The sequence below is a fragment of the Zootermopsis nevadensis genome, unplaced genomic scaffold, assembly GCF_977971745.1.
Source record: "Zootermopsis nevadensis isolate Lab colony 2312 unplaced genomic scaffold, Znev_1.0 Znev_ptg000037l, whole genome shotgun sequence".
NCBI classification, from domain to species: Eukaryota; Metazoa; Arthropoda; class Insecta; order Blattodea; family Termopsidae; genus Zootermopsis; species Zootermopsis nevadensis.
Window position 1 is genome coordinate 1,191,511 of NW_028259169.1, and position 144,179 is coordinate 1,335,689.

Sequence of the window (144,179 nt, forward strand, 5' to 3'; positions counted from 1 at the left end):
ATCTGTAGGAATCTGAGAGACAAACCTTTTGTCACTTTGAGGGAACGCATATGTCAACGTCATGTCAGATTCACGTCAATGTATGTCCAAGGGTTTGGAGGATAGAGACATTTAAATTTTTATAGATTATTCGAAAGTCAATTTTTAAAATTTAAATATCTCCCGATCTGTAGGAATCTGAGAGACAAAACTTATGTCACTTTGAGGGAACGTATATGTAAACTTCCTGTCAGAGGTTCGTAAATGTATGTCCTTGGGTTTGGAGGATAGAGACATTTCAATTTTTCGAGATTATTCGAAAGTCAATTTTTAAAAGGCAAATATCTCCCGATCTGTAGGAATCTCAGAGACAAAACTTATGTCACTTTGAGGGAACGTATATGTCAACTTGCTGTCAGAGTCACTTCAATGTATGTCCAAGGGTTTGGACGATAGAGACATTTTAATTTTTCGAGATTATTCGAAAGTCAATTATTAAAAGGCAAATATCTCCCGATCTGTAGGCATCTGACAGACAACCCTTATGTCACTTTGAGGGAACGCATATGTCAACTTCATGTCAGAGTCTCGTCAATGTATGTCCAAGGGTTTGAAGGATAGAGACATTTGAATTTTTCGTGATTATTCGAAAGTCAATTTTTAAAAGGCAAATATCTCCCGATCTGTAGGAATCTGAGACAAAACTTATTTCACTTTGAGGGAACATATATGTCAACTTCCTGTCAGAGTCACGTCAATGTACGTCCAAGGGTTTGGAGGATAGAGACATTTAAATTTGTAAAGATTATTCGAAAATCAGTTTTTCAAAAGGCAAATATCTCCCGATCTGTAGGAATCTGAGCGACAAAACTTATGTCACCTTGAGGGAACGTATATGTCATTGTCATGTCAGAGTCACGTCGATGTATGCCCAAGGGTTAGGAGGATAGAGACATTATAATTTTTCGAGATTATTCGAAAATCAATTTTTAAAAGGCAAATATCTCCCTATCTGTAGGAATCTGAAAGACAAAACTTATGTCACTTTGAGGGAACGTATATGTAAACTTCCTGTCAGAGTCACGTCAATGTATGTCCAAGGGTTTGGAGGATAGAGACATTTTAATTTGTCGAGATTATTCGAAAGTCAATTTTTAAAAGACAAATATCTCCCGATCTGTAGGAATCTCAGAGACAAAACTTATGTCACTTTGAGGGAACGTATATGTCAACTTCTTGTCAGAGTGACTTCAATGTATGTCCATGCGTTTGGAGGTTAGAGACATTTAAATTTTTAGAGATTATTCGAAAGTCAATTTTTAAAAGACAAATATCTCCCGATCTGTAGGCATCTGAGAGACAAAACTTATGTCACTTTGAGGGAACGTATATGTCAACTTCATGTCAGAATCTCATCAATGTATGTCCAAGGGTTTGGAGGATAGAGACATTTTAATTTTTCGAGATTATTCGAAAGTCAATTTATGAAAAGGCAAATATCTCCCGATCTGTAGGAATCTGAGAGACAAAACTTATGTCACTTTGAGGTAACGCATATGTCAACTTCATGTCAGAGTGTCGTCAATGTATGTCCAAGGGTTTGGACGATAGAGACATTTTAATTTTTCGAGAATATTCAAAAGTCAATTTTTAAAAGGCAAATATCTCCCGATCTGTAGGAATCTGAGAGACAAATCTTATGTCACTTTGAGGGAACGCATATGTCAACTTCTTGTCAGAGTCTCGTCAATGTATGTCCAAGGGTTTTGAGGATAGGGAAATTTTAATTTTTCGAGATTATTCGAAAATCAATTTTTAAAAGGCAAATATCTCCCGATCTGTAGGAATCTGAGAGACAAAACTTATGTCACTTTGAGGGAACGTATATGTAAACTTCCTATCAGAGTCACGTCAATGTATGTAAAAGGGTTTGGAGGATAGAGACATTTTAATTTTTCGAGATTACTCGAAAGTCACTTTTTAAAAGGCAAATATCTGCCGATCTGTAGGAATCTGAGAGACAAAACTTATGTCACTTTGAGGGAACTTATATATCAACTTCCTGTCAGAGTAACCTCAATGTATGTCCAAGGGTTTGCAGGATAGAGACATTTTAATTCTTCGAGATTATTCGAAAGTCAATTTTTAAAATTCAAATATCTCCCGATCAGTAGGAATCTGAGAGACAAAACTTATGTCACTTTGAGGGAACGTATATGTCAACTTCATGTCAGAATCTCGTCAATGTATGTCCAAGGGTTTCGACGATAGAGACATTTTAATTTTTCGAGATTATTCGAAAGTCAATTTTTAAAGGCAAATATCTCCCGATCTGTAGGCATCTGAGAGACAAAACTTATGTCACTTTGAAGGAACGTATATGTCAACTTCATGTCAGAATCTCGTCAATGTATGTCCAAGGGTTTGGAGGATAGAGTCATTTTAATTTTTCGAGATTATTCGAAAGTCAATTTTTAAAAGGCAAATATCTCCCGATCAGTAAGAATCTCAGAGACAAAACTTATGTCACTTTGAGGGAACTTATATGTGAACTTGCAGTCAGAGTCACTTCAATGTATGTCCAAGGGTTTGGACGATAGAGACATTTTAATTTTTCGAGATTATTCGAAAGTCAATTTTTAAAAGGCAAATATCTCCCGATCTGTAGGAATCTGAGAGACAAAGCTTATGTCACCTTGAGGGAACGTATATGTCATCGTCATGTCAGAGTCACGTCGATGTATGCCCAAGGGTTTGGAGGATAGGGACATTATAATTTCTCGAGATTATTCGAAAGTCAATTTTTAAAAGGCAAATATCTCCCGATCTGTAGGAATCTGAGAGACAAAACTTATGTCACTTTGAGGGAACGTATATGTAAACTTCCTGTCAGAGGTTCGTAAATGTATGTCCAAGGGTTTGGAGGATAGAGACATTTTAATTTTTCGAGATTATTCGAAAGTCAATTTTTAAAAGGCAAATATCTCCCGATCAGTAAGAATCTCAGAGACAAAACTTATGTCACTTTGAGGGAACGTATATGTGAACTTGCTGTCAGAGTCACTTCAATGTATGTCCAAGGGTTTGGACGATAGAGACATTTTAATTTTTCGAGATTATTCGAAAGTCAATTTTTAAAAGGCAAATATCTCCCGATCTGTAGGAATCTGAGAGACAAAACTTATGTCACTTTGAGGGAACGTATATGTCAACTTCATGTCACAGTCACGTAAATGTATGTCCAAGGGTTTGGAGCATAGAGACATTTAAATTTTTCGAGATTATTCGAAAGTCAATTTTTTAAAAAGGCAAATATCTCCCGATCTGTAGAATCTGAGAGACAACCCTTATGTCACTTTGAGGGAACGCATATGTCAACTTCATGTCAGAGTCTCGTCAATGTATGTACAAGGGTTTGGAGGATAGAGACATTTTAATTTTTCGAGATTATTCGAAAGTCAATTTTTAAAAGGCAAATATCTCTCGATCTGTAGGAATCTGAGAGACAAAACTTATTTCACTTTGAGGGAACATATATGTCAACTTCCTTTCAGAGTCACGTCAATGTATGTCCAAGGGTTTGGAGGATAGAGACATTTAAATTTGTAGAGATTATTCGAAAGTCAATTTTTGAAAAGGCAAATATCTCCCGATCTGTAGGAATCTGAGCGACAAAACTTATGTCACCTTGAGGGAACGTGTATGTCATCGTCATGTCAGGGTCACGTCGATGTATGCCCAAGGGTTTGGAGGATAGTGACATTATAATTTCTCGAGATTATTCGAAAGTCAATTTTTAAAAGGCAAATATCTCCCGATCTGTAGCAATCTGAGAGGCAAAACTTATGTCACTTTGAGGGAACGTATATGTAAACTTCCTGTCAGAGTCACGTCAATGTATGTCCAAGGGTTTGGAGGATAGAGACATTTTAATTTGTCGAGATTATTCGAAAGCCATTTTTTAAAAGGCAAATATCTGCTGATCTGTAGGAATCTCAGAGACAAAACTTATGTCACTTTGAGGGAACGTATATGTCAACTTCTTGTCAGAGTCACTTCAATGTATGTCCATGGGTTTGGAGGATAGAGACATTTAAATTTTTAGAGATTATTCGAATGTCAATTTTTAAAAGACAATTATCTCCCGATCTGTAGGCATCTGAGAGACAAAACTTATGTCGCTCTGAGGGAACGTATATGTCAACTTCTTGTCAGAGTCACTTCAATGTATGTCCATGGGTTTGGAGGATAGAGACATTTAAATTTTTAGAGATTATTCGAAAGTCAATTTTTAAAAGACAAATATCTCCCGATCTGTAGGCATCTGAGAGACAAACCTTATGTCACTTTGAGGGAACGTATATGTAAACTTCCTGTCAGAGTCACGTCAATGTATGTCCAAGGGTTTGGAGGATAGAGACATTTTAATTTTTCGAGATTATTCGAAAGTCAATTTTTAAAAGGCAAATATCTCCCGATCTGTAGGAATCTGAGAGACAAAACTTATTTCACTTTGAGGGAACATATATGTCAACTTCCTGACAGAGTCACGTAAATGTATGTCCAAGGGTTTGGAGCATAGAGACATTTAAATTTTTCGAGATTATTCGAAAGTCAATTTTTTAAAAAGGCAAATATCTCCCGATCTGTAGAATCTGAGAGACAAAACTTATGTCACTTTGAGGGAACGTATATGTAAACTTCCTGTCAGAGACACGTCGATGTATGTCCAAGGGTTTGGAGGATAGAGACATTTTAATTTTTCGAGATTATTCGAAAGTGAATTTTTAAAAGGCAAATATCTCCCGATCTGTAGGCATCTGAGAGACAAAACTTGTGTCACTTTGAAGAAACGTATATGTCAACTTCATGTCAGAATCTCGTCAATGTATGTCCAAGGGTTTGGAGGATAGAGACATTTAATTTTTCGAGATTATTCGAAAGTCAATTTTTGAAAAGGCAAATATCTCCCGATCTGTATTAATCTGAGAGACAAAACTTATGTCACTTTGAGGGAACGTATATGTCAACTTCATGTCACAGTCATGTCAATGTATGTCCAAGGGTTTGGAGGATAGAGACATTTTAATTTTTCGAGATTACTCGAAAGTCACTTTTTAAAAGGCAAATATCTGCCGATCTGTAGAAATCTGAGAGACAAAAATTATGTCACGTTGAGGGAACGTATATGTCAACTTCATGTCAGAATCTCGTCAATGTATGTCCAAGGGTTTGGATGATAGAGACATTTGAATTTTTCGAGATTATTCGAAAGTCAATTTTTAAAAGGCATATATCTCCCGATCTGTAGGCATCTGAGAGACAAACCTTATGTCACTTTGAGGGAACGCATATATCAACTTCATGCCAGAGTCTCGTCAATGTATGTCCAAGGTTTTGGAGGATAAAGGCATTTTAATTTTTCGAGATTATTCGAAAGTCAATTTTTGAAAAGGCAAATATCTCCCGATCTGTAGGCATCTGAGAGACAAACCTTATGTCACTTTGAGGGATTGTATATGTCAACTTCCTGTCAGAGTCACGTCAATGTATGTCCAAGGGTTTGGAGGATAGAGACATTTTAATTTTTCGATATTATTCGAAAGTCAATTTTTAAAAGGCAAATATCTCCCGATCTGTAGGAATCTGAGAGACAAAACTTATGCCACTTTGAGGGAACGTCAATGTCAACTTCATGTCAGATTCACGTCAATGTATGTCCAAGGGTTTGGAGGATAGAGACATTTGAATTTTTCGAGATTATTCGAAAGTCAATTTTTAAAAGGCAAATATCTCCCGATCTGTAGGAATCTGAGAGACAACACTTATGTCACTTTGAGGGAAGGTATATGTCATAGACATGTCAGATTGGCGACAATGTAAGTCCAAGGGTTTGGAGGATAGAGACATTTTAATTTTTCGAGGTTATTCGAAAGTCACTTTTTCAAAGGCATATATCTCGCGATGTGTAGGAATCTGAGAGACAAACCTCATATCAGTGTGAGGACACTTGTATGCCAACTTCATGTCAGAGTCACGTCAATGTATGTCCAAGGGTTTGCAGGATAGAGGCATTTTAATTTTTCACGGTTATTCGAAAGTCAATTTTTCAAAGGCATTTATCTCGCGATGTGTACGAATCTGAGAGAAAGAACTCATGTCACTATGGGGTCACGTACATGTCAACTTCATGTCAGAGTCACGACAATGTACGTCCAAGGGTTTGCAGGATAGAGAACTTTTACTTTTTCGCGGGTATTCGAAAGTCAATTTTTCAAAGGCATATATCTTCCAATCTGTAGGAAACTGAGACACAAAACTTCTGCCGTGTCTTCAAACTGTTGGTAACGTATCTGAAACACGCATGTCATTGCTAAATGTACCTCTGACTTTTCTTCACGGTGGTACTGTCTTGTCTCAATCTCGTACGTCTTAGGTAAATGTACTCTTGTCGTGTCTTATGGAATTCATCGGAATAAAGTAAAAATATCACAAAACAACGCACTTGCATACAGCACACCAGCTCAAGGAACACAATACATCATCATACAGTAGCGTATGACACAATAAATTGCCATTTGAAATATTATAAATTCTGTGTGATGTGTGACTAATTTTTGTCTTAACAAACAAAATACGAGCTACAAAACATGCATGATGTGGGTGGGTGCGTGTTTGGGTTAATCTTCGTATGTATACATAGATTGGTAAATACATGAACGGATGGATAGATATGTAGATGGGTAAATAGATAAATAGGCAGACACATAGACAGGAGACAGAGAAACAGATACACAGAGAGAGAGAGATAGAGATATTCAGATAGATAGAATAGATAGGTTATATAGGTAGAGAAACCGAGATATCTAAAGCCGGCCTGATAATCTTTTATACTCGTACTATTCTGTGGCCTGAGTGAACAACCGTCTGTCATCAAATGTTATATGAGTAAGGATCGCTTTTCACTACATCCTCGATGTTAATTCTGAAAATACCTAAACCCCATCTCTAATGAGTATTTGTATTCATAACATATTAATAATATAATTGGCTTCTTTCTCTAACTAACGAAAGTAAAATATTTAATCCAAGAATGTATTCCACACATACTCAAGTGTAACCACTCATGTAGCCAAAAATCTATTATGTCATATGAAAAAAGTAACGCAGTCCTAATACACGCCATGTGGGACGCTTGGCTGGAGAGGCAGTTATTAAGTACAAATTTATTTCTGCAGTAATTTTTAACTAAATTATGATATCAATCTTATACCGCATTGAATCAAAGAAGCTACTCAGGCACCTAGTCTACAAATTATGTCTACCGATGTTCATTCCCATGTTCACAGCAGCTGTTACTAGACACTATATTATCTTCACATCAAATTTTATGTCTTCCCTTCGGGGTTTTTTTCATACCCAAAATCCGTATTCACTTGTAATTTCTAAGTCATCCCCGATTTTTACCACGATTAATACTTTATTTCTGGATCCTCTGCAAATCCGCGGTTCAACTACCGACAGCGACACAATCAAGTTCGGTCCAATTCAATAATATACACAGAAGATACCGTGAATTTTTCCTTCGGGTAAAACCGGCTGGAACGTGATGCTGTCCACGTATCTCCATCTAGCTAGCTGTTAAAGATACACGTACCTAAACCTTCAATAACCCATACGCCTTCATGCCGTAGTGCGTAATTAAACACGGGCGCAACTTATCTTTAAAAAGAAATTAGTCTAACACGTGTAAGTAATAAGATGAGAAAGAACGAGAAGATGAAGATTTGCAATTAGTTTTCCTTCAAGGATGGAAATAAGGACTTCATTAGATAAAACCTCTCAACTACGGGATACTGGCAAAAACTAAGCTACAAACTACTACGACTACTGCAACATTGAAGAGATAAATTTCACCCACCAGCGATGAACTGGAGGTTTCTCAGATGACGTCGTCGCTGGACATGGCAATCGTCCGTTGTTTTTCGTGTCGTCTGCTACAAGTTCACTCACGTTTCAGAGCTACGCGCTGCCTCCATTCACAAAGCAATGAGCAATTTTAGTTGACTTCTTTTTTTGGGGGGGGGGGGGAGGCTCTCTATGATTTCTGTATTATTTGATTTATATATAATATGAGCGACGTTCTTTGCAAATGACTTGACAATGCGAGCTTTCATAACTCTGAAAGAACAAGGGAATTAATAGAAAGTGTCGGATGCAAAGTTGTATTTTTGCCGTCATACTCGCTAGATTTAAATCCAATTGAGAACTTTTGGTTTGCCATCAATGCACACTTTAATTTGCTAGTACGCTACTATATAATTAATAATTATAATGTAACAAGTCATGGAAATTTTAGCTGCTGTTAAAATCTGATCTCATTGAAAGTCAACTCATATGCGAAAATTTAAAGACGAAATAGTGACATAAGTCGTTCTTCTACCTGTTATAAAGGGATATGGAAACAGAGGTATACAAGCAAGTGTTACAGTTTTCGATGTTTCTACAATCGGAAAAAATAAAAGTACAAGTTATTTATTTATTTATTTATTAATTAATATCTTGAACATAAAACAATCTGAAAACTTCATTTAAAATCTCAGTGGCGGGCGTTTCACTTATTTCGGCTTCAAAAAGCCTGTATTATTTTATTCACACTTTATTTGCATGTGATTTCGTTGTCCACTACGTCTCGTCTCTAATTTCAGTGTGAATCTCCCATCAATCCACACTTTAATGTCCTAGTACCGATGCCTACGATATTATAAAATTTCAATCATTTCTCAATTACTTTCACTGAATGAACTTTGTCTACGTCAGAGGTGGTCAAATTTGGACTGTACGTCTGTCCTGCAATATGATTGTAATCCAAGGGCAAAGCTATGTAAATAAACAACGATAATGTAGTTTTCAGCCCCATGAAATTTTCCAAATTTAAAATCTTCCCCGCTTTATAGTTTGTGTTAGCAGACGCTTAAGTCACCTCAAAATTACTTAACTTGAAAAGCTAGCCGTTACTCAGATCATCAAAACAGAAAATCCCCACTTTTTAAAATCCTCAATATCTTCTATATATGCTTTAGCAAAGCCCACCACTGCAACTTAACGCATGGTCTGTGACCTCACACCCTCAACATTTCTAATATTGTGGGCAAACTAACTGCGTCTTTGCTGGATTCCGCTGATATTCCGTTGCAGCGCAGCGGCTGGACTGCAGGGTCGATGATGTTGTTAGTGGTTAAGAATGCATGCAGCTACAACTCGACACTAGCCCGTCTATCCTCTGAGGGTAGGAAGAAGGCGAAAAAGAAGAAAAGAAAGAAGAAGAAGAGTAAATAGAAAGAATCTGAATTCATTTTGCTCAAGAGATGGAAACAGCAAAACATTAATTGGAGACTCAAAATTAAGGAACATTGGAAGGAGTTTAACCCCTGCACCCCAGGCGTTAGTCGTGTGTTAATTTAAAATTAAAGTAATTCGTTTCACTCGCCAGCAAAGATGGTAGAAACGAAATATGCCGGAGAGATGACCGCCGACACTGGAAACACGACAAGAGTGCAGCGTCCGGGTTCCCCGGAGCGTGTAGACGCAACCGCACGGGTGAAAATGCCATGAAGATCCTCCTCTGAGTTTCGGAACCACGAAGATTCACTTGCCTTTCCCCTGAAACGAGACAGAATGTCCCATATAATGACAAGAATTTATATGTAGGGTCTGAAGCTCCATATTATTTAACAGTTTATTAACATTAATTACGATGATAGCAAACCAAATTTAAACATAACAGTGTGTTGTTCATTAATATTTACAACTTTTATTTATCAGACTAGAAGACAAAAGATTCTAAATTCATGGTCAACGTTATTTTGATTAGAACATACAAACAGCTTGGTTGAAAGTTATCTCCTAAACACAACACACTCTTTTCTGAAATGCTAGACTAATTATAGAAAAAGCACTCATTAAAAGCAGCTTGGGGGGGGCGGGGGGATGCGGGTATTATCTGTCCCGACACTACGCCTCGGCCTCGCAAGATAGAAATCTGTGCCTTACATCTTCAATCTGCGCGTAAATTGTTATCTCCTGTTCTCACTGTGGTGATTGTGATGATTAAGTTTGCCGACGTTTAGGAAGTGATATTGCTACCTCCATCATAACAGCGATGATGGTGGGCCCTTGTGATGACGCAATATCACAAAAGACATTCATAAAACATTCTTCGGTTATGATTATTTGCTCCCAAGTGATTTTGGACCTTACGGGATAAAATTTATAAATAACCGTTGCCATGGTAACGCTGCTAAGAGATGTTGGGTCTAATCGGATAATTATTATGATTATTATTGTTTACTACTTTACATTTTTGCCGTCATTCTTAGCGGGCAATTTATTAGTCTTAAAAGTTTGTCCGTTACACCCCATAAAATGGCAGGATTCTTCTAAGAGATGAACTTGAAATTACATTGAATAAAGCAATAGCTGTCTACATTTAATGTGTCTTAAAATATGCTTCAGAATACTAAAAATCACGAGAAAGATCTCTAACGATTGTCTGTCGACGGGGAGAGATTCGAACCCGAAACCTATCGAGTAGGACAACTCAATATTTTTCTTGTATGTTTACTTAGCCAACTCTCCTGATCTGTGGAACTAACCCTGACCGATCATTAAACTGACTACGTGCGCGATGAGGGACCATACATCAAAGGAAGACAGTGATTTCTATCTACACCAAGACATTCCAACAGCACCAGGTTCTAGCCAGTGTGCTCAACGGTTAAACGGGTACGGGGTTACTGCGACCTGCTGTAAACATCTGACCAGTAGCGAAGTATTACGGAACAGAGAATGACGTTCACACGTTCATAATCCCATGCTCTGGCAAAACAGATATGGGTGTAATTTTTCAATATTCGATTTAAAAGAAATTGGATAATAATCATTTTATGCGGAAAAGTTTACAAAGATATGAGAGACTTAAACAAGGAACAGAAATGTGATTAGTCCGTGAAACATTAAACAAGAATAATCTCTTTTAAAATTGACATATTGCAGAGGATATAGAGTCTGGATGTAATGACTCATACGACCCGGATTTAAAGAAGTCAGATATTATTCCTTCAAGTATCATGTGGAGTAACAAATATTTCCGAGGAATATATTTCTTCCATCCTCAGGGCTAAAGATTGGTGAGCATTAATGTTACATTCTACAACATTAGGTGTAACTGGGAGGATAATATTAAAATTGTTCTTACGGAAGTACTTTTCAAGGTTGCGAAATGGATTAATATAGCTCAGGAAAGACACCAGTGACGGGATTTTGTGAACACTACGCTGAACTTTCCATTCAAGGCGGATAATTTGACTGGCTGAGCCTATTGTTAGCTTCTAACTCCCACCTCAGAAATTCGCAAGACTACCTTTGATGGTCATATCGATGGCAAAGCATGTAAAATTTAAAAAAGAAAGTAGTATGGCATCTGGTGTCAGTTCAATAAAATAAATTCTTTCTAAAATAATTAATAATGCCATACACGCATACGATAAAAATAGAAATTAAAGTCTCACTGATTATTACAGAAATTTGGACATATAATAATAATAATATTTGCTTTAAAGGGTTATTTTGATCTGGGACCATGCACAGCTACTGTATAACTCACAGTCGAACGCACGTATATGTACGATGGTGTCCGACGCTACCAGAAGCTTGCTGGAATATCGGCTGGATACCGGCCTTGCGATACGACCTTAAGGTCAAAACGTGCCCCCCATTTCCAAACAACCATTCGCAGTCAATACTCTTCGTTTCTAACACCTACTACTAACATTACACAGGCCGATTTTCGTCAAATTCCATATTAACTGTATGTCACTATCTGTTACCTTCCATTGGTACTATCAGTCATGACCCTCGTTATTAATTTATGTATTAAAAGTACAAATCCACGATTAAGAATATCCATAAATTTAAATTTGCATGCATCTAGGACAAAAAATTTCTGAATGGATTAGGCATTGGACAAGGCAGGTAGCTCCAAAATTGACTATCGATATTACGCCCGTGCGCACAGACATGTTTAATTTGTTACCATGCACTTGGGCAAACATTACACGGATCCCTAGGGTCAAATCAACAGGTCACACCGCCATTGTGCCAATTCTTTCAAGTACTGCATAATTTTTTGAAAGCGTCTCCACGAACAGCGGAGAATTTTATGGAAGTGCATTAAGACGCACTCTTTCAACCATGGTCAACAGTTCATGACACGAAATAACAGAAAAAGATAATTATTTGTCTGAATTCGATTCCACAAGGAATTTAATCCATGGTTACACGTGATATGAGCAATGCGACAAAGTTGGAGAATGTGTAATATTCCTAAGAATTCCATTCACGCAGTGCATTTATTGAGACTATCTGCTGGTTTCTTCCAGCTTAAAACATGTTTTCAAACACGGCAGCAATTTCTTTCTCGTACTGAACACGTACACGTGTTCAACCTATCAAATGGGACACGAAGTGCTTGAAACAGCGACTTCTTCAAGTTTTGCTATTATTCTCGAGACAATGTTCAATGGCGCAACAAATATTCGAGCTGAGGAACGGCTGGATTTTAGAGCAACCCACACCTGAACGCGGTCCTAAATTCGTCAGAATCTGTCGAGAATCGATGAACCAAATTACTGTAACCTGAGTGTCAACCCATCCTAATCTTCGGAACTTATTAAAAACACAGACAGAGAGAGAGAGAGATGCTTCAACTAAGTTAACAGTCCTATAATATTTCTTGATGATTTAGACAGGCGTAATACTTCGTTTCTCACTCTGTAAGACAATCCGAACTTGAAAACACTTAGGGAAAGAGATTCAAGAAGATTATTTACAAGCGAGTGGGGCGAAGTAATACTGATAAAGAAAAAGGCATGTAAACGGTACATTAAGCCTTCAACAGAGAATACTAAATACCAATTAGTTCAATTCTGAAAGTTTACTTCAACGTATGTACCAAGTGTTTTAATTATGATGCCTTTTATATTTATGGATTTTCTATGATTCTCACTATAAACAGCGATCATTTCCTTAAACAGCGTTAACCAGTTGATCTTCGTAATGGTGAAGAGTTGTGTTTTCTTCGCGGTACGGACTGGATTCTTAAATATTATTCAGACGAACTATGATGTCCACTGTTCCCAAGGCGGGACTAAAATTGATAAGGTCAGTGCGCAGAAAGCAACAGACTCTGCTACAGCGTCCTCTGAACGGTTGAATCCGGAGGAAATTGTGGAGGGAGATGACTTCACTGTCATTACCTCCAAAAAGAAATTAAAAAGAGCACCTCCAAAGCCCGCAATAACTGACGAAGCAATTAACGCTGAGTTACCTTCCTCTCCCACCCCTGAGACCCGTGATTCTGGGAAGACAGGACCCGCCAATAACCACTATTTAAACGCCCCGCGGGCAAAAATCCCACCGGTAATCATTCACCACCACTATGAAGGTGACATGACCCGACTCAACAAGGACTTCCATACAAAATTCCAGCCGCTGGGCTTCACTTCTCACAGAATAAAGTCCGGAATCGCTTGTCAAACTTCCACATACAAGGACTATCTGAACCTTCAAACCTTCTTGAAAGACAACAAGGTGCCGTTCAATTTACTCAGATCGAACGACTCCAAGCCCTTCAAAGTGGTCATAAAAGGCATTCCGCCAACCACCCCCCCAAAAACCATCCAAAACGAACTGATCGCACTGGGACTGGCAGTTCAAACCGTTATCCCAATGACCGCTTGGAGAGATAAAACCCCTCTGCCAATGCATATAGTCGAACTGGACAACGTTCCCCAGAGTCAAAAGATCTCTCAGCTGTCCCATCTCTGTTTTATAAAAATTTCTGTCGAACCTTATAAGGGGCGAACCGTGCCGCCTCAGTGCGCACGGTGCCAACAGTTTTACCACGTGGCGGCAAACTGTCAGGCCCCTCCGGCCTGTGCCCACTGCGCGGAGGAACATTGCTCGTGGCAATGTGAAAATAGATTCCTCCCAAACTTCGTGCCGACCTGCGCCCTGTGCAAGATCGGGGAGCACGGCTCCAAGTACAGAGGGTGTCCCTTCTTCCGTGACCTCATGGAGAGGGAGACGAAGAGCAGACCTCCGCAGGAAAATTCAAAAAGAATTGCTGGAGCGCGGGTCTCAGCTCAACCCCAGCGACCGCCCCCCAAAACGTTCCGTGACTTCCCCCCTATGGGTGCTGCAAATGCCTGGAGCAGGCCACTGAACTTCGTCAGCTCGCAACTAACACAGCCTCCACCACATCCCTACAGCTTCCATCAACCACGGGACCTTTATTCTCCCTATCATTTTCCACAGCCGCACATCATACAACAACACGCCCGGCTTGCCCACAGTGCTAACTGTCCCTGCTGCGTCCGGTCCAACACATCAACACAGGCTGCAGCGAGCAAGCCTCCGAATTCTGTAACAGGCAGATCTTCGCCGGTTCCGGACAGACCAGTCTCTCCCGCTCTCTCTGTAGTAGCGCAGGACGTCACACCTGCCGAATCATCTCTCGGCCCAAAATCTAGGCCCTCAGGCCCCAAGACCAAAGCAACTAAGGGGAACAACACAGAACCACTCAGGCAGGGAAAAGAAGAACACACGAGCCAGAGAGAGACACACACATCTCATGAACGCACCCAACAATACCCACACCCTCCCGCGGGTCTGAGACTCGGAAATCCTCACACCCAGCAGCAGACAAGAGAATTTGTCGAAATTGTTCGGACTTTCAATCCGAACTTCTCTTTCCATTACCTTCTATCTTCCATCTCAGGAATGCTTTTACAATTCATGCAGCACCCTTATGAGAGCGCCCTCCCAATAATCTTTAATAACTTCCTAGCCACCCTCCTCGGTCTTCCTAATCATGGGTAGGTCCCTCAGCCACACTGACATCCTGTTCTGGAACGCCAGAGGCGTCAAGACTAACAAATCAGAACTATTAGATTATTTGGAAACCAATAACATCCCCATAGCTCTAATTAATGAAACTCATTTACAATCTGCAACAAAATTTAAGTGCCCAAACTACACGACATTCCGGTCTGACAGGCTAAATCAGAGGGGTGGCGGAACGGCCATTCTAATTCGCCAGGGCTTCAAGCATTCGGAGATTCCCCTTCCCCCCCTCCAACACATGGAAGCGACAGCTATCCAAGTTAACATCAATAGGGAAACAATAGTACTAATCTCTATTTACAACCCCCCGGGCAAAATTATAGAGAGTGACCTGGACCATCTTTTGGAAACCGGAAACAAAGTAATTCTAGCAGGCGATTTCAACGCCAAGCATTTAACCTGGAACGCTCGGCAGAACAATGTAGCGGGGCAGACACTTCTCAAACATTACTATAAAAGTAATTACGTAATCTCGGCTCCATCCCACCCCACACACTTTCCAGATTGTAATCCTGGTGAAGCCGATATACTTGATTTTGCCATAATCAGTAACGTGCTTTCCAGCCACTCAATACGCACACAAGGCAGTCTTTCGACATCCGACCACAACCCAGTTCTTCTTAGAATACGTGGTCCACTAGAACCAGACGAATTAACACATACATTCGTCTACAGCGAAGCCAATTGGAATCTTTTTCAAAATTACATTTCTGAAAACCTAAACACAGAGTGCGTAGACGGGAACTGCTGTAACAGTGAGATTGATACAGCTGTTGACCACCTTACAGACGTTCTGAATAAGGCCACGCACCACTCTATTCCGCTCAGACGGAGAACTTTCAGGTCAATGCAAATTGCAGCAGCCACTCGACTTCTCATCCAAGAAAGAAACAAACTGAGAAATCAGTGGCAAAGAACCCACGACATAAGGCTTCGGCCTCTCATCAACGGCTTGAAACAGAAAATCGACTCGGCCATTAAAGATCAAATTTCGAATACCTGGCAGCAAACACTCCAAGGCCTCGACACTACCAACACTAAAGACACGTGGAGGATAACAAAAAGCCTCACAAACACGGGCACAAAAATCCCACCCCTGAAACACAATGGCAACGTTGCAATTACCAACCTAGACAAAGTGAATATTTTTGCTGATACTTTAGAAGAAATATTCCAAACGAACCCAAACGTAGACACCAACTTCACCGTTAGCACAGAGCAGGTAGTTACCGACTTCCTGATGCAACCTCCGCAGGCCTCCGTAAGGCTTACAAACCATTGCGAGGTCGAATGGATTATCCGCCACCTTAAACCCCGCAAGGCTCCTGGCCCTGATGGGATTCAGAACATAGTACTAAAACACCTGCCACGGCCTGTCTTCAGATTTATTGCAAAAATATTTAACAAGTCATTAGCTTCAAATTATTTTCCTACCCAGTGGAAAAACGCTAAAGTTATCATGCTCCCAAAACCAAAAAAGGACCATTCCTCCCCGTTAAATTATAGGCCAATAAGTTTATTAAATTCCCTAGGCAAAGTTTTTGAGAAAATCATCTTAAAAAGACTTAATTTTCAACTTAAGGAGCTCCACATTATCAGAAATGACCAGTATGGTTTTAAACGTGGACATTCCACAACGCACACACTATTAAGAAATATAGAGAGAATCACTCACGGATTTAACTATAAGAAAGCTACAGTGGCATTGTTCCTGGACATAGAACGAGCATTTGATAAAGTTTGGATCACGGGGCTAATAGCAAAACTCATTAAAGCCAAAATTCCGCCTCACCTAATCCACGTAATTCACAGTTACCTCCAGAACCGTTCATTTTCTGTTTCACATGGGAGCTCTCACTCAAGCTGCCGCCCCATCAGGGCCGGCGTTCCCCAGGGTAGCCTACTCGGGCCAACACTTTTTAACATCTACATAAATGACATCCCATCCATTGAGAATGACTCCAACGTGTCCATCTCAATCTATGCAGATGACACAAATATCAGTGCTCGCTCAGGAAAATTAGACATAGCGATAACGAAATTAAACAGAGCAATAGGCCTTCTGGAACCCTGGTTTCGGAGATGGAGAATTCAGATCAACATTGACAAGTGCACCACAACCGTGTTTTCAAAACGTTTACGCGACTATCGCTGCACTGTTCCCACCGTAAAAATTTTTAATAAAACCGTAGCTTTTACCTCCGAAACCAAATATCTGGGTGTCATTCTAGATTCCAAATTGACGTACAAGGCCCACATATCATCCATTCTCCGTACAGCTAACTTCAGACTGAGGCAACTATTTCCTTTACTCAATAAATCCTCCAGAATGGATGTAAATTTATCGTTAATGATCTATAAATCACTCCTCCGGTCCATACTGACGTATGCCTCCCCCGCCTGGGGCTACGCTGCTAACACTCATTTACAAAAACTTCAGACATTTCAGAACAAAGTCCTCAGAATAATAACGAAATTGCCACGGGTTACTCCAATTAGTACCCTACACGAACAGACCGGAATACCGTTGATCAAGAATTACATTAAAGGATTAGCGAATAGGCTATACTTGAAATCGGCCACCAGCTACAACAGTCAAATTCAAGAGCTAGGACAGTACGATCCCAGCATTGACAAATACCTCCGCCCCCGAGCCCTTCTTGCGAGGTGACCCAACCCGCGAAATCCTCCAATCCTTTTGCTCAATAAACGGTCAGAGGATTGCCTCTGTAGTACATTGTTCTGTAACATTAGCCCAACAGCACACCTTAAAATTCCTTCACCTCTAGCAAAAACACAGCTAAACCTCGGCTTTTCTTTTGTAGCCCCCATTACAGTGCACCACCAGCCCGTTATAGGTACCCCGGAGAGTCCAGTCCATAGGCGGTCACATCGACCACTCCCCTACGCTGGACCGACCGTGAACCAACGGACACAAGACAAGACGACCACGGCATGAAAATGGAAAAATGATTTATGGAATGTGAATTGAAACTTTTTTTGTAATTGGATAAGCAACGAGCCAAGTTGGTCGTTTCTTATCCAAAACAAATCTATGTAAAAAATGAAAAAAAAAATGTATCAGTTTTTAATAAAGGGAAGCGCAAGGACAGAGGCTACCGTTAGGGCTCGCGATTTTAAATACCGGACTGCTGGCTAGAAGTCAGCAGCACGCATCCGGAAGGTCCTGCGACCGGCCAACTCGACCAAGGTTTTCCGTGGTTTTCCTCGGTACTAGAGCAAATGCTGAGTTGGTACCCAATTCCCACGTTGATCTGCATGCCTCCCATGCAGCACTCTCAGAGTAATATCAAAATTCCGCTCTATAGCAGCCCCCCCAAAATTAACGTAAATTATTCCTAACGCCACCCCCAAGGCCAATATCAAAATTCAAAATTAACGCTAAGACCCGAATCAACTCCCCCCCCTATTTCTTACCCCATCCTGTCTCCTAAATCCCTTGTTCTCACTAAACTTATTCATACCAGAAGGACGAGCGGGCACTGCCTGGGAACCTTCGTAGCCCAGAACCAACTTTATACCCCTCCCCCATTTATTACAGTAGTGCCTATCGCTACTCCCCCCCACTTTCTCTCTTCTCTCTCTCTCTCTATGATTCTCGGAATAAACAGCTATCATTTCCTTAAACAGCGTTAACCAGTTGATCTTCGTAATGGTGAAGTGTTGTGTTTTCTTCGCGGTACGGACTGAATTCTTTAATATTAATCAGACGAACTATGATTCTCGGAATAAACAGCTATCATTTCCTTAAACAGCGTTAACCAGTTGATCTACGTAATGGTGAAGTGTTGTGTTTTCTTCGCGGTACGGACTGAATTCTTTAATATTAATCAGACGAACTATGATTCTCGGAATAAACAGCGATCATTTCCTTAAACAGCGTTAACCAGTTGATCTACGTAATGGTGAAGTGTTGTGTTTTCTTCGCGGTACGGACTGAATTCTTTAATATTAATCAGACGAACTATGATTCTCGGAATAAACAGCGATCATTTCCTTAAACAGCGTTAACCAGTTGATCTTCGTAATGGTGAAGTGTTGTGTTTTCTTCGCGGTACGGACTGAATTCTTTAATATTAATCAGACGAACTATGATTCTCGGAATAAACAGCGATCATTTCCTTAAACAGCGTTAACCAGTTGATCTTCGTAATGGTGAAGAGTTGTGTTTTCTTCGCGGTACGGACTGAATTCTTAAATATTAATCAGACGAACTATGATTCTCGGAATAAACAGCGATCATTTCCTTAAACAGCGTTAACCAGTTGATCTTCGTAATGGTGAAGTGTTGTGTTTTCTTCGCGGTACGGACTGAATTCTTAAATATAATTCAGACGAACTATGATTCTCGGAATAAACAGCGATCATTTCCTTAAACAGCGTTAATCAGTTGATCTTCGTAATGGTGAAGAGTTGTGTTTTCTTCGCGGTACGGACTGAATTCTTAAATATTATTCAGACGACCTACGGCTTCATGGGGTTAATGATGCTTATTTTTTCATTTCAAAGAGCACATATATGTTAATTTATGAACCCTCTTAGGAAGGGAATGAATTATTTCGGAAGATTTAGTAGCGGTGAGACATAATAGTAAACTGTGTTTTTGTATAAAGAGTATCCAGAGATGTGAATCAGACTGCAGTGACTCACGATAGACTCAAATTTCGGTTTCCTTGCAGTTGTAACCCTTCAGTTTCCATAACAGAGGAATTTCATTGATTAGGAAAATACATCAGGTACTCAATTTGACGATATTTTATATTACTATACACAGAATAAACTGAAAGTCCACAAAACTGCAATTTGTATTAGCGAAGAGTAATTATAACTGTTATAAATTACGCCTTCATAGCTTTCTGACTCGAGATACTGTAAACTGGTGCAGCTTTAATTCAATATATATCTCTACTGTGTTGCTACAAGTGGACTTGAATATCAACGCACTTCCTCTTGGTCTACGCTCCTGTATCCCATCACCATCCTTCGGGATACAACGCAGAACGATACTTCGTTCTGATGACTGCCTCAATCAAGCAAAGGATGTTGAAAATGTTTCTCCATATTTTGGGAACCTCTGCTCTATACAGCACTACATTCTAGCAGCTCTGTCTAATTCCATCACCGCGTAAAGAACGCCTACTCAGTCGCGTCCCTGGCAGACGGCTAATCCAAATCAATACAGACTCCGTACGCAATACTCGGTCCACCTAACACCAACAGCATTTCCTTACGAAATTTATCCAACAGAAATGAAGTAAGGACGACCAGTCAGTTTTTAAAATTTCTGTGTCTATACACGAAGAGAAAGGCTTTGACCAGTTAAACGACTGTCAGCTACACGATGACTGCCGTACATGTTTACATCAAGAGAGACGCAAGAAACTGGTCTCATACCGCAAGTGTGCGTGTCTATCACGTCTCTGCGATTGTCTGCATTTTCTCCTTTTCCAATTCTCAAATGATCTGTAACTTTTCCTTTCTGTTTCCAACTCATAAAAGAACTCGATTCCTTACCGTACGTAGGGGGTTTTAAAACATTCTTTGATTTTGGCGATATCGGTACCTTCGCGAAATCCCACCCACGCAGACCAGGCTTTACTCATTCACTACATTACCGTCGAGACATACTAATTTCTAATTTCCCACAGAACACTATCTACGAAAGTCATTATAATTTTTAATCAACCTCGAAATAATACATCACCGTACTCACCCGAGTCCATCGCTCGCTGGTGCCTCATCGGTTCTAACGTCTCGAGCCAGACGACGTCACAGAGCAGCGTCCAGAAGCGAGACGTGGAAAAATCTTCTGGTTCAGAGGTTCACGACGGCGATGAAGAATCATGATATCATAATCACCGTGAATGTGAAGAGGGCTCCGCCAATCACCTCAAAGCAGACATAATGACAAGAATTTATAATTACGTCGCTTCTGTACTGAACCCCCCGAGGAGGAAATTGCCAGATTACGTTACTGAGGCCACGATCGTCCCAGGCCGTGAGGTGGTACGGCTTGGGGGGGGAGGTAAAGCGGTGAAAAGTCAAAAGAAAACCAAATGAAACTACTTCGAATAACTCCGGCTGGGTATCCAACTCCAGACGCCCAACTCAACCCCCACAAACCCTGACTTGCCTTCAGACTTTCTCCTCGAGTCGTTCTCTCTCCGGCGGACACACACAGACTGTCCTAACTGCCCTGCTGTCTGATCAGGGTCTCGAACTCGCCGACTCCAAAGAACTTAGAGAGGGGAGATAAGCCACTTCGAGCCATGAGGCATGGCTCAGTACGTACGCTCTGAAACTCGATCAGTGGGCATTATCTGACAATATCTCATTGTACTCACCGGAGTCCTTAGTTCGCTGCTGCTGTAATATAATTTTCGGGTTGTCGTGTTAGCGACCTCACTATGTAAGCGGCCGTCATCCTCACCGCTCTGTAAACCTCAAGTCTTGAACGAGTGTCACGGAGACGGAATGCGTGGGCAGTATCACAGAACAATCAAAACGTAAAATAAAATAATATCTCAGAATACTTAGTTCAGTGTTGCAACTTCATTTCAGCCATCTTGTCTTGTGTGACCTAGGACAAGTCACGTTTTATCCTCAACGTACTTTAAGAACTCTCTACTTCAGAGGATGGAATATTTCATGCAACTCACCTTGAATGACTTAAGCGGGTTCGCGTTGTACAAGACGTAGCACCCGGGGACACACAACAGGACACATGTACTCTCGCATGTGCGTTGTCACAGTCCTAGAGAAAAATATATAGACGATCTTATATCACTCCACTTTCTCCATGGAAAAGCGACGTAATTCACCTGTAAAGCCGCCAGACAGAAATGCCTATAAGTCAGGGTCGTTATCTATCCGACCAGGTTAAATCTGTATTCATTATGATAAGGTCAAATCCAGGAGTCAATTATAATCAATATTACAATTTTCATCGATTTGTGCTTACATTACACGTACAGTGAATGGCAAAAGAGGTGGAAATCAACACAATAAGAATTTATTATTATTATTTTCGCTTCAGATTCCAGGATTACATTTTCAATGGTGCAAGGGTTAATAAAATCTAACTCAAAGACGTTTGTAATTTCTAGAGAAAATCGGTTAGTATTTTCACTATCACGAAATCGCCTGCATTCTTTAGAGCTTCGTACTAACACCACGAAACCTTCAACAACTCTTTGGCTGTCGAATAAATCGAGAATTAAACCAAACACAAGCTGAGACGTAATATCAAAATGGCCGACTGAAGCCCCAACTTACCTAAAGACTGCGTACATACGCGCTGTACCGAAGCAGGAGACAGACAAACGGAAAGAACTCAACTTGTTCGAGGAAACAAGTTTCGCGGAGCATGCTGGGAAAGGCAAAGATGAAAAACTCATCCAACGCGTGTCGGCAGAGATGACTAAGGGGCAGATAAAATTATACGTCCAGTAATAAAACACTAAAAGCGAAAATACTACGAGCAGCGAAAACTCAATGATTTAATCGAATGAAACCAAATCGCGGGACCGAGGATCCTGTAAATGGTCGTACAGAATAAAACAAGGCTCAAAAACATAAAATAAATGGCAGCGTCCTCTGTGCGGGAACATCGGGACCCACCACAAGCGCCGTCCCGCATAGAGGGCGCAAGAGGTTATTTTGCTTTAAGAGGTTTGTTTTAAGTTCCTATGACCACTTAGCGGCTGGGGTTGAGCCCCCCTGTCGGTATTATTCCATATCAATTACCGCGCTTTCGTTGCTGGTACTATTTTCGAATTTTGAGTGGTCCTCTCATTATACCTAATCTTACTATGTTCCTGCTATATCCCCTAGACAAGATCTGTTGCCAGGTCGGTTAGTCGAAAGAGTTGAACGACTCGCCTCGCCCACGAGGTCCTGTTTTGCGTAGCGTGCGAGCGCAAAGCCAACGAGTTGGACTCGTCCGACTCGGGTGGTTCGTTGGAACCCGGCGCCCGGGCCATTGTCCGGAGCCGGGTCCGCGCCTCTGCTCGCTCAAGAAACGGCCTGGGCCTCCACCTCCCTTCGTGGGGCGCGGGGGGGTTAGTGCGCGGGGGGTTAGGGCGCGGGGGGTTAGGTCGCGGGGGTTAGGTCGCGGGGGTTAGGGCGCGGGGGTTAGGGCGCGGGGGTTAGGGCGCGGGGGTTAGGGCGCGGGGGTTAGGGCGCGGGGGTTAGGGCGCGGGGGTTAGGGCGCGGGGGTTAGGGCGCGGGGGTTAGGGCGCGGGGGTTAGGGCGCGGGGGTTAGGGCGCGGGGGTTAGGGCGCGGGGGTTAGGGCGCGGGGGTTAGGGCGCGGGGGTTAGGGCGCGGGGGTTAGGGCGCGGGGGTTAGGGCGCGGGGGTTAGGGCGCGGGGGTTAGGGCGCGGGGGTTAGGGCGCGGGGGTTAGGGCGCGGGGGTTAGGGCGCGGGGGTTAGGGCGCGGGGGTTAGGGCGCGGGGGTTAGGGCGCGGGGGTTAGGGCGCGGGGGTTAGGGCGCGGGGGTTAGGGCGCGCGTTTTGAATTCTGGTTGTGGATCCTATGTGGGATAATATGGGGATTTTTGGTGGGGAATCCTGCAGGATCGTGGGTAATATTATGTGGTGAATCCAGGGGAATATCCTGGGAATCATGGGTTGCGATCGTGGGAAATTCTGTTGGAAATGTTTGGTGGCAGATACTGCTAGATCTAGGTAGGGAATCCTTTGTGGGGATCCTAGGAAATCTGTGGGGAATACTAGGATGGTCATGGGGAGTCCTGGTAAATCCGAGGAATCCTGGAGGGGGTTATAGGGGATCCTAGAGGTGATTGTCTTCGGGGATCCTGCCGTAATCCTAGAGGGCAGTGTCCAGGGAATCCTGGGGTCCTAGGGGATCCTGTGGTTCCTGGGATATGGTGATGCTGCAGGGATCCTGAGGGGATGGTCCCGGGGGGGCGATCTTGTGTAGGGGTGATCATGAGGGTTGGCCCAAAGAAGGGGATAGCCCTGGGAAGGGGTGCGACTGGGGTAGTGGCCCTGGGGTAAAGGGTGTGGCCCTAGGGTGGCTGGCTAGCAGAAATATTGGTGAGAAGATATAACCTTGAGATTTTTTAAGACCAGTATCTACGAAACTATTGGGCCGAATTTGTCGTGGCTTCCTTGACCTATACGTGACCTCATTTTGACATGAGTATGGTCAATCAGGTATTTGCCGTTTGGCATAAATACGTATGACCTTGAGAATTTTAAAGACCTCTATCTGGCAAACTATTGGGGCGATCTTGTCTTGACTTTGTCATGACCTTGACCTAACAGTGACATCAATGTTACAAGAGAATAATCACTCTGATAACTGACGAAGATGTGAGGGCGAAATAATGTACAACAGTGGTCCCCAACGCGGTGCCCGCGTTGATACGGAAAGAGGTTATACTAAATAATAAAGGCCGTTCAACCATGAACATTATAAAATCAAAGCACAGTTCTCTACGTACTAATGCCCATCTTGACGATTGCGAGCAGCAACATCATCCTACTCTCCCAAATTTGAAAAACTGGCCGATAAAATGCAGCGCCAAACATCACACTAACTTCCCACTTGAGTAATAATAATTGTACTTATAAAATTACGTATTTTTGATAGCGTGGTTTCTTGTATCAATAAACGTCGTGTTGTTTTGTGTATTATTTGGTGTCCGTATCTTATTTGTCCAGAGAAAGGAAAATTTGGCTTTGTTAATTGGTTGGTGCCCGCCACGATCTCATAAACTCTCAAATGTGCCCTTGGGCAAAAAAAAGGTTGGGGACCACTGACGTAAGGCAATACTTGCCAAACATTATCATCAGTGCGTTTGGTGTAATCACGCACGTCTGCTGATATCGAAGTTTCAAGGTTCCTACGTGCGGATATCCGTATATCCCATGTATACATAAGATCGAGATTAGATACATTTCTTTTGTACATTCATGTATGTCTGATGGTACTCATGTTGATATGGGTTGCCATTATCCACACATTGAAGGCAGATTCATATTTATTTATGACGGACTTTGCCACAGTACGTATGTGTTTGCCGTGTGGTATTCTACGTCCATACAGCATCCAGTTGATGTGATGTGTCCAGATGGGGGGGAGGGAGGAGGTCATAAATGCAGAGGGAGTTAAAGAGAGAAAAGTAATGCCGCACCAGCTTGGACCAAAAGTTATATTCTGAGCAAAAAATTTCGAAAAGGAATTCCCACAGTGGCAAAGCGTGACTTTTTCAAAAGTGTTGGCCAAATCCCACTCCGGGATGGGGGTCAGGGGAGTTGAAACTTTGGCAGTTGAGTTTTTGGATCGTAATTTATCTTCCATGATGAACAATTAAGTGTTAGCAGTCGAGGTTTGGCTAACATCTTAGCTTGGTAGGTCATGTAATCCTCTACTTACCCCCTCAAACCAGAACTATATTGTAAGATTTGAGGTTTCCACAGCAGATATTGTTTCTGTCATAATTACGTTTGCGCAAATAGACTGGGAGCTTACGCCTGAATGAGGTACCCATCAACGCTTGTAGGGGGAGGTATTCCCATATGTCATTTCAGATAAATCCATTCAAACAGCACACCCAAGTTACTGCTATTCTTATGGGCACACACTCCAGAAGCATCTATACGTTAATGTGATTAAGTCAAGGTTGTGTACAATGTCTTCCGTGGTTTAATGCGTCACTGGGACATACGATTGTGTGGGTCGTATTAACGCGGTCAGTATCGCACTCCATTGCAGCAAGCTGCCACTACAAACAGTCCTACATATCGGGTGGCCATTATGACCCATTCCACTTGCATGAATAAACGGAAAATCAGTTAACACTGACACGATATCTAGTTGCTACAGGTTGCAGCGTGAACTTGTAACTAAATCAGTACACGAACTGTAAAGAAGTTTTTGACATAATCTCGCACAGTGCTAGGACAATGGATGTAAAATAAAATGTCGTACCTTTAGTTGCAACGAAGGTAACTGTTGCGAGCAGCGCCAACTGGGACAATCATAATTAATAAGAAAGCTGGTCATGTCGTTGACCGATTAACTAACTAGATGGCTTACCGAACCAGAAGGTTCATCACCGAACTAACCAAAGCCCTCCACCGGACCCTGTCCTGGGCCAACAAAATCCAGTCTCCTTCAACTCCTATCTCCCATAGATCCCGCCTGAGATTATCCTCCCATCTACGTCTAGGTCTCCCCAGAGGTCTCTCCCCCTCAGGCTTCCCGGTGCAAACCTCTTGTCCCATCCATGCACGCTACATGCCCAGACCATCTCATTCTTCTCGACTTAATCACCCTGACAATATTGGGGGAGGAGTACATATTTTTAAGCTCGTCATTGTGCAGTTTTCTCCATGCCCCATCATCTTCTCTCCTAGGCCCAAATATCCTCCTAAACACCCGATTCTCAAACACCTGCAATCTGTGTTCCTCCCTCTGAGTGAGAGACCATGTTTCGCACCCATACCACACAACAGGCAAGATTATTGTTTTGTATATTTTAATCTTCAGGTTCTTAGAAATCAGACGGGAAGACAAAATATTTTGAACTGAGATGTAGCGAGCATTTCCGGAATTTAGTCTCCTCCTAACTTCGTCGTGAGCATCATTTTGAATCGTTTTTGTTGTTCCCAAGTATTTGAACTTTGTCACACTTTCAAAGGATTTATGAGCCACCTTAATGCCTGTCGGGTACATCATCGTGTTCACAAAAGCCCGCCACCGGGGTCTATCCTGAGTCAGTTGCATCCAGTTCACTCCATTGAGACCCATCTTCGTAAGATTCGTCTTAATGTTATCTTCCCACCTACGCCGAGGTGTTCCCTTCAGGCCTTGTAAACTTTCAACTCGCCCTCACAACATCGGGTGAGGAGTTCGTCAAGCATTTTTCTCTCTTATCTGTCCCACTCCCGTTTTGGGTCCAGACATCTTCCTCGACACTCTGTTCTCAGAGGCCCTCAGTCTATGTTCCTCCCTCAAAGAGAGAGACCACGTTTTGCACCCATAAATACTTTGCACTCAATAATAGCAAGCATTCCCCAGATTTAATCTGCTGATGTAGGGAGATTCTTCAATATTTATTTTTCTAAATCCGGAATACAATTTCTTTCAGTTCCCTAAAACGCTTTAATAATGTCGATGTATCAAGAGATGAAAAGCGTTAGAATTATTGTTCAGAATACAAACCCCACTTCTTAGCATCCACGTATTTTTATTAAGATTCTGGGCCACGAAACACGTTTAATTCATTTAAAATTGTAAAAAGTTAATTGCCTACTGGAATATTCTTTTATTATAAATGTTGCCGTTAACAAACAGAAGTCAATCTAATGTTACTTGAAATTGTGTTAAAAAAGTTTAATTCTCTTACACGAGTTCACAAATGCAGACGAAAACATTAAATGTGATGAACAACAATATTTATAATTAGGAATCCCTTAAATAAAACTTTGTTCAATTGTAGGAGACCACGACGTCCACGGGCAAAGATCAGTTTAATCAAAATTAAAATGGAGAGAGTGGAGGGCGGTTTCACAGATTTCTTAATAATTCTTATATAAGATAAGAACTTGTGATATTCTATATTAGTAAGAATTACCACAAACAACATATTCCCTCCACCTAACATTTACCTGGGCATTACTCATTACAGCTGAATCTAAACGGTGACAAGCCGCTGCATCCAGTCTGTACAAAAAGTCATTATTTCACGGTCACCAACTCTGAAATGACAAATGTTCGTGTAAAAGACAGATCAATGAAAATGTCACCTTATATTTTAAACTGCGACAGTAGCTCAGTCTCTTGTGTGGAAGGAAACAATCTTGGATGAAGATAAGTGCAAAATTCCTCTGACAGCATAGCCGAGTTTCCAGGAAATTCCAAAGTGCAATGGCCGTGACATTCCACATGAAACCAGATTCATTCAGAATGGAGTTGCCTCTTTCCACATCCTACGTCATTAGGAACCCTGCTTATTCCAAACTGCATTACAACACTGATATTTAAACACCGCAACCTATCTGCTGTCACACCACAGCGACCAGAATGGCATATCCAGATCACATCAGGTGTTCCGAGTAAAGGTGACGATTCTGAAAAAAAAAGTAAGACAAGTTTACTGCAATTACTGTCATCATCATTATTGCCATCTTCTTCTTCCAAACATCTGATCTGCCATATGCAACTTCCGTGCTCATTCTTTTCCTTTCTGACTGCCTCACTAGAATCGTAACAAACTGGTAATATTACCAACTACAAAACATCAGTGCCTTCCTGGACAAACACGTAGTAGCTAGTTTTAACACTTTTCTTAGTATTCAAATTGAGCCGAGTTGTTTTCTAACGATTACGAGGACGAACAAGACCTCAAAACAATGTAGAAATACACGAATTCTGTCGGACAATGTACAAACGTTCTAGGCTACGCTTCAGCAAGTTGTCAAATGTCACTTTCATAAATTACAAAGGGACCCTTTTCCCCCGCCTAGTAATGTATCCAACGCAACGAATTATGGTCGTATCACGTAGGAATATGGTGGGGACAAACGAAGTCAAATCAGACGACAAAACGATGAAGTAAAGCAAACGCGAAAAGCCGTTCAATATGACCTTCGTGACTGTGTGTTCGTAAATAATTTGTTTCGGCTACGGTAAACAAATGATCATTTCCTTGTTAACCAAAGCAACGCGCCATTCATTACGCTAAACTACGTTCAATTTTTCTGCTACCCTTTTTAAAACAATCCGCACACCTACGCATACATCTTGGGGCAGATTTTTATTCAAAGTCTTGGTTACTCGTATGGTCACATTTCCAGCAATTACAGAAGCAGCAGTTTGCCAGAAGACAACTGCCTGCCTTCTCTCCCTCGCTCCACACCCAATTCACATAACATGATGGAAGGATGACTGTAAGTGCCAAAGAAACTGGCAGGGTGCTGGGGCCACCAACCCGGTCGCAAATACTTAGACATTCTGTACTGTGGACGTGGGGATTCCCCACTAAGTAAAGGAGAGCCACCAAAAATTTCTTACTTTGAGGAAACATCTCTCCATGACACCAGCAGCAGCACTCTCAATGTAATAACTTTAACAAGTAGAAACACAACAAAATAAAGAAAGCAATTCTACAAAACAATATTTTGTATCTGACATTACGTCAATAAACAGTTTTACGAGATGAGTTTTAGTGCACGCTGATTACTGAATTGACAGCATGTCTACACGAGAATTTCTGATTGTGGTCACAATGTTTATTAATATCCCGGGACCCCTTCAACATCGTGATCGTATGTTGATTGACTACCCAATAAAAAGATCAATAAAACGTGCAACAAACAAAGCTACGTTCTGCCTCCAAGAATCATACGCAAAGGAATCTTCACTCACAGACAGCTCAAACACTCAAATATTTTAACAAAAATCCTGCAAAAGAGCTGTACCACTTAAAGTCCTCTCCCTTCCATTTCAGCGCGGATTCTTACAGTAGTAGTTCTAGAAATGAAAGGAGGGGAGACACGGGTTTCGTATTGTATGCATTTTCTTCCTGATTTCTGCCCTCTAAAAAAAATAACTGAGGGTTTTAGTGGGTGCGATATGGGAGCCCAAGATGAGAGGAAGGAGGGGTTATGTAAAAATATATTTATGAGGGAGCAGCCAAAGTGGTCAACGAACACCAAACAGACATCATATATCATTTCATTTCCAGGTCAACAATCTTTAACCAAACTAATTGGTCAATAACTTCGGCCTGTCTCTCTCTCACACACACAAAAACACAATCTCTACATTCTTCCTATAAACAATCTGACTGACAACACTAACAAATTAGTCTTTCGTAAGCCAAGAACTCTTAACAAACATTTTACAGACATAAAATAACAATCCTGACAACACCAGCACTGGTACATTGTGACCCACATAAGTGGCACTGCCTTTCTATACTTGGTTCCAACCAACCAAACCACTCCTCGATCCTAATGCAAATCCCCTTACCCCACCCGCAACCACGGAATATACCAGAAGTAATACTGAGCCTCATCACATGTCCATGAGACTGACACCTGACAACTCTCAACTTATGGTTAAGTCTCAAATAAATGGAACCTCTGACAGTCATCTCCATTTTTGCAAGCAAATCCAAATTCATAACGAACACCACACCACAAACTTACGACTTTTGTAACCGATCCCCTTGCTCAACACAGCAAACTCTCAAAATTAACCAAAAGCACAGAAAATATCCCGGCAGCTCCGCTCACTGTGCACAAAACTAAATTACTTACACTGGCAAATGCTCACTTATTAATTAGTAAACAGACCACATTAAAGGCTCCTCAGCACTGCACACATCTCACATGTAACAAAACCTTATCACAAATAGTCACCACCCTCGTCTAAAAAGGATAAATAAACCTCACATTCTGATATCCTATGAACAATATCATGAATGCCTCTAGCGTACCACAGATACTGCAATAATGCCAATCCCTCACCACATTTACGTCTTTCAACATATCAACTCTCACACTTACAGTCACAACATCTAAAGTACCTAATAAAATTGGACAGACTCATCTCTCTCACACAACAACCACATCAAATACATTCTAATGCTCATGTACTCACACAACGAATGCCTGGTTCAGACCGATATCAGTCTCTTGCGGATACGAGTTTCCTTCTTTGTCCCAGCAGGTTTAATCTTCTGACATCAAGTCGGTCTGCCAACTGTTGCCGCACGTACTTCAACGCTTCTCTGGCTGGCAGTACGCGGGTCACGTGGTGCTCAGTAGAATCTGAAGGATCATTCTGTTTCTCGTAATCTGCTACTCCTAGAAAGAGAAAATACATTCACATTCAAGAAATCAAGACATCACACTCTTCTAAGAACACACAGTTTTACTTCACCAAGCAGTTAACACTCCCACCTTAGCCAATGAACAAGCACCTTCCATTTTCAGAAGACAAATTCTGTCAAGTTCATTACAAACCCATTCACAAGTTAACTTTAAATACGGGTCACGACCAGCGACCTGACAAATTCTGAACTCCCTCGCTCACAGATTCATACTGGAGCCTTTCTTTCCTCCCCCCCAACAAATTTAAAACATTCGCCAAGTGGGCCATTATTCCACACGTCATAATACTGCAACTGCAAACTCTACAACTCACACACGTCACGTCAGACCCACGCAACTTCCGTTGCCACTGATTCAGTGGATATTTAACGAACAGTTCGCTTGCCGTCGGTTTGGAGCCGAGGATGTTGATCGCTGTCTCCAAGAAAAGAACAAGTGCCAGGTGTCCCGGCTTACAGGGCTCCCTCTCCTCGTGCCCCATTATGACAGCGAGGGAGTCTGTAAACACCAGTCGGTCCATGCCCTTCAGGTTCGCCTGTTTTGATGTCATGGAGAAAGGACGTAAATGAAAGATTAAGAAATGGCAAGCCACTACAACACAGCCAACATCTGTAGCACTTCTACTACTAAGGTGAATTCAACCGACAAGGGGCAAGAGGTAGCCGTATCAATTAGATTTATTTTCCATATCACCATCAGTAATGCCACTTTATAATGCCTTCTGGAAGCAAAGGTGGAAGCTTCACCATCAGTAATATAAATTGTTTCAATGTTGAACAATCTAAATTTATAAAACTGAACTCACCAGCTTCCTGTGATATCGCCACCATTGTGTAGTGACACACAAGGAACACCGTCGTAACTCTTTCATGGCTGCAGCAACAAACAATCCTACCAACATACACAACAGGCCTTACTGGCTGTTCCAGATATGAAGCAGACGCTTTCAACAAGTTCACGTACTAAATGTGGTTTTAAGAGAGATTTCAGGTTCTCACAGTGGTCTTTGGGTTCTAACACCACTTGGACTTACAGAAAACCAACACCGATTATGGTTTTCAAACATTTAATGGTTCGCTATATCAGCTGAAGTTATCCTTGTGACTAAGCGCAATGCCATGAGGCAGTGGGAGCATGGAGGTAAACTCCATGCATTCTCAATTATAGAACTATGTGGAGGTCAGCCTCAAAATGTGGTTCCTTACACTGGCAAAGAAAAATCACGTTCTTCATTGTTTCTTTGTAGTCTCAATAGAAGAAATAGACAAGTTCTTTATTTCATTAAAACCATTTACTACTTTTCAGGACAAAAGGTCTTCTTCCTTCAATAATGGCATTGTAATTCATAAAAGAAGTTTATTAAACAATTTACTCAAATGGATGAACTTACCTGTGACTGCCATCTGGTAAGTGGCTCTGGCTTGCTTGTCCTGCAATCTGTACGGAATCCCATGGACTGCGGAGATCTCCACATGTGGATCATCAATCACAATGAGTACAGATAATTACACTCACATCCTAATGTTCAATGGTCACAGCAGTGGCCAATGCAGTAGCTGCTTCCTAAATCAGCAACTGATGTATGAGGGACAGAGTAAATGGGAAATCTGGGTTTATGATATGACAAAGAAATACATTACTTGTAGAAGCCTCCTGGTACTGGCAGGATACTAAACCCAAACTAATTGTGATACAGCCTCTAACAGGCTCACTGTACCAGTAAATAATGAGCTACTGAATTTCCACATGCAAGTCACAAAAACTGAGGCTGCCACTACGTGTCTGTGGGTCATCCCAACCGCATCGCCTGATGAATTGTGTCCATCATGCACAATGGTCATGTCAGCTACCGGAGCAAAGTCTTGCTACCTCCGTAGTAATGATGGACTCGAAACTGCATAACGGCTGAAGTATCCCATATGCTTGCATTCACGCCTACCTGAAACAAAACCATGTACAGAAATAAACATCCGCATTGAGAGACCAGTATTAATTCTTACTACAAAGGCACTCTACACCACATTAATAACCTACTGGCAACTAATCCGGCCTTTCGTGCAACCAAAATATTTCCCACTTTACGTACTTCACACAGGAGAAAGATGACAAACATCAGTTCAAATAAACTTGCAAGCATTGGAAATATAAGAGAGTAAAGCTGCACTCGACTGGGCATGCATCCTACCATCACGCCGTCCGAAGTAAACAATAACAGCAGAGGAGCAGCGCCATTTTCTCGCACGCAGGGACGGCAACGTCTGAAAAACAGCGAACACATCCCGCCACCGGCGGAGCATGAGGGATATTCAATGATCAATATATGCGCACCCTGACGAACTGTCCTGTCATCTACCGACAATACACCTGAGGTACATGCCCCTCCGCGAACACTACACGGCACTGCCGAACCAAATGCTGCCTGAAATACCACTCCACAGTTTGTAAACTTATAAGCACCTGAAACGTAATTAAAGCCCTTCTGCCTTCTTGTCCACATGAAGTATTGTGGTTGTTATCAGGAATACAAAATATATTTGTGATTACATAAACTTTACATCAGGTACCCATCATATATGAGTTTGTTGTAAATGTAAACTGTGCTGTAGTTCACTGAAACATAATATAAAATATTCTCTTTAGCACCACTTTAAAGAAACAATATTATGCCTCCTTTTTTTGGGAACCAGGAATCTGACCATCTCCTCACTGCGGTAAATTTTGCCTGACTGTTCCTCCCTCCAAGCAGCTGAGTAACCACGATCCTAACTTTGCGGTCTTATCGCGTTCCCTCAGTACTAATCTACACTTACCCACATGCTCCTGCCATCCTAAAGTGAACTGCGTTAATTTGTATTTTGGCTGCAATGTACCAGAGTAATAAGCATTTGTATAATCCATTTTCATCAAAATATTCTTTGCATTACGGCAAACCTGACACTATTTTAAATGAAGTTATTATAGAATCCCTTGACATTTTAGATTTCTTTACAGACAGTTACAGTGGTTATATGTGATTCCTCACGTAGCAAACGGAAAACGATTCACCACTGGGGGAGCCATCACACTTCTTACTAATGTACTGGTGAAATTGTTAAATGCAACTAAGAATATAAGGACATAATGCAGAGAGCTTATAACATTTCAATCTCTATCCATCTCCTACCCTTATTCAAAAGACTGAAACCTCTATCATTTCACACACACGAAAGTTTAACGTTACGTTAGAACAGTCCGGGAACTGAAACCAATAAGTGAAGAGAACGCTGTGGCAACGCAAAGACAGTCACCATTTCAACATATTTCACTAGGAGACAGGAACAAAATTCGAATGTCTAAGATACCAAAGACCACGAACAAAAGTGCTTTCAAGTATTTAGGCTGGAAGAGGGTTAAGAATTTTGATTAAACTTTATTTATTAATTTGTGGTTTATATAAAGTCAGTGTCAGAAGCTCATACAATGTAGCATAGATGACAATATTTGCTTTTAGGTTCATGAACATGCTCTTTCTTGCATGGAAATTTTAGAATGCCGTCTTCTGACAAATTATCAACAAACTGTGAAAGTGTGGAAGAATGGAGTCATGTTTTCATATTTGTTATCTTTAATTTCTAATACATTAATCTGTTACCAGAATAATGGTTAATTGCAAATGTTGGTAAACAAACTGCTAAGGAAAATATTGTTGAATGAAAATTTCAGTCTACAATTATTACACGTATAGCACAAAATTTCTCAGGTTATGTGCATCTCATGTTACTTGTAGGATAATAAAAGGAAGGAAGGTGGCATTTCAATAATATTGATGCACAAGGCATGCACGTACTGTGTTTGAAAGAATATTTATTGTAACTGGCCACTTCATTGACGTGGGGGGGGGGGTGTGGCATGGAAACATTACGATGGATTTTAGGGAAATATGTTTTGAACCTCTGAGATGATTGGAAATGGCTGACCACGGATTCCCATGTGCAGGTGTTGTTATTACTCTTGATTAATCTCCCAACTGTAGGCTGCTACTTATAGTGGCAACGATATCAAATATTTTCCAAGTGGGCACAACGTATATTTTGTACTCCTTGGCCTTTGATTTAAGAATGATCACAATTTCCTGCATTGGAGAACATGACCACATTATGCTACTGAAAATTTTATCAATGGATAGTACCACACCAATGACCATGAAGTTGTAAACCCAACATCCCCGAATTAGAAAATGAAGAAACACAGTAAATATTATTGAAGAGGCAGCACTACATACATAGGAAGATAATATTAAAATCGTCTTCTAACTAGTTCGAACTCAGCAAGTACATGAATTATTGCTCCTGTCAGTATGACATCTGAGTTCTGAAAAATTACCTCACAATTACACTTCACATTCTGACAGAAGACTCTACACAAAGAGGCGAAATAACACGTGACGTTTACAGAAATTTGTTAAAAAGAGTTACAAAAGACAGGATACTACTCTACCTGTACAAAGGAAAGCACATCACAGAAAGGCGTGGGATACGAACCCACGGTCCCTGCGACCAAGAGGCTACAAGGACCGCGCGGCCACTTTGACGCAATGTACGATGTGACATTTCAGGTACTAAGGTTTTTTTCGTAATTTTGGTGGCATTTTTCCTCTGGACACGGCGATATTTTGCGAATGATTTATGTACTTTTCACAAAATACACACCGCAATGTAGAACTTACGTTGCCACTTATCAACTTCTCGTTACCTTGAACTTGAGGTCGCCGACAGGACGTTTGGCGTACGGAATTCCAAAGAAACGCCACTTAATATTTCTTGTTTCGGATAGATGCTAAAACATTTGCCTTCAGCAAACCTTGTTGCACTCTGACCATTTGTTTACTTGAGGTCTGCCATCTTCAGAGGCGAGGCTGCCAACGCGCAGATCCGACGGCCCACCATGTCTCCACGTCTGTGCGCTGGACTCCAGAGATCCAGATCCATTTTAAGTTACTGCATTATTTATTAGTAGCATAAATGGAAAGAAATCAATACTTTCGAATGGCATCGAGGACTAATCCAAAGTCAGCCAGTACTGATTCTGTCTTGAACAGTCGGCTGGTCCCATTTGAATAGTCGCCATTAAACTACGGTTGGAACTATTTGATTTCAGTCGGTAGGTATCAACGTAACTTATGTGTTCTAGAAATAGAGTTCTATGGGACCATCAACAAGATTAATTACCACCGTTCAATCACGTATTAACGCGTGCTACCAATAATGAATCTCAATGTAAGGAAGTCTTCTCGGTGACGTGAGAGAATAGAAACAAGTGAAACAACAATCCAACATAACACGCAAGAATATGTGCAGTTCGCCACATTGAGACATACGACTTCAGTGAGAAGATATTTCCATGCCATGTGTGCTCAGTAAAGACGTTTGTACGAGTTAGTAACACGTAAATCATATACAGACATCGCGTATCTGCAGAAGCTGGACCTATGTAATTTGAGAAAATTTATTCTATATAAAGATGACTGAGGTCACTGTAGTAATTACATGTAGTGTAATATAAAATTAAATAAATATTTTAATAAATTATTCTTCTTGTGACAACATATATACTTCCACAATGAAATATTCAATAACATCATATTTAAGTGATAAGTGATTGGTGTACATGCAATTACTGAAAGTATGTGTCCAATAAAATATCTTTGAAAAAAAATTAAATCAGGTATGAAAGTGAAGCCCAGAATATAATATACTTTTTAAAGTGACGGAATCGAATTTTTAAGTGTTTAATAATATACAATTAACCATAACGAGCTCAAGGTGCCCTCACATGCGCAAGTCATACGACTGCACTGCGCAACAACGTCTGCGCAGGTGCCCCACTAACCTAATCTAACCTAACCTAACCTAACCCAAGCCAACCAAAACGGGGTAATCTGCATCAGTGTAAAATGGTTTCCTGCGCACGAATTTTGGAAAAAGCGAATGGATGCTCAGAAATTATTGAAATTTTGTATGGACGTCATGCCACAGGTAAGTTAATGATATTCATACTCTATTATGTCTTATCGCTTTTTAGAAATTCGTACGAAGGCATCAAAGTCGTGAGGTGGAGGATGCGCAAAGTCGGCCACGACCACTTATCAATAACGATATTAAGCGCTCACACAATCCCCATATAACACAATTAGTGCTTATATGCGTGTAATATGTCATAACACGTCTAAAATTACATAATGTTTCCACAAGAAATATTTCTTCCAAAATTGATGCAGTGTAGATGTTGACGCAAATACATAGCAGATTCATGCGTAACGATGACCCAATCTAACTCACTATAAATAAGTATCATGTAACTAAAGAATCAAAATAAACATACGTGAATGATATTACGTCATTTATTAATATAAATCGCCTCACAAAAAAACTGAATATAAATTTCTGGTACATCAATTGCAATGTTTGGTGGGCGCGGAATTCGTGGCGCACGTCAAACTTGTGGTAACATATTAGTTTCCTATGTCAAACTTCTACAAAATATATCGAAAATATTGCCTCACATATACTCGAGGACACGACGTTCAAACACAAGGACGCAGTCTATCGGAAAAATACGGAACCAAAGATAAGACGTGCCATCTGTGACGAACTCAATGGAAAGAAATCAATACTTTCGAATTGCATCGACGACCAATCAGAAGCCAGTCAGTACTGATTCTGTCTTGGAACAGTCGGCTGGTCCCATTGGAATAGTCGCCATTAAACTACGGTTGGAACTATTTGATACCGGTCGGTCAGTATCAACGTAACTTTGTGTTCTAGGAATAGAGTTCTTCGGGACTATTAACAAGATTAATTACCACCGTTCAATCAAGTATTAACGGGTGCTACCTGCACTGAATCTCAGTGTAAGGATGTCTTCTCGGTGACGTGTGAGAATAGAAACAATTGAAACAACAATCCAACATAACACGCAAGAATATGTGCGGTTCGCCACATTGAGACATACGACTTCAGTGAATGGACATTTCCATGCCATGTGTGCTCAGTAAAGACGTTTGTAAGAGTTAGTAACACGGAAATCATATACAGACATCGCGTATCTGCAGAAGCTTGACCTATGTAATTTGAGAACATTTATTCTTTATAACGATGACTGGGGTCACTGTAGTAATTACATGTAGTGTAATATAAAATTAAAAAATATTTTAATAAATTATTCTTCGTGTGACAACATGTATACTTCCACAATGAAATATTCAATAACATCATATTTAAGTGATAAGTGATTGGTGTACTTGTAATTACTGAAAGTATGTGTCCAATAAAATATCTTTGTAAAAAAATTAAATCAGGTATGAAAGTGAAGCCCAGAATATAATATACTTTTTAAAGTGACCGAATCGAATTTTTGAGTGTTTAATAATATACAATAAACCATAACGAGCTCAAGGTGCCCTCACCTGCGCAAGTCATACGACTGCACTGCGCAACAACGTCTGCGCAGGTGCCCCACTAACCTAACCTAACCTAACCTAACCTAACCCAAACCAACCAAAACGGAGTAATCTGCATCAGTGCAAAATGGTTTCCTGCGCACGAATTTTGGGAAAAGCGAATGGATGCTCAGAAATTATTGACATTTTGTATGGACGTCATGCCACAGGTAAGTTAATGATATTCATACTCTATTATGTCTTATAGCTTTTTAGAAATTCGCACGAAGGCATCAAAGTCGTGAGGTGGAGGATGAGCAAAGTCGGCCACGACCACTTATCAATAACGATATTATGCGCTCACACAATCCCCATATAACATAATTAGTGCTTATATGCGTGTAATACATCTTAACACGTCTAAAATTACATAATGTTTCCACAAGAAATATTTCTTCCAAAATTGATGCAGTGTAGATGTTGACGCAAATACGTAGCAGATTCATGCTTAACGATGACCCAATCTAACTCACTATAAATAAGTATCATGTAACGAAAGAATCGGAATAAACATTCGTGAATGATAGTACGTCATTTATTAATATAAATCGCCTCACAAAGAAACTGAATATAAATTTCTGGTACATCAATTGCAATGTTTGGTGGGCGCGGAAATCGTGGCGCACGTCAAACTTGTGGTAACATATTGGTTTCCTATGTCAAACTTCTACAAAACATATCGAAAATATTGCCTCACATATACTCGAGGACACAACGTTCAAACACAAGGACGCAGTCTATCGGAAAAATACGGAACCAAAGATAAGACGTGCCATCTGTGACGAACTCAATGTAAAGAAATCAATACTTTCGAATGGCATCGAGGACCAATCAGAAGACAGTCAGTACTGATTCTGTCTTGGAACAGTCGGCTGGTCCCATTGAAATAGTCGCCATTAAACTACGGTTCGGATTATTTGATACCGGTCGGTCAGTATCAACGTAAATTTGTGTTTTAGGAATTGAGTTCTTCGGGACCATTAACAAGATTAATTACCACCGTTCAATCAAGTATTAACGGGTGCTACCTACACTGTATCTCAGTGTAAGGATGTCTTCTCGGTGACGTGTGAGAATAGAAACAATTGAAACAACAATCCAACATAACACGCAAGAATATGTGCGGTTCGCCACATTGAGACATACGACTTCAGTGAATGGACATTTCCATGCCATGTGTGCTCAGTAAAGACGTTTGTACGAGTTAGTAACACGGAAATCATATACAGACATCGCGTATCTGCAGAAGCTGGACCTATGTATTTTGAGAACATTTATTCTTTATAACGATGACTGGGGTCACTGTAGTAATTACATGTAGTGTAATATAAAATTAAAAAAATATTTTAATAAAATATTCTTCGTGTGACAACATGTATACTTCCACAATGAAATATTAAATAACATCATATTTAAGTGATAAGTGATTGGTGTACTTGTAATTACTGAAAGTATGTGTCCAATAAAATATCTCTATAAAAAAATTAAATCAGGTATGAAAGTGAAGCCCAGAATATAATATACTTTTTAAAGTGACCGAATCGAATTTTTGAGTGTTTAATAATATACAATAAACCATAACGAGCTCAAGGTGCCCTCACCTGCGCAAGTCATACGACTGCACTGCGCAACAACGTCTGCGCAGGTGCCCCACTAACCTAACCTAACCTAACCTAACCCAACCCAAACCAACCAAAACGGGGTAATCTGCATCAGTGCAAAATGGTTTCCTGCGCACGAATTTTGGGAAAAGCGAATGGATGCTCAGAAATTATTGACATTTTGTATGGACGTCATGCCACAGGTAAGTTAATGATATTCATACTCTATTATGTCTTATAGCTTTTTAGAAATTCGCACGAAGGCATCAAAGTCGTGAGGTGGAGGATGAGCAAAGTCGGCCACGACCACTTATCAATAACGATATTATGCGCTCACACAATCCCCATATAACACAATTAGTGCTTATATGCGTGTAATACATCTTAACACGTCTAAAATTACATAATGTTTCCACAAGAAATATTTCTTCCAAAATTGATGCAGTGTAGATGTTGACACAAATACGTAGCAGATTCATGCTTAAAGATGACCCAATCTAACTCACTATAAATAAGTATCATGTAACGAAAGAATCGGAATAAACATTCGTGAATGATAGTACGTAATTTATTAATATAAATCGCTCACAAAGAAACTGAATATAAATTTCTGGTACATCAATTGCAATGTTTGGTGGGCGCGGAATTCGTGGCGCACGTCAAACTTGTGGTAACATATTGGTTTCCTATGTCAAACTTCTACAAAATATATCGAAAATATTGCCTCACATATACTCGAGGACACGACATTCAAACACAAGGACGCAGTCTATCGGAAAAATACGGAACCAAAGATAAGACGTGCCATTTGTGACGAACTCAATGGAAAAAAATCAATACTTTCGAATGGCATCGAGGACCAATCAGAAGCCAGTCAGTACTGATTCAATCTTGGAACAGTCGGCTGGTCCCATTGCAATAGTCGCCATTAAACTACGGTTGGGATTATTTGATACCGGTCGGTCAGTATCAACGTAACTTTGTGTTCTAGGAATAGAGTTCTTCAGGACCATTAACGATATTAATTACCACCGTTCAATCAAGTATTAACGGGTGCTACCTACACTGAATCTCAGTGTAAGGATGTCTTCTCGGTGACGTGTGAGAATAGAAACAATTGAAACAACAATCCAACATAACACGCAAGAATATGTGCGGTTCGCCACATTGAGACATACGACTTCAGTGAATGGACATTTCCATGCCATGTGTGCTCAGTAAAGACGTTTGTACGAGTTAGTAACACGGAAATCATATACAGACATCGCGTATCTGCAGAAGCTTGACCTATGTAGCTTATATCTTAATTGCATCATGCTTGTGTTTCAATACAATATTTTTTTTTATTTTCCGTCGTTTACACAAGCTTATTGTTAAAATCATATAAAATTTCACATAAAATTGTTACATTTTAAAATTGACGACATGTTTCGATATACAATCTGACCTGACGATGATAAGATTGTATATCGAAACGTGTCGTCAATTTTAAAATTTAACAATTTTATGTGAAATTTTATATGATTTTAACAATAAGCTTGTGTAAACGACGGAAAATTAAAAAAAAAAAATATTGACCTATGTAATTTGAGAACATTTATTCTTTATAACGATGACTGGGGTCACTGTAGTAATTACATGTAGTGTAATATAAAATTAAAAAAATATTTTAATAAATTATTCTTCGTGTGACAACATGTATACTTCCACAATGAAATATTCAATAACATCATATTTAAGTGATAAGTGATTGGTGTACTTGCAAATACTGAAAGTATGTGTCCAATAAAATATCCTTTTAAAAAAATTAAATCAGCTATGAAAATGAAGCCCAGAATATAATATACTTTTTAAAGTGACGGAATCGAATTTTGAGTGTTTAATCATATACAATTAACCATAACGAGCTCAAGGTGCCCTCACAAGCGCAAGTCATATGACTGTACTGCGCAGGTGCCCCACTAACCTAACCTAACCTAACCTAACCCAACCCAAAACAACCAAAACGATGTAATCTGCATCAGTGCAAAATGGTTTCCTGCGCACGAATTTTGGAAAAATCGAATGGATGCTCAGAAATTATTGACATTTTGTATGGACGTCATGCCACAGGTAAGTTAATGATATTCATACTCTATTATGTCTTATAGCTTTTTAGAAATTCGCACGAAGGCATCAAAGTCGTGAGGTGGAGGATGAGCAAAGTCGGCCACGACCACTTATCAATAACGATATTATGCGCTCACACAATCCCCATATAACACAATTAGTGCTTATATGCGTGTAATACATCTTAACACGTCTAAAATTACATAATGTTTCCACAAGAAATATTTCTTCCAAAATTGATGCAGTGTAGATGTTGACGCAAATACGTAGCAGATTCATGCTTAACGATGACCCAATCTAACTCACTATAAATAAGTATCATGTAACGAAAGAATCGGAATAAACATAGTGAATGATAGTACGTCATTTATTAATATAAATCGCCTCAAAAAGAAACAGAATATAAATTTCTGGTACATCAATTGCAATGTTTGGTGGGCGCGGAATTCGTGGCGCACGTCAAACTTGTGGTAACATATTGGTTTCCTATGTCAGACTTCTACAAAATATATCGAAAATATTGCCTCACATATACTCGAGGACACGACGTTCAAACAAAAGGACGCATTCTATCGGAAAAATACGGAACCAAAGATAAGACGTGAAATCTGTGACGAACTCAATGGAAAGAAATCAATACTTTCGAATTGCATCGAGGACCAATCAGAAGACAGTCAGTACTGATTCTGTCTTGGAACAGTCGGCTGGTCCCATTGAAATAGTCGCCATTAAACTACGGTTCGGATTATTTGATACCGGTCGGTCAGTATCAACGTAAATTTGTGTTTTAGGAATAAAGTTCTTCGGGACCATTAACAAGATTAATTACCACCGTTCAATCAAGTATTAACGGGTGCTGCCTACACTGAATCTCTGTGTAAGGATGTCTTCTCGGTGACGTGTGAGAACAGAAACAATTGAAACAACAATCCAACATAACACGCAAGAATATGTGCGGTTCGCCACATTGAGACTTACGACTTCAGTGAATGGACATTTCCATGCCATGTGTGCTCAGTAAAGACGTTTGTACGAGTTAGTAACACGTAAACCATATACAGATAACGCGTATCTTCTGAAGATGGACCTATGTATTTTGAGAACATTTATTCTTTATATCGATGACTGGGGTCACTGTAGTAATTACATGTAGTGTAATATAAAATTAAAAAAATATTTTAATAAATTATTCTTCGTGTGACAACATGTATACTTCCACAATGAAATATTCAATAACATCATATTTAAGTGATAAGTGATTGGTGTGCTTGTAATTACTGAAAGTATGTGTCCAATGAAGTATCTTTGTAAAAAAATTAAATCAGGTATGAAAGTGAACCCAGAATATAATATACTTTTTAAAGTGACGGAATCGAATTTTTAAGTGTTTAATAATATACAATAAACCATAACGAGCTCAAGGTGCCCTCACCAGAGCAATTCATACAACTGCACTGCGCAACAACGTCTGCGCAGGTGCCCCACTAACCTAAACTAACCTAACCAAACCTAACCTAACCTAACCCAAACCAACCAAAACGGGGTAATCTGCATCAGTGCAAAATGGTTTCCTACGCACGAATTTTGGAGAAACCGAATGGATGCTCAGAAATTATTGAAATTTTGTATGGACGTCATGCCACAGGTAAGTTAATGATATCCATACTCTCTTATGTCTTATCGCCTTTTAGAAATTCGCACCAAGGCATCAAAGTCGTGAGGTGGAGGATGCGCAAAGTCGGCCACGACCACTTATCAATAAAGATAATAAGCGCTCACACAATCCCCATATAACACAATTAGTGCTTATATGCGTGTAATACATCATAACACGTCTAAAATTACATAATGTTTCCACAAGAAATATTTCTTCCAAAATTGATGCAGTGTAGATGTTGACGCAAATACGTAGCAGATTCATGCGTAACGATGACCCAATCTAACTCACTATAAATAAGTATCATGTAACGAAAGAATCGGAATAAACATACGTGAATGATAGTACGTAATTTATTAATATAAATCGCTCACAAAGAAACTGAATATAAATTTCTGGTACATCAATTGCAATGTTTGGTGGGCGCGGAATTCGTGGCGCACGTCAAACTTGTGGTAACATATTGGTTTCCTATGTCAAACTTCTACAAAATATATCGAAAATATTGCCTCACATATACTCGAGGACACAGACATTCAAACACAAGGACGCAGTCTATCGGAAAAATACGGAACCAAAGATAAGACGTGCCATCTGTGACGAACTCAATGGAAAAAAATCAATACTTTCGAATTGCATCGAGGACCAATCAGAAGCCAGTCAGTACTGATTCTGTCTTGGAACAGTCGGCTGGTCCCATTGGAATAGTCGCCATTAAACTACGGTTGGGATTATTTGATACCGGTCGGTCAGTATCAACGTAACTTTGTGTTCTAGGAATAGAGTTCTTCGGGACCATTAACAAGATTAATTACCACCGTTCAATCAAGTATTAGCGGGTGCTACCTACACTGAATCACAGTGTAAGGATGTCTTCTCGGTGACGTGTGAGAATAGAAAAAATTGAAACAACAATCCAACATAACACGCAAGAATATGTGCGGTTCGCCACATTGAGACATACGACTTCAGTGAATGGACATTTCCATGCCATGTGTGCTCAGTAAAGACGTTTGTACGAGTTAGTAACACGTAAATCATATACAGACATCGTGTATCTTCTGAAGCTGGACCTATGTATTTTTAGAACATTTATTCTTTATAACGATGACTGGGGTCACTGTAGTAATTACATGTAGTGTAATATAAAATTAAATTTATATTTTAATAAATTATTCTTCGTGTAACAACATATACACTTCCACAATGAAATATTCAATAACATCATATTTAAGTGATAAGTGATTGGTGTACTTGCAAATACTGAAAGTATGTGTCCAATAAAATATCCTTGTAAAAAAATTAAATCAGCTATGAAAGTGAAGCCCAGAATATAATATACTATTTTAAGTGACGGAATCGAATTTTTGAGTGTTTAATCATATACAATTAACCATAACGAGCTCAAGGTGCCCTCACATGCGCAAGTCATATGACTGCACTGCGCAACAACGTCTGCGCAGGTGCCCCACTAACCTAACCTAACCTAACCTAACCTACCCCAACCCAAACCAACCAAAACGGAGTAATCTGCATCAGAGCAAAATGGTTTCCTGCGCACGAATTTTGGGAAAAGCGAATGGATGCTCAGAAATTATTGAAATTTTGTATGGACGTCATGCCACAGGTAAGTTAGTGATATTCATACTCTATTATGTCTTATCGATTTTTAGAAATTCGCACGAAGGCATCAAATTCGTGAGGTGGAGGATGCGCAAAGTCGGCCACGACCACTTATCAATAACGAAATTAAGCGCTCACACAATCCCCATATAACACAATTAGTGCTTATATTCGTGTAATACATCATAGCACGTCTAAAATTACATAATGTTTCCACAAGAAATATTTCTTCCAAAATTGATGCAGTGTAGATGTTGACGCAAATACGTAGCAGATTCATGCGTAACGATGACCCAATCTAACTCACTATAAATAAGTATCATGTAACGAAAGAATCGGAATAAACATACGTGAATGATATTACGTCATTTATTAATATAAATCGCCTCAAAAAGAAACAGAATATACATTTCTGGTACATCAAATGCAATGTTTGGTGGGCGCGGAATTCGTGGCGCACGTCAAACTTGTGGTAACATATTGGTGTCCTAAGTCAAACTTCTACAAAATATATCGAAAATATTGCCTCACATTTACTCGAGGACACGACGTTCAAACACAATGACGCAGTCTATCGGAAAAATACGGAACCAAAGATAAGACGTGCCATCTGTGACGACCTAAATGGAAAGAAATCAATACTTTCGAATTGCATCGAGGAACAATCAGAAGACAGTCAGTTATAATTCTGTCTTGGAATAGTCGGCTGGTCCCATTGGAATAGTCGCCACTAAATTACGGTTCGGATTATTTGATACCGGTCGGTCAGTATCAACGTAAATTTGTGTTCTACGAATAGAGTTCTTCGGGACCATTAACAAGATTAATCACCACCGTTCAATCACGTATTAACGGGTGCTACCTATAATGAATCTCAATGTAAGGATGTCTTATCGGTGACTTGTTAGAATAGAAACAAGTGAAACATCAATCCAACATAACATGCAAGAAAACGTGCGTTTCGCCACATTGAGACATACGACTTCAGTGAAAAGACATTTCCATGCCATGTGTGCTCAGTAAAGACGTTTGTAGGAGTTAGTAACACGTAAATCATATACAGACATCGCGTATCTGCAGAAGCTGGACCTATGTAATTTGAGACAATTTATTCTTTAAAACGATGACTGGGGTCACTGTAGTAATTACATGTAGTGTAATATAAAATTAAAAAATATTTTAATAAATTATTCTTCGTGTGACAACATGTATACTTCCACAATGAAATATTCAATAACATCATATTTAAGTGATAAGTGATTGGTGTACTTGTAATTACTGAAAGTATGAGTCCAATGAAATATCTTTGTAAAAAAATTAAATCAGGTATGAAAGTGAACCCAGAATATAATATACTTCTTAAAGTGACGGAATCGAATTTTTGAGTGTTTAATAATATACAATAAACCATAACGAGCTCAAGGTGCCCTCACCAGCGCAATTCGTACGACTGCACTGCGCAACAACGTCTGCGCAGGTGCCCCACTAACCTAACCTAACCTAACCTAACCTAACCTAACCCAAACCAACCAAAACGGTGTAATCTGCATCAGTGCAAAATGGTTTCCTGCGCACGAATTTTGGAAAAAGCGAATGGAAGCTCAGAACTAATTCAAGTTTTGTATGTACGTCATGCCACAGGTAAGTTAATTATATTCATACTCTATTATGTCTTATCGCTTTTTAGAAATTCGCACGAAGGCATCAAAGTCGTGAGGTGGAGGATGCGCAAAGTCGGCCACGACCACTTATCAATAACGATATTAAGCGATCACACAATCCCCATATAACACAATTAGTGCTTATATGCGTGTAATACGTCATAACAAGTCTAAAATTACATAATGTTTCCACAAGAAATATTTCTTCCAAAATTGATGAAGTGTAGATGTTGACGCAAATACGTAGCAGATTCATGCGTAACGATGACACAATTTAACTCACTATAAATAAGTATCATGTAACGAAAGAAATGGAATAAACATACGTGAATGATAGTACGTCATTTATTAATATATATCGCCTCACAAAGAAACTGAATTTAAATCTCTGGTACATCAATTGCAATGTTTGGTGGGCGCGGAATTCGTGGCGCACGTCAAACTTGTGGTAACATATTGGTGTCCTATGTCAAACTTCTACAAAATATATCGAAAATATTGCCTCACATTTACTCGAGGTCACGACGTACAAACACAAAGACGCAGTCTATCGGAAAAATACGGAACCAAAGATAAGACGTGCCAACTGTGACGACCTAAATGGAAAGAAATCAATACTTACGAATTTCATCGAGGACCAATCAGAAGACAGTCAGTACTGAATCTGTCTTCGAACAGTCAGCTGGTCCCATTGGAATAGTCGCCATTAAACTACGTTTCGGATTATTTGATACCGGTCGGTCAGAATCAACGTAAATTTGTGTTCTACGAATAGAGTTCTTCGGGACCATTAACAAGATTAATTACCATCGTACAATCAAGTATTAACGAGTGCTACCTACACTGAATCTCAGTGTAAGGAAGTCTACTCGGTGACGTGTGAGATTAGAAACAATTGAAACAACAATCCAACATAACACGCAATAATATGTGCGGTTCGCCACATTGAGACATACGACTTCAGTGAATGGACATTTCCATGCCATGTGTGCTCAGTAAAGACGTTTGAACGAGTTAGTAACACGTAAATCATATACAGACATCGCGTATCTTCTGAAGCTGGACCTATGTATTTTGAGAACATATATTCTTTTTAACGATGACTGGGGTCACTGTAGTAATTACATGTAGTGTAATATAAAATTAAAAAATATTTTAATAAATCATTCGTCGTGTGACAACATATATACTTCCACAATGAAAATTTCAATAACATCATATTTAAGTGATAAGTGATTGGTGTACTTGCAATTACTGAAAGTATGTGTCTAATAAAATATCTTTGTAAAAAAATTAAATCAGGTATGAAAATGAAGCCCAGAATATATTATAATTTTTAAAGTGACGGAATCGAATTTTTGAATGTGTTTAATAATATACAATAAACCATAACGAGCTCAAGGTGCCCTCACATGCGCAAGTCATAAGACTGCACTGCGCAACAACGTCTGCGCAGGTGCCCCACTAACCTAACCTAACCTAAACCAACCAAAACGGGGTAATCTACATCAGTGCCAAATGGTTTCCTGCGCACGAATTTTAGAAAAAGCGAATGGATGCTCAAAAATTATTGAAATTTTGTATGGACGTCATGCCACAGGTAAGTTAATGATATTCATACTCTATTATGTCTTATCGCTTTTTCGAAATTCGCACGAAGGCATCAAAGTCGTGAGGTGGAGGATGCGCAATGTCGGCCACGACCACTTATCAATAACGATATTAAGCGCTCACAAAGTACCTATATAACACAATTAGTGCTTATATGCGTTTAATACATCATAACTCGTCTAAAAATACATTGTTTCCACAAGAAATATTTCTTCCAAATTTGAAGCAGTGTAGATGTTGACGCAAATACGTAGCAGATTCATGCGTAACGATGGAGCAAGCTAACTCACTATAAATAAGTATCATGTAACGAAAGAATCGGAATAAACATAGTGAATGATAGTACGTCATTTATTAATATAAATTGCCTCACAAAGAAACTGAATATAAATCTCTGGTACATCAATTGCAATGTTTGGTGGGCGCGGAATTCGTGGCGCACGTCAAACTTGTGGTAAAATATTGGTGTCCTATGTCAAACTTCTACAAAATATATCGAAAATATTGCCTCACATTTACTCGAGAACACGACGTACAAACACAAAGACGCAGTCTATCGGAAAAATACGGAACCAAAGATTAGACGTGCCAACTGTGACGACCTAAATGAAAAGAAATCAATAATTTCGAATTGCATCGAGGACCAATCAAAAGACAGTCAGTACTGATTCTGTCTTGGAACAGTCGGCTGGTCCATTGGAATAGTCGCCATTAAACTACGGTTGGGATTATTTGATACCGGTCGGTCAGTATCAACATAACTTTGTGTTCTAGGAATAGAGTTCTTCGGGACCATTAACAAGATTAATTTCCATCGTTCAATCAAGTATTAACGGGTGCTACCTACACTGAATCTCAGTGTAAGGATGTCTTCTCGGTGACGTGTGAGATTAGAAACAATTTAAACAACAATCCAACATAACACGCAAGAATATGTGCGGTTCGCCACATTGAGACATACGACATCAGAGAATGGACATTTTCATGCCATGTGTGCTCAGTAAAGACGTTTGTACGAGTTAGTAACACGGAAATCATATACAGACTTCGCGTATCTGCAGAAGCTGCACCTATGTAATTTGAGAACATTTATTCTTTATAACGATGGCTGGGGTCACTGTAGTAATTACATGTAGTGTAATATAAAATTAAAAAAATATTTTAATAAATTATTCTTCGTGTGACAACATATATACTTCCACAATGAAATATTCAATAACATCATATTTAAGTGATAAGTGATTGGTGTACTTGCAATTACTGAAAGTATGTGTCCAATAAAATATCATTGTAAAAAAATTAAATCAGGTATGAAAGTGAAGCCCAGAATATAATATACTTTTTAAAGTAACGGAATCGAATTTTTGAGTGTTTAATAATATACAATAAACCATAACGAGCTCAAGGTGCCCTCACATGCGCAAGTCATACGACTGCACTGCGCAACAACGTCTGCGCAGGTGCCCCACTAACCTAACCTAACCCAACCCAAACCAACCAAAACGGGGTAATCTGCATCAGTGCAAAATGGTTTCCTGCGCACGAATTTTGGAGAAACCGAATGGATGCTCAGAAATTATTGAAATTTTGTATGGACGTCATGCCACAGGTAAGTTAATGATATTCATACTCTATTATGTCTTATCGCTTTTTAGAAATTCGCACGAAGGCATCAAAGTCGTTAGGTGGAGGATGCGCAAAGTCGGCCACGACCACTTATCAATAACGATATTAAGCGCTCACACAATCGCCATATAACACAATTAGTGCTTATATGAATGTAAAATGTCATAACACGTCTAAAATTACATAATGTTTCCACAAGAAATATTTCTTCCAAAATTGATGTTATGTAGATGTTGACGCAAATACGAAGCAGATTCATGCGTAACTATGACCCAATCTAACTCACTATAAATAAGTATCATGTAACGAAAGAATCGGAATAAACATAGTGAATGATAGTACGTCATTTATTAATATAAATTGCCTCAAAAAGAAACTGAATATAAATCTCTGGTACATCAATTGCAATGTTTGGTGGGCGCGGAATTCGTGGCGCACGTCAAACTTGTGGTAACATATTGGTGTCCTATGTCAAATGTCTACAAAATATATCGAAAATATTGCCTTACATTTACACGAGGACACGAAGTACAAACACAAAGACGCTGTCTATCGGAAAAATACGGAACCAAAGATAAGACGTTCCACCTTTGACGACCTAAATGGAAATAAATCAATACTTTCGAATGGCATCGAGGACCAATCAGAAGACAGTCATTACTGATTCTCTCTAGAAACAGTCGGCTGGTCCCATTGGAATAGTCGCCATTAAACTACGGTTGGGATTATTTGATACCGGTCGGTCAGTATTAAAAGCAACTTTGTGTTCTAGGAATAGAGTTCTTCGGGATCATTAACAAGATTAATTACCACCGTTCAATCAAGTATTAACGGGTGCTACCTACACTGAATCTCAGTGTAAGGATGTCTTCTCGGTGACGTGTGAGAATAGAAACTATTGAAACAACAATCCAACATAAAGTGCAAGAATATGTGCGGTTCGCCACATTGAGACATACGACTTCGGTGAAAGGACATTTCCATGCCATGTGTGCTCAGTAAAGAGGTTTGTACGAGTTAGTAACACGTAAATTATATACAGACATCGCGTAACTTTAGAAGCTGGACCTATGTAATTTGAAAATATTTATTCTTTATAACGATGACTGGGGTCACTGTAGTAATTACATGTAGTGTAATATAAAATTAAATAAATATTTTAAGAAACTATTCTTCGTGTAACAACATATATACTTCCACAATGAAATATTCAATAACATCATATTTAAGTGATAAGTGATTGGTGTACTTGCAATTACTAAAAGTATGTGTCCAATAAAATATCCTTGTAAAAATATTAAATCAGGTATGAAAGTGAAGCCCAGAATATAATATACTTTTTAAAGTGACGGAATCGAATTTTCGAGTGTTTAATAATATACAATTAACCATAACGAGCTCAAGGTGCTCTCACATGCGCAAGTCATACGACTGCACTGCGCAACAACATCTGCGCAGGAGCCCCACTAACCTAACCTAACCTAACCAAACCTAACCCAAACCAACCAAAACGGGGTAATCTGCATCAGTGCAAAATGGTTTCCTGCGCACGAATTTTGGAAAAAGCGAATGGATGCTCAGAAATTATTGAAATTTTGTATGGACGTCATGCCACAGGTAAGTTAATGATATTCATACTCTATTATGTCTTATCGCTTTTTAGAAATTCGCACGAAGGCATCAAAGTCGTGAGGTAGAGGATGCGCAATGTCGGCCACGACCACTTATCAATAACGATATTAAGCGCTCACAAAGTACCTATATAACACAATTAGTGCTTATATGCGTGTAATTCATCATAAATCGTCTAAAATTACATTGTTTCCACAAGAAATATTTCTTCCAAAATTGATGCAGTGTAGATGTTGACGCAAATACGTAGCAGATTCATGCGTAACGATGACCCAAGCTAACTCACTATAGATAAGTATCATGTAACGAAAGAATCGGAATAAACATAGTGAATGATAATACGTCATTTATTAATATAAATTGCCTCACAAAGAAACTGAATATAAATCTCTGGTACATCAATTGCAATGTTTGGTGGGCGCGGAATTCGTGGCGCACGTCAAACTTGTGGTAAAATATTGGTATCCTATGTCAAGCTTCTACAAAATATATCGAAAATATTGCCTCACATTTACTCGAAAACACGACGTGCAAACACAAATACGCAGTCTATCGGAAAAATACGGAACCAAAGATTAGACGTGCCAAATGTGACGACCTAAATGGAAAGAAATCAATACTTTCGAATTGCATCGAGGACCAATCAAAAGACAGTCAGTACTGATTCTGTCTTGGAACAGTCGGCTGGTCCATTGGAATAGTCGCCATTAAACTACGGTTGGGATTATTTGATACCGGTCGGTCAGTATCAACGTAAATTTGTGTTCTAGGAATAGAGTTCTTCGGGACCATTAACAAGATTAATTACCATCGTTCAATCAAGTATTAACGGGTGCTACTTGCACTGAATATCACTGTAAGGATGTCTTCTCGGTGACGTGTGAGATTAGAAACAATTGAAACAACAATCCAACATAACACGCAAGAATATGAGCGGTTCGCCACATTGAGATATACGACTTCAGTGAAAAGACATTTCCATGCCATGTGTGCTCAGTAAAGTCGTTTGTAGGAGTTAGTAACACGTAAATCATATACAGACATCGCGTAACTGCAGAAGCTTGACCTATGTAATTTGAAAATATTTATTCTTTATAACGATGACTGGGGTCACTGTAGTAATTACATGTAGTGTAATATAAAATTAAATAAATAATTTAATAAATAAACACGTCTAAAATTACATAATATTTCCACAAGAAATATTTCTTCCAAAATTGATGCTGTGTAGATGTTGACGCAAATACGAAGCAGATTCATGCGTAACGATGACCCAATCTAACTCACTATAAATAAGTATCAGGTAACGAAAAAATCGGAATAAACATACGTGAATGATAGTACGTCATTTATTAATATAAATTGCCTCACAAAGAAACTGAATATAAATCTCTGGTACATCAATTGCAAAATTTGGTGGGCGCGGAATTCTTGGCGCACGTCAAACTTGTGGTAACATATTGGTGTCCTATGTCAAATGTCTACAAAATATATCGAAAATATTGCCTCACATTTACTCGAGGACTCGACGTACAAACAAAAAGACGCAGTCTATCGGAAAAATACGGAACCAAAGCTAAGACGTTCCACCTGTGACGACCTAAATGGAAAGAAATCAATACTTTCGAATGGCATCGAGGACCAATCAGAAGGCAGACAGTACTGATTCTGTCTTGGAACAGTCGGCTGGTTCCATTTGACTAGTCGCCGTTAAACTGCGGTTGGAATTATTTGATACCGGTCGGTCAGTATCAACGTAACTTTGTGTTCTAGGAATAGAGTTCTTCGGGACCAATAACAAGATTAATTACCACCGTTCATTCAAGTATTAACGGTTGCTACCTACACTGAATCTCAGTGTAAGGATGTCTTCTCGGTGACGTGTGAGAATAGAAACAATTGAAACAACAATCCAACATAAAGTGCAAGAATATGTGCGGTTCGCCACATTGAGACATACGACTTCGGTAAATGGACATTTTCATGCCATGTGTGCTCAGTAAAGACGTTTGTACGAGTTAGTAACACGTAAATCATATACAGACATCGCGTATCTGCAGAAGCTGGACCTATGTAATTTGAGAACATTTATTCTTTATAACGATGACTGGGGTCACTGTAGTAATTACATGTAGTGTAATATAAAATTAAAAACATATTTTAATAAATTATTCTTCGTGTGACAACATATATACTTCCACAATGAAATATTCAATTACATCATATTTAAGTGATAAGTGATTGGTGTACTTGCAAATACTGAAAGTATGTGTCCAATAAAATATCTTTGTAAAACAATTAAATCAGGTATCAAAGAGAAGCCCAGAATATAATACAGTTTTTAAAGTGACGAAATCGAATTTTTTGGTGTTTAATAATATACAATAAACCATAACGATCTTAAGGTGCCCTCACATGCGCAAGTCATACGACTGCACTGCGCAACAACGTCTGCGCAGGTGCCCCACTAACCTAACCTAACCTAACCTAACCCAAACCAACCAAAACGGGGTAATACGCATCAGTGCAAAATGGTTTCCTGCGCACGAATTTTGAAAAAGCGAATGGTTGCTCAGAAATTATTGAAATTTTGTATAAACGTCATGCCACAGGTAAGTTAATGATATTCATACTCTCTTATGTCTTATCGCCTTTTAGAAATTCGCACGAAGGCATCAAAGTCGTGAGGTGGAAGATGCGCAAAGTCGGCCACGACCACTAATCAATAAAGATAATAAGCGCTCACACAATCCCCATATAACACAATTAGTGCTTATATGCGTGTAATACATCATAACACGTCTAAAATTACATAATATTTCCAAAAGAAATATTTCTTCCAAAATTGATGCAGTGTAGATTTTGACGCAAATACGTAGCAGATTCATGCGTAACGATGACCCAATCTAACTCACTATAAGTAGTATCATGTAACGAAAGAATCGGAATAAACATACGTGAATGATATTACGTCATTTATTAGTATAAGTCGCCTCACAAAGAAACAGAATATAAATTTATGGTACATCAATTGCAATGTTTGGTGGGCGCGGAAATCGTGGCGCAAGTCAAACTTGTGGTAACATATTGGTGTCCTATGTCAAACTTCTACAAAATATATCGAATATATTGCATCACATTTACTCGAGGACACGACGTACAAACACAAGGACGCAGTCTATCGGAAAAATACAGAACCAAAGATTAGACGTGCCATCTGTGACGACCTAAATGGAAAGAAATCAATACTTTCGAATTGCATCGAGGACCAATCAGAAGACAGTCAGTACTGATTCTGTCTTGGAACAGTCGGCTGGTCCATTTTAATTGTTGCCATTAAACTACGGTTCAGATTATTTGATACCGGTCGGTCAGTATCAACGTAACTTTGTGTTCTAGGAATTGAGTTCTTCGGGACCATTAACAAGATTAATTACCATCGTTCAATCAACTATTAACGGGTGCTACCTACACTGAAACTCAGTGTAAGGATGTCTTCTCGGTGACGTGTGAGATTAGAAACAATTGAAACAACAATCCAACATAACAGGCAAGAATATGTGCGGTTTGCCACATTGAGACATAAGACTTCAGTGAATGGACATTTCCATGCCATGTGTGCTCAGTAAAGACGTTTCTACGAGTTAGTAACACGTAAATCATATACAGACATCATGTATCTTCTGAAGCTGGACCTATGTATTTTGAGAACATTTATTCTTTATAACGATGACTAGGGTCACTGTAGTAATTACATGTAGTGTAATATAAAATTAAATAAATAATTTAATAAATTATTCTTCGTGTAACACCATATATACTTCCACAATGAAATATTCAATAGCATCATATTTAAGTGATAAGTGATTGGTGTATTTGCAAATACTGAAAGTATGTGTCCAATAAAATAACCTTGTAAAAAAATTAAATCAGGTATGAAAGTAAAGCCCAGAATATAATATACTTCTTAAAGTGACGGAATCGAATTTTTGAGTGTTTAATAATATACAATTAACCATAACGAGCTCAAGGTGCCCTCACATGCGCAAGTCATACGACTGCACTGCGCAACAACGTCTGCGCAGGTGCCCCACTAACCTAACCTAACCTAACCCAACCCAAACCAACCAAAACGGGGTAATCTGCATCAGTGCAAAATGGTTTCCTGCGCACGAATTTTGGAAAAACTGAATGGATGCTCAGAAATTATTGACATTTTGTATGGACGTCATGCCACAGGTAAGTTAATGATATTCATACTCTATTATGTCTTATCGTTTTTAGAAATTCGCACGAAGGCATCAAATTCGTGAGGTGGAGGATGAGCAAGGTCGGCCACGACCTCTTATCAATAAGGATATTAAGCGCTCACACAATCCCCATATAACACAATTAGTGCTTATATGCGTGTAAGACGTCATAACACGACTAAAATTACATAATGTTTCCACAAGAAATATTTCTTCCAAAATTGATGCAGTGTAGATGTTGACGCAGATACGTAGCAAATTCATGCTTAACGATGACCCAATCTAACACACTATAACTAAGTATCATGTAACGAAAGAATCGGAAAAAACATACGTGAAAGATAGTACGTCATTTATTAATATAAATAGCCTCACAAAGAAACTGAATATAAATCTCTGGTACATCAATTGCAATGTTTGGTGGGCGCGGAACTCGTGGCGCACGTCAAACTTGTGGTAACATATTAGTTTCCTGTGTCAAACTTCTACAAAATATATCGAAAATATTGCCTCACATTAACTCGAGGACACGACGTACAAACACAATGACGAAGTCTATCGGAAAAATACGGAACCAAAGATAAGACGAGACATCTGTGATGACCTCAATGGAAAGAAATCAATACTTTCGAATGGCATCGAGGACCAATCAGAAGACAGTCAGTACTGATTCTGTCTTGGAACAGTCGGCTGGTCCCATTGGAATAGTCGAGATTAATCTACGGTTGGGAATATTTGATACCGGTCGGTCAGTATCAAAGCAAATTTGTGTTCTAGGAATAGAGTTCTTCGGGACCATTAACAAGATTAATTACCACCGTTCAATCACGTATTAACGGGTGCCACCTACACTGAATCTGTGTAAGGATGTCTTCTCGGTAACGTGTTAGAATAGAAACAATTGAAACAACAATCCAACATAACATGCAAGAATATGTGCGGTTCGCCACATTGAGACATGCGACTTCAGTGAATGGACATTTTCATGCCATGTGTGCTCAGTAAAGACTGTTGTACGAGTTAGTAACACGTAAATTATATACAGACATCGCGTATCTGCAGAAGCTGGACCTATGTAATTTGAGAACATTTATTCTTTATAACGATGACTGGGGGCACTGTAGTAATTACATGTAGTGTAATATAAAATTAAATAAATATTTTAATAAATTATTCTTCGTGTGACAACATATATACTTCCACAATGAAATATTCAATAACATCATATTTAAGTGATAAGTAATTGGTGTACATGGAATTACTGAAAGTATGTGTCCAATAAAATATCCTTTTAAAAAAATTAAATCAGGTATGAAAGTCAAGCCCAGAATATAATATACTTTTTAAAGTGACGGAATCGAATTTTTGAGTGTTTAATAATATACAATTAACCAAAACGAGCTCAAGGTGCCCTCACATGCGCAAGTCATATGACTGCACTGCGCAACAACGTCTGCGCAGGTGCCCCACTAACCTAACCTAACCTAATCCAACCCAAACCAACCAAAACGGGGTAATCTGCATCAGTGCAAAATGGTTTCCTGCGCACGAATTTTGGAAAAAGCGAATGGATGCTCAGAAATTATTGAAATTTTGTATGGACGTCATGCCACAGGTAAGTTAATGATATTCATACTCTATTATGTCTTATCGATTTTTAGAAATTCGCACGAAGGCATCAAAGTCGTGAGGTGGAGGATGCGCAAAGTCGGCCACGACCACTTATCAATAACGATATTAAGCGTTCACACAATCCCCATATAACACAATTAGTGCTTATATTCGTGTAATACATCATAACACGTCTAAAATTACATAATGTTTCCACAAGAAATATTTCTTCCAAAATTGATGCAGGGTAGATGTTGACGCAAATACGTAGCAGATTCATGCTTAACGATGACCCAATCTAACTCACTATAAATAAGTATCATGTAACGAAAGAATCGGAATAAACATACGTGAATGATAGTACGTCATTTATTAATATAAATCGCCTCACAAAGAAACTGAATATAAATCTCTGGTACATCAATTGCAATGTTTGGTGGGCGCGTAATTCGTGGCGCACGTCAAACTTGTGGTAACATATTGGTGTCCTATGTCAAACTTCTACAAAATATATCGAAAATATTGCCTCACATTTACTCGAGGACACGACGTTCAAACACAATGACGCAGTCTATCGGAAAAATACGGAACCAAAGATAAGACGAGCCCTCTGTGACGAACTCAATGGAAAGAAATCAATACTTTCGAATTGCATCGAGGACCAATCAGAAGACAGTCAGTACTGATTATGTCTTGGAAAAATCGGCTGGTCCCATTGGAATAGTCGCCATTATACTACGGTTGGGATTATTCGATTTCTGTCGGTCAGTATCAACCTAACTTTGTGTTCTAGGAATAGAGTTCTTCGGGACCATTAACAAGATTAATTACCACCGTTAAATCAAGTATTAACGGGTGCTACCTACACTGAATCTCAATGTAAGGATGTGCTGCAAACAGACCTTCTTCAAGTTTTGCTATTATTCTCGAGACATTGTTCAATGGCGCAACAAATATTTGAGCTGAGGAACGACTGGATTTTAGAGCAACACACACCTGAACGCGGTCCTAAATTCGTCAGAATCTGTCGAGAATCGATGAACCAATTTACTGTAACCTGAGTGTCAACCTATCCTAATCTTCGGAACTTATTAAAAACACAGACAGACAGAGAGACAGAGAGAGAGATGCTTCAACTGAGTTAACAGTTCTATAATATTTCTTGATGATTTAGACAGGCGTAATACTTCGTTTCTCACTCTGTAAGACAATCCGAACTTGAAAACACTTAGGGAAAGAGATTCAAGAAGATTATTTACAAGCGAGTGGGGGGAAGTAATACTGATAAAGAAAAAGTTATGTAACCGGTACATTAAGCCTTCAACAGAAAATGCTAAATACCAATTAGTTCAATTCTGAAAGTTTACTTCAACGTACGTACCAAGTGCTTTAATTATGATGCCTTTTATATTTATGGATTTTCTATGATTCTCACTATAAACAGCGATCATTTCCTTAAACAGCGTTAACCAGTTGATCTTCGTAATGCTGAAGAGTTGTGTTTTCTTCGCGGTACGGACTGAATTCTTAAATATTATTCAGACGAACTACGATTCTCGGAATAAACAGCGATCATTTCCTTAAACAGCGTTAACCAGTTGATCTTCGTAATGCTGAAGAGTTGTGTTTTCTTCGCGGTACGGACTGGATTCTTAAATGCTATTTAGACGAACTATGATTCTCGGAATAAACAGCGATCATTTCCTTAAACAGCGTTAATCAGTTGATCTTCGTAATGGTGAAGAGTTGTGTTTTCTTCGCGGTACGGACTGAATTCTTAAATATAATTCAGACGAACTATGATTCTCGGAATAAACAGCGATCATTTCCTTAAACAGCGTTAATCAGTTGATCTTCGTAATGGTGAAGAGTTGTGTTTTCTTCGCGGTACGGACTGAATTCTTAAATATAATTCAGACGAACTATGATTCTCCCCAGTCGTGCGGCGGTCTTCAGGTAGTGAGGACTGTAAAGCCCGGCCAGGCACTCTGACTTGGTCCTTCGAGGGAACATCGAGCAGCGGAGAAGAATAGGACGCCAGCTTACGCCGTGCCCACCCGCGATTACCGAAACCTAACGGTGACAGCATAAGCAAAGGGACAACGCAGAAGCAAGGTCTGGCGGGCTGGTGCCCTCCAAACCGGCATACCAAAGCTAAGTGCAGAGGAAAGCGTTAGGGGCTTCCACCTCCTGGCAGGCGTGGGTGTTGGTGAGTACACCGCGTGAGTCAGGATGGTGAAACCCAAGGTGGTGAGACTTAACCCGCAGGGAGTAAAGAGAATGCTAGACGTCTCCGGCCCCTCAGGCCGACGAACCAAAACAAAACTGACTACTAAAACGGATAAAGACAAAGACATGAAACTGAAAAAACAGGCAAAACGCACACCTCGGTCGCCGTCAACTACTGACTTCGAAAATTCGTCGTCAGACCTTTCGGACACCGAAATGACGTCAATTTGGCCACAGGGTCAAGAAGGAGCTAGGGCAACGGCAACCTCGCCAGTAGCAGGCCCTTCTGGCACTAAAACTTTAATCGTAGAGGCGGAGGTCCACTGTTCCCAAGGCGGGACTAAAATTGATAAGGTCAGTGCGCAGAAAGCAACAGACTCTGCTACAGCGTCCTCTGAACGGTTGAATCCGGAGGAAATTGTGGAGGGAGATGACTTCACTGTCATTACCTCCAAAAAGAAATTGAAAAGAGCACCTCCAAAGCCCGCAATAACTGACGAAGCAATTAACGCTGAGTTACCTTCCTCTCCCACCCCTGAGACCCGTGATTCTGGGAAGACAGGACCCGCCAATAACCACTACTTAAACGCCCCGAGAGCAAAAATCCCACCGGTAATCATTCACCACCACTATGAAGGTGACATGACCCGACTCAACAAGGACTTCCATACAAAATTCCAGCCGCTGGGCTTCACTTCTCACAGAATAAAGTCCGGAATCGCTTGTCAAACGTCCACATACAAGGACTATCTGAACCTTCAAACCTTCTTGAAAGACAACAAGGTGCCGTTCAATTTACTCAGATCGAACGACTCCAAGCCCTTCAAAGTGGTCATAAAAGGCATTCCGCCAACCACCCCCCCAAAAACCATCCAAAACGAACTGATCGCACTGGGACTGGCAGTTCAAACCGTTATCCCAATGACCGTTTGGAGAGATAAAACCCCTCTGCCAATGCATATAGTCGAACTGGACAACGTTCCCCAGAGTCAAAAGATCTCTCAGCTGTCCCATCTCTGTTTTATAAAAATTTCTGTCGAACCTTATAAGGGGCGAACCGTGCCGCCTCAGTGCGCACGGTGCCAACAGTTTTACCACGTGGCGGCAAACTGTCAGGCCCCTCCGGCCTGTGCCCACTGCGCGGAGGAACATTGCTCGTGGCAATGTGAAAATAGATTCCTCCCAAACTTCGTGCCGACCTGCGCCCTGTGCAAGATCGGGGAGCACGGCTCCAAGTACAGAGGGTGTCCCTTCTTCCGTGACCTCATGGAGAGGGAGACGAAGAGCAGACCTCCGCAGGAAAATTCAAAAAGAATTGCTTGAGCGCGGGTCTCAGCTCAACCCCAGCGACCGCCCCCCAAAACGTTCCGTGACTTCCCCCCTATGGGTGCTGCAAATGCCTGGAGCAGGCCACTGAACTTCGTCAGCTCACAACTAACACAGCCTCCACCACATCCCTACAACTACAACTTCCATCAACCACGGGACCTTTATTCTTCCTATCATTTTCCACAGCCGCACATCATACAACAACACGCCCGGCTTGCCCACAGTGCTAACTGTCCCTGCTGCGTCCGGTCCAACACATCAACACAGGCTGCAGCGAGCAAGCCTCCGAATTCTGTAACAGGCAGATCTTCGCCGGTTCCGGACAGACCAGTCTCTCCCGCTCTCTCTGTAGTAGCGCAGGACGTCACACCTGCCGAATCATCTCTCGGCCCAAAATCTAGGCCCTCAGGCCCCAAGACCAAAGTAACTAAGGGGAACAACACAGAACCACTCAGGCAGGGAAAAGAAGAACACACGAGCCAGAGAGAGACACACACATCTCATGAACGCACCCAACAATACCCACACCCTCCCGCGGGTCTGAGACTCGGAAATCCTCACACCCAGCAGCAGACAAGAGAATTTGTCGAAATTGTTCGGACTTTCAATCCGAACTTCTCTTTCCATTACCTTCTATCTTCCATCTCAGGAATGCTTTTACAATTCATGCAGCACCCTTATGAGAGCGCCCTCCCAATAATCTTTAATAACTTCCTAGCCACCCTCCTCGGTCTTCCTAATCATGGGTAGGTCCCTCAGCCACACTGACATCCTGTTCTGGAACGCCAGAGGCGTCAAGATTAAAAAATCAGAACTATTAGATTATTTGGAAACCAATAACATCCCCATAGCTCTAATTAATGAAACTCATTTACAATCTGCAACAAAATTTAAGTGCCCAAACTACACGACATTCCGGTCTGACAGGCTAAATCAGAGGGGTGGCGGAACGGCCATTCTAATTCGCCAGGGCTTCAAGCATTCGGAAATTCCCCTTCCCCCCCTCCAACACATGGAAGCGACAGCTATCCAAGTTAACATCAATAGGGAAACAATAGTACTAATCTCTATTTACAACCCCCCGGGCAGAATTATAGAGAGTGACCTGGACCATCTTTTGGAAACCGGAAACAAAGTAATTCTAGCAGGCGATTTCAACGCCAAGCATTTAACCTGGAACGCTCGGCAGAACAATGCAGCGGGACAGACACTTCTCACACATTACTATAAAAGTAATTACGTAATCTCGGCTCCATCCCACCCCACACACTTTCCAGATTGTAATCCTGGTGAAGCCGATATACTTGATTTTGCCATAATCAGTAACGTGCTTTCCAGCCACTCAATACGCACACAAGGCAGTCTTTCGACATCCGACCACAACCCAGTTCTTCTTAGAATACGTGGTCCACTAGAACCAGACGAATTAAAACATACATTCGTCTACAGCGAAGCCAATTGGAATCTTTTTCAAAATTACATTTCTGAAAACCTAAACACACAGTGCGTAGACGGGAACTGCTGTAACAGTGAGATTGATACAGCTGTTGACCACCTTACAGACGTTCTGAATAAGGCCACGCACCACTCTATTCCGCTCAGACGGAGAACTTTCAGGTCAATGCAAATTGCAGCAGCCACTCGACTTCTCATCCAAGAAAGAAACAAACTGAGAAATCAGTGGCAAAGAACCCACGACATAAGGCTTCGTCCCCTCATCAACGCCTTGAAACACAAAATTGACTCGGCCATTAAAGATCAAATTTCGAACACCTGGCAGCAAACACTCCAAGGCCTCGACACTACCAACACTAAAGACACGTGGAGGATAACAAAAAGCCTCACAAACACGGACACAAAAATCCCACCCCTGAAACACAATGGCAACGTTGCAATTACCAACCAAGACAAAGTGAATATTTTTGCTGATACTTTAGAAGAAATATTCCAAACGAACCCAAACGTAGACACCAACTTCACCGTTAGCACAGAGCAGGTAGTTACCGACTTCCTGATGCAACCTCCGCAGGCCTCCGTAAGGCTTACAAACCATTGCGAGGTCGAATGGATTATCCGCCACCTTAAACCCCGCAAGGCTCCTGGCCCTGATGGGATTCAGAACATAGTACTAAAACACCTGCCACGGCCTGTTTTCAGATTTATTGCAAAAATATTTAACAAGTCATTAGCTTCAAATTATTTTCCTACCCAGTGGAAAAACGCTAAAGTTATCATGCTCCCAAAACCAAAAAAGGACCATTCCTCCCCGTTAAATTATAGGCCAATAAGTTTATTAAATTCCCTAGGCAAAGTTTTTGAGAAAATCATCTTAAAAAGACTTAATTTTCAACTTAAGGAGCTCCACATTATCAGAAATGACCAGTATGGTTTTAAACGTGGACATTCCACAACGCACACACTATTAAGAAATATAGAGAGAATCACTCACGGATTTAACAATAAGAAAGCCACAGTGGCATTGTTCCTGGACATAGAACGAGCATTTGATAAAGTTTGGATCACGGGGCTAATAGCAAAACTCATTAAAGTCAAAATTCCGCCTCACCTAATCCACGTAATTCACAGTTACCTCCAGAACCGTTCATTTTCTGTTTCACATGGGACCTCTCACTCAAGCTGCCGCCCCATCAGGGCCGGCGTTCCCCAGGGTAGCCTACTCGGGCCAACACTTTTTAACATCTACATAAATGACATCCCATCCATTGAGAATGACTCCAACGTGTCCATCTCAATCTATGCAGATGACACAAATATCAGTGCTCGCTCAGGAAAATTAGACATAGCGATAACGAAATTAAACAGAGCAATAGGCCTTCTGGAACCCTGGTTTCGGAGATGGAGAATTCAGATCAACATTGACAAGTGCACCACAACCGTGTTTTCAAAACGTTTACGCGACTATCGCTGCAATGTTCCCACCGTAAAATTTTTTAATAAAACCATAGCTTTTACCTCCGAAACCAAATATCTGGGTGTCACTCTAGATTCCAAATTGACGTACAAGGCCCACATATCATCCATTCTCCGTACAGCTAACTTCAGACTGAGGCAACTATTTCCTTTACTCAATAAATCCTCCAGAATGGATGTTAATTTATCGTTAATGATCTATAAATCACTCCTCCGGTCCATACTGACATATGCCTCCCCCGCCTGGGGCTACGCTGCTAACACTCATTTACAAAAACTTCAGACATTTCAGAACAAAGTCCTCAGAATAATAACCAAATTGCCAAGGGTTACTCCAATCAGTACCCTACACGAACAGACCGGAATGCCGTTGATCAAGAATTACATTAAAGGATTAGCGAATAGGCTATACTTGAAATCGGCCATCAGCTACAACAGTCAAATTCAAGAGCTAGGACAGTACGATCCCAGCATTGACAAATACCTCCGCCCCCGAGCCCTTCTTGCGAGGTGACCCAACCCGCGAAATCCTCCAATCCTTTTGCTCAATAAACGGTCAGAGGATTGCCTCTGTAGTACATTGTTCTGTAACATTAGCCCAACAGCACACCTTAAAATTCCTTCACCTCATGCATAAACGCAGCTAAACCTCGGCTTTTCTTTTGTAGCCCCCACTACAGTGCACCACCAGCCCGTTATAGGTACCCCGGAGAGTCCAGTCCATAGGCGGTCACATCGACCACTCCCCTACGCTGGACCGACCGCGAACCAACAAACACAAGACGACCACGGCAAGAAAATGGAAAAATGATTTATGGAATATGGATTGAAACTTTTGTAATTGGATAAGCAACGAGCCAAGTTGGTCGTTTCTTATCCAAAACATATCTTTGTAAAAATGAAAAAAAAAAAAAAAAATGTATCAGTTTTTAATAAAGGAAGCGCACGGACAGAGGCTACCGTTAGGGCTCGCGATTTTAAATGCCGGACTGCTGGCTAGAAGTCAGCAGCACGCATCCGGAAGGTCCTGCGACCGGCCAACTCGACCAAGGTTTTCCGTGGTTTTCCTCGGTACTAGAGCAAATGCTGAGTTGGTACCCAAACTCCACGTTGCTCTGCATGCCTCCCATGCAGCCCTCTCAGAGTAATATCAAAATTCCGCTCTATAGTAGCCCCCCCCCCAAAATTAACGTAAATTATTCCTAACGCCACCCCCAAGGCCAATATCAAAATTCAAAATTAACGCAAAGACCCGAATCAACTCCCCCCTACCCTATTTCTTACCCCATCCTGTCTCCTAAATCCCTTGTCCTCACTAAACTTATTCATACCAGAAGGACGAGCGGGCACTGCCTGGGAACCTTCGTAGCCCACAACCAACTTTATACCCCTCCCCCATTTATTGCAGTAGTGCCTATCGCTACTCCCCCCACTTTCTCTCTTCTCTCTCTCTCTTTTTTTTATGATTCTCGGAATAAACAGCGATCATTTCCTTAAACAGCGTTAATCAGTTGATCTTCGTAATGGTGAAGAGTTGTGTTTTCTTCGCGGTACGGACTGAATTCTTAAATATAATTCAGACGAACTATGATTCTCGGAATAAACAGCGATCATTTCCTTAAACAGCGTTAACCAGTTGATCTTCGTAATGGTGAAGAGTTGTGTTTTCTTCGCGGTACGGACTGAATTCTTAAATATAATTCAGACGAACTATGATTCTCGGAATAAACAGCGATAATTTCCTTAAACAGCGTTAATCAGTTGATCTTCGTAATGGTGAAGAGTTGTGTTTTCTTCGCGGTACGGACTGAATTCTTAAATATAATTCAGACGAACTATGATTCTCGGAATAAACAGCGATAATTTCCTTAAACAGCGTTAATCAGTTGATCTTCGTAATGGTGAAGAGTTGTGTTTTCTTCGCGGTACGGACTGAATTCTTAAATATAATTCAGACGAACTATGATTCTCCCAGTCGTGCGGCGGTCTTCAGGTAGTGAGGACTGTAAAGCCCGGCCAGGCACTCTGACTTGGTCCTTCGAGGGAACATCGAGCAGCGGAGAAGAATAGGACGCCAGCTACGCCGTGCCCACCCGCGATTACCGAAACCTAACGGTGACAGCATAAGCAAAGGGACAACGCAGAAGCAAGGTCTGGCGGGCTGGTGCCCTCCAAACCGGCATACCAAAGCTAAGTGCAGAGGAAAGCGTTAGGGGCTTCCACCTCCTGGCAGGCGTGGGTGTTGGTGAGTACACCGCGTGAGTCAGGATGGTGAAACCCAAGGTGGTGAGACTTAACCCGCAGGGAGTAAAGAGAATGCTAGACGTCTCCGGCCCCTCAGGCCGACGAACCAAAACAAAACTGACTACTAAAACGGATAAAGACAAAGACATGAAACTGAAAAAACAGGCAAAACGCACACCTCGGTCGCCGTCAACTACTGACTTCGAAAATTCGTCGTCAGACCTTTCGGACACCGAAATGACGTCAATTTGGCCACAGGGTCAAGAAGGAGCTAGGGCAACGGCAACCTCGCCAGTAGCAGGCCCTTCTGGCACTAAAACTTTAATCGTAGAGGCGGAGGTCCACTGTTCCCAAGGCGGGACTAAAATTGATAAGGTCAGTGCGCAGAAAGCAACAGACTCTGCTACAGCGTCCTCTGAACGGTTGAATCCGGAGGAAATTGTGGAGGGAGATGACTTCACTGTCATTACCTCCAAAAAGAAATTGAAAAGAGCACCTCCAAAGCCCGCAATAACTGACGAAGCAATTAACGCTGAGTTACCTTCCTCTCCCACCCCTGAGACCCGTGATTCTGGGAAGACAGGACCCGCCAATAACCACTACTTAAACGCCCCGAGAGCAAAAATCCCACCGGTAATCATTCACCACCACTATGAAGGTGACATGACCCGACTCAACAAGGACTTCCATACAAAATTCCAGCCGCTGGGCTTCACTTCTCACAGAATAAAGTCCGGAATCGCTTGTCAAACGTCCACATACAAGGACTATCTGAACCTTCAAACCTTCTTGAAAGACAACAAGGTGCCGTTCAATTTACTCAGATCGAACGACTCCAAGCCCTTCAAAGTGGTCATAAAAGGCATTCCGCCAACCACCCCCCCAAAAACCATCCAAAACGAACTGATCGCACTGGGACTGGCAGTTCAAACCGTTATCCCAATGACCGCTTGGAGAGATAAAACCCCTCTGCCAATGCATATAGTCGAACTGGACAACGTTCCCCAGAGTCAAAAGATCTCTCAGCTGTCCCATCTCTGTTTTATAAAAATTTCTGTCGAACCTTATAAGGGGCGAACCGTGCCGCCTCAGTGCGCACGGTGCCAACAGTTTTACCACGTGGCGGCAAACTGTCAGGCCCCTCCGGCCTGTGCCCACTGCGCGGAGGAACATTGCTCGTGGCAATGTGAAAATAGATTCCTCCCAAACTTCGTGCCGACCTGCGCCCTGTGCAAGATCGGGGAGCACGGCTCCAAGTACAGAGGGTGTCCCTTCTTCCGTGACCTCATGGAGAGGGAGACGAAGAGCAGACCTCCGCAGGAAAATTCAAAAAGAATTGCTGGAGCGCGGGTCTCAGCTCAACCCCAGCGACCGCCCCCCAAAACGTTCCGTGACTTCCCCCCTATGGGTGCTGCAAATGCCTGGAGCAGGCCACTGAACTTCGTCAGCTCACAACTAACACAGCCTCCACCACATCCCTACAACTACAACTTCCATCAACCACGGGACCTTTATTCTTCCTATCATTTTCCACAGCCGCACATCATTCAACAACACGCCCGGCTTGCCCACAGTGCTAACTGTCCCTGCTGCGTCCGGTCCAACACATCAACACAGGCTGCAGCGAGCAAGCCTCCGAATTCTGTAACAGGCAGATCTTCGCCGGTTCCGGACAGACCAGTCTCTCCCGCTCTCTCTGTAGTAGCGCAGGACGTCACACCTGCCGAATCATCTCTCGGCCCAAAATCTAGGCCCTCAGGCCCCAAGACCAAAGTAACTAAGGGGAACAACACAGAACCACTCAGGCAGGGAAAAGAAGAACACACGAGCCAGAGAGAGACACACACATCTCATGAACGCACCCAACAATACCCACACCCTCCCGCGGGTCTGAGACTCGGAAATCCTCACACCCAGCAGCAGACAAGAGAATTTGTCGAAATTGTTCGGACTTTCAATCCGAACTTCTCTTTCCATTACCTTCTATCTTCCATCTCAGGAATGCTTTTACAATTCATGCAGCACCCTTATGAGAGCGCCCTCCCAATAATCTTTAATAACTTCCTAGCCACCCTCCTCGGTCTTCCTAATCATGGGTAGGTCCCTCAGCCACACTGACATCCTGTTCTGGAACGCCAGAGGCGTCAAGATTAAAAAATCAGAACTATTAGATTATTTGGAAACCAATAACATCCCCATAGCTCTAATTAATGAAACTCATTTACAATCTGCAACAAAATTTAAGTGCCCAAACTACACGACATTCCGGTCTGACAGGCTAAATCAGAGGGGTGGCGGAACGGCCATTCTAATTCGCCAGGGCTTCAAGCATTCGGAAATTCCCCTTCCCCCCCTCCAACACATGGAAGCGACAGCTATCCAAGTTAACATCAATAGGGAAACAATAGTACTAATCTCTATTTACAACCCCCCGGGCAGAATTATAGAGAGTGACCTGGACCATCTTTTGGAAACCGGAAACAAAGTAATTCTAGCAGGCGATTTCAACGCCAAGCATTTAACCTGGAACGCTCGGCAGAACAATGCAGCGGGACAGACACTTCTCACACATTACTATAAAAGTAATTACGTAATCTCGGCTCCATCCCACCCCACACACTTTCCAGATTGTAATCCTGGTGAAGCCGATATACTTGATTTTGCCATAATCAGTAACGTGCTTTCCAGCCACTCAATACGCACACAAGGCAGTCTTTCGACATCCGACCACAACCCAGTTCTTCTTAGAATACGTGGTCCACTAGAACCAGACGAATTAAAACATACATTCGTCTACAGCGAAGCCAATTGGAATCTTTTTCAAAATTACATTTCTGAAAACCTAAACACACAGTGCGTAGACGGGAACTGCTGTAACAGTGAGATTGATACAGCTGTTGACCACCTTACAGACGTTCTGAATAAGGCCACGCACCACTCTATTCCGCTCAGACGGAGAACTTTCAGGTCAATGCAAATTGCAGCAGCCACTCGACTTCTCATCCAAGAAAGAAACAAACTGAGAAATCAGTGGCAAAGAACCCACGACATAAGGCTTCGTCCCCTCATCAACGCCTTGAAACACAAAATTGACTCGGCCATTAAAGATCAAATTTCGAACACCTGGCAGCAAACACTCCAAGGCCTCGACACTACCAACACTAAAGACACGTGGAGGATAACAAAAAGCCTCACAAACACGGACACAAAAATCCCACCCCTGAAACACAATGGCAACGTTGCAATTACCAACCAAGACAAAGTGAATATTTTTGCTGATACTTTAGAAGAAATATTCCAAACGAACCCAAACGTAGACACCAACTTCACCGTTAGCACAGAGCAGGTAGTTACCGACTTCCTGATGCAACCTCCGCAGGCCTCCGTAAGGCTTACAAACCATTGCGAGGTCGAATGGATTATCCGCCACCTTAAACCCCGCAAGGCTCCTGGCCCTGATGGGATTCAGAACATAGTACTAAAACACCTGCCACGGCCTGTTTTCAGATTTATTGCAAAAATATTTAACAAGTCATTAGCTTCAAATTATTTTCCTACCCAGTGGAAAAACGCTAAAGTTATCATGCTCCCAAAACCAAAAAAGGACCATTCCTCCCCGTTAAATTATAGGCCAATAAGTTTATTAAATTCCCTAGGCAAAGTTTTTGAGAAAATCATCTTAAAAAGACTTAATTTTCAACTTAAGGAGCTCCACATTATCAGAAATGACCAGTATGGTTTTAAACGTGGACATTCCACAACGCACACACTATTAAGAAATATAGAGAGAATCACTCACGGATTTAACAATAAGAAAGCCACAGTGGCATTGTTCCTGGACATAGAACGAGCATTTGATAAAGTTTGGATCACGGGGCTAATAGCAAAACTCATTAAAGTCAAAATTCCGCCTCACCTAATCCACGTAATTCACAGTTACCTCCAGAACCGTTCATTTTCTGTTTCACATGGGACCTCTCACTCAAGCTGCCGCCCCATCAGGGCCGGCGTTCCCCAGGGTAGCCTACTCGGGCCAACACTTTTTAACATCTACATAAATGACATCCCATCCATTGAGAATGACTCCAACGTGTCCATCTCAATCTATGCAGATGACACAAATATCAGTGCTCGCTCAGGAAAATTAGACATAGCGATAACGAAATTAAACAGAGCAATAGGCCTTCTGGAACCCTGGTTTCGGAGATGGAGAATTCAGATCAACATTGACAAGTGCACCACAACCGTGTTTTCAAAACGTTTACGCGACTATCGCTGCAATGTTCCCACCGTAAAATTTTTTAATAAAACCATAGCTTTTACCTCCGAAACCAAATATCTGGGTGTCACTCTAGATTCCAAATTGACGTACAAGGCCCACATATCATCCATTCTCCGTACAGCTAACTTCAGACTGAGGAAACTATTTCCTTTACTCAATAAATCCTCCAGAATGGATGTTAATTTATCGTTAATGATCTATAAATCACTCCTCCGGTCCATACTGACATATGCCTCCCCCGCCTGGGGCTACGCTGCTAACACTCATTTACAAAAACTTCAGACATTTCAGAACAAAGTCCTCAGAATAATAACCAAATTGCCAAGGGTTACTCCAATCAGTACCCTACACGAACAGACCGGAATGCCGTTGATCAAGAATTACATTAAAGGATTAGCGAATAGGCTATACTTGAAATCGGCCATCAGCTACAACAGTCAAATTCAAGAGCTAGGACAGTACGATCCCAGCATTGACAAATACCTCCGCCCCCGAGCCCTTCTTGCGAGGTGACCCAACCCGCGAAATCCTCCAATCCTTTTGCTCAATAAACGGTCAGAGGATTGCCTCTGTAGTACATTGTTCTGTAACATTAGCCCAACAGCACACCTTAAAATTCCTTCACCTCTAGCAAAAACACAGCTAAACCTCGGCTTTTCTTTTGTAGCCCCCACTACAGTGCACCACCAGCCCGTTATAGGTACCCCGGAGAGTCCAGTCCATAGGCGGTCACATCGACCACTCCCCTACGCTGGACCGACCGCGAACCAACAAACACAAGACGACCACGGCAAGAAAATGGAAAAATGATTTATGGAATATGGATTGAAACTTTTGTAATTGGATAAGCAACGAGCCAAGTTGGTCGTTTCTTATCCAAAACATATCTTTGTAAAAATGAAAAGAAAAAAAAAAAATGTATCAGTTTTTAATAAAGGAAGCGCACGGACAGAGGCTACCGTTAGGGCTCGCGATTTTAAATGCCGGACTGCTGGCTAGAAGTCAGCAGCAAGCATCCGGAAGGTCCTGCGACCGGCCAACTCGACCAAGGTTTTCCGTGGTTTTCCTCGGTACTAGAGCAAATGCTGAGTTGGTACCCAAACTCCACGTTGCTCTGCATGCCTCCCATGCAGCCCTCTCAGAGTAATATCAAAATTCCGCTCTATAGTACCCCCCTCCCCAAAATTAACGTAAATTATTCCTAACGCCACCCCCAAGGCCAATATCAAAATTCAAAATTAACGCAAAGACCCGAATCAACTCCCCCCTACCCTATTTCTTACCCCATCCTGTCTCCTAAATCCCTTGTCCACACTAAACTTATTCATACCAGAAGGACGAGCGGGCACTGCCTGGGAACCTTCGTAGCCCACAACCAACTTTATACCCCTCCCCCATTTATTGCAGTAGTGCCTATCGCTACTCCCCCCACTTTCTCTCTTCTCTCTCTCTCTTTTTTTTTTATGATTCTCGGAATAAACAGCGATCATTTCCTTAAACAGCGTTAACCAGTTGATCTTCGTAATGTTGAAGAGTGTTTTCTCTTCGCGGTACGGACTGAATTCTTAAATATAATTCAGACGACCTACGGCTTCATGGGGTTAATGATGCTTATTTTTTCATTTCAAAGAGCACACAAAAAGTTAATTTATGAATCCTCTTAGGAAGGGAATGAATTATTTCGGAAGATTTAGTAGCGGTGAGACTTAATATTAAACTGTGTTTTTGTATAAAGAGTATCTAGAGATGTGAATCAGACTGCAGTGACTCACGATAGACTCAAATTTCGGTTTCCTTTTAGTTGTAACACTTCAGTTTCCATAACAGAGGAATTTCATTGATTAGGAAAATACATCAGGTACTCAATTTGACGATATTTTATATTACTTTACACAGAATAAACTGAAAGTCCACAAAACTGCAATTTTTATTAGCGAAGAGTAATTATAACTGTTATAAATTACGCCTTCATAGCTTTCTGACTCGAGATACTGTAAACTGGTGCAGCTTTAATTCAATATATATCTCTACTGTGTTGCTACAAGTGGACTTGAATATCAACGCACTTCCTCTTGGTCTACGCTCCTGTATCCCATCACCATCCTTCGGGATACAACGCAGAACGATACTTCGTTCTGATGACTGCCTCAATCAAGCAAAGGATGTTGAAAATGTTTCTCCATATTTTGGGAACCTCTGCTCTATACAGCACTACATTCTAGCATCTCTGTCTAATTCCATCACCGCGTAAAGAACGCCTACTCAGTCGCGTCCATGGCAGACGGCTAATCCAAATCAATACAGACTCCGTACGCAATACTCGGTCCACCTAACACCAACAGCATTTCCTTACGAAATTTATCCAACAGAAATGAAGTAAGGACGACCAGTCAGTTTTTAAAATTTCTGTGTCTGTACACGAAGAGAAAGGCTTTGACCAGTTAAACGACTGTCAGCTACACGATGACTGCCGTAAATGTTTACAACAAGACAGACGCAAGAAACTGGTCTCATACCGCAAGTGTGCGTGTCCATTTGTCTGCATTTTCTCCTTTTCCAATCTTTCCCATCAACAATTCTCAAATGATCTGTAACTTTTCCTTTCTGTTTCAAACTCATAAAAGAACTCGATTCCTTACCGTACGTAGGGGGTTTCAAACATTCTTTGATTTTGGCGATATCGGTACCTTCGCGAAACCCCATCCACGTAGACCAGGCTTTACTCAGACACTACATTACCGTCGAGACATACTAATTTTTAATTTCCCACAGAACACTATCTACGAAAGTCATTATAATTTTTAATCAACCTCGAAATAATACATCACCGTACTCACCCGAGTCCATCGCTCACTGGTGCCTCATCGTTTCAGACGTCTCGAGCGAGACGACGTCACAGAGCAGCGTCCAGGAGCGAGACGTGGAAAAATCTTCAGAGGGTTCACGACGGCGATGAAGAATGATGATATCATAATCACCGTGAATGTGAAGAGGGCTCCGCCAATCACCTCAAAGCAGACATAATGACAAGAATTTATAATTACGTCGCTTCTGTACGTACGCTCTGAAACTCGATCAGTGGGCATTATCTGACAATTTCTCATTGTACTCAGCGGAGTCCTTAGTTCGCTGCTGCTGTAATATAATTTTCGGGTTGTCGTGTTAGCGACCTCACGATGTAAGCGGCCGTCATCCTCACCGCTCCGTGAACCTCAAGTCTTGAACGAGTGTCACGTGGTTGTTACCACTGACCTAGAAGGAGACGGAATGCGTGGGCAGAATCACAGAACAATCAAAACGTAAAATAAAATAATATCTCAGAATACTTAGTTCAGTGTTGCAAAGTCATTTCAGCCATCTTGTCTTGTGCGACCTAGGCCAAGTCACGTTTTATCCTCAACGTACTTTAAGAACTCTCTACTTCAGAGGACGGAATATTTCATGCAACTCACCTTGAATGACTTAAGTAGGCTCTCGTTGTACAGGACGTAGCACCCGAGGACACACAACAGAACACATGTACTCTCGCATGTGCGTTGTCACAGTCCTAGAGAAAAATATATAGACGATCTTATATCACGCCAGACACAAATGCATATAAGTCAGGGTCGTTATCTAGAGCCTCGTACTACCACCACGAAAGCTTCAACAACTCTTTGGCTGTCGAATAAATCGAGAATTAAACCAAACACAAGCTGAGACGTAATATCAAAATGGCCGACTGAAGCCCCAACTTACGTAAAGACTGCGTACATCCGCGCTGTACCGAAGCAGGAGACAGACAACCGGGAAAAACTCAACTTGTTCGGAGAAAACAAGTTTCGCGGAGCATGCTGGGAAAGGCAAAGATGAAAAACTCATCCACCGCGTGTCGGCAGAGATGAATAAGGGGCAGATAAAATTATACGTCCAGTAATAAAACACTCGAAGCGCAAATACTACGAGCAGCGAAAACTCAATGATTTAATCGAATGAAACCAAATCGCGGGACGGAGGGTGAGCCTCAGCCCCTAGACAAGATCTGTTGCCAGGTCGGTTAGTCGAAAGAGTTGGACGACTTGCCTCGCCCACGAGGTCCTGTTTCCTGTAGCGTGCGAGCGCAAAGCCAACGAGTTGGACTCGTCCGACTCGGGCGGTTCGTTGGAACCCGGCGCCCGGGCCATTGTCCGGAGCCAGGTCCGCGCCTCTGCTCGCTCAAGAAACGGCCTGGGCCTCCACCTCCCTTCGTGGGGCGCGGGGTGGTTAGGGCGCGGGGTGGTTAGGGCGCGGGGGTTAGGGCGCGGGGGTTAGAGCGCGGGGGTTAGGGCGCGTTTTGAATTCTGGTTGTGGATCCTATGTGGGATAATATGGGGATTTTTGGTGGGGAATCCTGCAGGATCGTGGGTAATATTATGTGGTGAATCCAGGGGAATATCCTGGGAATCATGGGTTGCGATCGTGGGAAATTCTGTTGGAAATGTTTGGTGGCAGATTTTGCTAGATCTGGGTAGGGAATTCTTGGTGGGGATCCTAGGAAATCTGTGGGGAATACTAGGATGGTCATGGGGAGTCCTGGTAAATCCGAGGAATCCTGGAGGGGGTTATAGGGGATCCTAGAGGTGATTGTCTTCGGGGATCCTGCCGTGATCCTAGAGGGCAGTGTCCAGGGAATCCTGGGGTCCTAGGGGATCCTGTGGTTCCTGGGATATGGTGATGCTGCAGGGATCCTGAGGGGATGGTCCCGGGGGGGCGATCTTGGGTAGGGGTGATCATGAGGGTTGGCCCAAAGAAGGGGATAGCCCTGGGAAGGGGTGCGACTGGGGTAGTGGCCCTGGGGTAAAGGGTGTGGCCCTAGGGTGGCTGGCTAGCAGAAATATTGGTGAGAAGATATAACCTTGAGATTTTTTAAGACCAGTATCTACGAAACTATTGGGCCGAATTTGTCGTGGCTTCCTTGACCTATACGTGACCTCATTTTGACATGAGTATGGTCAATCAGGTATTTGCCGTTTGGCATAAATACGTATGACCTTGAGAATTTTAAAGACCTCTATCTGGCAAACTATTGGGGCGAACTTGTCTTGACTTTGTCATGACCTTGACGTAACAGTGACATCAATGTTACAAGAGAATAATCACTCTGATAACTGATGAAGATGTGAGGGCGAAATAATGTACAACAGTGGTCCCCAACGCGGTGCCCGCGTTGATAAGGAAAGAGGTTATACTGAATAATAAATGCCGTTCAACCATGAACATTATAAAATCAAAGCACAGTTCTCTACGTACTAATGCCCATCTTGACGATTGCGAGCAGCAACATCATCCTACTCTCCCAAATTTGTAAAACTGGCCGCTGAAATGCAGTGCCAAACATCACACTAACTTCCCACTTGAGTAATAATAATTGTACTTATAAAATTACGTATTTTTGATTGCGTGGTTTCTTGTATCAATAAACGTCGTGTTGTTTTGTGTATTATTTGGTGTCCGTATCTTATTTGTCCAGAGAAAGGAAAAAAAGGTTGGGGACCACTGACGTAAGGCAATACATGCCAAACATTATCATCAGTGCGTTTGGTGTAATCACGCACGTCTGCTGATATCGAAGTTTCAACGTTCCTACGTGCGGATATCCGTATATCCCATGTATACATAAGATCGAGATTAAATACATTTCTTTTGTACATTCATGTATGTCTGATGGTACTCATGTTGATATGGGTTGCCATTATCCACACATTGAAGGCAGATTCATATTTATTTATGACGGACTTTGCCACAGTACGTATGTGTTTGCCGCGTGGTATTCTACGTCCATACAGCATCCAGTTGATGTGATGTGTCCAGATGGGGGGGGGGAGGAGGTCATAAATGCAGAGGGAGTTAAAGAGAGAAAAGTAATGCCGCACCAGCTTGGCCCAAAATTTATATTCTGAGCAAAAAATTTCGAAAAGGAATTCCCACATCTAGCATCTTAGCTTGGTAGGTCATGTAATCCTCTACTTACCCCCTCAAACCAGAACTATATTGTAAGATTTGAGGTTTCCACAGCAGATATTGTTTCTGTCATAATTGCGTTTGCGCAAATAGACTGGGAGCTTACGCCTGAATGAGGTACCCATCAACGCTTGTAGGGGGAGGTATTCCCATATGTCATTTCAGATAAATCCATTCAAACAGCACACCCAAGTTACTGCTATTCTTATGGGCACACACTCCAGAAGCATCTATACGTTAATGTGATTAAGTCAAGGTTGTGTACAATGTCTTCCGTGGTTTAATGCGTCACTGGGACATACGATTGTGTGGGTCGTATTAACCCGGTCAGTATCGCACTCCATTGCAGCAAGCTGCCACTACAAACAGTCCTACATATCGGGTGGCCATTATGTCCCATTACACTTGCATGAATAAACGGAAAATTAGTTAACACTGACACGATATCTAGTTGCTACAGGTTGCAGCGTGAACTTGTAACTTAATCAGTACACGAACTGTAAAGAAGTTCTTGACATAATCTCGCACAGTGCTAGGACAATGGATGTAAAATAAAATGTCGTACCTTTAGTTGCAACGAAGGTAACTGTTGCGAGCAGCGCCAACTGGGACAATCATAATTAATAAGAAAGCTGGTCATGTCGTTGACCGATTAACTAACTAGATGGCTTACCGAACCAGAAGGTTCATCACCGAACTAACCAAAGCCCTCCACCGGACCCTGTCCTGGGCCAACAAAATCCAGTCTCCTTCAACTCCTATCTCCCATAGATCCCGCCTGAGATTATCCTCCCATCTACGTCTAGGTCTCCCCAGAGGTCTCTCCCCCTCAGGCTTCCCGGTGCAAACCTCTTGTCCCATCCATGCACGCTACATGCCCAGACCATCTCATTCTTCTCGACTTAATCACCCTGACAATATTGGGGGAGGAGTACAGATTTTTAAGCTCGTCATTGTGCAGTTTTCTCCATGCCCCATCATCTTCTCTCCTAGGCCCAAATATCCTCCTAAACACCCGATTCTCAAACACCTGCAATCTGTGTTCCTCCCTCTGAGTGAGAGACCATGTTTCGCACCCATACCACACAACAGGCAAGATTATTGTTTTGTATATTTTAATCTTCAGGTTCTTAGAAATCAGACGGGAAGACAAAATATTTTGAACTGAGATGTAGCGAGCATTTCCGGAATTTAGTCTCCTCCTAACTTCGTCGTGAGCATCATTTTGAATCGTTTTTGTTGTTCCCAAGTATTTGAACTTTGTCACACTTTCAAAGGATTTATGAGCCACCTTAATGTCTGTCGGGTACATCATCGTGTTCACAAAAGCCCACCACCGGGGTCTATCCTGAGTCAGTTGCATCCAGTTCACTCCATTGAGACCCATCTTCGTAAGATTCGTCTTAATGTTATCTTCCCACCTACGCCGAGGTGTTCCCTTCAGGCCTTGTAAACTTTCAACTCGCCCTAAAAACATCGGCTGAGGAGCTCGTCATGCATTTTTCTCTGTTATCCGTCCCACTCCCGTTTTGGGTCCAGACATCTTCCTCGACACTCTGTTCTCAGAGCCCCTCAGTCTATGTTCCTCCCTGAAAGAGAGAGACCACGTTTTGCACCCATAAATTCTTTGCACTCAATAATAGCAAACATTCCCCGGATTTAATCTGCTGATGTAGGGAGATAATGAGAGGGAGATTTGTCGATAATTAAGGCTTGTGAAACCGGAATAAAATTTCTTCTCAGTTCCCTAAAACGCTTTAATAATGTCGATGTATCAAGAGATGAAAAGCGTTAGAATTATTGTTGAGAATATAAACCCCACTTCTTAGCATCGACATATTTTTATTTAGATTCTGGGATACGAAACACGTTTAATTCCTTTAAAATTGTAAAAAGTTAATTGCCTACTGGAATATTCTTTTATTATCAATGTTGCCGTGAACACACACAAGTCAATCTAATGTTAATTGAAATTGTTTTAAAAAGAAGACAAGTCTAATTCTCGTACACGAGTTCAAAAATGCAGATGAAAACAATAAATGTGATGAACAATAATAATAAATAGGAATCCCTTACCTCAAACTTTGTTCAATTGTATGAGACCACGACGTCCACCAGCAATGATCGATCTAATCAAAACTAAAATGGAAAGAGTGGAGGGCAGTTTGACAGATTTCTTAATAATTCTTATATAAGATAAGAAATTGTGATATTCTATATTAGTAAGAAATGCCACAAACAACATATTCCTTCCACCTAACATTTACCTTGTTACAGCTGAACCTAAACGATAACAAGCCGCTGCATCCAGTCTGTACAGAAAGTCATTATTTCACGGTCACGAACTCTGAAATGACAAATGTTCGTGTAAAAGACAGATCAATGGAAATGTCACCTTATATTTTAAACTGCGGCGTAGCTCAGACTTTTGTGTGGAAGGAAACAATCTTGGATGAAGATAAGTGCAAAATTCCTCTGACAGCATAGCCGAGTTTCCAGGAAATTCCAAAGTGCAATGGCCGTGACATTCCACATGAAACCAGATTCATTCAGAATGGAGTTGCCTCTTTCCACATCCTACGTCATTAGGAACCCTGCTTATTCCAAACTGCATTACAACACTGATATTTAAACACCGCAACCTATCTGCTGTCACACCACAGCGACCAGAATGGCATATCCAGATCACATCAGGTGTTCCGAGTAAAGGTGACGATTCTGAAAAAAAAAGTAAGACAAGTTTACTGCAATTACTGTCATCATCATTATTGCCATCTTCTTCTTCCAAACATCTGATCTGCCATATGCAACTTCCGTGCTCATTCTTTTCCTTTCTGACTGCCTCACTAGAATCGTAACAAACTGGTAATATTACCAACTACAAAACATCAGTGCCTTCCTGGACAAACACGTAGTAGCTAGTTTTAACACTTTTCTTAGTATTCAAATTGAGCCGAGTTGTTTTCTAACGATTACGAGGACGAACAAGACCTCAAAACAATGTAGAAATACACGAATTCTGTCGGCCAATGTACAAACGTTCTAGGCTACGCTTCAGGAAGTTGTCAAATGTCACTTTCATAAATTACAAAGGGACCCTTTTCCCCCGCCCAGTAATGTATCCAACGCAACGAATTATGGTCGTATCACGTAGGAAGATGGTGGGGACAAACGAAGTCAAATCAGACGACAAAACGATGAAGTAAAGCAAACGCGAAAAGCCGTTCAATATGACCTTCGTGACTGTATGTTCGTAAATAATTTGTTTCGGCTACGGTAAAAAAATGATCATTTCCTTGTTAACCAAAGCAACGCGCCATTCATTACGCTAAACTACGTTCAATTTTTCTGCTACCCTTTTTAAAACAATCCGCAAACCTACGCCCACATCTTGGTTCAGATTTTTATTCAAAGTCTTGGTTACTCGTATGGTCACATTTCCAGCAATTACAGAAGCAGCAGTTTGCCAGAAGACAACTGCCTGCCTTCTCTCCCTCGCTCCACACCCAATTCACATAACATGATGGAAGGATGACTGTAAGTGCCAAAGAAACTGGCAGGGTGCTGGGGCCACCAACCCGGTCGCAAATACTTAGACATTCTGTACTGTGGACGTGGGGATTCCCCACTAAGTAAAGGAGAGCCACCAAAAATTTCTTACTTTGAGGAAACATCTCTCCATGACACCAGCAGCAGCACTCTCAATGTAACAACTTTAACAAGTAGAAACACAACAAAATAAAGAAAGCAATTCTACAAAACAATATTTTGTATCTGACATTACGTCAATAAACAGTTTTACGAGATGAGTTTTAGTGCACGCTGATTACTGAATTGACAGCATGTCTACACGAGAATTTCTGATTGTGGTCACAATGTTTATTAATATCCCGGGACCCCTTCAACATCGTGATCGTATGTTGATTGACTACCCAATAACAAGATCAATAAAACGTGCAACAAACAAAGCTACGTTCTACCTCCAAGAATCATACGCAAAGGAATCTTCACTCACAGACAGCTCAAACACTCTAATATTTTAACAAAAATCCTGCAAAAGAGCTGTACCACTTAAAGTCCTCTCCCTTCCATTTCAGCGCGGATTCTTACAGTAGTAGTTCTAGAAATGAAAGGAGGGGAGACACGGGTTTCGTATTGTATGCATTTCCTTCCTGATTTCTGCCCTCTAAAAAAATAACTGAGGGTTTTAGTGGGTGCGATATGGGAGCCCAAGATGAGAGGAAGGAGGGGTTATGTAAAAATATATTTATGAGGGAGCAGCTAAGGTGGTCAACGAACACCAAACAGACATCATATATCATTTCATTTCCAGGTCAACAATCTTTAACCAAGCTAAATGGTCAATAACTTCGGCCTGTCTCTCTCTCACACACACAAAAACACAATCTCTACATTCTTCCTATAAACAATCTGACTGACAACACTAACAAATTAGTCTTTCGTAAGCCAAGAACTCTTCACAACCATTTTACAGACATAAAATAACAATCCTGACAACACCAGCACTGGTACATTGTGACCCACATAAGTGGCACTGCCTTTCTATACTTGGTTCCAACCAACCAAACCACTCCTCAATCCTAATGCAAATCCCCATACCCCACCCGCAACCACGGAATATACCAGAAGTAATACTGAGCCTCATCACATGTCCATGAGACTGACACCTGACAACTCTCAACTTATGGTTATGTCTTAAATAAATGGAACCTCTGACAGTCATCTCCATTTTTGCAAGCAAGTCCAAATTCATAACGAACACCACACCACAAACTTACAAGTTTTGTAACCGATCCCCTTGCTCAACACAGCAAACTCTCAAAATTAACCAAAAGCACAGAAAATATCCCGGCAGCTCCGCTCACTGTGCACAAAACTAAATTACTTACACTGGCAAATGCTCACTTATTAATTAGTAAACAGACCACATTAAAGGCTCCTCAGCACTGCACACATCTCACATGTAACAAAACCTTATCACAAATAGTCACCACCCTCGTCTAAAAAGGATAAATAAACCTCACATTCTGATATCCTATGAACAATATCATGAATGCCTCCAGCGTACCACAGATACTGCAATAATGCCAATCCCTCACCACATTTACGTCTTTCAACATATCAAATCTCACATTTAAGTTCACAACATCTAAAGTACCTAATAAAATTGGACAGACTCATCTCTCTCACACGACAACCACATCAAATACATTCTAATGCTCATGTACTCACACAACGAATGCCTGGTTCAGACCGATATCAGTCTCTTGCGGATACGAGGTTCCTTCTTTGTCCCAGCAGGTTTAATCTTCTGACATCAAGTCGGTCTGCCAACTGTTGCCGCACGTACTTCAACGCTTCTCTGGCTGGCAGTACGCGGGTCACGTGGTGCTCAGTAGAATCTGAAGGATCATTCTGTTTCTCGTAATCTGCTACTCCCAGAAAGAGAAAATACATTCACATTCAAGAAATCAAGACATCACACTCTTCTAAGAACACACAGTTTTACTTCACCAAGCAGTTAACACTCCCACCTTAGCCAATGAACAAGGACCTTCCATTTTCAGAAGACAAATTCTGTCAAGTTCATTACAAACCCATTCACAAGTTAACTTTAAATACGGGTCACAACCAGCGACCTGACAAATTCTTAACTCCCTCGCTCACAGATTCATACTGGAGCCTTTCTTTCCTCCTCCCCAGCAAATTTAAAACATTCGCCAAGTGGGCCATTATTCCACACGTCATAATACTGCAACTACAAACTCTACAACTCACACACGTCACGTCAGACCCACGCAACTTCCCTTGCCACTGATTCAGTGGATATTTAACGAACAGTTCGCTTGCCGTCTGTTTGGAGCCGAGGTGTCCCGGCTTACACGGCTCCCTCTCCTCGTGCCCCATTATGACAGCAAGGGAGTCTATAAACACCAGTCGGTCCATGCCCTTCAGGTTCGCCTGTTTTGATGTCATAAAGAAAGGACGTAAATGAAAGATTAAGAAATGGCAAGCCACTACAACACAGCCAACATCTGTAGCACTTCTACTACTAAGGTGAATTCAACCGACAAGGGGCAAGAGGTAGCCGTATCAATTAGATTTATTTTCCATATCACCATCAGTAATGCCACTTTATAATGCCTTCTGGAAGCAAAGGTGGAAACTTCACCAACAGTAATATAAATTGTTTCAATGTTGAACAATCTAAATTTATAAAACTGAACTCACCAGCTGCCTGTGATATCGCCACCATTGTGCAGTGACACACAAGGAACACCGTCGTAACTCTTTCATGGCTGCAGCAACAAACACTCCTACCAACTTACACAACAGGCCTTACTGGCTGTTCCAGATATGAAGCAGACGCTTTCAACAAGTTCACGTACTAAATGTGGTTTTAAGAGAGATTTCAGGTTCTCACAGTGGTCTTTGGGTTCTAACACCACTTGGACTTACAGAAAACCAACACCGATTATGGTTTTTAAACATTTAATGGTTCGCTATATCAGCTGAAGTTATCCTTGTGACTAAGCGCAATGCCATGAGGCAGTGGGAGCATGGAGGTAAACTCCATGCATTCTCAATTATAGAACTATGTGGAGGTCAGCCTCAAAATGTGGTTCCTTAAACTGGCAAAGAAAAATCACGTTCTTCATTGTTTCTTTGTAGTCTCAATAGAAGAAATAGACAAGTTCTTTATTTCATTAAAACCATTTACTACTTTTCAGGACAAAAGGTCTTCTTCCTTCAATAATGGCATTGTAATTCAGAAAAGAATTTTATTAAACAATTTACTCAAATGGATAAACTTACCTGTGACTGCCATCTGGTGAGTGGCTCTGGCTTGCTTGTCTTGCAATCTGAACGGAATCCCATGGACTGCGGAGATCTCCACATGTGGATCATCAAAACTGCAACAGCGAATCACAATAAGTACAGATAATTACACTCACATCCTAATGTTCAATGGTCACAGCAGTGGCCAATGCAGTAGCTGCTTCCTAAATCAGCAACTGATGTAAGAGGCACAGAGCAAATGGGAAAACTGGGTTTATGATATGACAAAGAAATACATTACTTGTAGAAGCCTCCTGGTACTGGCAGGATACTAAACACAAACTAATTATGATACAGCCTCTAACGGGCTCACTGTACCAGTAAATAATGAGTTCTGGGTGCTCAGAGAAAAATCTATATCAGTGCCTCATAGACTGCCTTGGGACTCGCTTACAATTCTGCGAAGAAAAGCCAGTGATTAACAATCTGTTATGTCATGTTAGTACCATCAGGCTGGAAAAACATCTTTTATTTTGTACACTATTTTAATATCAAGAATGAGGTTAGTTTGACAATATTCTTCTGCCTCCAACTGCTCTTATATACCTTGGACAGGAGAAAAGCTGCTGCACTCTATTCTCATCATCATTAAAATTCAGGGATGCCACCAAGAAACAGCAAATTATTTCCCAGCACTGACGACGGTAGAACGGATCCGTCGTGCTTGACTTCTGAGCACTAGATGCTGTCTCCACGACCTGGAAAACACAAGCGACAGTTTCAAGTTATAACGACTAAGGAAAGTGAAATGTTTTAGTTACAGTAACTTCCATGCGGCATTGTTATAATACTTTCACGTACTGCACTTACTGTAATACTCTAAACACCTTTTCTCCACATCAGGGCGCATGTCATATTTATTTCCAGAAACTTTGGGTTTCATGGACACCTAGACTTTTATTTTGCAAGTGGAAACAAGTTTGACAAATCTCAACAACACTGAAATAAAAATTAACTACAAGCATATAATTTTTGTATAGTCTATGCTAACCCTAATAAACGTCAAAAAGGAACGTACTATACGCGTACCAAGTTATTTAATAATCTTCCACCAACAATTTAAACTCTAAATGATTTAAAGGTGTTCAAGCGTGCATTGAGAGGTCACCTCATCACTCACACTTTCCATTCTGCAGTTTATTTCACCTCTGCTGAAATTTCTTCAGTTTTATGTATATCTATAATCTATATTTAAAGTGGTTTTGCATTTCTATTTAAAATTCTGAGGTTTATGTATATTAATTTGTAATTTTTTTTAATACCTGTATTGCAGAATCTGAAGGTTATGTACATTCACATATGAAACACGTCCTTGCATTGTGTCAAAAGTACTGAGGTTTACATATATTGAATGAAGTCCTGAAGTTTATGTTTATTGTATGAAATGACTTGTACTGCATCCTTTGGATTACTCCTAAGAAGGATCTATGGAATGCAAAGAAACTCTACTCTCTAACATACCTGAATAATGCAATTCCTTATCACACACACTAATAAGGCTTTTTACATGCAAAAGAAAATAATCACAACAATGGCAGGTGTCAAAAGCTGCTTACCTTATAGAGAATAATTTCGTAAATTTAATATACTTCCACTTGCAAGTGAATTTATATTCTGCTTGCTATCATTTGTGGTGGAAAAGTTGGATAATTTTAAAAGAAATACAGATGTACATAATTGAATTACAAGATGTAAACCCTGCTAAATGTCAAAGAGGAGTGTACTTTACACGTGTCAAGTTATTTAATAATTAAAACTCTAAATTGTGATATAAATGTATTCAAGCCTGCACTGAAATTAGCTTTCATACTTGAATTGCAAAATCTGAAGGTTATGTACATTCATATGTGAAACACGTTCTTGTAATTGTGTCAAAAGTACCGAGGTTTACGTATATTGAATGAAGTCCTGAAGTTTATGTTTATTGTATGAAATGACTTGTACTGCATCCTTTGGATTACTCCTAAGAAGGATCTATGGAATGCAAAGAAACTCTACTCTCTAACATACCTGAATAATGCAATTCCTTATCACACACACTAATAAGGCTTTTTACATGCAAAAGAAAATAATCACAACAATGGCAGGTGTCAAAAGCTGCTTACCTTATAGAGAATAATTTCGTAAATTTAATATACTTCCACTTGCAAGTGAATTTATATTCTGCTTGCTATCATTTGTGGTGGAAAAGTTGGATAATTTTAAAAGAAATACAGATGTACATAATTGAATTACAAGATGTAAACCCTGCTAAATGTCAAAGAGGAGTGTACTTTACACGTGTCAAGTTATTTAATAATTAAAACTCTAAATTGTGATATAAATGTATTCAAGCCTGCACTGAAATTAGCTTTCATACTTGAATTGCAAAATCTGAAGGTTATGTACATTCATATGTGAAACACGTTCTTGTAATTGTGTCAAAAGTACCGAGGTTTACGTATATTGAATGAAGTCCTGAAGTTTATGTTTATTGTATGAAATGACTTGTACTGCATCCTTTGGATTACTCCTAAGAAGGATCTATGGAATGCAAACAAACTCTACTCTCTAACATACCTGAATAATGCAATTCCTTATCCAAGTAACAAACACTCCAGGTGCTTCGTTCTGTCTCGTTCTTCACATCTCCAACTCCAAATAAGCTGCTTCCCCATCACGCACACAACTGATCTTCTGAAACACTGATATTCAGACAAATTGGTCCTCCATGTCTTCGTTGATGCCAGTAAACACACACTACAGCTACAGTTCACATGAAAGTTGCTACTCAGCACATCCCCTGATCTCAAACTCCTCTTTGAGACAGACTAGGCACTCCCACTAAATCTATAACAGTACACCTCCTCGGAAAGCAAGGTATATAATCGCACGAGGGCCTGAGGTCTTCCTTGTGGCATTGTGAGGCATGCTACGAACACCCCATACTTGGTCACTAGGAATCAAAAGTGGGCAACTGTGGTGTGGTGTGGTGTGGTGGCCACATAACCAACATTACAACCTGTAACCCTAGCTGCTTACTTCTAGCTTCTTCACTGCGATAAGCTCTTGCACAAAGTTAAATCAACAGCTACTGAATTTCCACATGCAAGTCACAAAAACAGAGGCTGCCACCACGAGTCTGTGGGTCATCCCAACCGCATCGACTGATGAATTGTGTCCATCATGCACAGTGGTCATGTCAGCTACCGGAGCAAAGTCTTGCTACCTCCGTAGTAATGATGGATTCGAAACTGCATAACGGCTGAAGTATCCCATATGCTTGCATTCACGCCTACCTGAAACAAAACCATGTACAGAAATAAACATCCGCATTGAGAGACCAGTATTAATTCTTACTACGAAGGCACTCTACACCACATTAATAACCTACTGGCAACTAATCCGGCCTTTCGTGCAACCAAAATATTTCCCACTTTACGTACTTCACACAGGAGAAAGATGACAAACATCAGTTCAAATAAACTTGCAAGCATTGGAAATATAAGAGAGTAAAGCTGCACTCGACTGGGCATGCATCCTACTATCACGCCGTCCGAAGTAAACAATAACAGCAGAGGAGCTGCGCCATTTTCTCGCACGCAGGGACGGCAACGTCTGAAAAACAGCGAACACATCCCGCCACCGGCGGAGCATGAGGGATATTCAATGATCAATATGTGCGCACCCTGACGAACTGTCCTGTCATCTACCGACAATACACCTGAGGTACATGCCCGTCCGCGAACACTACACGGCACTGCCGAACCAAATGCTGACTGAAATACCACTCCAAAGACTGTAAAATTATGAAGACCTCAAACTTTATTCCGTGAATACCATTAGTGACACATCTTCTCCTTTAAAAACGACAGGAAGTAAAGAAAAAAATTAAGGCGAAACGAGCTACCAACTTCGCCTATAAGAAACCAACTACCAATCACTTCCATAACCTCAAAAATCATAAAATAATTTATGAATCCAACCACACCCAATAAACTACAGCTCAATCAACTTAGCACGAAGCACTATGAAACAAGTAGCCCACAATTTGCATCTACATCGCCTACATCCTAGGGCACATTTGTCACATAACCTGTCGGTCGCCGTTATGATACTGCTCAGATTGATACCAGACACAACTCTTGAATACCTGCACGTCTACCTATAAATTACCCAGTGAAATCGTCCACGTCCTTTCCAACACGAACTTATCCTCGTCACATTTCATGTTGGCACTCAAGACATCACGGAAATTCAGCACCGACATTCTCCCTACGCGATAATTTCTCACAAGTAATTTTGCAGAAGGGCGAAAACGTCTCGCGAGCTGAGTCATTTGAAAAGTACGACCAACATCACCTATAAGACACCAACTAATAAACATTTCCATAACCTAAATATCTTCCATCATTTATGAAAACAGGTGGGATTTCGTAAACTACAGCTCAATGAACGAAGCACTATAAACGATTATTGCATATGTCGCCACTACACAGCCCCTCTGCCAACAGGTTGTACTTCACGAGCATCTATAACACACCCAACGACCCAGCCCACTGGTGACCGTACTTCAACAACACAAACTTCACTTCGTCAGACTCCATTTTGGCACATGCAGCAATCAACACTTAATACACTACCAACAAAATTAATGCCGGCAATATTCGCTGAAAACCACTTGCAGAAAAACACACACAATCCAGAAAACTCATTGCACTTACCTGACTTACAAAAAGCAATCTCATCACTGGCAAGTCACACTTTTCGATCATAGGACAACTGCTATTGCGCATCTCCCGTTAACGACTGTTTGGAAACTCCCTCTCGGTGATGATCACCAAGTATTCCCGTTACCTCCCGCTTTGACATCTCTTTACAGATTTACATAGAGAAAATACAAACTAAGTAATGCGTGGTCAGCACACTTTTAAAGCCCTCCTGGGTCAGAGAACGGACACCCACTATTATCAAGACTGTCCGGTATAGCTATGCCAGAGATCTTCATCACCGCACTTCCTAAACGAGTGAAACTGCAGAGCCCCCCCCCATCTGCTTCCGAACAGATTCACAATGACTGACGTTTTGAAGATCTTTCTGTGGCATTAGCTTGAACTGAGAATGTGAAATGGGATGAAGCAGATAAAAGGAAATAACATATTCTTTCCAGGAAGCAGACTCTTATCAACGCAATGTGATTGAGGCCGACATTTCTACTATTTTACTACACTCCGTAGAACACCCCACACACATAACTAGACATCCACACCTTACACGTTCACACAATTCATATCTAAGTTGCTATCACACTTGCAACACAATTACCACAACAGAGCAAGCCCCTGTCAATGGGTTAAATTTTTAGAAATTATTCGAAAGTCAATTTTCAAAAGGCAAATATCTCCCGATCTGTAGGAATCTGAGAGACAAACCTTATGTCACTTTGAGGGAAACTATATGTCAACTTCCTGTCAGAGTCACGTCAATGTATGTTCAAGGGTTTGGAGGATAGAGACATTTTAATTTTTCGAGATAATTCGAAAGTCAATTTGTGAAAGTCAAATATCTCCCGATCTGTAGGAATCTGAGAGACAAACCTTATGTCACTTTGAGGAAACGCATATGTCAACTACATGTCAGAGTCACGTTAATGTATGTCCAAGGGTTTGGAGGATAGAGACATTTAAATTTTTCGAGATTATTCGAAAGTCAATTTTTAAAAGGCAAATATCTCCCGATCTGTAGGAATCTGATACACAAAACTTATGTCACTTTGAGGGAACGTATATGTCAACTTCATGTCATAGTCACGTCAATGTATGTCCAAGGGTTTGGAGGATAGAGACATTTAAATTTTTAGAGATTATTCGAAAGTCAATTTTTAAAAGGCAAATATCTCCCGATCTGTAGGAATCTGAGAGACAAAACTTATGCCACTTTGAGGGAACGTATATGTCAACTTCATGTCATAGACACGTCAATGTATGTCCAAGGGTTTGGAGGATAGAGACATTTAAATTTTTCGAGATTATTCGAAAGTCAATTTTTAAAAAACAAATATCTAACGATCTGTAATCATCTGAGAGACAAACCTTATGTCACTTTGAGGGAACGCATATGTCAACTTTTTGTCAAAGTCACGTAAAAGTATGTCCAAGGGTTTGGAGGATAGAGACATTTTAATTTTTCGAGATTATTCGAAAGTCAATTTTTAAAAGGCAAATATCTCCCGATCTGTAGGCATCTGAGAGACAAACCTTATGTCACTTTGAGGGAACGCATATGTCAACTTCATGTCAGAGTCTCGTCAATGTATGTCCAAGGGTTTGCAGGATAGATACATTTAAATTTTTCGAGATTATTCGAAAGTCAATTTTTGAATAGGCAAATATCTCCCGATCTGTATTAATCTGAGAGACAAAACTTATGTCACTTTGAGGGAACGTATATGTGAACTTCATGTCATAGTCACGTCAATGTATGTCGAAGGGTTTGGAGGATAGAGACATATAAATTTTTAGAGATTATTCGAAAGTCAATTATTAAAAGGCAAATATCTCCCGATCTGTAGGCATCTGAGAGACAAAACTTATGTCACTTTGAGGGAACGTATATGTCAACTTCATGTCAGAATCTCGTCAATGTATGTTCAAGGGGTTGGACGATAGAGACATTTAAATTTTTAGAGATTATTCGAAAGTCAATATTTAAAAGGCAAATATCTCCCGATCTGTAGGCATCTGAGAGACAAAACTTATGTCACTTTGAGGGAACGCATATGTCAACTTCATGTCAGAGTCACGTCAATGTATGTCCAAGGGTTTGGAGGATAGAGACATTTTAATTTTACGAGATTATTCGAAAGTAAATTATTAAAAGGCAAATATCTCCCGATCTGTAGGAATCTGAGAGACAAAACTTATGTCACTTTGAGGGAACGTATATGTAAATCTCCTGTCAGAGTCACGTCAATGTATGTCCAAGGGTTTGGAGGATAGAGACATTTTAATTTTACAAGATTATTCGAAATTCAATTTTTAAAAGGCAAATATCTCCCGATCTGTATTAATCTGAGAGACAAAACTTATGTCACTTTGAGGGAACGTATATGTCAACTTCATATCAGAATCTCGTCAATGTATGTCCAAGGGTTTGGACGATAGACACATTTAAATTCTTCGAGATTATTTGAAAGTCAATATGTAAAAGGCAAATATCTCCCGAACTGTAGGCATCTGAGAGACAAACCTTATGTCATTTTGAGGGAACGGATATGTCAACTTCATGTCAGAGTCTCGTCAATGTATGTATAAGGGTTTGGAGGATAGAGACATTTTAATTTTTCGAGATTATTCGAAATTCAATTTTTAAAAGGCAAATATCTCCCGATCTGTAGGAATCTGAGAGACAAACCTAATGTCACTTTGAGGGAACATATATGTCAACTTCCTGTCAGAGTCACGTCAATGTATGTCCAAGGGTTTGGAGGATAGAGACATTTAAATTTTTAGAGATTATTCGAAAGTAAATTTTTAAAAGGCAAATATCTCCCGATCTGTAGGAATCTGAGAGACAGAACTTATGTCACTTTGAGGGAACGTATATGTAAACGTCCTGTCAGAGTCACGTCAATGTATGTCCAAGGGTTTGGAGGATAGAGATATTTTAATTTTACGAGATTATTCGAAAGTCAATTTTTAAAAGGCAAATATCTCCTGATCTGTAGGAATCTGAGAGACAAAACTAATATCACTTTGAGGGAACGTATATGCCAACTACATGTCAGAATCTCGTCAATGTATGTCCAAGGGTTTGGACGATAGAGAAATTTTAATTTTTCGAGATTATTCGAAAGTCAATTTTTAAAAGGCAAATATCTCCCGATCTGTGGGCATCTGAGAGACAAACCTTTTGTCACTTTGAGGGAAAGCATATGTCAACTAGATGTCAGAATCTCGTCAATGTATGTCCAAGGGTTTGGACGATAGAGATATTTTAATTTTTCGAGATTATTCGAAAGTCAATTTCTAAAAGGCAAATATCTCCCGATCTGTAGGCATCTGAGAGACAAACCTTATGTCACATGAGGGAACGCATATGTCAACTTGATGTCAGAGTCTCAACAATGTATGTTAAAGGGTTTGGAGGATAGAGACATTTAAATTTTTCGAGATTATTCGAAAGTCAATTTTTAAAAGGCAAATATCTCCCGATCTGTAGGAATCTGAGAGACAAAACTTATGTCACTTTGAGGGAACGTATATGTCAACTTGCTGTCAGAGGCACGTCAATGTATGTCCAAGGGTTTGGAGGATAGAGACATTTAAATTTTTAGAGATTATTCGAAAGTCAATTTTTGAAAAGGCAAATATCTCCCGATCAATAGGAATCTAAGAGACAAAACTTATGTCACTTTGAGGGAACGTATATGTCAACTTCATGTGAGAATCTCGTCAATGTATGTCCAAAGGTTTGGACGATAGAGACATTTTAATTTTTCGAGATCATTCGAAAGTCAATTTTTAAAAGGCAAATATCTCCCGATCTGTAGGCATCTGAGAGACAACCCTTATGCCACTTTGAGGGAACGCATATGTCAACTTCATGTCAGAGTCTCGTCAATGTATGTCCAAGGGTTTTGAGGATATAGACATTTTAATTTTTCGAGATTATTCGAAAGTCAATTTTTGAAAAGGCAAATATCTCCCGATCTGTATGAATCTGAGAGACAAAACTTATGTTTTTTGAGGAAACGTATATGTCAACTTCCTGTCATAGTCACGTCAATGTATGTCCAAGGTTTTGGACGATAGAGACATTTAAATTTTTCGAGATTATTCGAAAGTCAATTTTTTAAAGGCAAATATCTCCCGATCTGTAGGCATCTGAGAGACAAACCTTATGTCACTTTGAGGGAACGCATATGTCAACTTCATGTCAGAGTCTCGTCAATGTATGTCCAAGGGTTTGCAGGATAGATACATTTAAATTATTCGAGATTATTCGAAAGTCAATTTTTGAATAGGCAAATATCTTCCGATCTGTATTAATCTGAGAGACAAAACTTATGTCACTTTGAGGGAACGTATATGTGAACTTCATGTCATAGTCACGTCAATGTATGTCGTAGGGTTTGGAGGATAGAGACATATAAATTTTTAGAGATTATTCGAAAGTCAATTATTAAAAGGCAAATATCTCCCGATCTGTAGGCATCTGAGAGACAAAACGTATGTCACTTTGAGGGAACGTATATGTCAACTGCATGTCAGAATCTCGTCAATGTATGTCCAAGGGGTTGGACGATAGAGACATTTAAATTTTTAGAGATTATTCGAAAGTCAATATTTAAAAGGCAAATATCTCCCGATCTGTAGGCATCTGAGAGACAAAACTTATGTCACTTTGAGGGAACGCATATGTCAACTTCATGTCAGAGTCTCGTCAATGTATGTCCAAGGGTTTGGAGGATAGAGACATTTTAATTTTACGAGATTATTCGAAAGTAAATTTTTAAAAGGCAAATATCTCCCGATCTGTAGGAATCTGAGAGACAAAACTTATGTCACTTTGAGGGAACGTATATGTAAATGTCCTGTCAGAGTCACGTCAATGTTTGTCCAAGGGTTTGGAGGATAGAGACATTTTAATTTTACAAGATTATTCGAAATTCAATTTTTAAAAGGCAAATATCTCCCGATCTGTATTAATCTGAGAGACAAAACTTATGTCACTTTGAGGGAACGTATATGTCAACTTCATGTCAGAATCTCGTCAAAGTATGTCCAAGGGTTTGGACGATAGACACATTTAAATTCTTCGAGATTATTTGAAAGTCAATATGTAAAAGGCAAATATCTCCCGAACTGTAGGCATCTGAGAGACAAACCTTATGTCATTTTGAGGGAACGGATATGTCAACTTCATGTCAGAGTCTCGTCAATGTATGTATAAGGGTTTGGAGGATAGAGACATTTTAATTTTTCGAGATTATTCGAAATTCAATTTTTAAAAGGCAAATATCTCCCGATCTGTAGGAATCTGAGAGACAAACCTAATGTCACTTTGAGGGAACATATATGTCAACTTCCTGTCAGAGTCACGTCAATGTATGTCCAAGGGTTTGGAGGATAGAGACATTTAAATTTTTAGAGATTATTCGAAAGTAAATTTTTAAAAGGCAAATATCTCCCGATCTGTAGGCATCTGAGAGACAACCCTTATGCCACTTTGAGGGAACGCATATGTCAACTTCATGTCAGAGTCTCGTCAATGTATGTCCAAGGGTTTTGAGGATATAGACATTTTAATTTTTCGAGATTATTCGAAAGTCAATTTTTGAAAAGGCAAATATCTCCCGATCTGTATGAATCTGAGAGACAAAACTTATGTTTTTTGAGGAAACGTATATGTCAAATTCCTGTCATAGTCACGTCAATGTATGTCCAAGGTTTTGGACGATAGAGACATTTAAATTTTTCGAGATTATTCGAAAGTCAATTTTTAAAAGGCAAATATCTCCCGATCTGTAGGCATCTGAGAGACAAACCTTATGTCACTTTGAGGGAACGCATATGTCAACTTCATGTCAGAGTCTCGTCAATGTATGTCCAAGGGTTTGCAGGATAGATACATTTAAATTATTCGAGATTATTCGAAAGTCAATTTTTGAATAGGCAAATATCTCCCGATCTGTATTAATCTGAGAGACAAAACTTATGTCACTTTGAGGGAACGTATATGTGAACTTCATGTCATAGTCACGTCAATGTATGTCGTAGGGTTTGGAGGATAGAGACATATAAATTTTTAGAGATTATTCGAAAGTCAATATTTAAAAGGCAAATATCTCCCGATCTGTAGGCATCTGAGAGACAAAACTTATGTCACTTTGAGGGAACGCATATGTCAACTTCATGTCAGAGTCTCGTCAATGTATGTCCAAGGGTTTGGAGGATAGAGACATTTTAATTTTACGAGATTATTCGAAAGTAAATTCTTAAAAGGCAAATATCTCCCGATCTGTATTAATCTGAGAGACAAAACTTATGTCACTTTGAGGGAACGCATATGTCAACTTCATGTCAGAGTCTCGTCAATGTATGTCCAAGGGTTTGGAGGATAGAGACATTTTAATTTTACGAAATTATTCGAAAGTAAATTCTTAAAAGGCAAATATCTCCCGATCTGTAGGAATCTGAGAGACAAAACTTATGTCACTTTGAGGGAACGTATATGTAAATGTCCTGTCAGAGTCACGTCAATGTATGTCCAAGGGTTTGGAGGATAGAGACATTTTAATTTTACAAGATTATTCGAAATTCAATTTTTAAAAGGCAAATATCTCCCGATCTGTATTAATCTGAGAGACAAAACTTATGTCACTTTGAGGGAACGTATATGTCAACTTCATGTCAGAATCTCGTCAATGTATGTCCAAGGGTTTGGACGATAGACACATTTAAATTCTTCGAGATTATTTGAAAGTCAATATGTAAAAGGCAAATATCTCCCGATCTGTAGGCATCTGAGAGACAAACCTTATGTCATTTTGAGGGAACGCATATGTCAACTTCATGTCAGAGTCTCGTCAATGTATGTATAAGGGTTTGGAGGATAGAGACATTTTAATTTTTCGAGATTATTCGAAAGTCAATTTTTAAAAGGCAAATATCTCCCGATCTGTAGGAATCTGAGAGACAGAACTTATGTCACTTTGAGGGAACGTATATGTAAACGTCCTGTCAGAGTCACGTCAATGTATGTCCAAGGGTTTGGAGGATAGAGACATTTTAATTTTACAAGATTATTCGAAAATCAATTTTTAAAAGGCAAATATCTCCCGATCTGTATTAATCTGAGAGACAAAAGTTATGTCACTTTGAGGGAACGTATATGTCAACTTCATGTCAGAATCTCGTCAATGTATGTCCAAGGGTTTGGACGATAGAGAAATTTTAATTCTTCGAGATTATTCGAAAGTCAATTTTTAAAAGGCAAATATCTCCCGATCTGTAGGCATCTGAGAGACAAACCTTATGTCACATGAGGGAACGCATATGTCAACTTCATGTCAGAGTCTCGTCAATGTATGTTAAAGGGTTTGGAGGATAGAGACATTTAAATTTTTCTAGATTATTCGAAAGTCAATTTTTAAAAGGCAAATATCTCCCGATCTGTAGGAATTTGAGAGACAAAACTTATGTCACTTTGAGGGAACGTATATGTCAACTTGCTGTCAGAGGCACGTCAATGTATGTCCAAGGGTTTGGAGGATAGAGACATTTAAATTTTTAGAGATTATTCGAAAGTCAATTTTTGAAAAGGCAAATATCTCCCGATCAATAGGAATCTAAGAGACAAAACTTATGTCACTTTGAGGGAACGTATATGTCAACTTCATGTGAGAATCTCGTCAATGTATGTCCAAGGGTTTGGACGATAGAGACATTTTAATTTTTCGAGATCATTCGAAAGTCAATTTTTAAAAGGCAAATATCTCCCGATCTGTAGGCATCTGAGAGACAACCCTTATGCCACTTTGAGGGAACGCATATGTCAACTGCATGTCAGAGTCTCGTCAATGTATGTCCAAGGGTTTGGAGGATAGAGACATTTAAATTTTTAGAGATTATTCGAAAGTCAATTTTTGAAAAGGCAAATATCTCCCGATCTGTAGGAATCAGAGAGACAAAACTTATGTCACCTTGAGGGAACGTATATGTCAACTTCATGTCAGAATCTCGTCAATATATGTCCAAGGGTTTGGACGACAGAGACATTTTAATTTTTCGAGATTATTCGAAAGTCAATTTTTAAAAGGCAAATATCTCCCGATCTGTAGGCATATGAGAGACAAAACTTATGTCACTTTGAGGGAACGCATATGTCAACTGCATGTCAGAGTCTCGTCAATGTATGTCCAAGGGTTTGGACGATAGAGACATTTTAATTTTTCGAGATTATTTGGAAGTGAATTATTTAGAGGCAAATATCTCCCGATCCGTAGGAATCTGAGAGACAAAACTAATGTCACTTTGAGGGAATATTTATGTCAACTTCCTGACAGAGTCACGTCAATGTATGTCCAAGGGTTTGGAGGATAGAGACATTTAAATTTTTAGATATTATTCGAAAGTCAATTTTTAGAAGGCAAATATCTAACGATCTGTAGGCATCTGAGAGACAAAACTTATGTCACTTTGAGGGAACATATATGTCAACTTCATGTCAGAGTCTCGTCAATGTATGTTCAAAGGTTTGGAGGATGGAGACATTTTAATTTTTCGAGATTATTCGAAAGTCAATTTTTAAAAGGCAAATATCTCCCGATCGGTAGGCATCTGAGAGACAACACTTATGTCACTTTGTGGGAACATATATGTCAACTTCATGTCAGAGTCTCGTCAATGTATGTCCAAGGGTTTGGACGATAGAGATATTTTAATTTTTCGAGATTATTCGAAAGTCAATTTCTAAAAGGCAAATATCTCCCGATCTGTAGGCATCTGAGAGACAAACCTTATGTCACATTGAGGGAACGCATATGTCAACTTCATGTCAGAGTCTCGTCAATGTATATTCAAGGGTTTGGAGGATAGAGACATTTTAATTTTTCGAGATTATTCGAAAGTCAATTTTTAAAAGGCAAATATCTCCCGATCTGTAGGAATCTAAGAGACAAAACTTATGTCACTTTGAGGGAACGTATATGTCAACTTGCTGTCAGAGGCACGTCAATGTATGTCCAAGGGTTTGGAGGATAGAGACATTTAAATTTTTAGAGATTATTCGAAAGTCAATTTTTGAAAAGGCAAATATCTCCCGATCGATAGGAATCTAAGAAACAAAACTTATGTCACTTTGAGGGAACGTATATGTCAACTTCATGTGAGAATCTCGTCAATGTATGTCAAAGGGTTTGGAAGATAGAGACATTTTAATTTTTCGAGATTATTCGAAAGTCAATTTTTAAAAGGCAAATATCTCCCGATCTGTAGGCATCTGAGAGACAAACCTTATGCCACTTTGAGGGAACGTATATGTCAACTTGCAGTCAGAGGCACGCCAATGTATGTCCAAGGGTTTGGAAGATAGAGACATTTAAATTTTTCGAGATTATTTGAAAGTCAATTTTTAAAAGGCAAATATCTCCCGATCTATAGGCATCTGAGAGACAAACCTTATGTCACTTTGAGGGAACGCATATGTCAACTTCATGTCAGAGTCTCGTCAATGCATGTCCAAGGGTTTGGAGGATAGAGACATTTTAATTTTTCGAGATTATTCGAAAGTCAATTTTTAAAAGGCAAATATCTCCCGATCTGTAGGAATCTGAGAGACAAATCTTATGTCACTTTGAGGGAACGTATATGTCAACTTCCTGTCAGAGTCACGTCAATGTATGTCCAAGGGTTTGGAGGATAGAGACATTTAAATTTTTAGAGATTATTCGAAAGTAAATTTTTAAAAGGCAAATATCTCCCGATCTGTAGGAATCTGAGAGACAGAACTTATGTCACTTTGAGGGAACGTATATGTAAACGTCCTGTCAGAGTCACGTCAATGTATGTCCAAGGGTTTGGAGGATAGAGATATTTTAATTTTACGAGATTATTCGAAAGTCAATTTTTAAAAGGCAAATATCTCCTGATCTGTAGGAATCTGAGAGACAAAACTTATATCACTTTGAGGGAACGTATATGCCAACTACATGTCAGAATCTCGTCAATGTATGTCCAAGGGTTTGGACGATAGAGAAATTTTAATTTTTCGAGATTATTCGAAAGTCAATTTTTAAAAGGCAAATATCTCCCGATCTGTGGGCATCTGAGAGACAAACCTTTTGTCACTTTGAGGGAAAGCATATGTCAACTAGATGTCAGAATCTCGTATATGTATGTCCAAGGGTTTGGACGATAGAGATATTTTAATTTTTCGAGATTATTCGAAAGTCAATTTCTAAAAGGCAAATATCTCCCGATCTGTAGGCATCTGAGAGACAAACCTTATGTCACATGAGGGAACGCATATGTCAACTTCATGTCAGATTCTCAACAATGCATGTCCAAGGGTTTGGAGGATAGAGACATTTAAATTTTTCGAGATTATTCGAAAGTCAATTTTTAAAAGGCAAATATCTCCCGATCTGTAGGAATCTGAGAGACAAAACTTATGTCACTTTGAGGGAACGTATATGTCAACTTGCTGTCAGAGGCACGTCAATGTATGTCCAAGGGTTTGGAGGATAGAGACATTTAAATTTTTAGAGATTATTCGAAAGTCAATTTTTGAAAAGGCAAATATCTCCCGATCAATAGGAATCTAAGAGACAAAACTTATGTCACTTTGAGGGAACGTATATGTCAACTTCATGTGAGAATCTCGTCAATGTATGTCCAAGGGTTTGGACGATAGAGACATTTTAATTTTTCGAGATCATTCGAAAGTCAATTTTTAAAAGGCAAATATCTCCCGATCTGTAGGCATCTGAGAGACAACCCTTATGCCACTTTGAGGGAACGCATATGTCAATTTCATGTCAGAGTCTCGTCAATGTATGTCCAAGGGTTTTGAGGATATAGACATTTTAATTTTTCGAGATTATTCGAAAGTCAATTTTTGAAAAGGCAAATATCTCCCGATCAGTATGAATCTGAGAGACAAAACTTATGTTTTTTGAGGAAACGTATATGTCAACTTCCTGTCATAGTCACGTCAATGTATGTCCAAGGTTTTGGACGATAGAGACATTTAAATTTTTCGAGATTATTCGAAAGTCAATTTTTAAAAGGCAAATATCTCCCGATCTGTAGGCATCTGAGAGACAAACCTTATGTCACTTTGAGGGAACGCATATGTCAACTTCATGTCAGAGTCTCGTCAATGTATGTCCAAGGGTTTGCAGGATAGATACATTTAAATTATTCGAGATTATTCGAAAGTCAATTTTTGAATAGGCAAATATCTCCCGATCTGTATTAATCTGAGAGACAAAACTTATGTCACTTTGAGGGAACGTATATGTGAACTTCATGTCATAGTCACGTCAATGTATGTCGTAGGGTTTGGAGGATAGAGACATATAAATTTTTAGAGATTATTCGAAAGTCAATTATTAAAAGGCAAATATCTCCCGATCTGTAGGCATGTGAGAGACAAAACTTATGTGACTTTGAGGGAACGTATATGTCAACTTCGTGTCAGAATCTCGTCAATGTATGTCCAAGGGGTTGGACGATAGAGACATTTAAATTTTTAGAGATTATTCGAAAGTCAATATTTAAAAGGCAAATATCTCCCGATCTGTAGGCATCTGAGAGACAAAACTTATGTCACTTTGAGGGAACGCATATGTCAACTTCATGTCAGAGTCTCGTTAATGTATGTCCAAGGGTTTGGAGGATAGAGACATTTTAATTTTACGAGATTATTCCAAAGTAAATTCTTAAAAGGCAAATATCTCCCGATCTGTAGGAATCTGAGAGACAAAACTTATGTCACTTTGAGGGAACGTATATGTAAATGTCCTGTCAGAGTCACGTCAATGTATGTCCAAGGGTTTGGAGGATAGAGACATTTTAATTTTACAAGATTATTCGAAATTCAATTTTTAAAAGGCAAATATCTCCCGATCTGTATTAATCTGAGAGACAAACCTTATGTCATTTTGAGGGAACGCATATGTCAACTTCATGTCAGAGTCTCGTCAATGTATGTATAAGGGTTTGGAGGATAGAGACATTTTAATTTTTCGAGATTATTCGAAAGTCAATTTTTAAAGGCAAATATCTCCCGATCTGTAGGAATCTAAGAGACAAACTTAATGTCACTTTGAGGGACCATATATGTCAACTTCCTGTCAGAGTCACGTCAATGTATGTCCAAGGGTTTGGAGGATAGAGACATTTAAATTTTTAGAGATTATTCGAAAGTAAATTTTTAAAGGCAAATATCTCCCGATCTGTAGGAATCTGAGAGACAGAACTTATGTCACATTGAGGGAACGTATATGTAAACGTCCTGTCAGTGTCACGTCAATGTACGTCCAAGGGTTTGGAGGATAGAGATATTTTAATTTTACGAGAAAATTCGAAAGTCAATTTTTAAAAGGCAAATATCTCCCGATCTGTAGGAATCTGAGAGACAAAACTTATATCACTTTGAGGGAACGTATATGCAAACTACATGTCAGAATCTCGTCAATGTATGTCCAAGGGTTTGGACGATAGAGAAATTTTAATTCTTCGAGATTATTCGAAAGTCAATTTTTAAAAGGCAAATATCTCCCGATCTGTAGGCATCTGAGAGACAAACCTTATGTCACTTTGAGGGAACGCATATGTCAACTTCATGTCAGAGTCTCGTCAATGTATGTCCAAGGTTTTGGACGATAGAGACATTTTAATTTTTCGAGATTATTCGAAAGTCAATTTTTAAAAGGCAAATATCTCCCGATCTATAGGCATCTGAGAGACAAACCTTATGTCACCTTGAGGGAACGCATATGTCAACTTCATTTCGGAGTCTCGTCAATGCATGTCCAAGGGTTTGGAGGATAGAGACATTTAAATTTTTCGAGATTATTTGAAAGTCAATTTTTAAAAGGCTAATATCTCCCGATCTGTAGGCATCTGAGAGACAAACCTTATGTCACTTTGAGGGATCGCATATGTAAATGTCCTGTCAGAGTCACGTCAATGTATGTCCAAGGGTTTGGAGGATAGAGACATTTAAATTTTAAGAGATTATTCGAAAGTCAATTTTTAAAAGGCAAATATCTCCCGATCTGTAGGAATCTGAGAGACAGAACTTATGTCACTTTGAGGGAACGTATATGTAAAGGTCCTGTCAGAGTCACGTCAATGTATGTCCAAGGGTTTGGAGGATAGAGATATTTTAATTTTACGAGATTATTCGAAAGTCAATTTTTAAAAGGCAAATATCTCCCGATCTGTAGGCATCTGAGGGACAAACCTTATGTCACATTGAGGGAACGCATATGTCAACTTCATGTCAGAGTCTCGTCAATGTATGTTCAAGGGTTTGGAGGATAGAGACATTTTAATTTTTCGAGATTATTCGAAAGTCAATTTTTAAAAGGCAAATATCTCCCAATCTGTTGGAATCTGAGAGACAAAACTTATGTCACTTAGAGGGAACGTATATGTCAACTTCATGTCAGAATCTCGTCAATGTATGTCCAAGGGTTTGGACGATAGAAACATTTTAATTTTTCGAGATTATTCGAAAGTCAATTTATAAAAGGCAAATATCTCCCGATCTGTAGGCATATGAGAGACAACCCATATGTCACTTTGAGGGAACGCATATGTCAACTGCATGTCAGAGTCTCGTCAATGTATGTCCAAGGGTTTGGACGATAGACACATTTTAATTTTTCGAGATTATTTATAAGTCTATTTTTAAAGGCAAATATCTTCCGATCCGTAGGAATCTGAGAGACAAAACTAATGTCACTTTGAGGGATCATATATGTCAACTTCCTGTCAGAGTCACGTCAATGTATGTCCAAGGGTTTGGAGGATAGAGACATTTAAATTTTTAGAGATTATTCGAAAGTCAATTTTTAGTAGGCAAATATCTACCGATCTGTAGGCATCTGAGAGACAAAACGTATGTCACTTTGATGGAACATATATGTCAACTTCATGTCAGAGTCTCGTCATTGTATGTTCAAGGGTTTGGAGGATAGAGACATTTTAATTTTTCGAGATTATTCGAAAGTCAATTTTTAAAAGGCAAATATCTCCCGATCTGTAGGCATCTGAGAGACAAAGCTTATGTCACTTTGAGGGAACATATATGTCAACTTCAGGTCAGAGTCTCGTCAATGTATGTCCAAGGGTTTGGACGATAGAGATATTTTAATTTTTCGAGATTATTCGAAAGTCAATTTCTAAAAGGCAAATATTTCCCGATCTGTAGGCATCTGAGAGACAAACCTTATGTCACATTGAGGGAACGCATATGTCAACTTCATGTCAGAGTCTCGTCAATGTATGTTCAAGGGTTTGGAGGATAGAGACATTTTAATTTTTCGAGATTATTCAAAAGTCAATTTTTAAAAGGCAAATATCTCCCGATCTGTAGGAATCTGACAGACAAAACTTATGTCACTTTGAGATAACGTATATGTCAACTTGCTGTCAGAGGCACGTCAATGTATGTCCAAGGGTTTGGAGGATAGAGACATTTAAATTTTTAGAGATTATTCGAAAGTCAATTTTTTAAAGGCAAATATCTCCCGATCAATAGGAATCTAAGAGATAAAACTTATGTAACTTTGAGGGAACGTATATGTCAACTTCATATGAGAATCTCGTCAATGTATGTCCAAGTGTTTGGACGATAGAGACATTTTAATTTTTCGAAATTATTCGAAAGTCAATTTTTAAAAGGCAAATATCTCCCGATCTGTAGGCATCTGAGAGACAAACCTTATGCCACTTTGAGGTAACGTATATGTCAACTTGCAGTCAGAGGCACGTCAATGTATGTCCATGGGTTTGGAGGATAGAGACATTTAAATTTTTAGAGATTATTTGAAAGTCAATTTTTAAAAGGCAAATATCTCCCGATCTGTAGGAATCTGAGAGACAAAACTTATGTCACTTTGAGGGAACGTATATATCAACTTCCTGTCAGAGTCACGTCAATGTATGTCCAAGGGTTTGGAGGATAGAGACATTTAAATTTTTAGAGATTATTCGAAAGTCAATTTTTGAAAAGGCAAATATCTCCCGATCTGTATTAATCTGAGAGACAAAACTTATGTCACTTTGAGGGAACGTAAATGTCAACTTCATGTAATGGTCACGTCAATGTATTTCGAAGGGTTTGGAGGATAGAGACATTAAAATTTTAGAGATTTTTCGAAAGTCAATTTTTAAAAGGCAAATATCTCCCAATCTGTTGGAGTCTGAGAGACAAAACTTATGTCACTTTGAGGGAACGTATATGTCAACTTGATGTGAGAATCTCGTCAATGTATGTCCAAGGGTTTGGACGATAGAGACATTTTAATTTTTCGAGATTATTCGAAAGTCAATTATTAAAAGGCAAATATCTCCCGATCTGTAGGCATCTGAGAGACAAACCTTATGCCACTTTGAGGGAACGTATATATCAACTTCCTGTCAGAGTCACGTCAATGTATGTCCAAGGGTTTGGAGGATAGAGACATTTAAATTTTTAGAGATTATTCGAAAGTCAATTTTTGAAAAGGCAAATATCTCCCGATCTGTAGGAATCAGAGAGACAAAACTTATGTCACATGAGGGAACGCATATGTCAACTTCATGTCAGAGTCTCGTCAATGTATGTTAAAGGGTTTGGAGTATAGAGAGATTTTAATTTTTCGAGATTATTCGAAAGTCAATTATTAAAAGGCAAATATCTCCCGATCTGTATTAATCTGAGAGACAAAACTTATGTCACTTTGAGGGAACGTATATGTCAACTTCATGTCATAGTCACGTCAATGTATTTCGAAGGGTTTGGAGGATAGAGACATTTAAATTTTTAGAGATTAATCAAAAGTCAATTTTTAAAAGGCAAATATCTCCCAATCTGTTGGAATCTGAGAGACAAAACTTATGTCACTTTGAGGGAACGTATATGTCAACTTCCTGTCAGAGTCACGTCAATGTATGTCCAAGGGTTTGGAGGATAGAGACATTTAAATTTTTATAGAATATTCGAAAGACAATTTTTAAAAGGCAAATATCTCCCGATCTGTAGGAATCTGAGAGACAAAACTTATGTCACTTAGAGGGAACATATATGTTAACTTCATTTCAGAATCTCGTCAATGTATGTCCAAGGGTTTGGACGATAGAGAGATTTTAATTTTTCGAGATTATTCGAAAGTCAATTTTTAAAAGGCAAATATCTCCCGATCTGTAGGCATATGAGAGACAACCCTTAAGTCACTTTGAGGGAACGGATATGTCAACTGCATGTCAGAGTCTCGTCAATGTATGTCCACGGGTTTTGACGATAGAGACATTTTAATTTTTCGAGATTATTTGGAAGTGAATTATTTAAAGGCAAATATCTCCCGATCCGTAGGAATCTGAGAGACAAAACTAATGTCACTTTGAGGGAATATATATGTCAACTTTCTGTCAGAGTCACGTCAATGTATGTCAAAGGGTTTGGAGGATAGTGACATTTAAATTTTTAGAGATTATTCGAAAGTCAATTTTTAGAAGGCAAATATCTAACGATCTGTTGGCATCTGAGAGACAAAACGTATGTCACTTTGAGGGAACATATATGTCAACATCATGTCAGAGTCTCGTCAATGTATGTTCAAGGGTTTGGAGGATAGAGACATTTTAATTTTTCGAGATTATTCGAAAGTCAATTTTTAAAATTCAAATATCTCCCGATCTGTAGGAATCTGAGAGACAAAACTTATGTCACTTTGAGGGAACGTATATATCAACTTCCTGTCAGAGTCACGTCAATGTATGTCCAAGGGTTTGGAGGATAGAGACATTTAAATTTTTAGAGATTATTCGAAAGTCAATTTTTGAAAAGGCAAATATCTCCCGATCTGTAGGAATGTGAGAGACAAAACTTATGTCACTTAGAGGGAACGTATATGTCAACTTCATGTCAGAATCTCGTCAATGTATGTCCAAGGGTTTGGAGGATAGAGACATTTAAATTTTTAGAGATTATTCGAAAGTCAATTTTTGAAAAGGCCAATATCTCCCGATCTGGAGGAATGTGAGAGACAAAGCTTATGTCACTTAGAGGGAACGTATATGTCAACTTCATGTCAGAATCTCGTCAATGTATGTCCAAGGGTTTGGACGATAGAGACATTTTAATTTTTCGAGATTATTCGAAAGTCAATTTCTAAAAGGCAAAAATCTCCCGATCTGTAGGCATCTGAGAGACAACCCTTATGCCACTTTGAGGGAACGCATATGTCAACTTCATGTCAGAGTCTCGTCAATGTATGTCCAAGGGTTTGGAGGATAGAGACATTTTAATTTTTCGAGATTATTCGAAAGTCAATTTTTAAAATTCAAATATCTCCCGATCTGTAGGAATCTGAGAGACAAAACTTATGTCACTTTGAGGGAACGTATATATCAACTTCCTGTCAGAGTCACGTCATTGTATGTCCAAGGGTTTGGAGGATAGAGACATTTAAATTTTTAGAGATTATTCGAAAGTCAATTTTTAAAATTCAAATATCTCCCGATCTGTAGGAATCTGAGAGACAAAACTTATGTCACTTTGAGGGAACGTATATATCAACTTCCTGTCAGAGTCACGTCATTGTATGTCCAAGGGTTTGGAGGATAGAGACATTTAAATTTTTAGAGATTATTCGAAAGTCAATTTTTGAAAAGGCAAATATCTCCCGATCTGTAGGAATCAGAGAGACAAAACTTATGTCACCTTGAGGGAACGTATATGTCAACTAGATGTCAGAATCTCGTCAATGTATGTCCAAGTGTTTGGACGATAGAGATATTTTAATTTTTCGAGATTATTCGAAAGTCAATTTTTGAAAAGGCAAATATCTCCCGATCTTTAGGCATCTGAGAGACAAACCTTATGTCACATGAGGGAACGCATATGTCAACTTCATGTCAGAGTCTCGTCAATGTATGTTAAAGGGTTTGGAGTATAGAGACATTTTAATTTTTCGAGATTATTCGAAAGTCAATTTTTGAAAAGGCAAATATCTCCCGATCTGTATTAATCTGAGAGACAAAACTTATGTCACTTTGAGGGAACGTATATGTCAACTTCATGTAATAGTCACGTCAATGTATTTCGAAGGGTTTGGAGGATAGAGACATTAAAATTTTAGAGATTTTTCGAAAGTCAATTTTTAAAAGGCAAATATCTCCCAATCTGCTGGAGTCTGAGAGACAAAACTTATGTCACTTTGAGGGAACGTATATGTCAACTTCATGTGAGAATCTCGTCAATGTATGTCCAAGGGTTTGGACGATAGAGACATTTTAATTTTTCGAGATTATTCGAAAGTCAATTATTAAAAGGCAAATATCTCCCGATCTGTAGGCATCTGAGAGACAAACCTTATGCCACTTTGAGGGAACTTATATGTCAACTTGCAGTCAGAGGCACGTCAATGTATGTCCAAGGGTTTGGAGGATAGAGACATTTAAATTTTTAGAGATTATTTGAAAGTCAATTTTTAAAAGGCAAATATCTCCCGATCTGTAGGAATCTGAGAGACAAAACTTATGTCACTTTGAGTGAACGTATATATCAACTTCCTGTCAGAGTCACGTCATTGTATGTCCAAGGGTTTGGAGGATAGAGACATTTAAATTTTTAGAGATTATTCGAAAGTCAATTTTTGAAAAGGCAAATATCTCCCGATCTGTAGGAATCAGAGAGACAAAACTTATTTCACCTTGAGGGAACGTATATGTCAACTAGATGTCAGAATCTCGTCAATGTATGTCCAAGGGTTTGGACGATAGAGATTTTTTAATTTTTCGAGATTATTCGAAAGTCAATTTTTGAAAAGGCAAATATCTCCCGATCTTTAGGCATCTGAGAGACAAACCTTATGTCACATGAGGGAACGCATATGTCAACTTCATGTCAGAGTCTCGTCAATGTATGTTAAAGGGTTTGGAGTATAGAGACATTTTAATTTTTCGAGATTATTCGAAAGTCAATTATTAAAAGGCATATATCTCCCGATCTGTATTAATCTGAGAGACAAAACTTATGTCACTTTGAGGGAACATATATGTCAACTTCATGTCAGAGTCTCGTCAATGTATGTTCAAGGGTTTGGAGGATAGAGACATTTTGATTTTTCGAGATTATTCGAAAGTCAATTTTTAAAGGCAAATATCTCCCGATCTGTAGGAATCTGAGAGACAAAACTTATGTCACTTTGAGGGAACGTAAATGTCAACTAGCTGTCAGAGGTACGTCAATGTATGTCCAAGGGTTTGGAGGATAGAGACATTTAAATTTTTAGAGATTATTCGAAAGTCAATTTTTGAAATGGCAAATATCTCCCGATCAATAGGAATCTAAGAGACAAAACTTATGTCACTTTGAGGGAACGCATATGTCAACTTCATGTGAGAATCTCGTCAATGTATGTCCAAGGGTTTGGACGATAGAGACATTTTAATTTTCGAGATTATTCGAAAGTTAATTTTTAAAAGGCAAATATCTCCCGATCTGTAGGCATCTGAGAGACAAACCTTATGCCACTTTGAGGGAACGTATATGTCAACTTGCAGTCAGAGGCACGTCAATGTATGTCCAAGGGTTTGGAGGATAGAGACATTTAAATTTTTAGAGATTATTTGAAAGTCAATTTTTAAAAGGCAAATATCTCCCGATCTGTATCAATCTGAGAGACAAAACATATGTCACATTGAGGGAACGTATATATCAACTTCCTGTCAGAGTCACGTCAATGTATGTCCAAGGGTTTGGAGGATAGAGACATTTAAATTTTTAGAGATTATTCGAAAGTCAATTTTTGAAAAGGCAAATATCTCCCGATCTGTAGGAATCAGAGAGACAAAACTTATGTCACCTTGAGGGAACGTATATGTCAACTAGATTGCAGAATCTCGTCAATGTATGTCAAAGGGTTTGGACGATAGAGATATTTTAATTTTTCGAGATTATTCGAAAGTCAATTTCTAAAAGGCAAATATCTCCCGATCTGTAGGCATCTGAGAGACAAACCTTATGTCACATGAGGGAACGCATATGTCAACTTCATGTCAGAGTCTCGTCAATGTATGTTAAAGGGTTTGGAGGATAGAGACATTTAAATTTTACGAGATTATTCGAAAGTCAATTTTTAAAAGTCAAATATCTCCCGATCTGTAGGAATCTGAGAGACAAAACTTATGTCACTTTGAGGGAACGTATATGTCAACTTGCTGTCAGAGGCTTGTCAATGTATGTCCAAGGGTTTGGAGGATAGAGACATTTAAATTTTTAGAGATTATTCGAAAGTCAATTTTTGAAGAGGCAAATATCTCCCGATCAATAGGAATCTAAGAGACAAAACTTATGTCACTTTGAGGGAACGTATATGTCAACTTCATGTGAGAATCTCGTCAATGTATGTCCAAGGGTTTGGACGATAGAGACATTTTAATTTTTCGAGATCATTCGAAAGTCAATTTTTAAAAGGCAAATATCTCCCGATCTGTAGGCATCTGAGAGACAACCCTTATGTCACTTTGAGGGAACGCATATGTCAACTGCATGTCAGAGTCTCGTCAATGTATGTCCAAGGGTTTGGACGATAGAGTCATTTTAATTTTTCGAGATTATTTGGAAGTGAATTATTTAGAGGCAAATATCTCCCGATCCGAAGGAATCTGAGAGACAAAACTAATGTCACTTTGAGGGAATATATATGTCAACTTCCTGTTAGAGTCACGACAATCTATGTCCAAGGGTTTGGAGGATAGAGACATTTAAATTTTTAGAGATTACTCGAAAGTCAATTTTTAAAAGGCAAATATCCAACGATCTGTAGGCATCTGAGAGACAAAACTTATGTCACTTTGAGGGAACATATATGTCAACTTCATGTCAGAGTCTCGTCAATGTATGTTCAAGGGTTTGGAGGATAGAGACATTTGAATTCTTCGAGATTATTCGAAAGTCAATTTTTAAATGGCAAATATCTCCCGATCTTTAGGCATCTGAGAGACAAACCTTATGTCACATTGAGGGAACGCATATGTCAACTTCATGTCAGAGTCTCGTCAATGTATGTTCAAGGGTTTGGTGGATAGAGACATTTTAATTTTTCGAGATTATTCGAAAGTCAATTTTTAAAAGGCAAATATCTCCCGATCTGTAGGAATCTGAGAGACAAAACTTATGTCACTTTGAGGGAACGTATATGTCAACTTGCTGTCAGAGGCACGTCAATGTATGTCCAAGGGTTTGGAGGATAGAGACATTTACATTTTTAGAGATTATTCGAAAGTCAATTAATAAAAGGCAAATATCTCCCGATCTGTAGGCACCTGAGAGACAAACCTTATGTCACATTGAGGGAACGCATATGTCAACTTCATGTCAGAGTCTCGTCAATGTATGTTCAAGGGTTTGGTGGATAGAGACATTTTAATTTTTCGAGATTATTCGAAAGTCAATTTTTAAAAGGCAAATATCTCCCGATCTGTAGGAATCTGAGAGACAAAACTTATGTCACTTTGAGGGAACGTATATGTCAACTTGCTGTCAGAGTCTCGTCAATGTATGTCCAAGGGTTTGGACGATAGAGATATTTTAATTTTTAGAGATTATTCGAAAGTCAATTTTTGAAAAGGCAAATATCTCCCGATCTTTAGGCATCTGAGAGACAAACCTTATGTCACATTGAGGGAACGCATATGTCAACTTCATGTCAGAGTCTCGTCAATGTATGTTCAAGGGTTTGGTGGATAGAGACATTTTAATTTTTCGAGATTATTCGAAAGTCAATTTTTAAAAGGCAAATATCTCCCGATCTGTAGGAATCTGAGAGACAAAACTTATGTCACTTTGAGGGAACGTATATGTCAACTTGCTGTCAGAGGCACGTCAATGTATGTCCAAGGGTTTGGAGGATAGAGACATTTACATTTTTAGAGATTATTCGAAAGTCAATTAATAAAAGGCAAATATCTCCCGATCTGTAGGCACCTGAGAGACAAACCTTATGTCACATTGAGGGAACGCATATGTCAACTTCATGTCAGAGTCTCGTCAATGTATGTTCAAGGGTTTGGAGGATAGAGACATTTTAATTTTTCGAGATTATTCGAAAGTCAATTTTAAAAGGCAAATATCTCCCGATCTGTAGGAATCTGAGAGACAAAACTTATGTCACTTTGAGGGAACGTATATGTCAACTTGCTGTCAGAGGCACGTCAATGTATGTCCAAGGGTTTGGAGGATAGAGACATTTACATTTTTAGAGATTATTCGAAAGTCAATTTTTAAAAGGCAAATATCTCCCGATCTGTAGGAATCTGAGAGACAAAACATATGTCACTTTGAGGGAACGTATATATCAACTTACTGTCAGAGTCACGTCAATGTATGTCCAAGGGTTTGGAGGATAGAGACATTTAAATTTTTAGAGATTATTCGAAAGTCAATTTTTGAAAAGGCAAATATCTCCCGATCTGTAGGAATCAGAGAGACAAAACTTATGTAACTTTGAGGGAACGTATATGTCAACTAGATGTCAGAATCTCGTCAATGTATGTCCAAGGGTTTGGACGATAGAGATATTTTAATTTTTCGAGATTATTCGAAAGTCTATTTCTAAAAGGCAAATATCTCCCGATCTGTAGGCATCTGAGAGACAAACCTTATGTCACATGAGGGAACGCATATGTCAACTTCATGTCAGAGTCTCGTCAATGTATGTTAAAGGGTTTGGAGGAAAGAGACATTTTAATTTTTCGAGATTAATCGAAAGTCAATTTTTAAAAGGCAAATATCTCCCGATCTGTAGGAATCTGAGAGACAAAACTTATGTCACTTTGAGGGAACGTATATGTCAACTTGCTGTCAGAGGCACGTCAATGTATGTCCAAGGGTTTGGAGGATAGAGACATTTAAATTTTTAGAGATTATTCGAAAGTCAATTTTTGAAAAGGCAAATATCTCCCGATCAATAGGAATCTAAGAGACAAAACTTATGTCACTTTGAGGGAACGTATATGTCAACTTCATGTGAGAATCTCGTCAATGTATGTCCAAGGGTTTGGACGATAGAGACATTTAATTTTTCGAGATCATTCGAAAGTCAATTATTAAAAGGCAAATATCTCCCGATCTGTAGGCATCTGAGAGACAACCCTTATGCCACATTGAGGGAACGCATATGTCAACTTCATGTCAGAGTCTCGTCAATGTATGTCCAAGGGTTTGGAGGATAGAGACATTTTAATTTTTCGAGATTATTCGAAAGTCAATTTTTGAAAAGGCAAATATCTCCCGATCTGTATGAATCTGAGAGACAAAACTTATGTCACTTTGAGGGAACGTACATGTCAACTTCATGTCATAGTCACGTCAATGTATTTCGAAGGGTTTGGAGGAGAGAGACATTTAAATTTTTAGAGATTATTCGAAAGTCAGTTTTTAAAGGCAAATATCTCCCAATATGTTGGAATCTGAGAGACAGAACTTATGTCACTTTGAGGGAACGTATATGTCAACTTCCGGTCAGAGTCACGTCAATGTATGTCCAAGGGTTTGGAAAATAGAGACATTTAAATTTTTATAGATTATTCGAAAGTCAATTTTTAAAAGGCAAATATCTCCCGATCTGTAGGAATCTGAAAGACAAAACTTATGTCACTTAGAGGGAACGTATATGTCAACTTCATGTCAGAATCTCGTCAATGTATGTAAAAGGGTTTGGACGATAGAGACATTTTAATTTTTCGAGATTATTCGAAAGTCAATTTTTAAAAGGCAAATATCTCCCGATCTGTAGGCATATGAGAGACAACCCTTATGTCACTTTGAGGGAACGCATATGTCAACTGCATGTCAGAGTCTCGTCAATGTATGTCCAAGGATTTGGACGATAGAGATATTTTAATTTTTCGAAATTATTCGAAAGTCAATTTCTAAAAGGCAAATACCTCCCGAGCTGTAGGCATCTGAGAGACAAACCTTATGTCACATTGAGGGAACGCATATGTCAACTTCATGTCAGAGTCTCGTCAATGTATGTTCAAGGGTTTGGAGGATAGAGACATTTTAATTTTTCGAGATTATTCGAAAGTCAATTTTTAAAAGGCAAATATCTCCCGATCTGTAGGAATCTGAGAGACAAAACTTATGTCACTTTGAGGGAACGTATATGTCAACTTGCTGTCAGAGGCACGTCAATGTATGTCCAAGGGTTTGGAGGATAGAGACATTTAAATTTTTAGAGATTATTCGAAAGTCAAGTTTTGAAAAGGCAAATATCTCCCGATCTGTAGGAATCTGAGAGACAAAACTTATGTCACTTTGAGGGAACGCATACGTCATCGTCATGTCAGAGTCACGTCAATATATGTCCAAGGGTGTACAGGATACAGACATTTTAATTTTTCAGGGTTATTCGAAAGTCAATTATTCAGAGGCATATATCTCTCGATATGTAGGAATCTGAGAGACAAAACTCATGTCACTATGAGGACATTTACATATCAACTTCATGTCAGAGTCACGACAATGTACGAAAAAGGGTTTGATGGATAGAGACTTTTGAATTTTTCGAGATTTTTCGAAAGTCAATTTTTGAAAAGGCAAATATCTCCCGATCTGTAGGAATCTGAGAGACAAACCTTATGTCACATTGAGGGAACGTATATGTCAACTTCATGTCAGAGTCACGTCAATGTATGTCCAAGGGTTTGGACGATAGAGATTCATTTTAATTATTCGAGATTATTCGAAAGTCAATTTTTGAAAAGGCAAATATCTCCCGATCTGTATTAATATGAGAGACAACACATATGTCACTTTGAGGGAAAGTATATGTCAACTTAATGTCATAGTCACGTCAATGTATGTCCAAGGATTTGGAGGATAGAGACATTTAAATTTTTATAGATTATTCGAAAGTCAATTTTTAAAAGGCAAATAACTCCCGATCTGTAGGAATCTGAGAGACAAACCTTATGTCACTTAGAGGGAACGTATATGTCAACTTCATGTCAGAATCTCGTCAATGTATGTCCAAGGGTTTGGACGATAGCGACATTTTAATTTTTCGAGATTATTCGAAAGTCAATTTTTAAAGGCAAATATCTCCCGATCTGTAGGCATATGAGAGACAACCCTTATGGCACTATGAGGGAACGCATATGTCAACTGCATGTCAGAGTCTCGTCAATGTATGTCCAAGGGTTTGGACGATAGAGACATTAAATCTTTCGAGATTATTTGGAAGTGAATTATTTAAAGGCAAATATCTCCCGATCCGTAGGAATCTGAGAGACAAAACTAATGTCACTTTGAGGGAACATATATGTCAACTTCGTGTCAGAGTCTCGTCAATGTATGTTCAAGGGTTTGGAGGATAGAGACATTTTAATTTTTCGAGATTATTCGAAAGTCAATTTTTAAAATGCAAATATCTCCCGATCTGTAGGCATCTAAGAGACAAAACTTATGTCACTTTGAGGGAACATATATGTCAACTTCATGTCAGAGTCTCGTCAATGTATGTCAAAGGATTTGGACGATAGAGATATTTTAATTTTTCGAGATTATTCGAAAGTCAATTTCTAAAAGGCAAATATCTCCCGATCTGTAGGCATCTGACAGACAAACCTTATGACACATTGAGGGAACGCATATGTCAACTTCATGTCAGAGTCTCGTCAATGTATGTTCAAGGGTTTGGAGGATAGAGACATTTCAATTTTTCGAGATTATTCGAAAGTCAATTTTTGAAAAGGCAAATATCTCCCGATCTGTATTAATCTGATAGACAAAACTTATGTCACTTTGAGGGAACGTATATGTCAACTTCATGTCATAGTCACGTCAATATATTTCGAAGGGTTTGGAGGATAGAGACATTTAAATTTTTAGAGATTTTTCGAAAGTCAATTTTTAAAAGGCAAATATCTCCCAATCTGGTGGAGTCTGAGAGACAAAACTTATGTCACTTTGAGGGAACGTATATGTCAACTTCATGTGAGAATCTCGTCAATGTATGTCCAAGGGTTTGGACGATAGAGACATTTTAATTTTTCGAGATTATTCGAAAGTCAATTTTTAAAAGGCAAATATCTCCCGATCGGTATTCATCTGAGAGACAAACCTTATGCCACTTAGAGGGAACGTATATGTCAACTTGCAGTCAGAGGCACGTCAATATATGTTCAAGGGTTTGGAGGATACAGACATTTAAATTTTTAGAGATTATTTGAAAGTCAATTTTTAAAAGGCAAATATCTCCCGATCTGTAGGAATCTGAGAGACAAAACTTATGTCACTTTGAGGGAACGTATATATCAACTTCCTGTCAGAGTCACGTCATTGTATGTCCAAGGGTTTGGAGGATAGAGATATTTAAATTTTTAGAGATTATTCGAAAGTCAATTTTTGAAAAGGCAAATATCTCCCGATCTGTAGGCATCAGAGAGACAAAACTTATGTCACCTTGCGGGAACGTATATGTCAACTAGATGTCAGAATCTCGTCAATGTATGTCCAAGGGTTTGGACGATAGAGATATTTTAATTTTTCGAGATTATTCGAAAGTCGATTTCTAAAAGGTAAATATCTCCCGATCTGTAGGCATCTGAGAGACAAACCTTATGTCACATGAGGGAACGCATATGTCAACTTCATGTCAGAGTCTCGTCAATGTATGTTAAAGGGTTTGGAGGATAGAGACATTTTAATTTTTCGAGATTATTCGAAAGTCAATTTTTAAAAGGCAAATATCTCCCGATCTGTATTAATCTGAGAGACAAAACTTATGTCACTTTGAGGGAACGTATATGTCAACTTCATGTCATATTCACGTCAATGTATTTCGAAGGGTTTGGAGGATAGAGACATTTAAATTTTTAGAGATTAATCGAAAGTCAATTTTTAAAAGGCAAATATCTCCCAATCTGTTGGAATCTGAGAGACAAAACTTATGTCGCTTTGAGGGAACGTATATGTCAACTTCCGGTCAAAGTCACGTCAATGTATGTCCAAGGGTTTGGAGGATAGAGACATATAAATTTTTATAGATTATTCGAAAGACAATTCTTAAAAGGCAAATATCTCCCGATCTGTAGGAATCTGAGAGACAAAACTTATGTCACTTAGAGGGAACGTATATGTCAACTTCATTTCAGAATCTCGTCAATGTATGTCCAAGGGTTTGGACGATAGAGAGATTTTAATTTTTCGAGAATATTCGAAAGTCAATTTTTAAAAGGCAAATATCTCCCGATCTGTAGGCACATGAGAGACAACCCTTATGTCACTTTGAGGGAACGCATATGTCAACTGCATGTCAGAGTCTCGTCAATGTATGTCCAAGGGTTCGGACGATAGAGACATTTTAATTTTTCGAGATTATTTGGAAGTGAATTATTTAAAGGCAAATATCTCCCGATCCGTAGGAATCTGAGAGACAAAACTAATGTCACTTTGAGGGAATATATATGTCAACTTCCTGTCAGAGTCACGTCAATGTATGTCCAAGGGTTTGGAGGATAGAGACATTTAAATTTTTAGAGATTATTCGAAAGTCAATTCTTAGAAGGCAAATATCTAACGATCTGTAGGCATCTGAGAGACAAAACTTAAGTCACTTTGAGGGAACATATATGTCAACTTCATGTCAGAGACTCGTCAATGCATGTTCAAGGGTTTGGAGGATAGAGACATTTCAATTTTTCGAGATTATTCGAAAGTCAATTTTTAAAAGGCAAATATCTCCCGATCTGTAGGCATCTGAGAGACAAACCTTATGTCACATGAGGGAACGCATATGTCAACTTCATGTCAGAGTCTCGTCAATGTATGTAAAAGGGTTTGGAGGATAGAGACATTTAAATATTTATAGATTATTCCAAAGCAATTTTTAAAACGCAAATATCTCCCGATCTGTAGGAATCTGAGAGACAAAACTTATGTCACTTAGAGGGAACGTATATGTCAACTTCATGTCAGAATCTCGTCAATGTATGTCTAAGGGTTTGGACGATAGAGACATTTTAATTTTTCGAGATTATTCGAAAGTCAATTTTTAAAAGGCAAATATCTCCCGATCTGTAGGCATATGAGAGACAACCCTTATGTCACTTTGAGGGAACGCATATGTCAACTGCATGTCAGAGTCTCGTCAATGTATGTCCAAGGGTTTGGACGATAGAGACATTTTAATTTTTCGAGATTATTTGGAAGTGAATTATTTAAAGGCAAATATCTCCCGATCCGTAGGAATCTGAGAGACAAAACTAATGTCACTTTGAGGGAATATATATGTCAACTTCCTGTCAGAGTCACGTCAATGTATGTCCAAGGGTTTGCAGGATAGAGACAATTAAATTTTTAGAGATTATTCGAAAGTCAATTTTTAGAAGGCAAATATCTACCGATCTGTAGGCATCTGAGAGACAAAACGTATGCAACTTTGAGGGAACATACATGTCAAATTCATGTCAGAGTCTCGTCAATGTATGTTCAAGGGTTTGGAGGATAGAGACATTTTAATTTTTCGAGATTATTCGAAAGTCAATTATTAGAAGGCAAATATCTCGCGATCTGTAGGCATCTGAGAGACATAACTTATGTCAATTTGAGGGAACATATATGTCAACTTCATGTCAGAGTCTCGTCAATGTATGTCCAAGGGTTTGGACGATAGAGATATTTTAATTTTTCGAGATTATTCGAAAGTCAATTTCTAAAAGGCAAATATCTCCCGATCTGTAGGCATCTGAGAGACAACCCTTATGTCACATTGAGGGAACGCATATGTCAACTTCATGTCAGAGTCTCGTCAATGTATGTTCAAGGGTTTGGAGGATAGAGACATTTAAATTTTTAGAGATTATTCGAAAGTCAATTTTTGAAAAGGCAAATATCTCCCGATCAATAGGAATCTAAGAGATAAAACTGATGTCACTTTGAGGGAACATATATGTCAACTTCATGTGAGAATCTCGTCAATGTATGTCCAAGGGTTTGGACGATAGAGACATTTAAATTTTTCGAGATTATTCGAAAGTCAATTTTTAAAAGGCAAATATCTCCCGATCTGTAGGAAGCTGAGAGACAAAACTTATGTCACTTTGAGGGAACGTATATGTCAACTTGCTGTCAGAGGCACGTCAATGTATGTCCAAGGGTTTGGAGGATAGAGACATTTAAATTTTTAGAGATTATTCGAAAGTCAATTTTTGAAAAGGCAAATATCTCCCGATCAATAGGAATCTAAGAGATAAAACTTATGTCACTTTGAGGGAACGTATATGTCAACTTCATGTGAGAATCTCGTCAATGTATGTCCAAGGGTTTGGACGATAGAGACATTTAAATTTTTCGAGATTATTCGAATTTCAATTTTTAAAAGGCAAATATCTCCCGATCTGTATTCATCTGAGAGACAACCCTTATGCCACTTTGAGGGAACGCATATGTCAACTTCATGTCAGAGTCTCGTCAATGTATGTCCAAGGGTTTGGAGGATAGAGACATTTTAATTTTTCGAGATTATTCGAAAGTCAATTTTTGAAAAGGCAAATATCTCCCGATCTGTATTAATCTGAGAGACAAAACTTATGTCACTTTGAGGGAACGTATATGTCAACTTCATGTCATAGTCACGTCAATGTATGTCAAAGGGTCTGGAGGATTGAGACATTTAAATTTTTAGAGATTATTCGAAACTCAATTTTTAAAAGGCAAATATCTCCCGATCTGTAGGAATCTGAGAGACAAAACTTATGTCACTTTGAGGGAACGTATATGTCAACTTCCTGTCAGAGACACGTCAATGTGTGTCCAAGGGTTTGGAGGATAGAGACATTTGAATTTTTCGAGATTATTCGAAAGTCAATATTTAAAGGCAAATATCTCCCGATATGTAGGAATCTGAGAGACAAAACTTATGTCACTTTGAGGGAACGTATATGTCAACTTCATGTCACAGTCACGTCAATGTATGTCCAAGGGTTTGGAGTATAGAGACATTTAAATTTTTAGAGATTATTCGAAAGTCAGTTCTTAAAAGGCAAATATCTCCCGATCTGTAGGAATCTGAGAGACAAAACTTATGTCGCATTGAGGGAACGTATATGTAAACTTCCAGTCAGAGTCACGTCAATGTATGTCCAAGGGTTTGGAGGATAAAGACATTTTAATTTTTCGAGATTATTCGAAAGTCAAGTTTTGAAAAGGCAAATATCTCCCGATCTGTAGGAATCTGAGAGACAAAACTTATGTCACTTTGAGGGAACGCATACGTCATCGTCATGTCAGAGTCACGTCAATATATGTCCAAGGGTGTGCAGGATACAGACATTTTAATTTTTCAGGGTTATTCGAAAGTCAATTATTCAGAGGCATATATCTCTCGATATGTAGGAATCTGAGAGACAAAACTCATGTCACTATGAGGACATTTACATATCAACTTCATGTCAGAGTCACGACAATGTACGAAAAAGGGTTTGATGGATAGAGACATTTGAATTTTTCGAGATTATTCGAAAGTCAATTTTTGAAAAGGCAAATATCTCCCGATCTGTAGGAATCTGAGAGACAAACCTTATGTCACATTGAGGGAACGTATATGTCAACTTCATGTCAGAGTCACGTCAATGTATGTCCAAGGGTTTGGACGATAGAGATTCATTTTAATTTTTCGAGATTATTCGAAAGTCAATTTTTGAAAAGGCAAATATCTCCCGATCTGTATTAATATGAGAGACAACACTTATGTCACTTTGAGGGAACGTAGATGTCAACTTAATGTCATAGTCACGTCAATGTATGTCCAAGGGTTTGGAGGATAGAGACATTTAAATTTTTATAGATTATTCGAAAGTCAATTTTTAAAAGGCAAATATCTCCCGATCTGTAGGCATATGAGAGACAACCCTTATGGCACTATGAGGGAACGCATATGTCAACTGCATCTCAGAGTCTCGTCAATGTATGTCCAAGGGTTTGGACGATAGAGACATTAAATTTTTCGAGATTATTTGGAAGTGAATTATTTAAAGGCAAATATCTCCCGATCCGTAGGAATCTGAGAGACAAAACTAATGTCACTTTGAGGGAATATATATGTCAACTTCCTGTCAGAGTCACGTCAATGTATGTCCAAGGGTTTGGAGGATAGAGACATTTAATTTTTTAGAGATTATTCGAAAGTCAATTATTAGAAGGCAAATATCTACCGATCTGTAGGTATCTGAGAGACAAAACGTATGTCACTTTGAGGGAACATATATGTCAACTTCGTGTCAGAGTCTCGTCAATGTATGTTCAAGGGTTTGGAGGATAGAGACATTTTAATTTTTCGAGATTATTCGAAAGTCAATTTTTAAAATGCAAATATCTCCCGATCTGTAGGCATCTAAGAGACAAAACGTATGTCACTTTGAGGGAACATATATGTCAACTTCATGTCAGAGTCTCGATAATGTATGTTCAAGGGTTTGGAGGATAGAGACATTTTAATTTTTCGAGATTATTCGAAAGTCAATTTTTGAAAAGGCAAATATCTCCCGATCTGTATTAATCTGATAGACAAAACTAATGTCACTTTGAGGGAACGTATATGTCAACTTCATGTGAGAATCTCGTCAATGTATGTCCAAGATTTTGGACGATAGAGACATTTTAATTTTTCGAGATTATTCGAAAGTCAATTCTTAAAAGGCAAATATCTCTCGATCTGTAGGCATCTGAGAGACAAACCTTATGCCACTTTGAGGGAACGTATATGTCAACTTGCAGTCAGAGGCACGTCAATGTATGTCCAAGGGTTTGGAGGATAGAGACATTTAAATTTTTAGAGATTATTTGAAAGTCAATTTTTAAAAGGCAAATATCTCCCGATCTGTAGGAATCTGAGAGACAAAACTTATGTCACTTTGAGGGAATGTATATATCAACTTCCTGTCAGAGTCACGTCATTGTATGTCCAAGGGTTTGGAGGATAGAGACATTTAAATTTTTAGAGATTATTCGAAAGTCAATTTTTGAAAAGGCAAATATCTCCCGATCTGTAGGAATCAGAGAGACAAAACTTATGTCACCTTGAGGGAACGAATATGTCAACTAGATGTCAGAATCTCGTCAATGTATGTCCAAGGGTTTGGACGATAGAGATATTTTAATTTTTCGAGATTATTCGAAAGTCAATTTCTAAAAGGTAAATATCTCCCGATCTGTAGGCATCTGAGAGACAAACCTTATGTCACATGAGGGAACGCATATGTCAACTTCATGTCAGAGTCTCGTCAATGTATGTTAAAGGGTTTGGAGGATAGAGACATTTTAATTTTTCGAGATTATTCGAAAGTCAATTTTTAAAAGGCAAATATCTCCCGATCTGTATTAATCTGAGAGACAAAACTTATGTCACTTTGAGGGAACGTATATGTCAACTTCATGTCATAGTCACGTCAATGTATTTCGAAGGGTTTGGAGGATAGAGACATTTAAATTTTTAGAGATTAATCGAAAGTCAATTTTTAAAAGGCAAATATCTCCCAATCTGTTGAAATCTGAGAGACAAAACTTGTGTCACTTTGAGGGAACATATATGTCAACTTCATGTCAGAGTCTCGTCAATATATGTCCAAGGGTTTGGACGATAGAGATATTTTAATTTTTCGAGATTATTCGAAAGTCAATTTCTAAAAGGCAAATATCTCCCGATCCGTAGGCATCTGAGACACAAACCTTATGTCACATTGAGGGAACGCATATGTCAACTTCATGTCAGAGTCTCGTCAATGTATGTTCAAGGGTTTGGAGGATAGAGACATTTTAATTTTTCGAGATTATTCGAAAGTCAATTTTTAAAAGGCAAATATCTCCCTATCTGTAGGAATCTGAGAGACAAAACTTATGTCACTTTGAGGGAACGTATATGTCAACTTGCTGTCAGAGGCACGTCAATGTATGTCCAAGGGTTTGGAGGATAGAGACATTTAAATTTTTAGAGATTTTTCGAAAGTCAATTTTTAAAAGGCAAATATCTCCCAATCTGGTGGAGTCTGAGAGACAAAACTTATGTCACTTTGAGGGAACGTATATGTCAACTTCATGTGAGAATCTCGTCAATGTATGTCCAAGGGTTTGGACGATAGAGACATTTTAATTTTTCGAGATTATTCGAAAGTCAATTTTTAAAAGGCAAATATCTCCCGATCGGTATTCATCTGAGAGACAAACCTTATGCCACTTAGAGGGAACGTATATGTCAACTTGCAGTCAGAGGCACGTCAATATATGTCCAAGGGTTTGGAGGATACAGACATTTAAATTTTTAGAGATTATTTGAAAGTCAATTTTTAAAAGGCAAATATCTCCCGATCTGTAGGAATCTGAGAGACAAAACTTATGTCACTTTGAGGGAACGTATATATCAACTTCCTGTCAGAGTCACGTCATTGTATGTCCAAGGGTTTGGAGGATAGAGACATATAAATTTTTAGAGATTATTCGAAAGTCAATTTTTGAAAAGGCAAATATCTCCCGATCTGTAGGCATCAGAGAGACAAAACTTATGTCACCTTGCGGGAACGTATATGTCAACTAGATGTCAGAATCTCGTCAATGTATGTCCAAGGGTTTGGACGATAGAGATATTTTAATTTTTCGAGATTATTCGAAAGTCAATTTCTAAAAGGTAAATATCTCCCGATCTGTAGGCATCTGAGAGACAAACCTTATGTCACATGAGGGAACGCATATGTCAACTTCATGTCAGAGTCTCGTCAATGTATGTTAAAGGGTTTGGAGGATAGAGACATTTTAATTTTTCGAGATTATTCGAAAGTCAATTTTTAAAAGGCAAATATCTCCCGATCTGTATTAATCTGAGAGACAAAACTTATGTCACTTTGAGGGAACGTATATGTCAACTTCATGTCATATTCACGTCAATGTATTTCGAAGGGTTTGGAGGATAGAGACATTTAAATTTTTAGAGATTAATCGAAAGTCAATTTTTAAAAGGCAAATATCTCCCAATCTGTTGGAATCTGAGAGACAAAACTTATGTCGCTTTGAGGGAACGTATATGTCAACTTCCGGTCAAAGTCACGTCAATGTATGTCCAAGGGTTTGGAGGATAGAGACATTTAAATTTTTATAGATTATTCGAAAGACAATTTTTAAAAGGCAAATATCTCCCGATCTGTAGGAATCTGAGAGACAAAACTTATGTCACTTAGAGGGAACGTATATGTCAACTTCATTTCAGAATCTCGTCAATGTATGTCCAAGGGTTTGGACGATAGAGAGATTTTAATTTTTCGAGAATATTCGAAAGTCAATTTTTAAAAGGCAAATATCTCCCGATCTGTAGGCACATGAGAGACAACCCTTATGTCACTTTGAGGGAACGCATATGTCAACTGCATGTCAGAGTCTCGTCAATGTATGTCCAAGGGTTCGGACGATAGAGACATTTTAATTTTTCGAGATTATTTGGAAGTGAATTATTTAAAGGCAAATATCTCCCGATCCGTAGGAATCTGAGAGACAAAACTAATGTCACTTTGAGGGAATATATATGTCAACTTCCTGTCAGAGTCACGTCAATGTATGTCCAAGGGTTTGGAGGATAGAGACATTTAAATTTTTAGAGATTATTCGAAAGTCAATTCTTAGAAGGCAAATATCTAACGATCTGTAGGCATCTGAGAGACAAAACTTAAGTCACTTTGAGGGAACATATATGTCAACTTCATGTCAGAGTCTCGTCAATGCATGTTCAAGGGTTTGGAGGATAGAGACATTTCAATTTTTCGAGATTATTCGAAAGTCAATTTTTAAAAGGCAAATATCTCCCGATCTGTAGGCATCTGAGAGACAAACCTTATGTCACATGAGGGAACGCATATGTCAACTTCATGTCAGAGTCTCGTCAATGTATGTAAAAGGGTTTGGAGGATAGAGACATTTAAATATTTATAGATTATTCCAAAGCAATTTTTAAAACGCAAATATCTCCCGATCTGTAGGAATCTGAGAGACAAAACTTATGTCACTTAGAGGGAACGTATATGTCAACTTCATGTCAGAATCTCGTCAATGTATGTCTAAGGGTTTGGACGATAGAGACATTTTAATTTTTCGAGATTATTCGAAAGTCAATTTTTAAAAGGCAAATATCTCCCGATCTGTAGGCATATGAGAGACAACCCTTATGTCACTTTGAGGGAACGCATATGTCAACTGCATGTCAGAGTCTCGTCAATGTATGTCCAAGGGTTTGGACGATAGAGACATTTTAATTTTTCGAGATTATTTGGAAGTGAATTATTTAAAGGCAAATATCTCCCGATCCGTAGGAATCTGAGAGACAAAACTAATGTCACTTTGAGGGAATATATATGTCAACTTCCTGTCAGAGTCACGTCAATGTATGTCCAAGGGTTTGCAGGATAGAGACAATTAAATTTTTAGAGATTATTCGAAAGTCAATTTTTAGAAGGCAAATATCTACCGATCTGTAGGCATCTGAGAGACAAAACGTATGCAACTTTGAGGGAACATACATGTCAAATTCATGTCAGAGTCTCGTCAATGTATGTTCAAGGGTTTGGAGGATAGAGACATTTTAATTTATCGAGATTATTCGAAAGTCAATTATTAGAAGGCAAATATCTCGCGATCTGTAGGCATCTGAGAGACACAACTTATGTCAATTTGAGGGAACATATATGTCAACTTCATGTCAGAGTCTCGTCAATGTATGTCCAAGGGTTTGGACGATAGAGATATTTTAATTTTTCGAGATTATTCGAAAGTCAATTTCTAAAAGGCAAATATCTTCCGATCTGTAGGCATCTGAGAGACAACCCTTATGTCACATTGAGGGAACGCATATGTCAACTTCATGTCAGAGTCTCGTCAATGTATGTTCAAGGGTTTGGAGGATAGAGACATTTAAATTTTTAGAGATTATTCGAAAGTCAATTTTTGAAAAGGCAAATATCTCCCGATCAATAGGAATCTAAGAGATAAAACTGATGTCACTTTGAGGGAACATATATGTCAACTTCATGTGAGAATCTCGTCAATGTATGTCCAAGGGTTTGGACGATAGAGACATTTAAATTTTTCGAGATTATTCGAAAGTCAATTTTTAAAAGGCAAATATCTCCCGATCTGTAGGAAGCTGAGAGACAAAACTTATGTCACTTTGAGGGAACGTATATGTCAACTTCATGTGAGAATCTCGTCAATGTATGTCCAAGGGTTTGGACGATAGAGACATTTAAATTTTTCGAGATTATTCGAATTTCAATTTTTAAAAGGCAAATATCTCCCGATCTGTATTCATCTGAGAGACAACCCTTATGCCACTTTGAGGGAACGCATATGTCAACTTCATGTCAGAGTCTCGTCAATGTATGTCCAAGGGTTTGGAGGATAGAGACATTTTAATTTTTCGAGATTATTCGAAAGTAAATTTTTGAAAAGGCAAATATCTCCCGATCTGTATTAATCTGAGAGACAAAACTTATGTCACTTTGAGGGAACGTATATGTCAACTTCATGTCATAGTCACGTCAATGTATGTCAAAGGGTTTGGACGATAGAGACATTAAATTTTTCGAGATTATTTGGAAGTGAATTATTTAAAGGCAAATATCTCCCGATCCGTAGGAATCTGAGAGACAAAACTAATGTCACTTTGAGGGAATATATATGTCAACTTCCTGTCAGAGTCACGTCAATGTATGTCCAAGGGTTTGGAGGATAGAGACATTTAATTTTTTAGAGATTATTCGAAAGTCAATTATTAGAAGGCAAATATCTACCGATCTGTAGGCATCTGAGAGACAAAACGTATGTCACTTTGAGGGAACATATATGTCAACTTCGTGTCAGAGTCTCGTCAATGTATGTTCAAGGGTTTGGAGGATAGAGACATTTTAATTTTTCGAGATTATTCGAAAGTCAATTTTTAAAATGCAAATATCTCCCGATCTGTAGGCATCTAAGAGACAAAACTTATGTCACTTTGAGGGAACATATATGTCAACTTCATGTCAGAGTCTCGTCAATGTATGTTCAAGGGTTTGGAGGATAGAGACATTTTAATTTTTCGAGATTATTCGAAAGTCAATTTTTGAAAAGGCAAATATCTCCCGATCTGTATTAATCTGATAGACAAAACTAATGTCACTTTGAGGGAACGTATATGTCAACTTCATGTGAGAATCTCGTCAATGTATGTCCAAGGGTTTGGACGATAGAGACATTTTAATTTTTCGAGATTATTCGAAAGTCAATTCTTAAAAGGCAAATATCTCTCGATCTGTAGGCATCTGAGAGACAAACCTTATGCCACTTTGAGGGAACGTATATGTCAACTTGCAGTCAGAGGCACGTCAATGTATGTCCAAGGGTTTGGAGGATAGAGACATTTAAATTTTTAGAGATTATTTGAAAGTCAATTTTTAAAAGGCAAATATCTCCCGATCTGTAGGAATCTGAGAGACAAAACTTATGTCACTTTGAGGGAATGTATATATCAACTTCCTGTCAGAGTCACGTCATTGTATGTCCAAGGGTTTGGAGGATAGAGACATTTAAATTTTTAGAGATTATTCGAAAGTCAATTTTTGAAAAGGCAAATATCTCCCGATCTGTAGGAATCAGAGAGACAAAACTTATGTCACCTTGAGGGAACGAATATGTCAACTAGATGTCAGAATCTCGTCAATGTATGTCCAAGGGTTTGGACGATAGAGATATTTTAATTTTTCGAGATTATTCGAAAGTCAATTTCTAAAAGTTAAATATCTCCCGATCTGTAGGCATCTGGGAGACAAACCTTATGTCACATGAGGGAACGCATATGTCAACTTCATGTCAGAGTCTCGTCAATGTATGTTAAAGGGTTTGGAGGATAGAGACATTTTAATTTTTCGAGATTATTCGAAAGTCAATTTTTAAAAGGCAAATATCTCCCGATCTGTATTAATCTGAGAGACAAAACTTATGTCACTTTGAGGGAACGTATATGTCAACTTCATGTCATAGTCACGTCAATGTATTTCGAAGGGTTTGGAGGATAGAGACATTTAAATTTTTAGAGATTAATCGAAAGTCAATTTTTAAAAGGCAAATATCTCCCAATCTGTTGAAATCTGAGAGACAAAACTTGTGTCACTTTGAGGGAACATATATGTCAACTTCATGTCAGAGTCTCGTCAATATATGTCCAAGGGTTTGGACGATAGAGATATTTTAATTTTTCGAGATTATTCGAAAGTCAATTTCTAAAAGGCAAATATCTCCCGATCCGTAGGCATCTGAGAGACAAACCTTATGTCACATTGAGGGAACGCATATGTCAACTTCATGTCAGAGTCTCGTCAATGTATGTTCAAGGGTTTGGAGGATAGAGACATTTTAATTTTTCGAGATTATTCGAAAGTCAATTTTTAAAAGGCAAATATCTCCCTATCTGTAGGAATCTGAGAGACAAAACTTATGTCACTTTGAGGGAACGTATATGTCAACTTGCTGTCAGAGGCACGTCAATGTATGTCCAAGGGTTTGGAGGATAGAGACATTTAAATTTTTAGAGATTTTTCGAAAGTCAATTTTTAAAAGGCAAATATCTCCCAATCTGGTGGAGTCTGAGAGACAAAACTTATGTCACTTTGAGGGAACGTATATGTCAACTTCATGTGAGAATCTCGTCAATGTATGTCCAAGGGTTTGGACGATAGAGACATTTTAATTTTTCGAGATTATTCGAAAGTCAATTTTTAAAAGGCAAATATCTCCCGATCGGTATTCATCTGAGAGACAAACCTTATGCCACTTAGAGGGAACGTATATGTCAACTTGCAGTCAGAGGCACGTCAATATATGTCCAAGGGTTTGGAGGATACAGACATTTAAATTTTTAGAGATTATTTGAAAGTCAATTTTTAAAAGGCAAATATCTCCCGATCTGTAGGAATCTGAGAGACAAAACTTATGTCACTTTGAGGGAACGTATATATCAACTTCCTGTCAGAGTCACGTCATTGTATGTCCAAGGGTTTGGAGGATAGAGACATATAAATTTTTAGAGATTATTCGAAAGTCAATTTTTGAAAAGGCAAATATCTCCCGATCTGTAGGCACCAGAGAGACAAAACTTATGTCACCTTGCGGGAACGTATATGTCAACTAGATGTCAGAATCTCGTCAATGTATGTCCAAGGGTTTGGACGATAGAGATATTTTAATTTTTCGAGATTATTCGAAAGTCAATTTCTAAAAGGTAAATATCTCCCGATCTGTAGGCATCTGAGAGACAAACCTTATGTCACATGAGGGAACGCATATGTCAACTTCATGTCAGAGTCTCGTCAATGTATGTTAAAGGGTTTGGAGGATAGAGACATTTTAATTTTTCGAGATTATTCGAAAGTCAATTTTTAAAAGGCAAATATCTCCCGATCTGTATTAATCTGAGAGACAAAACTTATGTCACTTTGAGGGAACGTATATGTCAACTTCATGTCATATTCACGTCAATGTATTTCGAAGGGTTTGGAGGATAGAGACATTTAAATTTTTAGAGATTAATCGAAAGTCAATTTTTAAAAGGCAAATATCTCCCAATCTGTTGGAATCTGAGAGACAAAACTTATGTCGCTTTGAGGGAACGTATATGTCAACTTCCGGTCAAAGTCACGTCAATGTATGTCCAAGGGTTTGGAGGATAGAGACATTTAAATTTTTATAGATTATTCGAAAGACAATTTTTAAAAGGCAAATATCTCCCGATCTGTAGGAATCTGAGAGACAAAACTTATGTCACTTAGAGGGAATGTATATGTCAACTTCATTTCAGAATCTCGTCAATGTATGTCCAAGGGTTTGGACGATAGAGAGATTTTAATTTTTCGAGAATATTCGAAAGTCAATTTTTAAAAGGCAAATATCTCCCGATCTGTAGGCACATGAGAGACAACCCTTATGTCACTTTGAGGGAACGCATATGTCAACTGCATGTCAGAGTCTCGTCAATGTATGTCCAAGGGTTCGGACGATAGAGACATTTTAATTTTTCGAGATTATTTGGAAGTGAATTATTTAAAGGCAAATATCTCCCGATCCGTAGGAATCTGAGAGACAAAACTAATGTCACTTTGAGGGAATATATATGTCAACTTCCTGTCAGAGTCACGTCAATGTATGTCCAAGGGTTTGGAGGATAGAGACATTTAAATTTTTAGAGATTATTCGAAAGTCAATTCTTAGAAGGCAAATATCTAACGATCTGTAGGCATCTGAGAGACAAAACTTAAGTCACTTTGAGGGAACATATATGTCAACTTCATGTCAGAGTCTCGTCAATGCATGTTCAAGGGTTTGGAGGATAGAGACATTTCAATTTTTCGAGATTATTCGAAAGTCAATTTTTAAAAGGCAAATATCTCCCGATCTGTAGGCATCTGAGAGACAAACCTTATGTCACATGAGGGAACGCATATGTCAACTTCATGTCAGAGTCTCGTCAATGTATGTAAAAGGGTTTGGAGTATAGAGACATTTAAATATTTATAGATTATTCCAAAGCAATTTTTAAAACGCAAATATCTCCCGATCTGTAGGAATCTGAGAGACAAAACTTATGTCACTTAGAGGGAACGTATATGTCAACTTCATGTCAGAATCTCGTCAATGTATGTCTAAGGGTTTGGACGATAGAGACATTTTAATTTTTCGAGATTATTCGAAAGTCAATTTTTAAAAGGCAAATATCTCCCGATCTGTAGGCATATGAGAGACAACCCTTTTGTCACTTTGAGGGAACGCATATGTCAACTGCATGTCAGAGTCTCGTCAATGTATGTCCAAGGGTTTGGACGATAGAGACATTTTAATTTTTCGAGATTATTTGGAAGTGAATTATTTAAAGGCAAATATCTCCCGATCCGTAGGAATCTGAGAGACAAAACTAATGTCACTTTGAGGGAATATATATGTCAACTTCCTGTCAGAGTCACGTCAATGTATGTCCAAGGGTTTGCAGGATAGAGACAATTAAATTTTTAGAGATTATTCGAAAGTCAATTTTTAGAAGGCAAATATCTACCGATCTGTAGGCATCTGAGAGACAAAACGTATGCAACTTTGAGGGAACATACATGTCAAATTCATGTCAGAGTCTCGTCAATGTATGTTCAAGGGTTTGGAGGATAGAGACATTTTAATTTATCGAGATTATTCGAAAGTCAATTATTAGAAGGCAAATATCTCGCGATCTGTAGGCATCTGAGAGACACAACTTATGTCAATTTGAGGGAACATATATGTCAACTTCATGTCAGAGTCTCGTCAATGTATGTCCAAGGGTTTGGACGATAGAGATATTTTAATTTTTCGAGATTATTCGAAAGTCAATTTCTAAAAGGCAAATATCTTCCGATCTGTAGGCATCTGAGAGACAACCCTTATGTCACATTGAGGGAACGCATATGTCAACTTCATGTCAGAGTCTCGTCAATGTATGTTCAAGGGTTTGGAGGATAGAGACATTTAAATTTTTAGAGATTATTCGAAAGTCAATTTTTGAAAAGGCAAATATCTCCCGATCAATAGGAATCTAAGAGATAAAACTGATGTCACTTTGAGGGAACATATATGTCAACTTCATGTGAGAATCTCGTCAATGTATGTCCAAGGGTTTGGACGATAGAGACATTTAAATTTTTCGAGATTATTCGAAAGTCAATTTTTAAAAGGCAAATATCTCCCGATCTGTAGGAAGCTGAGAGACAAAACTTATGTCACTTTGAGGGAACGTATATGTCAACTTGCTGTCAGAGGCACGTCAATGTATGTCCAAGGGTTTGGAGGATAGAGACATTTAAATTTTTAGAGATTATTCGAAAGTCAATTTTTGAAAAGGCAAATATCTCCCGATCAATAGGAATCTAAGAGATAAAACTTATGTCACTTTGAGGGAACGTATATGTCAACTTCATGTGAGAATCTCGTCAATGTATGTCCAAGGGTTTGGACGATAGAGACATTTAAATTTTTCGAGATTATTCGAATTTCAATTTTTAAAAGGCAAATATCTCCCGATCTGTATTCATCTGAGAGACAACCCTTATGCCACTTTGAGGGAACGCATATGTCAACTTCATGTCAGAGTCTCGTCAATGTATGTCCAAGGGTTTGGAGGATAGAGACATTTTAATTTTTCGAGATTATTCGAAAGTAAATTTTTGAAAAGGCAAATATCTCCCGATCTGTATTAATCTGAGAGACAAAACTTATGTCACTTTGAGGGAACGTATATGTCAACTTCATGTCATAGTCACGTCAATGTATGTCAAAGGGTCTGGAGGATTGAGACATTTAAATTTTTAGAGATTATTCGAAACTCAATTTTTAAAAGGCAAATATCTCCCGATCTGTAGGAATCTGAGAGACAAAACTTATGTCACTTTGAGGGAACGTATATGTCAACTTCCTGTCAGAGGCACGTCAATGTGTGTCCAAGGGTTTGGAGGATAGAGACATTTGAATTTTTCGAGATTATTCGAAAGTCAATATTTAAAGGCAAATATCTCCCGATATGTAGGAATCTGAGAGACAAAACTTATGTCACTTTGAGGGAACGTATATGTCAACTTCATGTCACAGTCACGTCAATGTATGTCCAAGGGTTTGGAGTATAGAGACATTTAAATTTTTAGAGATTATTCGAAAGTCAGTTCTTAAAAGGCAAATATCTCCCGATCTGTAGGAATCTGAGAGACAAAACTTATGTCGCATTGAGGGAACGTATATGTAAACTTCCAGTCAGAGTCACGTCAATGTATGTCCAAGGGTTTGGAGGATAAAGACATTTTAATTTTTCGAGATTATTCGAAAGTCAAGTTTTGAAAAGGCAAATATCTCCCGATCTGTAGGAATCTGAGAGACAAAACTTATGTCACTTTGAGGGAACGCATACGTCATCGTCATGTCAGAGTCACGTCAATATATGTCCAAGGGTGTGCAGGATACAGACATTTTAATTTTTCAGGGTTATTCGAAAGTCAATTATTCAGAGGCATATATCTCTCGATATGTAGGAATCTGAGAGACAAAACTCATGTCACTATGAGGACATTTACATATCAACTTCATGTCAGAGTCACGACAATGTACGAAAAAGGGTTTGATGGATAGAGACATTTGAATTTTTCGAGATTATTCGAAAGTCAATTTCTGAAAAGGCAAATATCTCCCGATCTGTAGGAATCTGAGAGACAAACCTTAGGTCACATTGAGGGAACGTATATGTCAACTTCATGTCAGAGTCACGTCAATGTATGTCCAAGGGTTTGGACGATAGAGATTCATTTTAATTTTTCGAGATTATTCGAAAGTCAATTTTTGAAAAGGCAAATATCTCCCGATCTGTATTAATATGAGAGACAACACTTATGTCACTTTGAGGGAACGTAGATGTCAACTTAATGTCATAGTCACGTCAATGTATGTCCAAGGGTTTGGAGGATAGAGACATTTAAATTTTTATAGATTATTCGAAAGTCAATTTTTAAAAGGCAAATATCTCCCGATCTGTAGGCATATGAGAGACAACCCTTATGGCACTATGAGGGAACGCATATGTCAACTGCATGTCAGAGTCTCGTCAATGTATGTCCAAGGGTTTGGACGATAGAGACATTAAATTTTTCGAGATTATTTGGAAGTGAATTATTTAAAGGCAAATATCTCCCGATCCGTAGGAATCTGAGAGACAAAACTAATGTCACTTTGAGGGAATATATATGTCAACTTCCTGTCAGAGTCACGTCAATGTATGTCCAAGGGTTTGGAGGATAGAGACATTTAATTTTTTAGAGATTATTCGAAAGTCAATTATTAGAAGGCAAATATCTACCGATCTGTAGGCATCTGAGAGACAAAACGTATGTCACTTTGAGGGAACATATATGTCAACTTCGTGTCAGAGTCTCGTCAATGTATGTTCAAGGGTTTGGAGGATAGAGACATTTTAATTTTTCGAGATTATTCGAAAGTCAATTTTTAAAATGCAAATATCTCCCGATCTGTAGGCATCTAAGAGACAAAACTTATGTCACTTTGAGGGAACATATATGTCAACTTCATGTCAGAGTCTCGTCAATGTATGTTCAAGGGTTTGGAGGATAGAGACATTTTAATTTTTCGAGATTATTCGAAAGTCAATTTTTGAAAAGGCAAATATCTCCCGATCTGTATTAATCTGATAGACAAAACTAATGTCACTTTGAGGGAACGTATATGTCAACTTCATGTGAGAATCTCGTCAATGTATGTCCAAGGGTTTGGACGATAGAGACATTTTAATTTTTCGAGATTATTCGAAAGTCAATTCTTAAAAGGCAAATATCTCTCGATCTGTAGGCATCTGAGAGACAAACCTTATGCCACTTTGAGGGAACGTATATGTCAACTTGCAGTCAGAGGCACGTCAATGTATGTCCAAGGGTTTGGAGGATAGAGACATTTAAATTTTTAGAGATTATTTGAAAGTCAATTTTTAAAAGGCAAATATCTCCCGATCTGTAGGAATCTGAGAGACAAAACTTATGTCACTTTGAGGGAATGTATATATCAACTTCCTGTCAGAGTCACGTCATTGTATGTCCAAGGGTTTGGAGAATAGAGACATTTAAATTTTTAGAGATTATTCGAAAGTCAATTTTTGAAAAGGCAAATATCTCCCGATCTGTAGGAATCAGAGAGACAAAACTTATGTCACCTTGAGGGAACGAATATGTCAACTAGATGTCAGAATCTCGTCAATGTATGTCCAAGGGTTTGGACGATAGAGATATTTTAATTTTTCGAGATTATTCGAAAGTCAATTTCTAAAAGGTAAATATCTCCCGATCTGTAGGCATCTGAGAGACAAACCTTATGTCACATGAGGGAACGCATATGTCAACTTCATGTCAGAGTCTCGTCAATGTATGTTAAAGGGTTTGGAGGATAGAGACATTTTAATTTTTCGAGATTATTCGAAAGTCAATTTTTAAAAGGCAAATATCTCCCGATCTGTATTAATCTGAGAGACAAAACTTATGTCACTTTGAGGGAACGTATATGTCAACTTCATGTCATAGTCACGTCAATGTATTTCGAAGGGTTTGGAGGATAGAGACATTTAAATTTTTAGAGATTAATCGAAAGTCAATTTTTAAAAGGCAAATATCTCCCAATCTGTTGGAATCTGAGAGACAAAACTTGTGTCACTTTGAGGGAACATATATGTCAACTTCATGTCAGAGTCTCGTCAATATATGTCCAAGGGTTTGGACGATAGAGATATTTTAATTTTTCGAGATTATTCGAAAGTCAATTTCTAAAAGGCAAATATCTCCCGATCCGTAGGCATCTGAGAGACAAACCTTATGTCACATTGAGGGAACGCATATGTCAACTTCATGTCAGAGTCTCGTCAATGTATGTTCAAGGGTTTGGAGGATAGAGACATTTTAATTTTTCGAGATTATTCGAAAGTCAATTTTTAAAAGGCAAATATCTCCCTATCTGTAGGAATCTGAGAGACAAAACTTATGTCACTTTGAGGGAACGTATATGTCAACTTGCTGTCAGAGGCACGTCAATGTATGTCCAAGGGTTTGGAGGATAGAGACATTTAAATTTTTAGAGATTATTCGAAAGTCAATTTTTGAAAAGGCAAATATCTCCCGATCAATATGAATCTAAGAGACAAAACTTATGTCACTTTCAGGGAACGTATATGTCAACTTCATGTGAGAATCTCGTCAATGTATGTCCAAGGGTTTGGACGACAGAGACATTTTAATTTTTCGAGATTATTCGAAAGTCAATTTTTAAAAGGCAAATATCTCCCGATCTGTAGGCATATGACAGACAACCCTTATGTCACTTTGAGGGAACGCATATGTCAACTGCATGTCAGAGTCTCGTCAATGTATGTCCAAGGGACTGGACGATAGAGACATTTAAATTTTTCGAGATTATTTGGAAGTGAATTATTTAGAGGCAAATATCTCCCGATCCGTAGGAATCTGAGAGACAAAACTAATGTCACTTTGAGGGAATATATATGTAAAACTTCCTGTCAGAGTCACGTCAATGTATGTCCAAGGGTTTGGAGGATAGAGAAATTTTAATTTTTCGAGATTATTCGAAAGTCAATTTTTAAAAGGCAAATATCTCCCGATCTGTAGGCATCTGAGAGACAAAACGTATGTCACTTTGAGGGAACATATATGTCAACTTCATGTCAGAGTCTCGTCAATGTATGTCCAAGGGTTTGGACGATAGAGATATTTTAATTTTTCGAGATTATTCGAAAGTCAATTCCTAAAAGGCAAATATCTCCCGATCTGTTGGCATCTGAGAGACAAACCTTATGCCACTTTGAGGGAACGTATATGTCAACTTGCAGTCAGAGGCACGTCAATGTATGTCCAAGGGTTTGGAGGATAGAGACATTTAAATTTTTAGAGATTATTTGAAAGTCAATTTTTAAAAGGCAAATATCTCCCGATTTGTAGGAATCTGAGAGACAAAACATATGTCACTTTGAGGGAACGTATATGTCAACTTCCTGTCAGAGTCACGTCAATGTTTGTCCAAGAGTTTGGAGGATAGAGACATTTAAATTTTTAGAGATTATTCGAAAGTCAATTTTTGAAAAGGCAAATATCTCCCGATCTGTAGGAATCAGAGAGACAAAACTTATGTCACCTTGAGGGAACGTATATGTCAACTAGATGTCAGAATCTCGTCAATGTATGTCCAAGGGTTTGGACGATAGAGATATTTTAATTTTTCGAGATTATTCGAAAGTCAATTTCTAAAAGGCAAATATCTCCCGATCTGTATGCATCTGAGAGACGAACCTTATGTCACATGAGGGAACGCATATGTCAACTTCATGTCAGAGTCTCGTCAATGTATGTTAAAGGGTTTGGAGGATAGAGACATTTAAATTTTTCGAGATTATTCGAAAGTCAATTTTTAAAAGGCAAATATCTCCCGATCTGTAGGAATCTGAGAGACAAAACTTATGTCACTTTGAGGGAACGTATATGTCAACTTGCTGTCAGAGGCACGTCAATGTATGTCCAAGGGTTTGCAGGATAGAGACATTTAAATTTTAAAGATTATTCGAAAGTCAATTTTTGAAAAGGCAAATATCTCCCGATCAATAGGAATCTAAGAGACAAAACTTATGTCACTTTGAGGGAACGTATATGTCAACTTCTTTGTGAGAATCTCGTCAATGTATGTCCAAGGGTTTGGACGATAGAGACATTTTAATTTTTCGAGATCATTCGAAAGTCAATTTTTAAAAGGCAAATATCTCCCGATCTCTAGGCATCTGAGAGACAACCCTTATGCCACTTTGAGGGAACGCATATGTCAACTTCATGTCAGAGTCTCGTCAATGTATGTCCAAGGGTTTGGAGGATAGAGACATTTTAATTTTTCGAGATTATTCGAAAGTCAATTTTTGAAAAGGCAAATATCTCCCGATCTGTATGAATCTGAGAGACAAAACTTATGTCACTTTGAGGGAACGTATATGTCAACTTCATGTCATAGTCACGTCAATGTATTTTGAAGGGTTTGGAGGATAGAGACATTTAAATTTTTAGAGATTATTCGAAAGTCAATTATTAAAAGGCAAATATCTCCCAATCTGTTGGAATCTGAGAGACAGAACTTATGTCACTTTGAGGGAACGTATATGTCAACTTCCGGTCAGAGTCACGTCAATGTATGTCCAAGGGTTTGGAGGATAGAGACATTTAAATTTTTATAAATTATTCGAAAGTCAATTTTTAAAAGGCAAATATCTCCCGATCTGTAGGAATCTGAGAGACAAAACTTATGTCACTTAGAGGGAACGTATATGTCAACTTCATGTCAGAGTCTCGTCAATATATGTCCAAGGGTTTGGACGATAGAGATATTTTAATTTTTCGAGATTATTCGAAAGTCAATTTCTAAAAGGCAAATATCTCCCGATCTGTATGCATCTGAGAGACAAACATTATGTCACATTGACGGAACGCATATGTCAACTTCATGTCAGAGTCTCGTCAATGTATGTGCAAGGGTTTGGAGGATAGAGACATTTTAATTTTTCGAGATTATTCGAAAGTCAATTTTTAAAAGGCAAATATCTCCCGATCTGTAGGAATCTGAGAGACAAAACTTATGTCACTTTGAGGGAACGTATATGTGAACTTGCTGTCAGAGGCACGTCAATGTATGTCCAAGGGTTTGGAGGATAGAGGAATTTTAATTTTTCGAGATTATTCGAAAGTCAATTTTTAAAAGGCAAATATCTCCCGATCTGTATTAATCTGAGAGACAAAACTTATGTCACTTTGAGGGAACGTATATGTCAACTTCATGTCATAGTCACGTCAATGTATTTCGAAGGGTTTGGAGGATAGAGACATTTTAATTTTTCGAGATTATTCGAAAGTCAATTATTAGAAGGCAAATATCTCGCGATCTGTAGGCATCTGAGAGACACAACTTATGTCAATTTGAGGGAACATATATGTCAACTTCATGTGAGAATCTCGTCAATGTATGTACAAGGGTTTGGACGATAGAGACATTTAAATTTTTCGAGATTATTCGAATTTCAATTTTTAAAAGGCAAATATCTCCCGATCTGTATTCATCTGAGAGACAACCCTTATGCCACTTTGAGGGAACGCATATGTCAACTTCATGTCAGAGTCTCGTCAATGTATGTCCAAGGGTTTGGAGGATAGAGACATTTTAATTTTTCGAGATTATTCGAAAGTCAATTTTTGAAAAGGCAAATATCTCCCGATCTGTATTAATCTGAGAGACAAAACTTATGTCACTTTGAGGGAACGTATATGTCAACTTCATGTGAGAATCTCGTCAATGTATGTACAAGGGTTTGGACGATAGAGACATTTAAATTTTTCGAGATTATTCGAATTTCAATTTTTAAAAGGCAAATATCTCCCGATCTGTATTCATCTGAGAGACAACCCTTATGCCACTTTGAGGGAACGCATATGTCAACTTCATGTCAGAGTCTCGTCAATGTATGTCCAAGGGTTTGGAGGATAGAGACATTTTAATTTTTCGAGATTATTCGAAAGTCAATTTTTGAAAAGGCAAATATCTCCCGATCTGTATTAATCTGAGAGACAAAACTTATGTCACTTTGAGGGAACGTATATGTCAACTTCATGTCATAGTCACGTCAATGTATGTCAAAGGGTCTGGAGGATTGAGACATTTAAATTTTTAGAGATTATTCGAAACTCAATTTTTAAAAGGCAAATATCTCCCGATCTGTAGGAATCTGAGAGACAAAACTTATGTCACTTTGAGGGAACTTATATGTCAACTTCCTGTCAGAGGCACGTCAATGTGTGTCCAAGGGTTTGGAGGATAGAGACATTTGAATTTTTCGAGATTATTCGAAAGTCAATATTAAAAGGCAAATATCTCCCGATATGTAGGAATCTGAGAGACAAAACTTATGTCACTTTGAGGGAACGTATATGTCAACTTCATGTCATAGTCACGTCAATGTATGTCCAAGGGTTTGGAGTATAGAGACATTTAAATTTTTAGAGATTATTCGAAAGTCAGTTCTTAAAAGGCAAATATCTCCCGATCTGTAGGAATCTGAGAGACAAAACTTATGTCACATTGAGGGAACCTATATGTAAACTTCCAGTCAGAGTCACGTCAATGTATGTCCAAGGGTTTGGAGGATAAAGACATTTCAATTTTTCGAGATTATTCGAAAGTCAAGTTTTGAAAAGGCAAATATCTCCCGATCTGTAGGAATCTGAGAGACAAAACTTATGTCACTTTGAGGGAACGCATACGTCATCGTCATGTCAGAGTCACGTCAATATATGTCCAAGGGTGTGCAGGATACAGACATTTTAATTTTTCAGGGTTATTCGAAAGTCAATTATTCAGAGGCATATATCTCTCGATATGTAGGAATCTGAGAGACAAAACTCATGTCACTATGAGGACATTTACATATCAACTTCATGTCAGAGTCACGACAATGTACGAAAAAGGGTTTGATGGATAGAGACATTTGAATTTTTCGAGATTATTCGAAAGTCAATTTTTGAAAAGGCAAATATCTCCCGATCTGTAGGAATCTGAGAGACAAACCTTATGTCACATTGAGGGAACGTATATGTCAACTTAATGTCATAGTCACGTCAATGTATGTCCAAGGGTTTGGAGGATAGAGACATTTAAATTTTTATAGATTATTCGAAAGTCAATTTTTAAAAGGCAAATATCTCCCGATCTGTAGGAATCTGAGAGACAAAACTTATGTCACTTAGAGGGAACGTATATGTCAACTTCATGTCAGAATCTCGTCAATGTATGTCCAAGGGTTTGGACGATAGAGACATTTAAATTTTTATAGATTATTCGAAAGTCAATTTTTAAAGGCAAATATCTCCCGATCTGTAGGCATATGAGAGACAACCCTTATGGCACTATGAGGGAACGCATATGTCAACTGCATGTCAGAGTCTCGTCAATGTATGTCCAAGGGTTTGGACGATAGAAACATTAAATTTTTCGAGATTATTTGGAAGTGAATTATTTAAAGGCAAATATCTCCCGATCCGTAGGAATCTGAGAGACAAAACTAATGTCACTTTGAGGGAATATATATGTCAACTTCCTGTCAGAGTCACGTCAATGTATGTCCAAGGGTTTGGAGGATAGAGACATTTAATTTTTTAGAGATTATTCGAAAGTCAATTATTAGAAGGCAAATATCTACCGATCTGTAGGCATCTGAGAGACAAAACTTATGTCACTTTGAGGGAACATATATGTCAACTTCGTGTCAGAGTCTCGTCAATGTATGTTCAAGGGTTTGGAGGATAGAGACATTTTAATTTTTCGAGATTATTCGAAAGTCAATTTTTAAAATGCAAATATCTCCCGATCTGTAGGCATCTAAGAGACAAAACTTATGTCACTTTGAGGGAACATATATGTCAACTTCATGTCAGAGTCTCGTCAATGTATGTTCAAGGGTTTGGAGGATAGAGACATTTTAATTTTTCGAGATTATTCGAAAGTCAATTTTTAAAAGGCAAATATCTCCCGATCTGTATTAATCTGATAGACAAAACTAATGTCACTTTGAGGGAACGTATATGTCAACTTCATGTGAGAATCTCGTCAATGTATGTCCAAGGGTTTGGACGATAGAGACATTTTAATTTTTCGAGATTATTCGAAAGTCAATTTTTAAAAGGCAAATATCTCTCGATCTGTAGGCATCTGAGAGACAAACCTTATGCCACTTTGAGGGAACGTATATGTCAACTTGCAGTCAGAGGCACGTCAATGTATGTCCAAGGGTTTGGAGGATAGAGACATTTAAATTTTTAGAGATTATTTGAAAGTCAATTTTTAAAAGGCAAATATCTCCCGATCTGTAGGAATCTGAGAGACAAAACTTATGTCACTTTGAGGGAACGTATATATCAACTTCCTGTCAGAGTCACGTCATTGTATGTCCAAGGGTTTGGAGGATAGAGACATTTAAATTTTTAGAGATTATTCGAAAGTCAATTTTTGAAAAGGCAAATATCTCCCGATCTGTAGGAATCAGAGAGACAAAACTTATGTCACCTTGAGGGAACGAATATGTCAACTAGATGTCAGAATCTCGTCAATGTATGGCAAAGGGTTTAGACGATAGAGATATTTCAATTTTTCGAGATTATTCGAAAGTCAATTTCTAAAAGGTAAATATCTCCCGATCTGTAGGCATCTGAGAGACAAACCTTATGTCACATGAGGGAACACATATGTCAACTTCATGTCAGAGTCTCGTCAATGTATGTTAAAGGGTTTGGAGGATAGAGACATTTTAATTTTTCGAGATTATTCGAAAGTCAATTTTTAAAAGGCAAATATCTCCCGATCTGTATTAATCTGAGAGACAAAACTTATGTCACTTTGAGGGAACGTATATGTCAACTTCATGTCATAGTCACGTCAATGTATTTCGAAGGGTTTGGAGGATAGAGACAGTTAAATTTTTAGAGATTAATCGAAAGTCAATTTTTAAAAGGCAAATATCTCCCAATCTGTTGGAATCTGAGAGACAAAACTTGTGTCACTTTGAGGGAACATATATGTCAACTTCATGTCAGAGTCTCGTCAATATATGTCCAAGGGTTTGGACGATAGAGATATTTTAATTTTTCGAGATTATTCGAAAGTCAATTTCTAAAAGGCAAATATCTCCCGATCTGTAGGCATCTGAGAGACAAACCTTGTGTCACATTGAGGGAACGCATATGTCAACTTCATGTCAGAGTCTCGTCAATGTATGTTCAAGGGTTTGGAGGATAGAGACATTTTAATTTTTCGAGATTATTCGAAAGTCAATTTTTAAAAGGCAAATATCTCCCTATCTGTAGGAATCTGAGAGACAAAACTTATGTCACTTTGAGGGAACGTATATGTCAACTTGCTGTCAGAGGCACGTCAATGTATGTCCAAGGGTTTGGAGGATAGAGACATTTAAATTTTTAGAGATTATTCGAAAGTCAATTTTTGAAAAGGCAAATATCTCCCGATCAATATGAATCTAAGAGACAAAACTTATGTCACTTTCAGGGAACGTATATGTCAACTTCATGTGAGAATCTCGTCAATGTATGTCCAAGGGTTTGGACGACAGAGACATTTTAATTTTTCGAGATTATTCGAAAGTCAATTATTAAAAGGCAAATATCTCCCGATCTGTAGGCATATGACAGACAACCCTTATGTCACTTTGAGGGAACGCATATGTCAACTGCATGTCAGAGTCTCGTCAATGTATGTCCAAGGGACTGGACGATAGAGACATTTAAATTTTTCGAGATTATTTGGAAGTGAATTATTTAGAGGCAAATATCTCCCGATCCGTAGGAATCTGAGAGACAAAACTAATGTCACTTTGAGGGAATATATATGTAAAACTTCCTGTCAGAGTCACGTCAATGTATGTCCAAAGGTTTGGAGGATAGAGACATTTTAATTTTTCGAGATTATTCGAAAGTCAATTTTTAAAAGGCAAATATCTCCCGATCTGTAGGCATCTGAGAGACAAAACGTATGTCACTTTGAGGGAACATATATGTCAACTTCATGTCAGAGTCTCGTCAATGTATGTCCAAGGGTTTGGACGATAGAGATATTTTAATTTTTCGAGATTATTCGAAAGTCAATTCCTAAAAGGCAAATATCTCCCGATCTGTAGGCATCTGAGAGACAAACCTTATGCCACTTTGAGGGAACGTATATGTCAACTTGCAGTCAGAGGCACGTCAATGTATGTCCAAGGGTTTGGAGGATAGAGACATTTAAATTTTTAGAGATTATTTGAAAGTCAATTTTTAAAAGGCAAATATCTCCCGATTTGTAGGAATCTGAGAGACAAAACATATGTCACTTTGAGGGAACGTATATGTCAACTTCCTGTCAGAGTCACGTCAATGTTTGTCCAAGAGTTTGGAGGATAGAGACATTTAAATTTTTAGAGATTATTCGAAAGTCAATTTTTGAAAAGGCAAATATCTCCCGATCTGTAGGATTCAGAGAGACAAAACTTATGTCACCTTGAGGGAACGTATATGTCAACTAGATGTCAGAATCTCGTCAATGTATGTCCAAGGGTTTGGACGGTAGAGATATTTTAATTTTTCGAGATTATTCGAAAGTCAATTTCTAAAAGGCAAATATCTCCCGATCTGTATGCATCTGAGAGACGAACCTTATGTCACATGAGGGAACGCATATGTCAACTTCATGTCAGAGTCTCGTCAATGTATGTTAAAGGGTTTGGAGGATAGAGACATTTAAATTTTTCGAGATTATTCGAAAGTCAATTTTTAAAAGGCAAATATCTCCCGATCTGTAGGAATCTGAGAGACAAAACTTATGTCACTTTGAGGGAACGTATATGTCAACTTGCTGTCAGAGGCACGTCAATGTATGTCCAAGGGTTTGCAGGATAGAGACATTTAAATTTTAAAGATTATTCGAAAGTCAATTTTTGAAAAGGCAAATATCTCCCGATCAATAGGAATCTAAGAGACAAAACTTATGTCACTTTGAGGGTACGTATATGTCAACTTCTTTGTGAGAATCTCGTCAATGTATGTCCAAGGATTTGGACGATAGAGACATTTTAATTTTTCGAGATCATTCGAAAGTCAATTTTTAAAAGGCAAATATCTCCCGATCTGTAGGCATCTGAGAGACAACCCTTATGCCACTTTGAGGGAACACATATGTCAACTTCATGTCAGAGTCTCGTCAATGTATGTCCAAGGGTTGGAGGATAGAGACATTTTAATTTTTCGAGATTATTCGAAAGTCAATTTTTGAAAAGGCAAATATCTCCCGATCTGTATGAATCTGAGAGACAAAACTTATGTCACTTTGAGGGAACGTATATGTCAACTTCATGTCATAGTCACGTCAATGTATGTCCAAGGGTTTGGAGGATAGAGACATTTAAATTTTTAGAGATTATTCGAAAGTCAATTATTAAAAGGCAAATATCTCCCAATCTGTTGGAATCTGAGAGACAGAACTTATGTCACTTTGAGGGAACGTATATGTCAACTTCCGGTCAGAGTCACGTCAATGTATGTCCAAGGGTTTGGAGGATAGAGACATTTAAATTTTTATAGATTATTCGAAAGTCAATTTTTAAAAGGCAAATATCTCCCGATCTGTAGGAATCTGAGAGACAAAACTTATGTCACTTAGAGGGAACGTATATGTCAACTTCATGTCAGAGTCTCGTCAATATATGTCCAAGGGTTTGGACGATAGAGATATTTTAATTTTTCGAGATTATTCGAAAGTCAATTTCTAAAAGGCAAATATCTCCCGATCTGTAGGCATCTGAGAGACAAACATTATGTCACATTGACGGAACGCATATGTCAACTTCATGTCAGAGTCTCGTCAATGTATGTTCAAGGGTTTGGAGGATAGAGACATTTTAATTTTTCGAGATTATTCGAAAGTCAATTTTTAAAAGGCAAATATCTCCCGATCTGTAGGAATCTGAGAGACAAAACTTATGTCACTTTGAGGGAACGTATATGTCAACTTGCTGTCAGAGGCACGTCAATGTATGTCCAAGGGTTTGGAGGATAGAGGAATTTAAATTTTTAGAGATTATTCGAAAGTCAATTTTTGAAAAGGCAAATATCTCCCGATCAATAGGAATCTAAGAGACAAAACTTATGTCACTTTGAGGGAACGTATATGTCAACTTCATGTGAGAATCTCGTCAATGTATGTCCAAGGGTTTGGACGACAGAGACATTTTAATTTTTCGAGATTATTCGAAAGTCAATTTTTAAAAGGCAAATATCTCCCGATCTGTAGGCATATGAGAGACAACCCTTATGTCACTTTGAGGGAAAGCATATGTCAACTGCATGTCAGAGTCTCGTCAATGTATGTGAAAGGGACTGGACGATAGAGACATTTTAATTTTTCGAGATTATTTGGAAGTGAATTATTTAGAGGCAAATATCTCCCGATCCGTAGGAATCTGAGAGACAAAACTAATGTCACTTTGAGGGAATATATATGTCAACTTCCTGTCAGAGGCACGTCAATGTATGTCCAAGGGTTTGCAGGATAGAGACATTTAAATTTTAAAGATTATTCGAAAGTCAATTTTTGAAAAGGCAAATATCTCCCGATCAATAGGAATCTAAGAGACAAAGCTTATGTCACTTTGAGGGAACGTATATGTCAACTTCTTTGTGAGAATCTCGTCAATGTATGTCCAAGGGTTTGGACGATAG

The 144,179-nt window shown here is 39.1% G+C and overlaps 3 protein-coding genes and 1 long non-coding RNA gene across 8 annotated transcripts; 1 reads left to right on the forward strand and 3 right to left on the reverse strand.

The window, feature by feature from the left end:
- Positions 1–9,469: 9,469 nt before the first annotated feature.
- On the reverse strand, positions 9,470–23,063 carry LOC147871820 (uncharacterized). Its single transcript, XR_015538210.1, has 4 exons — positions 22,240–23,063; positions 21,309–21,785; positions 20,678–20,853; positions 9,470–9,642 (listed from the first exon to the last, which is right to left on the reverse strand). It is a non-coding gene; the product is annotated as an uncharacterized LOC147871820 (long non-coding RNA).
- A 3,386-nt stretch (positions 23,064–26,449) lies between these two features.
- Positions 26,450–77,639, reverse strand: LOC147871821 (transcription-associated protein 1-like). Of its 4 annotated transcripts, none has more exons than XM_087360064.1 (5): positions 73,545–77,639; positions 32,225–32,773; positions 31,640–31,725; positions 31,220–31,369; positions 26,450–30,807 (listed from the first exon to the last, which is right to left on the reverse strand). In XM_087360064.1, exons 2-5 carry the CDS (start codon positions 32,235–32,237, stop codon positions 30,802–30,804), a joined length of 255 nt encoding a protein of 84 aa, XP_087216190.1. In that variant the 5' UTR covers positions 32,238–32,773; positions 73,545–77,639; the 3' UTR covers positions 26,450–30,801. The 4 variants fall into 4 exon arrangements, with proteins under 4 accessions (XP_087216190.1, XP_087216187.1, XP_087216189.1 ...); XM_087360061.1 differs by having other exon boundaries at positions 26,450–30,801; positions 31,148–31,369; XM_087360063.1 differs by having other exon boundaries at positions 31,148–31,369.
- LOC147871822 (uncharacterized) lies at positions 59,612–65,642 on the forward strand. The gene is made up of 2 exons (XM_087359909.1): positions 59,612–60,275; positions 64,850–65,642. The coding sequence occupies exons 1-2, from the start codon at positions 59,925–59,927 to the stop codon at positions 64,880–64,882; spliced, it is 384 nt and encodes a 127-aa protein (XP_087216035.1). The 5' UTR covers positions 59,612–59,924; the 3' UTR covers positions 64,883–65,642.
- Positions 77,640–78,586: 947 nt separating the features above from the next.
- On the reverse strand, positions 78,587–85,102 carry LOC147871823 (transformation/transcription domain-associated protein-like). Of its 2 annotated transcripts, XM_087360059.1 has the most exons (4): positions 84,094–85,102; positions 83,524–83,621; positions 82,939–83,024; positions 78,587–82,668 (listed from the first exon to the last, which is right to left on the reverse strand). In XM_087360059.1, exons 2-4 carry the CDS (start codon positions 83,534–83,536, stop codon positions 82,333–82,335), a joined length of 435 nt encoding a protein of 144 aa, XP_087216185.1. In that variant the 5' UTR covers positions 83,537–83,621; positions 84,094–85,102; the 3' UTR covers positions 78,587–82,332. The 2 variants fall into 2 exon arrangements, with proteins under 2 accessions (XP_087216185.1, XP_087216186.1); XM_087360060.1 differs by lacking the exons at positions 82,939–83,024; positions 84,094–85,102 and having other exon boundaries at positions 83,524–83,617.
- Positions 85,103–144,179: the final 59,077 nt, after the last annotated feature.

What these genes read in the sequence shown, in the direction of transcription:
- LOC147871823 (XM_087360059.1), bottom strand. An exon ending in GGCGATATCACAGGCAGCTG is followed by an intron (nt 82,669 to 82,938) that starts GTGAGTTCAGTT and finishes ACATCAAAACAG; the next exon opens with GCGAACCTGAAGGGCATGGA.
- LOC147871821 (XM_087360061.1), bottom strand. An exon ending in GGCGATATCACAGGAAGCTG is followed by an intron (nt 31,370 to 31,639) that starts GTGAGTTCAGTT and finishes ACATCAAAACAG; the next exon opens with GCGAACCTGAAGGGCATGGA. An exon ending in GTGGGTCTGACGTGACGTGT is followed by an intron (nt 30,802 to 31,147) that starts GTGAGTTGTAGA and finishes TTCTAGGAGTAG; the next exon opens with CAGATTACGAGAAACAGAAT.
- LOC147871822 (XM_087359909.1), top strand. Translation starts at nt 59,925, where the DNA reads ATGGTGAAACCCAAGGTGGTGAGACTTAACCCGCAGGGAGTAAAGAGA. An exon ending in GCGGGACTAAAATTGATAAG is followed by an intron (nt 60,276 to 64,849) that starts GTCAGTGCGCAG and finishes TTTCTTTTGTAG; the next exon opens with CCCCCACTACAGTGCACCAC.